The sequence below is a fragment of the Euprymna scolopes genome, chromosome 46 (genome assembly GCF_053919585.1).
Source record: "Euprymna scolopes isolate OS-2025 chromosome 46, ASM5391958v1, whole genome shotgun sequence".
Classification (NCBI taxonomy): Eukaryota; Metazoa; Mollusca; class Cephalopoda; order Sepiida; family Sepiolidae; genus Euprymna; species Euprymna scolopes.
In genome coordinates this window covers 141,078,165-141,209,125 of record NC_136527.1, presented here as the reverse complement: position 1 = coordinate 141,209,125, position 130,961 = coordinate 141,078,165, and the positions used below count along the sequence as shown (strand labels likewise).

At 34.9% G+C, this 130,961-nt stretch overlaps 3 protein-coding genes across 3 annotated transcripts in view; all 3 read left to right on the top strand.

Annotated features, from left to right (window-relative positions):
- Nucleotides 1-837, top strand: part of LOC145271398 (uncharacterized) — a 9,594-nt gene extending 8,757 nt beyond the window's left edge. The window contains exon 2 of the mRNA XM_080126932.1: nucleotides 1-837. This exon is cut by the window's left edge and continues 563 nt beyond it. Coding sequence (XP_079983058.1) covers nucleotides 1-696 — 696 coding nt within the window. The 3' untranslated portion in view covers nucleotides 697-837.
- Nucleotides 838-25,385: 24,548 nt separating this feature from the next.
- LOC145270216 (uncharacterized) lies at nucleotides 25,386-87,099 on the top strand. Its single transcript, XM_080125848.1, has 4 exons — nucleotides 25,386-25,605; nucleotides 42,136-43,531; nucleotides 74,673-74,705; nucleotides 85,160-87,099. The coding sequence occupies exons 2-4, from the start codon at nucleotides 42,242-42,244 to the stop codon at nucleotides 86,294-86,296; spliced, it is 2,460 nt and encodes an 819-aa protein (XP_079981974.1). The 5' UTR covers nucleotides 25,386-25,605; nucleotides 42,136-42,241; the 3' UTR covers nucleotides 86,297-87,099.
- Nucleotides 26,668-42,158, top strand: LOC145270217 (uncharacterized). Its single transcript, XM_080125849.1, has 4 exons — nucleotides 26,668-28,116; nucleotides 28,234-30,478; nucleotides 31,664-32,194; nucleotides 42,136-42,158. Exons 1-4 carry the CDS (start codon nucleotides 26,668-26,670, stop codon nucleotides 42,156-42,158), a joined length of 4,248 nt encoding a protein of 1,415 aa, XP_079981975.1.
- Nucleotides 87,100-130,961: the final 43,862 nt, after the last annotated feature.

Below are 130,961 nucleotides of genomic sequence, written 5' to 3'. Positions count from 1 at the left end.
ACACACACTGGAGAGAAACCATATCGCTGCACAGTATGCGGTTCGTCATTTTCATCAAGTTCAGGCTTAAAACAGCACGTCCGTAAACATACTGGTGAGCGTCCCTATCCGTGCACGGTATGTCCGTCGGCGTTTGCCAAAAGTTATAATCTCAAGCAACACATGAGAACACACACTGGAGAGAAACCGTATCGCTGCACAGAATGTGGATCGGGGTTTTCGAAAAGTTCCAGTCTCAAACAACACCTGCGAACGCACACAGGTGCAAAACCGTTTTCTTGCAGTGCATGTGGTTCAGCGTTTGCAAGCAACTCAGATTTGAAACGACACTCGCGAATTCACAGCGGTGAGCGTCCTTACGTGTGTGAAACTTGCGGGTCGACATTTTCAAATAATTCGAACTTGCGGCAACACATGCGGACACACTGGAGAAAAGACTTTTTGTATCGGCAGTTAACAAACTCTTTCCTGTGGCCAAGTTTAGTTGACCCCAATCAAGAGACAACGCCCAGCAATACGCTCTTATTCAATCAGTTTGAAAACAATCCCAAACCCAAACCTGAGATGTCTGTCATCAAAAACAATTCTGAGGGTTCTTTTGAGCCGGGGCTAAACACGGCCAACCACACCACTATGGTGGAAATACCAGAAGAATGCCCTCCTCCAAAATGTGATGCAGAAAAAGATACCATATGAAACAGGAGGAACAACATCAAAAAAGGCAAGAAACAGTTTATTGGATTGGGTTATTCTCTTAAAACAGCTCAGACCACTCAGCTTCTTCCAGGAATCAGTTAAAGAATCATACCTTTTGTATCGGCAGTTGAAAAACTCCTTCCTTTGGCTGGCTTTCATCGAAGGACAATGTGCGGCAATACGCTTTGGTTCAGTCAGTTTTAAAACAATCTCAAACCCACACCTGAGATGTCCGTCACCGATAAAGCAGTGTCTGTTCAAAAAAAATCCTGTGAATATTCTTTCACCGTTAAGAAGGAAGAAAAGCAAGATGCTTGATATAGTCAAGGAGTTGTGATATAACGTCTCTCTTTATTTTCACTAAAACCCGCCCAAGCGGAAGAAGTTGTATATCTTAAACTGTTGATTAGAGAGTTCTCTAAGGGGAGGTAACCGTTACATACTATCACATCCTCTTCCTTTCAAAAAATTCTGAGTGTCCTCTTGAGCAGGGGCTAAACACAGCCAACCACACAACTATGGTGGAAATATCAGGAGAATGCTCCCTATCAAAATATGACATGTGACCATGTGAAATGGGTGGAACAATATCAAGAAAGGCAAGAAACAGTTTATTGGATCGGGTTATTCTCTTACGGTAGCTCAGACCACTCAGCTGCTTCATAAAAATATATCCGTTTCCGAAACGTATCAGAAAGGTTAGAAACTGAAATGCTTAGAAAAGCAACTGAGAGACAAAACATGCAAATCAATTGGAGAAAAGACGTTCAAATCCAATGTAAACAAGTTCTTGCTGAGCCGCCCCCTTAAATAATCCAAATTCTATCCAATCTACACCATTAACGATTACAGCACTATCTTTTTACATTCATTAACTCTTATCCTCTAGTGGCATTCCAGCCTTGATAAAATTGGAATGTTTATACCTTCAAATCTTAACATAATATTTGGTGTATATTAAAAATTACACTTATTAAAGGCCCTAGATATGACCTTAAACTATATCCAGTGGTGAGGGCTCAGCTTGCAGGCTTTGGGGAGTGTGGAGCCACCTTTTAATTATCATTGCTCCCAGGTCCACTCTGACCCGGAGTGGTAGTACCTGTTAGGGTCCCAACTATGGGTTAAATAGAAACATGGCAGTTGATAAAAGTCCTTCCTGTGCACAGCTTTCATCGACTCCTATCAAGGGACAATGTCCAGCAATCACTTTTGTTGTGATATGACGTCCATTTCTATTTTCATGAAATGGAAGGAACAACATCAAAAGAGGCAAGAAACATTGGATTGGATTCTCTTACTGGAGCTCAGACCACTTAGCTTCTTCCGGGAATCAACTGGAGAAAAAGACGTTCTGTATTGGTTGGCTTTTGCTGAACCCAATCAAGGGACAATGTCCGGCAATCACTTTTGCTGTGATATGATGTCCATTTTTATTTTCACTAAAACCCAGCCAAATGGAAGAGGTTGTATAGCTTACACTTTGTTGATTAGAGAGTTCTCTAAGGGGAGGTAACCATTACATACTACCACATCCTCTTCCTTTCAGAAAATTCTGAGGGTCCTCTTGAGCAGTGGCTAAACACAACAAACCACACAACTAAAAACAATCTCAAACCCACACCTGAGATGTCCGTCACCAATAAAGCAGTGTCTGTTGAAAAAAAATCCTGTGAATATTCTTTCACCGTTAAGAAGGAAGAAAAGCAAGATGCTTGATATAGTCAAGGAGTTGTGATATAACGTCTCTCTTTATTTTGACTAAAACCCGCCCAAGCGGGAGAAGTTGTATATCTTAAACTGTTGATTAGAGAGTTCTCTAAGGGTAGGTAACCGTTACATACTATCACATCCTCTTCCTTTCAAAAAATTCTGAGGGTCCTCTTGAGCAGGGGCTAAACACAGCCAACCACACAACTATGGTGGAAATATCAGAAGAATGCCCTCCATCAAAATATGCAGAAAAAGTGACCATATGAAATGGGTGGAACAATATCAAGAAAGGCAAGAAACATTGGATTGGATTGTCTTACTGGAGCTCAGACCACTCAGCTTTTTCAGGGAATTAATTGGAGAAAAAGGTTGAAAAACTCCTTCCTGTGGCTTGCTTTCAATCACTTTTAAAACAATCCCAAACCCACACCAGAGATGTCTGTCAAGTGGTGTCTGTTCAAAAAAATCTTATGAATATTCTTTCATTGTTAAGAAAGAAGAAAAACTCATTAGCTTTTAGTACTCATGTTCAGCCAACCACACAACTATGGTGAAAATATCAGAAGAGTGCTCCCCATCAAAGTGTCATGTAGAAAAAGTGACCACATGAAATGGGAAAAACTATATCAAGAAAGGCAAGAAAAAGTTTATTAGATAGGGTTATTCTCTTACAGTAGCTCAAACCACTCAGCTTCTTCCGGGACATATCAAAAAGGCCAGAAACTTCTGTTTAAAACAACAAAGTTTTTTTGGGTTTTTTTTTTTTACATAGGTATCACCGCTTATCAAGGCCAAGAGGCCACTCGAGGATAAGAGTTAAAGAGTGTACAGTAGACAATATAGTAATCGATAAAATTGGAAATTCGGTTAATATGTTAACTTATATGGAATGGCTCATTAAAAACTTGTTTACGTTAGATTTGAAGACAACCATATTGTAGTCAGCTGGAAAGCAGGAAAACGGAAGATAATTCCACAGACGTGCAGTTCTAAGAAAGGAGCTTTGCTCATGGAATCTACGTTTAGGTTTACGCACAGATAAAGAGTGGGAGGAATTAGTGATAGGGCTTTCTGCTAGACAGGTGTTTCTTGTGAAAGTCTGGTGAGGGGGGACCATAGATTGGAGCTCAGCCGAGCACCTGCCATGAAAATAACAATAAAGCAGAGACAAACTCGCAACATTACTTCCATGAGAAAGAGGTTGCAGGGAAGAGAAAAGGACATCCCCTACGAGGCTATGAAGTCTATTTTGAACTCTTGAGGTTTATTTTGAAGGTCATCTCGAGCAGACACAGCCAACCCCACGACCATGACAAAAGAGTATTATGCCTTCAATCAGAAATTATCAGCCCCCAAGTAGAAGTCCAGCAACACAGCCTGTTTCAACAACTTTGAAAACAACCCCAAGCTCATATTTGGTCCAAACAATTCTAGACTAGTAGAATAAGTGCTAACCCTATTGCTGGTAAAAATTGGTTTTATGTATATCATTTCTGACCACAGAATATTATCGGATAAATTAGTATTATTATTTGTCTGTTATGCGTCTTGTAGTATTTCCATTGTAAACTATCTTCCTAATAAGATCCTTAAAAAGATTACACATTAGATTTGAAAGATTAATATGAGTGATATGATGTATACACAGATCAAATTTAACTTTTAATGCATAGTTTTCAGAAATCTTAATTTGTTTTCATCATTTTGATCGAATCGATATAATTTTATTTATTTAAAAAGTTTCTATCATTACTCTTCGAAATAGTGTTTTTATACATACACTAATACCATTGGGTAATGTGCCGATAAAAGATTTTCCTTAAGACTATAGTCACTCACATTGAAATGGTGAAAATATCAGAAGAGTGCTCCCCATCAAAGTGTCACATAGGAAAAGTGACCATATGAAATGGGAAGAACAATATCAAGAAAGGCAAGAAAAAGTTTATTGGATCGGGTTATTCTCTTACGGTAGCTCAGACCACTCAGCTTCTTCCGGGACATATCAAAAAGGCCAGAAACTTCTGTTTAAAACAACAAAGTTTTTTGGGGTTTTTTTTTTTACATAGGTGTCACCACTTATCAAGGCCAATAGGCCACTCGAGGATAAGAGTTAAAGAGTGTACCGTAGACAATATATTAATCGATAATAAAGGAAATTCGGTTAATATGTTAACTTATGTTGAGCAGCTCATCAAAAACTTGTTTACGTTAGACTTGAAGACAACCATATTGTAGTCAGCTGGAAAGCAGGAAAATGGAAGATAATTCCATAGGCGTACAGTTCTAAGGAAGGAGCTTTGTACATTGAAGATTTTTGTGATGAATGTAATGTAATTGTTTTTTTTATTTTTGTTTTTGTTTTGGACAATACGTTGTTTAATTGTCTCAATCGCCTGATTGCCTGCTTTCCAGCTGACTACAATTTGATTGTCTTCAAGTCCAACGTAAACAAGTTCTTGATGAACCTCCCCCTAAGTAATCCAATTTACAAAATTCCCACTACTTATGTTTACTACGCTATAATCACATAGACTAATGTATACCCACTAACCCTTATCCTCGAGTGGCTTGTTTTATTTGAATTCATTATTGAGATGAGTAGTTATCCTCATCTTTTTCCTTTTTTTTTTTTAGTTGTTGTTTCATGACGTTTCGGCCAACAATTTCTTGCCAACTTGAATCTCTACGGTTCCAGGTGAGCATTGTCTGAAGATAGCGGTTTCTAACGCACTCTGCAGCATGGCTGAGTGGTGATTTGGCCATGGGCGTAGAGATACAGGGCAATGCCTTCGTATGATTCCCTTTCTAGAGCTCAATCCATCATGAACAAGTTTCTGATGAACCGTCCCCCTAAAACAAAGACAGGCTTGCAACGTCTCCCCACTAAGTACTATTTTGTACTCTGTCAAGGCAGGATAGGCTGTTTGTTTTTTTTTAGCAGTACTTCATCCTTGGACGTACTTGGGTTTTATATAGATAGAGAATCGCATCAGCAATGAGATATCTTCTGGAGCGGTAGAAGGATCCTACCATTTTTCCAGTGACCTTGACAACAGACTTGATGTACGTGTTCCATTTCAGGTCAGGAGTAAAGGTCAAGCCTAGAACCTTATCAAAACATGGAGCTTCCCCTTGATGTGAGCCATCCATTTCAATTGATGCCATATGGGGATCAGAGCATTGATGATGTAAAGATAGGAGCTTGGTTTTAGATGCGTTAACCAGCCACCTCTTCCCCCACTGTACTATGCACTCGAGATCAAAGGAGAGAGAATCAGAGAGAACCTTGTCATTTACAAACTTTGATGTGTTGCCATAGATAGTCATATCATCAGCATAGATGTCAACGAATGATTTAAGTATTTGTTTTGAGAGATCATTGATGTAGATCATGAAGAGAGTTGGGCCCAGGATGAACCACTGAGGGACTCCAGCATTAATACTGTGGGCCTCTGATTTCTGCCCATCAACCACTACTCTTATGAGCCTATCAGAGAGAAATGATTTAATGATTGAGAAAAACATTTCCAGTTATGCTGTAACTGGAAATCTGGTGAAGTAGGCCCTTATCGAAGGCTTTTGATATGTCAAGAGCAATTGCCCTAGACTAGAAAGGAAGCCTTTGTCAAGAGATTCACTAATCCTATGAGATATAACTGTTAGCACATCTGCTGTAGATCTTGCAGAACGGAAACCATACAATTCATACCATCTAAAAAATTCCAACAAAAATCCAACAGCCAGCCATAGTTCTCCCCAGAATGTGCTGCTGCCATCGCACACAGAAATCACTTTTTCCATAGCTACCAACGTAATAGATGCACTGTGACTAAAGCTGCTTTCAGGACTGCCAGCAGCCACTGTAAAAAAGTAATAAAAAATGCAAGTGTCAAGTTTCTGATGAACCGTCCTCCTAAGTAATCCAATTTACAAAATTCGCACTACTTATGTTTACTATGTTATAATTACATTGACTAACCCTTATCCTCGAGTGGCTTGTTTTATTTGAATTCATTATTGAGATGAGTAATTATCCTCATCTTTTTTCCTTTTTTTTTGTTTTAGTTGTTTCACAACGTTTCGGCCAACTAGATGTTGAATCTTTACTGTTCCAGGTGAGCATTGTCTGAAGATAGCGTTTTCTAACGCACTCTACAACATGTCCGAGTTGTAATTTGGCCATGAGCTTAGAGATACAGAGCGATGCCTTCCCATGATTCCCTTTCTAGAGTTCGATGTCTTTCTGTAGCCACCATCATGATGTGAGGACGCATATTCTGTCTCTCCGTAAATGAGGGGGGCACCCCCTCCCTCAACACTAGTTGGGGTAGGTTAGTTAGCTTTGAAAAGCCTATTGTCCAGTTTTAATTGTAAAAATGAATTGTAATATGTATTTTGTAAAATATATTTTGTAAAATAAATAGTTAAGATTTCTCATATATATTACAATTGTGTCGCGTGTCGTTTTTCTTGTGTTGCCATAAATGTCTTAAGTCGAAAAGCAGCCCTGACGACGAAGAAATGAACATTCCAATCAGAACGCCACCACGGTGAAGAGGTCAAGACGTTTCCTGGGAGAAGAAGGAGCCACACAACACATCCAGCATCTCAGGTACGCTTTTCTTGATACACAGACCCTAATGACTGACTATCTTTACGTTTTCCCGAGACCACTTCTAAGACATTTGGTATAACACGTGAAGCCAGTCACGCCTCAGTGATTACGGTACCACCTGTTATCAATGTTGCTTTCAGATGAAAGATTGACTCTGAAAAAAAAACCCACGGCACAACCAAAAATAATAACCACTAGACGAATAAAATAAAAAAATAAAGTCCACGGTTTTTTAAAAAACTGAACGAATGGAATATTTCGGGCAAAACTTTTATAAAAATGGCAGACCAGTACACACGTGCCAAAAAAAAAGAGACCCCTTTAAGAAATTTAGCATAACATGTGAAGCCGGTCACACCTCAGTGACCGGCTGATAGTGTTATAGAGGTGGTGATAATTGTTTATGTATCTATCCATCTGTTTAATTAATTGTTTATCTATCTATCCATCTGTTTAATTAATTGTTTATTTATCTGTCTATCTAATTGTTTATCTATCTATCTGTCTATATAATTTTGATCTATCTGTCAATATAATTGTTTATCTATCTATCTGTCTATATAAATGGTTATATCTATCTGTCTATATAAATGGTTATCTATCTGTCTATATAATTGTTTATCTATCTGTCTATATAATTGTTTATCTATCCGTCTGTCTATACAATTGTTGTGTACATATTGGAGATGATACGGAGTTCATATTGGGAACTCATGTAATACAGACATAACGATAGTAATGAGAGGGAGAGAGAAGACATATATATATATATATATATATATTACAGTTCTTTATATATACATATATAACGGGACTCATGTAATACAGACATAACGATAGAGATGATGAGGGAGGGAAGACATATATATATATATATTTTACAGTTCTTTTAAGACATATTGGAGGAGAAGGTGATATGATGCTCAGTTCTTAACACAGAGGAGAGGAGTCATTTATAGACATTACTTGTCATGGAGGAAATGGGGACATAACTTGGAAGGGTTACACAATGTTCATTATATCGTTATGTCTGTATTACATGAGTCCCGTTATATATGTATATATAAAGAACTGTAATATATATATATATATATATATATATATATGTGTGTGTGTGTGTGTCTTCTCTCCCTCTCATCACTATTGTTATGTCTGTATTACATGAGTTCCCAATATGAACTCCGCGTCATCTCCAATATTTACACAACAATTGTATAGACAGATAGATAGATAAAAATTTATATAGACGGATAGATAAAAATTTATATAGACAGATAGATAAACAATTATATAGACAGATAGATAGCATTTATATAGACAGATAGATAAATATTTATATGCAAGCAAGGATTGTTTAATCACTTAACTGTGTCAATGTATTTGTTTTAATTTTTCTTACAATTATACTGAGCAAGGGAAGAAACCTAGTAATGCTGAAATTTATGGCGAAGCAATAATTAATCTTTAAACAAGACAATTTATTGGGAAATTCTAATGATCCCTCTTCTAAATTCTTTAATTTTTCTTAAAATTATGGTAGCCTTGGTGGGAAGAGAAATTATTTAAAATATGTTATACAATACCTGTTTCGTATAAATGCTGTAAATAACATACCTTAGGGAAGATACAATTATTTCATATGTGTAATACACATCTTAGGTAGGTAAAATATTCTTTTGCTCGAAATAGCAAATGATAGACATTAAAAATTCCTCACTCCTAAGAATAACATATATACAAAATCAAATTCAATTTTATCATTGTTTATACACTCCCAAGCAATGCCGGGTACCCCCGCTAGTTGATAATAAAACACAATTACCTTTCATTCGTGATGAAGGATGTGACACAAGACAACAGTTACAACATAATGATGACCTCTTTATTCATTTGATCGGCCGGTCGATGACGTCAGGAATTCAACTGGATCTACATGGTTAATCTTCTGACTCCAACTCATCAGCTGACCAACTGACTGCCCAACTCTCTGACCCTCAACTCTCTGACCCTCAACTCTCTGACCCTCAACTCTCTGACCCTCAACTCTCTGACCCTCAACTCTCTGACCCTCAACTCTCTGACCCTCAACTCTCTGACCCTCAACTCTCTGACCCTCAACTCTCTGCCTAACTAACTCTTAACTCCTATATTGAGAATCTCCCTTTGTCTATGACGTAAGAAGTGTGTTTTCAAACGTGACTAATTTTCACGTGGCTTAACATATGTTTGTCCAAAACGCACTTTTGGCAACAAAAGAATCCTCAATTCTGATCTAACCTATTCACACATGCATACACGCAACGAACGTTTATCTACACGCATGCTAGTTCTAAACACACAAACACTCTGTAACGTTCGTAACGTTTCTGTGTAAATAAATATTCCTTGTACATATGTAAATATATGATCCTGTTTCAGCGTGCTTCATGTCAATGTCTAAAATGTACTCATAACACGTGCACTTATGTTGATTGTTTTATTTATTACGCTGTCCTAGTAACGACGACCTCCAACAATCCAGTTTATCGAACACGCAGCCTATTCCCATAACTGGTTTCTACATGCAACCTACAAAGAGGGGATCCAGCTACACAACAGTATACAAACTGCACATCGAGTCCCCCACACTCCAGTTACATAAGGGGCTCTGACTCCAACTCATCAACTGACCAACTGACTGTCCAACTCTCTGACTCTCAACTGACTAACTCTTAGATCCTATATTGAGAATCTCCTCCGTCTATGACATCAGAAGTGGGTTTACACACGTGACTAATTTTCAAGTGGCTTAACATATGTTTACACACGTGACTAATTTTAACGTTGCCACATCTGTTTGTCCAAAACACACTTTTGGCAACAAAAGAATCCTCAATTCTACTCTAACCTATTTTTTAACAATATATTTTTAATTTGCATTGTTCATTCTTTTAACTGACATTTTTAATATTCTGATTCCTTAATGAATGGGCAATCAACTTTTTTTCCGATATAAACAATATTTAACTGTTCTAATAGAATTTAACAAAAGACTAAATTTCTAACATTGCATTTCTTAACTTTGCCTACAGGGTTCGATTCTAGGCTTATCCTAATCTCATTTTCACTTATCTAATATTCTTATTTACATAGGAAGGGGGGACAGCCCTTTTCCATGTAACAACATTTAAATAACAATTTTCTATTGTGCAGATTTTCTTTTTGTCTCCTCAATTTGAAGTATTTTTTTTTTAAATTGACGTGAACACTAGAATATTTCAATTAAAAGTCAAATATGAACACATAAAATTATAGAAGAATAAAAGGCCAATCAAATGAGGTATAGTCTCTTTATACAGTTACATTAAATTTAGCTTAAATTTACAGTTTTTGGAAAAATTACAAGTGCGGACTTACTTTTTGCCGCTTGTGTACATACATAAATATTCATCAAATAGACAGATAATAATAATAATAATATATATATATATATATATATATATATATATATATATATATATATGTGTGTGTGTGTGTGTTTGTCCATCGAAAGGACGAGGACCATCTGATTATCCTGTAGGGTAGGGTGAGGGGAGTCACCATCGGTGAGTAGGGATATGGCTGCTGGGCCCAATCTTTGTTTGAAAAGTTCGATTGCAGTGGGAACAGGGAATCATCGCAGATGTCGAGGGTTTCAAAAAATTGTCCTTCCTGTCCTTTCTGCGCTTCTCTGCAGTAACCTTTCGGTAGCTTTCATATTTGCAGGCACCGTCATTAACAGCAGCCAGCCACTTAATATTCTGATTTCTAAATGAATGGGCAATCAACTCTTTTTCTGATATGAACAATATTTAACTATTCTAATAGAAGACTAAATTTCTAACTTTGCATTTCTTAACTTTGCCTACAGGGTTCGATTCTCTGGCTTATCCTAATCTCATTTTCAATAATTCCCTATTAACATGTGAGATGAAAAAGGTACAAGATGAAACTGGATGAATCGCTGACTAACATAATAAAATGATTTTATTATTTGATTACAGTAATTCCCTCAAACAAATATGTCACTTTCTGGGACGTATCAAAAAAGCCAGAAACTTCTGTTAAAACATCAAAGTTTTAGTGTTTGGGGGTTAACCTTATATGCAGTAAAAACTAGACATATCATGTTATTAGCCGTTAATATATTTACAAAGATATGATGCAATTCATATTCTTTATGGAACAAACATGTCCGTTATAATTCAAATATGGATCTGAATCTGAAATAAAATGAGTGTATTTTGTGTATATATATATATATATATATATATATATATATATATATATATATATATATATATATATTTAGACAAATATTATTGCATAGCACGGACTTATTCTGTTTTACAATTTTCCTTTTTATCTTCTCCAATCTCCGAATAGTCCTTTTTGTGTTCTTCTCGAAATTGTATAGGTTGGATCCATAATTGCGAGCGCTTTCGACAGAAGTACTTCTATCATCCTCAGGCATATTGTAGAAATAAATGTAGAGATTGTTTTTTAATTTACTTATATATACATTTTTTACTAGTCACGTGGTAAAAACTATACAAAACATTGTACCTTGACAAGTTCAAAATAAGTTAAAAACTATACAATACGTGACCCCCATTCGTAACTCTTAGATATTATCATTTAGACGTGATATAAAAAGTTTTAAGAAGGAATGAGCCGACCGAAAAGTCCAGTGAAAAAAGCCTTTTACAGACATATACAAAAAGCGAACATACATACATTTTCGCTTTTATATTTATAGACTTGCGGGGGGGGGGTACCCAGCGTTGCCCGGGTGTTTGGAGGTGTGTGTGTGTGTGCTTGTTAATGAAAACATAAGAATAAGCAAAGTAAATATTAAAAAAAAACCTAACGAACGATGTTAAATGTAAAAATGGGAAAAACAAAAAAGACATGTCATATTTCAAAAATCACGTAAATCGATCAAGTAGTTTTTTTTTTATTTAAGAAAATCAAATATTATGAGATATTTTATTGAAGAAAAACTTCACGCCATCTTGTTTTTGAATGATACATTGCTAGCGACACCTATTGGGAATGGTTGGAATATAATATCAGCAAGACAATCGACTTTCCACACTACAAAAAAAACTTGGAAAATTAAGATATTTATAAGTTTTCCAGGATGTTGAAAACGAAAATAACGTTTAAAATTCCAGCAAACGAGTAGTTTCCAAGTTATGAAGAATTTTACGTAAATTGAGCACCCACACGTTGCCGCTCTTCCAACAAAAATTCGGCAAATGTTTATTTCAGCGGCGTAAATTCAATTTACACTAGTGGTGGCCATAAAGTGGGTGATCATTATACGTTAAATTATTATAGAAAAGTGATCCCCCACTTTCTTTAAACTAACATTTCTTCATATCTTGGAAACTACTAGTTTGCTGGAATTTTAAACGTTATTTTCGTTTTCAACATCCTCAAAAACTTATAAATGTCTTAATTTTCCAAGTTTTTTTTTCTATAGTGTGGAAAATCGATTGTCTGCCCCTTGCTGATCTTATATTTCAAACATTCCCAATAGGTCTCGCTAGCAGTGTATCATTCATAAACAAGAACGCGTGAAGTTTTTTTTTTCGATAAAATGTCTCATATTTGATTTTCTTAAATTAAAAAAACTACTTGATTGATTTACGTGATTTTTTGGAATATGACATTTTCATGCAGTGTGTGGGGGTCGTCAGGCCTTTTTTTAGGAACTAACTTCCTCCACAAATAAATAAAAATAAAAAGAAGACTTCCATGCAAAACAAACGGAGGTTTATTCACAGAAACCAACCATTAACAAATAAAATATAATTCTCTTTATAATGAGTTCAGAAGTCCTTTTTAAGTGTTCATATAAAAAAGGAGAATGTCTTTTTTTGTTGAACTGTCCATATGTTAAAACATGTTAAGAGAGGCAATAGGTAATGTTCGCCTGTGAAATTGTATGAAGCGCATGGAGCGGTGAAAATGGAAGAGTGATAGTAACACGCGTGGAATATCCGAATGAAAATTCCGTTGAGAGAGAGATTTGATGTTTGTGTGTGCTTAAATACTATTTGGACCGGCTCCCAGCGAGCTTAAAAGGAAAAGTTTAGAAAAATGTCCTTGGAGAAATCCCATTGGACGGAAACATCACGTGGGGTGCTCTGTACTACGTCCGCTCGTTTTGAGTCGATTTAATATATAACGCCACACTGGAATTTGCGTGGGAGTTATTTTTTATTTTTCACACGCCAACATAATCATAATCAAACTGCGCACCTAAATTGTATTTATTTTTATAACAATTTTTAATCCGAATCTTAACCGTGTCAACTGGCACAATACTCCCCCCAGATTGAAAAAAGAAAAAAAAAATTTTTTTTTTTTCAATATGTAATGTATTCCTTGAAATGTTTCGGCCAGTGGACTTTCCTACCTGTTTTTGTCATAGGTTTGATGTTCCCGTCATTTTCTGCTGGACTCCCATGTTCTAAGGGAATTTCTTCTGGTGGGGAAATTGTCAGAGGGTATTCCTCAATGTATGCTGGTTTAATTCAGTCGATCGCGATGTTGTCTTTCCTGTCTTTCTGTAAAATATTTTTCACTTCTGTCCAAAACTTGGTATGGTCCTGTGTAATTTGGACAAAATGGCTTTTTGACTGTATCATTCCTAATAAATACATATTTGCATGTGTGAAGGTCATTCGGCATATATGTTTGTTTGTCAGCCCTCCTGGTGGGTGTAAATTTGAGAGAAGACATTTTGCTCTTTAATTCCGTCACAAATGTAGCTGTGGGTTAAATGTCTGTGTATGCATTAAAATATTGTCCAGGTAGTGTGACTGCTGATCCAAAAACTACCTCCGCTGGCGTGCTTTGTAAATCCTCTTTTATCGTGTTTCGGATCATTAATAGGATTAATGGTAAATTATCTGACCAGTCTGCGTTGTTAAGACTCGTAGCCAAAGAAGTTTTTAGCTGTCTGTGAAAGTGTTCGACGAGGCCGTTCGAACAAGGGTGATAAGCCGTTGTCTTTATGTGGGTTGTTCCCAACAATTGGTTGAACTCTGCGAAGAGTTTCGATTGAAATTGCGAGCCTCTGTCCGTTGTGAGTACTGACCGTACTCCAAAAATCGCTATCCAGTCTTTTAGTATTGTTCCAGCTACTGTCGCCGCCGATGTGTCCTTCCGCCACGATGTTTTCTTGTCCCTTGACGTATCTGATGTCTGTGGAATATTGAGCAATATAATCAAGATGTCTGATTTCTCTTGGGCCATATTTATCTACATGTGTATGCAATGCATACGTTAACGGTTTATGGTCAGTGTAAATACAAAAGTTTCTTCCTTCTAACAGATGTCTAAAATGTTTAATTGACAAATAAATTGCTAATAGCTCCCTTGAAAAGGTACTGTACTTTGTCTGTGTCTTGCTCAATTTGGCTGAGAAAAACGATATAGGGGTCATTGTATCCCCTTGTCAGTTGGTGTATAACTGCTCCTACAGCTATGTCTGATGCGTCTGTTGTAAGTGTAAGCTTCGATTCTTCACTGTCCTTAATATAATTCAATTTTGTGAAATTGACTAAGGCAGTTTTAGCTTGATGGAAAGCTTTTAAAGCTGATCCTTCCAGTTTTAATTGTTGGTTTTTCGTTTTGTTCTTCAATAATGACGTTAACGGGTGCAAGGATTGTGGAACAGTTGGGTGAAAATCGTCTGTAATAATTAATTACACCTATGAAGCGACGAACTTGTCTAACAGATGTAGGTTGTGGAAAATTCGTAATGGCACTTACTTTTTCGGGTAATGGTGATATACCATCCTTATCAATTGAATGTCCGAGGAAATTTACTTCTTGCTGACCGAAAATACATTTGTCCAAGTTTAATTTTAAACCGTAATGAGACAGTTTTTGGAAAGCTTGTTCCAAGTGTTGTTTATGTTCGTCGAGGTTTCTACTAGCAATTAGGACATCGTCCACATACGCGAATATGAATGGAAGGTCCCTAAAAACCTCGTCTATTAACCTTTGGAAGGTTTGACAAGCGTTTCTAAGTCCGAATGGCATTCTGACGAATTCATAAAGTCCAAATGGTGTGGTCAGTGCTGTTTTATGGATATCTTCTTCCGCCACCGGTATTTGGTAATATGCTTTTACTAAATCCAGTTTGGAAAATACCGTGGCATTTTGCAGTCCGATTGCGAAATCGTGAATGTGTGGGATAGGGTATCTATCCGGTACGGTTTGTGCATTTAATCTCCTGAAATCACCGCAAGGACGCCATGTTGTCGCGTCTGATTTCTGTACCATATGTAGAGGAGATGACCACGCACTTTTGGAAGGTCGGATAATTCCTTGTTGCAACATGCGTTGAAATTCGTCTTTTGCGATCTTGTACTTCAGACGTCTGGGGGTGGCGTAGACGGGTTGTCTATTCATTTTAATATAATGCCTTGCATTATGTTTAATATTATCCGTGACTTTGAATGGCTGAGTAAGTTGTGGGTATTTTTGAAACAGCCGACGAATGTACGTCTCTTCAAGTAAGGCAGAACTAATCCCAGTAGACTGGTATCTTGTGGTGATACCTTTAATTACGACTTTTGTTTGGTTATCAGTCAGGGTGCGATTAGTCATGTCTACCGATAGATTAAATCGTGCAAGGAAATCTGCTCCTAATATTGGTGTTGTCACGTTGGCTATGGTAAAAATCCACGAAAATGTGCGACGCAAGCCGAGATTGACGCTTAAGTACTTTTCACCGTATGTCGGTATTTGTGTGCTATTAGCTGCCTGGAGGTGGTAAGGCTGTGGAGTTGCTTTCTGTTTATGTAGCGGTGATATCACGCTTATTTCGGCTCCAGTGTCTATTAAGAAGTTATATCCGTAATTACTGTCACGAATGAAAAATAGACGACCTTTAGTGGAAAATCCAGCAACAGTTGTCGTCTCTACTGGCCGGAATATTCGTTTCCCTGGTTCTTGTTTTTAAAAGAACAAGGATAAGTGCAACGCCGAGCTTGTGTGCCGAATTTTTTGTGGTAAAAACAGATTTCGTTCGCTCATTCTCGTGTGTTGCTTCGACCTCTACTAAAACTTTGTTTTCGGTAGTTAGGTCGTTTATTAAATGAGTAACGACGGTTTATTTGCATTAATTCCTGCAATTGACGAGTGAGATTTTCGACCGTAGTTTTTAGTCCGACTACTTCATCGTCTCTCCACTGTTTTGGCTGAGTTTACTTTGCGGTTCCTCAGATTTTCATGAATTCGGTCTGCCATGTCAGCGAGCTTTCAGTGCTTGTCTTTTCCGTTGTGGGTGCCAGAATTTGTACTGTTGTGTCTGGGAGTTTATCCAGCCACAAACTTCTCATTATATTTTTGGACATTTTGTTGTCCCCTAGCAATGATCACATCTATCGTAAAAGTTGCGACGGTGTGCGATCTCCCAATTCTACTTGGGTGAAGAGATTGCGTAACATTGTCTCGTTTGATAAGCCAGTCCGTCTCAAAATGGCCTCTTTAAGTTTATCGTATGGATTATCTTCTGGTACGTTCTCCAATAAATCAGTCACCTCTTCGACGACGTCTGCCGAGAGTTTTTCAACCAAATAACAATACTTGGTTCGCTGAGACGTAATCCGTTTTGCGTCGAAAAGGGCCTGGATCTGGATAAACCACGTCTTTATATTGGTGGGATTAAAAGCTGGTATATTTAGGGTTAATGTAGCCAGAGGTGTTTCAGCACGGGGAGGTTCCATTTTTCTGTTTTTCGTTTGAAAGTGATTTTAAAGCCTTTAAGCTGTCGGTTGACTTGTTTCGAGTACACGAAGCTTGAAATCGTGATTGAAAAAAAATGTTGCTGTTGCTAGGGTCTGTGTTTCTGAGGTCTGTTAAACTGCCGAGTGAAGTTCGAGATTGTGGTAGATCATTTTCCGAGGGGTTTTACACGCTCGTGTTCACGTTTGGATCGGCTGAATTGTAGCCGTGTGTTTTCATTACACGTTATTTATCACCAACTCGTTGTTGGGGGGTGCCTGATGAGCAAAAGTGCTGTTTTGACGCTGAGTCATGATTTGTTTAATTTTCGATTTTATAGCGACTATCGGCATAACTCGCTAATTTGTTGCTATATTGTACTGAGATCCATGCTTCGTTTGACGGCTTGTATCATCCCTTGAGATTCGCGTCGTCTTTTTACTTCCCTTGAGTATTACCGCACGCATGATATAGCAAGTAGGTTTGGAAACCACGTGTAGCTTGTAAGGAGATTCCGTTGTGCATGCAATGTTCTAAGTCGGGTCACCAACTTGTGGGGGTCGTCAGGCCTTTTTTAGGAACTAACTTCCTCCACAAATAAATAAAAATAAAAAGAAGACTTACATGCAAAACAAACGGAGGTTTATTCACAGAAACCAACCATTAACAAATAAAATATAATTCTCTTCATAATGAGTTCAGAAGTCCTTTTTAAGTGTTTGTATAAAAAAAGGAGAATGTCTATTTTTGTTGAACTGTTCATATGTTAAAACATGTTAAGAGAGGCAATAGGTAATGTTCGCCTGTGAAATTGTATGAAGCGCGCGGAGTGGTGAAAATGGAAGAGTGATAGTAACACGCGTGGAACGTTTGAATGAAATGCAGTTGAGAGAGAGATTTGATGTTTGTGTGTGCTTAAATACTATTTGGACCGGCTCCCAGCAAGCTTAAAAGGAAGAGTTTAGAAAAATGTCCTTGGAGAAATCCCATTGGACGGAAACATCACGTGGGGTGCTCTGTACTACGTCCGCTCGTTTTTAGTTGATTTAATATATAACGCCACGCCGGAATTTGCGTGGGAGTTATTTTTTATTTTTCACGCGCCAACATAATCATAATCATACTGCGCGCCTAAATTGTATTTATTTTTATAACAATTTTTAATCCGAATCTTAACCGTGTCAACTGGCACAAGTGACAAGTACGTACATTATAAAGATTTTTTTCAGATTTTTATAGTAAAAAAGATTACTACTTGTGCACCAATTTTTTTTTTTTTTTTTTTTTTGTTATTTTAACGGTGCAGTAATTCATATCACTATGGTAAAAACAAAAAACAAAAAAAACAAAGTACGAATTTTAAAAAATATTCCATGAAATCTGAACATTTTCATGGGAACTTTTTCTTGATGTTTTTCAGGTGTTATTGTCGAACTCGAGAATGTTATTGTCGAACTCAGGAATTTGGTTAGAATTTTAAGCGAAACCTCATGGGAGTAGCAATGTTCTCGTTCTGTCAGCCATGACTAGATAGAGGTCCTAAGTAATTCGAAATTGTATTTTTTCAGTCGCCCACATTGAGGATTGAACTTTCAACCTTCAGGAGAATATCACTTTTTACAATTGATTTTTTCAAGTACTCTGCGCCACGGGTCTGCAAGTAAAATTCTCACGAATGTTGAAGGTTCAATCCTCAGTTTGGGTGACCGAAAAATATAATTGCGAATTACTTAGGACCTCTATCTAATCATGGCTGACGGAACAAGAGCACGCTACCTCCATGAAGTAAATAAAAGGTTCCGTTTGAAATTCCGTCCAAATGCCTGAGTTCGACAGAAACATTCCCAAGTTTAACAAAATACACCTGAAGAAGGTCGAAGGTTACATCAACCAAAACGTTGTGAAAATCACACTTAAGATGAGAACAGTAGTTCGATGAACCCAAATAATACGTCATCTCAAAAATTCAAAAACGTTAAAAAGTTTTTTCTTTTAATTCAATTCAAATACTGTGCAGTAATGTAGCAACCCCCCCCCCTGGCGGATCAATGCTTCCCTGTAAGTTCTTCGGCCATAGACTGGCCAATCGACAGGCAGGGCGCACTGATCCTGCTGTCCCCAAAAAGAGTGCAGGGGACATCCAACAGTCAGCACAGAGCCGCGAGCGAAGACACACCGTCCTCTCCTCCTCACCCAGCACCGACAGTCCGACTTGGACCTGACTCCATAATTTCGAGCTCTATTATCCCGTTGAATAAATACTTGCAAATGTTTAATGTTAAAAAGAGTTTGTCGTTTTTTATCGAGGGTTCGAAAAGATAAATAATTAGCTGGGATACAACTACCCCACTAAAAATGGTGACCCCGACGTGATTTGAACATGCAACCTTCTGATCTGGAGTAAAGTAATTCATATCGCTACGGTAAAAAATTAGAAAAAAAAACAGAAAAAAAGTTCATTACTACGAATTTAAAAAATATTCCATGAAATTTGAACATTTTTATGGGACTTTTTCTTGAATAAATAATTCGAAAATAAAAAAAATAATGGTACTTAAACATCACACTGAAATAATAACGTTATTTAGAAAGTTATTCTTAACTAGACGAGGGAAGGGTGTTTTGTAACTATTTTGTACTTTCACTTTGAATGTGACCCTGGTTGGGTTACATTCACCATTGGGTCAAAGACGGATGGCAGGCGTGTGAACCATTTCCGTTAGAAGCTTTAAGGAGTTGAGTTAATGCTTTTCGGGCATATTTCAACACAAGCTACTGAATAAACGAACAAACAACTTCGTAAAACTTAACAAGGAAAAGGTTTATTGAAACGAGGGTAAGATACCAAAAAGATATAACTAGGATAGAACTTGTCTGCCTTTGCCCGTCAGTTATTCCCAAGTGGGAATCGTCGATACCGGTGTAGGCAGAGAGAGAGAGAGAGAGAGAGAGAGAGAGAGGGAGAGAGAGAGAGAGAGAGTGAGGAAACAAGTCCGCTCTTTTTGACGTCTCGCTGGAAAAGGGAAGAGTTTTTCTCGTCCGGACGCAGTTATAATTCCTTAAGGGGGTAAGGAAGATCCCTGCGCTATACTTCTGATTAGTCAGTATGTGCCATATCGCACAGTCAGGGGAGACATTGACGCACAAGAAAAGAGTTCTATTTGTTTCTACTACATAACCCCCTGCTTAGGCCGAAAGCCAACAGAGAAAAAGGTAGCAGAACGAATAGCAAAAAAAATTAAATAAAAATGTCAATTTATTCACGTTATTTTTTGTTTTTACGAAGAAAAAAAAATATTCTTAGTTTTCAGTAAAAAGTTGGGGAATATTTGCTTTATTTGTTTTTATATAAAACGTTCTTTTTTGTAGAAAGGAGAGAAAGAAAAGTTTCTTTTTTAACAGAAATATACAGTTTTGCATAGTTTCTTTGGCCAATGTACCCATCGATCACTACGTGTAGTGGTCACATAACTGTTCTCACGTGGAGCATTTACCTCAGGTGTATGATGATGCTGTGTGTATGTTGGAGGAATGTGTGGCTCATGTAGTAATGTGTCCAGAAAGGCTCTTTTTACCCTATCTATCTTATTACAAAGCTGATTGAGCTAATGAAATGAATGTGACCCAACCAGCCACAGTAGGAAGAGATTAAGCCAGGAGAGGGTTACAGATAGTTAAACTGGCGCTATGATTGAAAATTGTCCCAAATTGCCATTGTTATATCGCAAGATCCCCACACAGTTACATAAACGAAGCACTGGACGAGGAGGAACTATGGAACAACAATGGCGGCACGGAGACAAATGTCGTTTGTCGGCAAAATGTTCAGAGCTGTATTAAACACACATCGGGGTGTCAAAACACATCCACTCCCACACCCACATCAACAGCATAACCCGCAAATCATCCGGGCAGGAAACACATTAACGGCATCAAATAAATTAGGAGTAGAAATATTAATAATACACCTGACAACCCCTCTCACATGCACTTCAAACATAAATAGTTAGGTCACGGAGTACGGTCGCGATGTATTTGCTACATAAGCTGATTCGCAATGTTTACAGCTTTGATGGGATATATACAACTGAATATACCTCCAAATAAGCGAATACCTGATGTGTGGTTAATTACGGAAAACTAACACAAATAAAAATTACGACGGCCATTTTTGCCTCGGAGCCGCTATGTCCCCTACTAAGTCCGTGCTCGCTGTATAAATAAGCCGACCGTCAGAGAAAAAAGAGTTACCGGCAGATTGCCAACCAGAGCGGATCGCCTCGCTGACGGTATCAGCAGCAGCAGCAGCAGCAGCAGCCATGCCAGTTCTCCTCAGCTCTTTCCGGCAGCAGCAGCCACAGCCGTTCCCCTTAGCTCTTTCCAGCAGCAGCCACAGCCGTCCCCCTCAGCTCTTTCCAGCAGCAGCCACAGCCGTCCCCCTCAGCTCTTCCCAGCAGCAGCAGTAGCAGCCACAGCCGTTCCCCTCAGCTCCTTCCAGCAGCAGCAGCAGCAGCCACAGCCGTTCCCCTCAGCTTCTTCCAGCAGTAGCAGCGGCAGCTCTCCTCTCGGCGACAGCAGTTGATTCAAAGGTGCTTAGTCACCTATCACTGTTCGTTCTCTGAGGCCTACCACCAGAGGACTCCAACCTACCATAATACTTGGATCCCTATTCCAGCCTTCCTGACGCCTAGTAGACCGTGTATATCAATTCACCTTGACCCTAAATAAAGGTTTGAACTGAATTACTTTGTTTGTTCTCCTTGCTTCCATACGCTTGCGTTATTATACAACACCAGCAAAGCAATAAAGCCTTTTTATTGATGACGGGTTCCAGAAAACACTCTATAACCCTGCTAGTGGGAAAGGAAAATGATGGGCACAACCAAAGTAAGTGCAACAGCAATTCTTTTTTGGCACGCCAGCTCGCCAAAAAGCTGGTGATGGGTGCAACAGCTAACATGTCACATTTTTTTTTTCAACTTCTTTTCCTCCTTCGGTATGTCCCCTACTACGTCCGCGCTCGCTGTATAAATAAGCCGACCATCAGAGAAAAAAGAGTTACCGGCAGATTGCCAACCAGAGTGGATCGCCTCGCTGACGGTATCAGCAGCAGCAGCAGCCACACCAGTTCTCTTCAGCTCTTTCCAGTATCAGCAGCAGCAGCAGCCACGCCAGTTCTCCTCAGCTCTTTCCAGTATCAGCAGCAGCAGCCACGCCAGTTCTCCTCAGCTCTTTCCAGTATCAGCAGCAGCAGCAGCCACGCCAGTTCTCCTCAGCTCTTTCCAGTATCAGCAGCAGCAGCCACGCCAGTTCTCTTCAGCTCTTTCCAGTATCAGCAGCAGCAGCAGCCACGCCAGTTCTTCTCAGCTCTTTCCAGTATCAGCAGCAGCAGCCACGCCAGTTCTCTTCAGCTCTTTCCAGTATCAGCAGCAGCAGCAGCCACAGCCGTTCCCCTCAGCTCTTCCCAGCAGCAGCAGCAGAAGCAGCAGCCACAGCCGTTCCCCTCAGCTCTTTCCTGCCTACCTGCCTACTACTACTTTATTACAAAATCCTGTTAAAAAGCAACCGAATACATGCCAGCCTATGACACAGTAAGTGAGTGAGTTTCTAACAGTATTTTGTATATTATTATATTTTTAACTCATTTTCCCAAACTTACTGTGTTCAGCAGAGTGTGCAACGCGATTTTAAATTTTCCAATACATCGGTAAACACTGTGTTTTTCGAGCTGATTAAACATGTTATATTAAATAAAAACACTAAAAACCTATCCAGTTTGGTAGAAAAGTAAATTATTTTGCCTTTGATAACATTTATTTGTTATAGATTTGTTTTTTGACAACTTTTTCGAATCTATGTGTACAGTAATACAAACCCCACCATTTTGTTTTAGTTCTTAGTTTGAAGTGAATATCGAGTCTTCAAAGACATCGCAGCAATCTTGGTCTTTGGTAGCCGGCAACCTTCAACATTACTCGTTTTTCGAAAGGAATAAATATTTAACATTAAATAAAAAAAACTAAAAACTTTTCCAGATAGGTAGAAGAGTAACTTGCATTTATTTATTTATTACTAGCAATGGGTGCCCGGCGTTGCCCGGATGTTTGGAGGTGTATGCTGGACAAAAAAATAAAATAAGGTCAATTTTTTTAACTTTGACCCCTATTATGACCCCTTAAAATTTATTGTTTTGGGCTCAAATAAAGTTATTAAGTTAAATATATGTCCAAGGAACCTATATCTAAAATTTCAAGTGTTTAGACCCAAAATTGTCGGAGGAGTTTGGTAGAGTTCTCAAAGGTCAAGTCGTTGAACTTTGACCTTTTAATCGCCAAATTTCTGGCCGAAAACCGATTACGTTGATTTTTCCCAAATCTCAATACCCTATATATCAAATTTCGAGTCTTCAGACTTAAAATTGACAGAGTTATTGTGTATGGAAATGTAAGACAGACAGACACGTTCACTTAATATATATATATATATATATATATATAGATATTTTTTCACTCCAAACAAGGCACAGTGCCACTTTGACATAGGAGGCTATTATCGGGGACATAGGTTGCAGGGATATTATGAAGGGAGATGAGTAGCAAGATGTCTGTTCACATTACACTTGAACTTCTGCATGTCAGTACAGTTGCGAAAGTAGAATCCCGGAAGGGAGTTCCAAAGTCTAGCAGTTCTGGAGAAGAAACTATTGGAGTAGAAAGCTTTCTTACACTCAGGGATCTCTACTGTGTAGGGGTGGTATTTAGCTGCTTGTCGGGTTTGTCGGAGGTATTTACATCGAGAGGCTTGTAGTTCGTCAGAGCATTCACCATTAAAATACTTGTAGAACAGGCAGAGGAATGCAGCATTTCGTCGATGGGACAGAGGCTGAAGACAGTTCAGGACTTCTCAAGTTGGTGACTCTCTTTTGAACCTTGTCCTGGAGTGAGAGGTGTCAGAAATTTAATTTCTTCCTTCTTTTCGTCGTTGTCTTTTATCTTTCCTCCCTTAATCTTTCCTTCTTTAATCTTTTATCTTTCCTTCTTTAACTTTACGTCTTTTTAACGAGCTGCTGCTGCTGCTGCTGCTGAAAGAATCACGCCACAATTGAGATACTTTTCCCGCGAAAATTCAACAAGCGAAAGTCAGTTTTGGACAGAGATTCCACGAGGGTAACACGCAAGTTACGAACTCTGGTCCTACTCAGACATTCAAGTCTTAAAAATAGTAAAGTTATTTCATTGTTCATAGGAATGAATAATGAGTTTCAGAATGAGTCAAATCAAGTTGGTTGACTCGAAAAGAAAGAATCAATTCTAAGAAGAATTGATCTATAAACTGGACGCACGAGATGTGATTAAATGTCGGCGTGTGGAAACCGAATGTCTTTCCATGTTGTAACCAGTGAGAATTTCATCTGACAAGAAGGACGAACGGAGGTTTTACCTAACAACGTTGAGTTTTCAAATTCAAGGATTATTTTCAAAAGAACTTTAAAGGATTCTGTCACTGAAGTGAGGACAGATCGATTTGGAGTGGCGTGAAGAAAATATATATGTAAAAAAAAAGGACTCACACACATATATATAAAGATAAAAAAAGAAAGGTTAAAAAAAACGAAATCATTGTTTTATGCAGTAAGTTCTCTTATTCTAATTTTCTCTTATTTCTGTACTCTCTCTCTAGTGTTAATTAAGCCTTTAGTGCTTGCCATAAGGACATTTTTTGGCAGTCGAATTGGTGAACATATAAACTGTATTTTCTCAATAATTGAACTTTGCAGCTTTGCTGCCTTCTTTTCCCAACCCTTATGCTTTCTTTTTTCCCTCAATAAAATGTCAATATTTTTTTTATTCTTAAAAGTATTTCCTTGTCTTTATTTTTTCATGTCCTGATTTTTCTAGGCTTATTAACATGAACCACGTGGGATAACCTTCACGGGACTCAGTGAATAAATTTCCCGCAGAGGCTAGTAGCAGATGCGCCAGCCCAAATGGGACAACAATACTCCATACATGGGCGAATGGTGGCCTTATAGAGGTACAGGATACTTTCAGGTGTAAGTAGCTTTCTAGCACGGTAGAGAGAGCCCACATTTTTCACAGCAGCCTTGGCAATGCTCTCAATGTATCTGTTCCAACTCATGGTCCCTGTGAACGTTAGGCCTAGGAGTTTAAAAGAAGTACTTTCGGGTAATGTGTTTGTTGCCATTGCTATTGGTTTCTTGTAATTATTGAAGGAAACAATTTTAGTCTTGGCAGCATTGAATGTGACCATCCATTTCTGTCCCAATTCCACTACAGATTGGAGGCCATCCTCTAGCGTTTCTGCCATTTCCTTAGATATGTGTTCATTTGTTTTACCCTCGTGTCTGTTATAGAGTGTGGTGTCATCGGAAAATATACCCATCTCAGAGACAATTTTATCAGGCAGGTCATTTATGAAAATTAGGAATAATGAAGGTCCAAGGATAGACTCCTGAGGCACTCCTGCATTAATATCATATTGTCAAGTATTGTACGAGTACGACTGTCGACGACAACTGGATTTTTCTCTTACTTAAGAAGGATTTAATTACATTATGTATTCTTCCAGTGATTTTTATTTTTATTTATTTTTTGACAACTTTTTCGAATCTATTTTATAAACCCAAAAATACCTTTAATTTAATGTTTTATTTTTTGCATTTCTCTACAATAACGAAGACGGACCTAACTGAATTTTTATTTTCTGCGGGACTATTCTCGTCGCCATCTTGGATTTGGATGCAAACAGAAAGGAAACCAATTAAATCTTTTGTTAAAACTTCGATTAAAGTAAGTATAATGTTAATTGAATTTCTTGTTTTTTCATATTTTTTTCTTCTTACATTAGGTCCACACCCACACCTCCATAATTTTCTTTGAAATGACGACTTTTGTTGGGTTTCAGGCGCAGTTTTACAATCGTTCACCGTGCAGAGGGAGATAACCCTCTTTTACGAGGAGATTTGTTCATTTTGTCATCTCATAATTTAGAACGCTCGATATGACATTTTTTTTTTATTAATTGGGTAAAACTTGCGGAGAATGCTCTGTTTTACGGTTGTTGTAAAAATGGAACGGAAATTTAAATTTCGTTCCGTTTTAATTAATTTTTTTTTTTTTTTAATTGATTATAAGAAATCTTTCCTACCTTCAATGACCTCGGGTTTTGAGAGATGGATGCGAAAGCGTCTTTCCCTTTGTGATTGTTTTTTATACTAATGGATAAATCATGTGACCCTAGACCTTCTATAAAATTGTATGGGTTGACTAGCTTGAGTGTCATTTTTTTACCCCCATCTTTACAATCGGTTCACACCGTGTCTGAAGTTGTTCCTTTTTCTTCTCTTTCCTTTTTTCTTCTTTTCCCATTTACAATTGGGACACCGTCTTGGTAGCTCCTTTGTTTTTTCTTTCTCAATCAATTATTGTATTGATAAAGAATTATTACGGGACCACAAGGACTAATACCTGAGGTCGCAACCGACGGCATCTGTTGCAAGAGGTAAGACGTTCTTTTTCTCTTTCTCTCTCAGCCAGTTGTCATTGATGTGTTAGGATAAATTTCTTAGCCTCAGACCTAGGTCCTTGATTATACCTTTTTTATAGCATCCTATTAAGAATTCGCTATACATTGCAACAGGTACTGTTTTTTATATTAAAATGAATTCCTTACAAGTTGAACAATCATCACGGTCATCCTTATTGGAAGATCAGAGAGTCACTCGTACGATGATAGACTTAACACTAGAAAATCTTAGTGGACTTGAACCTCTTGAGAGAGATGTATTAGAACTTCATAAACGAGACATTCTCCAGTGGCTCCAAGAGTTATTGCATATTGACAAGAAAATAATGAAGGAGACACCATCGATTGAGATGAGGAGCTGTTTGACAGACAGTTTCACTTACAAAACCAGGGTGAATAAATTATTGTCGCAGTTAGATGCTTCCTTACCGGTTCCAGAGATCCATTCCCCTTTACTAACCTCAACTCCTCCCACTCTACCTTCCCCAGCTCAATCTGGCATTGAATTAGCGAAGCCTAAAATAACATGTCCAACATTTACTGGCGTTGATAAAACCAATAAATTTGCCCTGCGGGATTTCCTAACCCGTTTTGAGTTTTGCACATCTGGAGTGAGCTCAAAGAAGGAAAAACTCATATGCCTTAAGGCATATGTGATAGGTCGGCCATTTCATCTGATCCATCACCTGTCAGAAAATGACCATAATTATGATGTGGCCATAAATATTTTAAAGGAGGAATACTGGGACAGAGAAGCCATTAGGGAAGAAATTTTTAAAAGAATAGTGCAGTCTACACCTAAGGTGGACAAGTCTTATGAACAACTAAAGGAATATCTTTCCCAGGTTCAGTATGAACTTGGTGAGTTAGATTCAGACTATGGTTATGATTTTTTAGTTGAGGACTCCGGAAGTGGATGTCTGGTGGCTCATATCCTATTTGATAAGATCCCTGATGAGATAAAGGCAGAGCTCATTAGAGGCTCTAGCACACCATATCCTGGCTTGAACTGCATACTGCAGTATAGTCACGAAGTTATTAAAGCATTACTCCGGATTAAACCTATTTCAACTCCTAAGACAGAACTGATTCCACGGTTTAAGCCAAGGTCAAATGCTGTTTGGACGAGAAGCCCACCTAAAAATTCTGCATTACAAAGTTTTCACGCAGACCTAGACTTGGAAGACAAGATTCCTTATTGCAATTTTTGTGCAAGAAATGGACACACTAGTTCTCAGTGTACTACCTATCCCTCATACAATGAGCGCCTGCAACGCTGTAGGCAACTTGGATTGTGTGAATTCTGCACAGTTGCCAGCCATGATCAGAAAGCCTGTCCAGGAGTCAAGGGATTTAGATTCCCTTGCAGGTATTGTAAGTCTCGGAGGCATTATGCTTCTATGTGTCCTCAATTTGTGCTAGAGGAAACAGAAATAAATACTAGCATAAATACAAAACTTGGGGACATTCAAAACCTACTGCCAATGGTCAACATCACAATTAAAAGGGGAGCCTCCTCAGTTTCTCTGAATTGCCTTATTGACTCGGGCAGTCAGAGGTCATATTTCTCTGAAAGGGTTCTTCAGCACCTGAAGTGCGATCCAGACTCATGGGAGGAGGTGGCCATGGACGTTGTGACCTTTGTGGGGAGAAAACGACGCATTTTCAAGCAGTTAACTGCAGTTGTAGAGGTCTTGCCGGGAGTAGCCCCCCAACTACCTATTCTAATTGATTGCGAATTGAATCTGTCTCACAAAGTACCAGACCTTCCTCTGGTTTGGGAAAACCTAAGAAAACTGAATTATACCTTTGCTGCAGAGATAGAGAGTGGCAGTGTACAATTGTGGGGTCTCATGGGAATTGATTTGATTCAATATATGCGTCCCATGAAGATAACACGATGCATGAATGGTGCGGCTTGGCAGACATCCGCTGGCATTATCCCCATAGGAAATACAAAACATTTTTTGCATGAGAACCAAATCAGTAAGATTGCTATAACTCCGGGAGCCTTGAGCTATGAAATTGACAGGCAGTACTATTGTAACGATTCTTTGGTTAATAGTATTGTGAATCCTGTTCCGACCTATGTGGATCCATTTGCCGACATTTTTGAAGGAAGCACTGTGGATCGGGGCTTGGAATGGATGTTTAGTCTAGAATCCTTGGGACTGCCTGACATAGAATCGGTTTCTGACTATGACAATCAAAAGATGGAAGAATTCATGCAAAACATAGTTTATAAAGATGGTCATTATTTGGTTAAATTGCCTTGGCATAAGGACAAGTTATCTCAGGTTCAATCTAACCATCATATAGCACTTAAGGTGCTGGACAGAGTAGTATTCAATTTAAAGAAGAAGGGCTTATATGAGGAGTATATTAAGGTTTTTGAAGACCAAGAAAGAGAAGGGATAATTGAACCCCTAGAATGCTCCCCTCAGGAATACAAGCATTATGTGTGGGTTCCACATAGACCTGTGTTCAAAGACGAGCATACAACTACAACTAAAATTCGCCCAGTTTTTAACTGTTCTTTTAAAACTAAGAACTCTGTCTCTCTAAATGATGCTGCTTATCCTGGGATCAACTTAACAGGGGACATGCTTGATTTAACTCTGCTTTTCCGAACAAATAGGTATGTATTTTTAGCAGACATCAAGAAGGCATTCTTGATGATTCGATTATCTAGTGAATCTGATAAGAATAAATTTTGTTTCTTTCTGCGAAAAAATAATAAGCTAATGTGTTATCGTTACACAACAATCTTATTTGGGTTTAGTGCAAGCCCATTCATCTTGAATTGCATACTAAAATTTCATGCTGGGCGTTATCCTTTGGATGATTGCACTGGGATGTTACAGTCTAATTTTTATGTAGATAATCTAATTAAAACAAGCAATTCCTTGGATGAGTTAACGGGCTTGTATACACGAGCAGTAGAAAGATTGCAAGAAGGAGGATTCATACTCCAATCTTGCAATTCTAATCATACTGAATTACACGATTTAATGAGGAGAGATGGTACTCTTGTGAGTCACAGCTGTCCTTGGGAGAAGGTATTAGGTTATCGTTACGATCCTCTTGCTGATACCATCAATATTGCTTCCTATAATTGTAACCCTGAGGCAGCAACTAAAAGGCATATACTGTCTGAAGCATCAAGGATATTCGATCCACTCTCATTATGTTTGCCGGTATCTATACAGGCACGTACTCTTGTTAGTGAGTTGTGGAAATTAGGTTTTGAGTGGGATGAAATTGTGCCAAGTGAACTTCAATCCAAATGGGCAGTCATCGCTCATGAATTGTCAGAACTTGGTTCTGTTACCTTCCCTAGAAAAACCCTTGATGAAGGGAGGGAAGCTGAATTATTTCTGTTTTGTGATGCATCCAAAAGGGCATATGGATTTGCAGCATATGCAGTCCAGGGGAAGGTTTCATCTCTGGTTTTTTCCAAGGCGAAGGTGGCGCCTCTTAAATCGAAGAGTTTACCAACTCTGGAGCTTTTATCGGCCTTCTTGGCCATCAAGTGCCTTCCGACTTTGTTGAAGGCCTATTCTAATGTAAGTTTCAAAAAGATATTTCTGGCAGTTGATTCACAAATAGTATTATCCTGGTTGGTCACAAGGCGGACTAATAGCAAGAATGTTTTTGCCATGAATAGATTGAAGGACATTAGTCAATGGGAGGCTGAATTGATGTCTAAATTTGGTGTGGCCATTCAGTTTAAATATGTGCCTACTGCACAGAATCCCGCTGACCTTATCACCAGGGGTATTCCTACCTCTAAACTGAGGGCCAATTTGGAATATTGGGTTTCTGGACCGTCTTGGCTAAGAGACCAACCGATTTCTTGGCCTGAAAATCCTTTGAATTGTTTGAGCCCAGAAAGCAAAAAGATTGTATCTTCGATGGTTTGTGCTGTTTCGCACAGCCAGGAGGAGCCAGTTGTGCAATATGATAGATATTCTTCATTGTCTAAACTATTAAATGTCACCACATGTGTGTTCAAGTTTATTAATAGGTTGAGGAAAAGAGACTCCGACTTTGGTAAGATGGCTCGGACACACTTGATTAAAGTAATGCAGAGACAATCGTTCTGGGAGGAATTAGAATACTTACAAAATCCTTTAGGTAGGTCAATACCACCGAGAGTGGGAAGTCTAAACCTTTTTTTGGATAAGGAAGGATTAATTCGATCCAAGGGAAGAATTGGGAAGGTCTCTGTATATGAATACGAAATAGTTAATCCCTTGCTTATTGCTAAGGATCACCATCTTTCTAATCTCATAATATTGGACTGTCACCACCAGTGTAAGCATCTGGGTGTTCCTGCTACCTTGAATAAGGTCAGGTTATCTGGGTACTGGATACCCCAGGGTAGGCAGGCGGTAAAGAGAATTTTATCAGGATGCTCCTTGTGCCAGAAATTTAACTCTATTCCATTTACCTACCCCAAAATGACTGATTTACCTAAACATCGGGTGAATATGATAAGACCATTTTTGCACACAGGAGTAGACTATACGGGTCATCTGTGGGTTCTGAGAGGTGGGGAGAGGGTGAAGATGTATATCCTGGTCTTTACTTGTTTGGAGGTACGGTCAGTTCATCTAGAACTGATTGAGGATATGTCTGTTCACTCATTCCTAATGGCCTTGATTCGATTTTCAAATATTTATGGGATTCCTTCGCATATTTATAGTGACAATGCTAAGTCATTTGTGGCTGGATGTGACATGATTCATGAGGTGATTGCTTCCAGTGAATTCAGGGAGAAATTGGGGACATGCCAAATCAAGCATGTTAAGATCCCTGTACACTCTCCTTGGTATGGAGGTGTATGGGAAAGACTGATTAAAACCATCAAGTCTTGCTTGTATAAATTAATTGGACGAGCTAGTCATGATTATTTCGATCTCCTGACAATTATTTCTGATGTACAAAATGCCATAAATGACCGTCCCTTGACTTACAGAAGTTCATCTGACTCAAGTTTGGAAATAATAAGTCCAAATCACTTTTTACGCCCTGTAGTAAACCCTCGTTTGATTTTGAGAATGGATGGGGAGGGTATTTATCAACTAGAACCTCCCTCTCGGAAACAACTCTTAGAGTCCTTAAATTGCAGGAATGATGCATTAAAAAGATTTAAGAAAATTTGGTACGAAGATTATCTGCTTAGTATAAGAGAGCATGCCCAAAGACAACAAGGAGGGACTTCACCAGTTGTTTGTGTGGGAGATGTAGTCACAATCAAACTCCCTAACAAACCTCGACCATTTTGGGCATTGGGTAGGGTCACACGTCTATTTACAGGAGATGACGGATTGGTGAGATCTGCTCAGATAAAACGAGGAGATGGCTCCTTGCAAGTTCATTCCCTGAAGCACCTCTATCCCTTGGAGTCATCTATTCAAGAACCCATTGATGGACTTGATTCCTTGATGGGGAATGCTGATGACAATCTGAATGGCTGTACATCTGTACTTGAAGACCCTATTGAAGAGGGCACAGAGCTTGGTTGGATTTGCCCTGATTGTGGTGAACCAGACAATGGCAGTGCCATGATATGTTGTGACTGCTGTGATGACTGGTACCATTTTTCCTGTGTTGGTCTATATCGACCTCCACCAGAAGAGGAGAGTTGGCGGTGTGGAAGTTGCCTCAACCAGGATCCTTCATTATCCCATGATATGATGGTGGATAATTTATTAAATGATGCTGAACATGCATGTATTTGCCCAGGATGTGTTCTACCGGATAATGGTAGTCCAATGATATGCTGTGATGAATGCAATCAATGGTACCATTTCAACTGTGTAGGTATTCAGCAAGTTCCCCCAGAGGGTGAGAATTGGTACTGTTGGAATTGCCTACATTCAATTCACTAACAGTCCACTCTCAGAAAATAGGTAATTATTTATTTACCTCTCCCATTTTTTTTTTCTCTTCCTTTTCTCTTTATCCTTTATTTTTATTTATTTACTAGCAGTTCAGCCGGCTTGGCAGTCAAATTTTGACAAAACCCGATTACGAAGCTTGCCCTATGTCTGAATACACTTTATGTTGGTTTGGAATGTTTGGACCGGGGATTGGCTGAAGGTTCAGTTTTTTGGGGGGGTTTTTGTTTCGACCCCTTAAAACTTATTTTTCTTGGATTTGTTCAATTTATCAAGTTGGATCCATGTCCCGGGAATCTAAATTTAGAATTTTGAGTGTTTGGACCCAAAATTAACAGTTATTTGTATTAAAATGTACTCAGACAACTTCACTGTTTACTATTTATTTATTCATTTATTTATTTTTTTTTTTTCTCTTGAGACGGGAGTGTATAAGAAAATCTTTCCTACCTTCAATGACCTCGGGTTTTGAGAGATGGATGCGAAAGCGTCTTTCCCTTTGTGATTGTTTTTTATACTAATGGATAAATCATGTGACCCTAGACCTTCTATAAAATTGTATGGGTTGACTAGCTTGAGTGTCATTTTTTTACCCCCATCTTTACAATCGGTTCACACCGTGTCTGAAGTTGTTCCTTTTTCTTCTCTTTCCTTTTTTCTTCTTTTCCCATTTACAATTGGGACACCGTCTTGGTAGCTCCTTTGTTTTTTCTTTCTCAATCAATTATTGTATTGATAAAGAATTATTACGGGACCACAAGGACTAATACCTGAGGTCGCAACCGACGGCATCTGTTGCAAGAGGTAAGACGTTCTTTTTCTCTTTCTCTCTCAGCCAGTTGTCATTGATGTGTTAGGATAAATTTCTTAGCCTCAGACCTAGGTCCTTGATTATACCTTTTTTATAGCATCCTATTAAGAATTCGCTATACCATGAAACGAAAATAATCGAACGAATAACATTCAACACTCGTACTTTTTCTATATGAAATAAAAAATATCGAAAGATTTTTTTTTATGGAAAATAAAATTTTATTGACAAAAAAAAATTGTCTTGGAAAGGATTTCTGGGTTTGTATTACTGTACACATAGATTCAAAAAAGTTGTCAAAAAAACAAATATATAACAAATAAAGGTTATCAAAAGCCAGATAAGTTACTTTTCTACCAAATTGGATATATTTTTCGTGTTTTTATTCAATGTAACATGTTTATTCAGCTCGAAAAACATACACTGTTTACCGATGTATTGGAAAATTCAAAATGGCGCCCGGCTCTCTCTTTTACACGGTAAGAACGGGAAAAGGTGTTATAAATAATAAACTAGACAAAATACTATTAAAAAACCACCGAATATATATCAACCTATGTCACGGTAATATACATTGAGCGAGTTTCTAACAGTACTTTGTCTAGTTTTATATTTATAGCACCTTTTCCCAAACTTACCGTGTTAAAAAGAGAGTCGCGCGCCATTTTGAATTTTCGAATACATCGGTAAACACAGTATGTTTTTCGAGCTGAATAAACATGTTACATTGAATAAAAACACTGAAAATATATCCAGTTAGGTAGAAAAGTAACTTATCTTGCCTTTGATAACATTTACTTGTTATATATTTGTTTTTTGACAACTTTTCGAATCTATGTGTACAGTAAAACAAACCCGAATTTCTCCTTCACTGAGAGAGAAGAAATTGAAATGTAGCGCCTGAAGAATAGATACTACATTTTGATCTTGGCCAAAAGACCAAATTTTTATTAGCTTTGCCTCAACAGCGACACCAATTTAAGACGCTTGATGCTATGACACTTTTTTTTTTATTAATTGGGTAAGACTTGCGGAGTATGCTCTGTTTTACGGTTGTTGTAAAAATGGAACGGAAATTTAGGCAGACGTTGGGAATCTGAGCCTTACCTTATAAATTCCACAATTTTCACTTTTTTAAACTTTTTTTCTTGTTAATATCATCCAATAGAGACTTATGTATCAGATAATTTAAAAAAATACTTTTTAAAATCATTTTTTATGACTTGTTCAGTTTTCTATTATAACATTGTAGTAAAGTAAACACGAACTTAAGGTCCAACCGCACGCCACTGGAAGTTGGCCTTTTTCTTTTTACTCTAAAATAACCGGACATAACTCAGCGTAGTTAACACCCACCCTCCCCATGTTAAATAATAGTTTTCTAAATAATAATTATTTCACCATAACTTTGAAATGTAATAAACAAGCATTTAAAACTACGTAAAATACCAAGTTTCTTCAAAGAAAACCAACTAAAAGATATTTTTAAATTTTAAATGTTCTAAATATATTTACTTTTAAATTCATGGAATTTCTTCAAAGAAAGCCGATTAAAAATATAGTTTTCAATTAAACCTTGTGTTAATGTAAAATTTTGGATGCGTTTGCTCCGTGTTCAGTTTCACTTTTTTATACGGAAAAGCCAAACAAATATGTGAAGACCAGGAAATACGGCGAAAATAGCATGTAAAAGTCGCTCAAATAGAAAATATGCACTGTCTCCTTTTGTAAATCTAGGTAGCACTACCTCCTTTTGTAAATCATAGGTAGCACTGTCTCCTTTTGTAAATCTAGGTAGCACTGTCTCCTTTTGTAAATCTAGGTAGCATTGTCTCCTTTTGTAAATCTAGGTAGCACTGTCTCCTTTTGTAAATCATAGGTAGCACTGTCTCCTTTTGTAAATCATAGGTAGAACTGTCTCCTTTTGTAAATCATAGGTAGCACTGTCTCCTTTTGTAAATCTAGGTAGCACTGTCTCCTTTTGTAAATCTAGGTAGCACTGTCTCCTTTTGTAAATCTAGGTAGCACTGTCTCCTTTTGTAAATCTAGGTAGCACTGTCTCCTTTTGTAAATCTAGGTAGCACTGTCTCCTTTTGTAAATCTAGGTAGCACTGTCTCCTTTTGTAAATCTAGGTAGCACTGTCTCCTTTTGTAAATCTAGGTAGCACTGTCTCCTTTTGTAAATCTAGGTAGCACTGTCTCCTTTTGTAAATCTAGGTAGCACTGTCTCCTTTTGTAAATCTAGGTAGCACTGTCTCCTTTTGTAAATCTAGGTAGCACTGTCTCCTTTTGTAAATCTAGGTAGCACTGTCTCCTTTTGTAAATCTAGGTAGCACTGTCTCCTTTTGTAAATCTAGGTAGCACTGTCTCCTTTTGTAAATCTAGGTAGCACTGTCTCCTTTTGTAAATCTAGGTAGCACTGTCTCCTTTTGTAAATCTAGGTAGCACTGTCTCCTTTTGTAAATCTAGGTAGCACTGTCTCCTTTTGTAAATCTAGGTAGCACTGTCTCCTTTTGTAAATCTAGGTAGCACTGTCTCCTTTTGTAAATCTAGGTAGCACTGTCTCCTTTTGTAAATCTAGGTAGCACTGTCTCCTTTTGTAAATCTAGGTAGCACTGTCTCCTTTTGTAAATCTAGGTAGCACTGTCTCCTTTTGTAAATCTAGGTAGCACTGTCTCCTTTTGTAAATCTAGGTAGCACTGTCTCCTTTTGTAAATCTAGGTAGCACTGTCTCCATTTGTAAATCTAGGTAGCACTGTCTCCTTTTGTAAATCTAGGTAGCACTGTCTCCTTTTGTAAATCTAGGTAGCACTGTCTCCTTTTGTAAATCTAGGTAGCACTGTCTCCTTTTGTAAATCTAGGTAGCACTGTCTCCTTTTGTAAATCTAGGTAGCACTGTCTCCTTTTGTAAATCTAGGTAGCACTGTCTCCTTTTGTAAATCTAGGTAGCACTGTCTCCTTTTGTAAATCTAGGTAGCACTGTCTCCTTTTGTAAATCTAGGTAGCACTGTCTCCTTTTGTAAATCTAGGTAGCACTGTCTCCTTTTGTAAATCTAGGTAGCACTGTCTCCTTTTGTAAATCTAGGTAGCACTGTCTCCTTTTGTAAATCTAGGTAGCACTGTCTCCTTTTGTAAATCTAGGTAGCACTGTCTCCTTTTGTAAATCTAGGTAGCACTGTCTCCTTTTGTAAATCTAGGTAGCACTGTCTCCTTTTGTAAATCTAGGTAGCACTGTCTCCTTTTGTAAATCTAGGTAGCACTGTCTCCTTTTGTAAATCTAGGTAGCACTGTCTCCTTTTGTAAATCATAGGTAGCACTGTCTCCTTTTGTAAATCTAGGTAGCACTGTCTCCTTTTGTAAATCTAGGTAGCACTGTCTCCTTTTGTAAATCTAGGTAGCACTGTCTCCTTTTGTAAATCTAGGTAGCACTGTCTCCTTTTGTAAATCTAGGTAGCATACAAAAAGTTCTAAGAAACAGTAACCCTAACCCTAACCCTAACCCTAACCGCCTCGAGCGCCCCCCCTCCCTCCTCCAAAAGCCGGACATACAAAAATGTGCACACACTAACGCACATTTTGCGTTTTATATATATAGACTAGCGTGGGGTACCCGGAGTTGCCCGGGTGTTTGGGGGTGTAGGGGGGGGGGTAAAAAAAAAGTAAGTATGAGGATCGAACCCGAACCGTTGAGGCAAAGTTGTGAAAAAAAAAGTGCGACGTTAACCATTGCCCTACCGCGACATGCTTACGGAAACACGTTTGAATTTATTTAATTACTTTGATTTAGCAGGTGCTCGTTTTAATGAGTTAATGAGGTCAAGTTTGACTGTGGGATTTCATTTACTGCTGAACGCTTTTATTCCCTCCCCCAAGATGTTATAGGAAAAAGGCTAACCCACATGCGACGAGTGACAAATGTTGAATATTTATCTTCCCAAACTCGAGCAAATTAAATAGACAGGCGAGCTTCGTTGTTAACTGTGAGATATTACGATTTATATGTGATATAAAAAGTTTTTAAAAGTTGTGAACCGACCGACCGCTTCTCTGAAAGAAGCCTTTTGTTGACACACAGAAAAAGCGAACACACATACAAACATACATTTTCACTTTTATATTTATAGATGTTTTTATTAATAAAGTGTCGCCTTAGAGCTGCTAAACTCCTGACTGACAATCAATATGGACTTAGGCAAGCCCGTTTCACAGCAGATATCCTAACTGTAATCTCTGAATGCATATACCATTCACTGGGCAAAACAAGGAAGGGAAGAGATATAGCCCTCGATATATCTAAGGCTTTTGACAGGGTATGGCATGATTGTCTTCTAAGGAAAATAAGATCATATGGTATCACTTGAAGAATACATAATGTAATGAAATCCTTCTTAAGTAAAAGAAAAATCCAGGTTGTCCTCAACAGTCGCACATCTAAAACTTTGATATGAATGTGGGAGTACCTCAGGAGTCTATCCTCGGATTTTTATTATTCTTGATATTCATAAATGACCACCCTGATAAAATTGTTTCTGAGATGGGTATATTTGCTGATGACACCACTCTCTATAACAGGCACGAGGGTAAAACAAATGATCACATATCTAAGGACATGGCAGAAACACTAGAGGATGACCTCCATTCTGTAGTGGAATGGGGAAGAAATGGATGGTAACATTCAATGCTGCCAAGACTAAGCTTGTTTCCTTCAATAATTACAAGAAACCTTCACTACCAAGAACACATTACTCATTACTTACTTACTTAAATTTCTCGGCCTAACATTTGCAGGGAACATGAACTAGAATAGATACATCGAGAGCATTGCCAAGGCAAAGAAGGTGGACTCCCTCTACCGTGCTAGAAAGCTACCTATGCCTGAAAGTATCCTGTCCCTCTATAAGGCCACCATTCACCCATGTAGAGTACTGTTGTCACATCTGGGCTGGTGCATCTGCTACTAGTCTCTCACTAATGGACACGGTTCAAAAGAGAGTCGCCAGCCTGATAGGTCCTGAACTGTCATCTAGGCTTCAGCCTCTGTGCCATCGACGAAATGTTGCATCCCTCTGCCTGTTCTACAAGTACTTTAATGGTGAATTCTCTGATGAACTACAAACACTTGTACCCCCTCGACGTGAATACCCCCGACAAACCCGACAAGCAGCTAAATCACACCCCTTCACAGTAGAGATCCGTAGGTTTAAGAAAGCCTTTTACTCCAATAGTTTCTTTCCCAGAACTGATAGACTTTGGAACTCCCTTCTGAGATTCTGCTTTCCCAACTGTACTGACATGCAGAAGTTTAAGTGTAATGTGAACAGGCATCTTGCTACTCAACTCCCTGCAATTTATGTCCCCGATTGTAGCCCTCTACTTCAAAGTGGAACTGTGCTTTGTTTGGGGTGAAAATTGAATAAAATAAAAAAAAAAGTCTAATATTCTATTAAATCCAAAATTTAAGTGGAACCAATTTTTGGAGTAATTTTTTGTGTTGTATGATAATGGTTGTATTGGAAAATAGATAATAGTAATGATATAATTAATAATAATAATAATAATAATAATCACTTTGGTGATTTGGCGATCTCTGGCAGTGTTAATATTTAGTCCTAATTGTTAATTACCAGTGGCAAGTGGTTCTGGAAACAGATGTTGAGATAAGTGGAGGGAACATACAGCACTTGGGATAATGCTTGTATTGGGAAATAGATAATAATAATAATAATGATAATAATTGCTTTGGTGATTTTCCACTGTCCGGCATTGCTGATATTATACAACACCAAGTATTTTGGTTATTTTTGTGTTGTGAGATTGGTTTAATATGATATTTTGTGCATTTACATATAATAGCTGTATTAGAAAATAGATAATAATAGCTACTATATAGTAGTAGTAATAATACTAATCACTATGGTTATTTGGCAATGCCCGGCAATGCCAATATAATAGAACACCAAGACCTGCACATTTCTATTGAAGAATTTTTTATGAAATATTTTTATTCAGTCTAAGATTTTATTAATTCCAATATTTGGGAGATATATTTTATACTGTAAGATTGGTTTAATATATTTTGTTCATTTGCAGATAATGGTTGTATTGGAACATAGAAAATAATAGCAACAATATAATAATAATAATAATCGCTATGGTGATTTGGCAATGTCTAGCAGTGCTAGTATAATGCAACATGAAGACCTGCACATTTCTATTGAAGAATTTTTTATGAAATGCTTTAACAGACCATAGATACCCGCCGTTGGGGTGCCTGTGCTGAAATTTTTATGGCAGGAGGTGCGCAATCTCCAACCACACCTCTCCTGAGTCAACATTGTTAAATACAGTGGCAAGTGGAGTGTCTTGCCAGGACCGCTGAAAATAGATAATAATAGCAACTATATAATATTAATAATTACTTTGATGATTTCACGATGACCAGCAGTGCTAGTGCAATGCAACACCAAGACATGTACAGTTACATGAAATGTTTTTATTAAGTCTAAATATAATGTTCTATTACATCCAAAATTAAAGTAAATAATTTTTTTGTAAGATTGGTTTCATAGTCTATCTTGTTCATTTCCAGATAATCGTTGTATTGGAAAGTAGATGATATAATTTACTGATGAGGAAGCTTAATCATTGAGGAGGGGATTAGAATTTTCACTTAATATCACATTGAGATTCAAAGTTCCTATCCGTTCTAGTACTGTGATTTGCCATTTTTTTATTTAGTTCTCATTACCCTAACCCGTTCTTCCAATATAGAAAGCTCCTGCGTTATTATAGATCTTCATGGTTGTCCTTGTTAACCTCGCTAATCATCCCGAACTGGAAATGGAAGCCACTTCCGTCGAGCGCTAATGAACATTCAAATTTCCGCTTTAAACTGTGGCGTCGGCACCAGTCACTGAAAGGCAGACAGGTTTGACTTTTTTAACATAATTACGCCTAGATCATAATCTGAAATACGTGGATTTTGTTATCACTGGAATTTTGGAATTTAAACCTATTGGAGGCGTTACATTAATGTTAGAATATTACTATTGATAAGCAGATTATAGAAGTGATCACGCCCTATATTGTTAGGAGTAAAAGCTTTATTATTAGGAGTAAAAGCTTTATTGTTAGGAGTAAAAGCTGTTTTCGCCATAGTGTTTCTCCTAGATGTCTTACATAATGTATTGCTTGCGGTTTGTTATGAACGTTTATTTTTGGAGTAAATCTTATATATAAATCTCACTGTGTGTGTGTGTGTGTCCATTTTTTCAAATTGTATCTCGTCATACCCGGATGGTTGTTAAAAGTAAATAATTTTTTTGTTATTTTTCGTATTGTTCATTTCCAGATATTCGTTGTATTGGAAAGTAGATGATATAATTTACTGATGAGGAAGCTTAATCATTGAGGAGGAGATTAGAATTTTCACTTAATATCACATTGAGATTCAAAGTTCCTATCCGTCGCGGTTACCACCCGATGAAGGCCAGAGGAGTAGTTGGTCGAAACGTTGTAAAAAACAACAACAAATAAAGATGAAAACAACAACTAATAAAGATGAGAATAATAGTCCGAAATAAAAATAAATTAATATATAATGCTCATCTCAAAAATTAATTCCAATTAAGGAATAATATATATCAACAACTATATAATATGATCTCCATCATCTTAATAAGACCAGTATGCAACATATGGTTACTCGATATAATATTCCTCCCGCTAATATGAACACCCGGTTATATAACAGTTGTATTGGAAAATAGATGATAGAATTTACTGCTGAGGAAGCTTAATCATCAAAGAGGTGATCAGAATTTTCATATATCACATTGATAATATAAATGTATATCAATGTAGAGAAGAGTTAACAACATTCTCAAATGCTTCCAAATTGGAGCTACCCCATCGTGTCCTCCTCCTTTTCATCACCATCATCATCATCATAAGATTTACACAATATCCAATTGACACTATCTGTTCTACTTAAAATATCCTTGATAACAACACTAATAATGGTTATGGTGATTTCACGATGCCCGCCATCACCAAAACCTGCACATTTTTGTTAAAGTACTAGCGAGGGGTACCTGACATTGCCCGGGTGTTTGTAGGTGTGTGTGAAAAAAACCCGAAGAAAAACAGGTGCCCGTGAAAAAAAAAGCCTTGACGACGCGCAGTTGGAAAACAGGAAAGTGTGAAAAAAAAAACAGGTGCACATTTTTGATTGACGTGACGGCGCTAGCTATTCAGCAGTTAGCATTTTGTACGGGACAGTTTTTAATGAGGTCAATAAATCGGTTTGTTTGTTTTTAAAAACCCGCTCCTTCGTCTCAAAATGAAAGCTACTGTCTGATATGACGAAGTCGACATTGACCAAACGTTACTTAGCTCTCTAGAGACCACTGGCTCTGGGCCTGTGATTAGAGTCGAGTTTCGCTTTTTGTTTATACTGAAAACCGAATGTAACGTGTGCCGATGCGGGAAATGTGGAATAATTAACGTTTGAAAGTCAATAAAATCAAATAGACAGGCGAGCTCCGTGGTTAATTGCGAGATATTACAATTTATAGATGATATAAAAAGTTTTAAGAAGTTGTGAACTGAGCAAGCGCTTCTCTGAAAGAAGCCTTTTGTGGACATCGAGGAAAAGCGTACATACATACATACATACATTTTCGCTTTTATATTTATAGATTTGATGTGAAATATTTTCTATTAAATCCAAAATTTAAGTAAATAAATCTTTTTGAGTTAATTTTGGTGTTGTAATAATATGATATGATATTTTGTTCATTTTGCATATGATGTTCGTATTGGAAAAGAGATAATAATAAGAATAATAACAATATTAGCATTAATAATTGCCTTGGTTATTTGGCGATGCCTGGCAGTGCTAACACAGCATCAAGATTTGCGCATTTCTATTGAAGTGTTTTATATGAAATGTTTTTTATTAAGTTTAAGATAATATATATTAAATTCTAAAATTAAATAAATAAAATTATTTTATACAGTTCTGAATTATTTTTTTATTGTATTTTTGGTTTAATATTAATCTTGTTGACTTCCAGATAATGGTTCTGTTGGAGAGTAGATGAAAGAATTTACTGCTGAGGAAGCTTAATCATTAAGGAGGTGATCAGGATATTCACATCATAGTGCATCGATTATATAAAAATGGAAACCGACGCAAAACCGAAGCGTTATTGTTGTGAATTATGCGATTCATCATTTACAAACAGTTCTAATCTAAAAAGACACGTTCGTACACACACTGGCGAACAAACATATACTTGTCACGTATGTGAGTCTGCGTTCTCACAATTTTCGGCCTTAAAAAAACATGTGCAAGCGACACACAGTGGATTGAAACCATTTTCTTGCCAGGAATGTAACGCAGAGTTTTCGCACAATTCGTCGCTTAAAAAACATATGCGAACCCACACGGGGGAAAAATCTTTTTGTAAATTGTGTGGATCTTCATTTTCGCAGGATTCTTCGTTAACAAGACATATGAGGATACACAGTGGGGATAAACCTTATTCCTGTACGCTATGCGCCAGCGCATTTTATGAGAATTGTAAACTCAAGAAACACATGGAGACGCACACCAGGTTAAAACCTTTTTCCTGTACGCTATGCGCCACCACATTTTTTTTAGAGTCTTCCTTAAAAAAACACATGTCTACACATACCGGACAAAAACCTTTCCCATGCACCGAATGCGACTCATCATTTTCAAGCAATTCCGAACTAAAGAGACATATCCGAAAACACAGCGGAGAGAAACCTTATTCTTGTGATATATGCGGACGTGTATTTTCCGAGGAATCGTCATTACGAAGACATATCCAAACGCACGGCGGCGAAAAGCGTTACTCTTGCGAGATTTGTGGACATGCGTTCTTGAGCAGCTCCGAATTAAAACGGCACATCAGGACACACACTGGCGAGCGCCCTTATTCTTGTCCTGTCTGCCTGTCTGCATTCTCGGATAATTCATACCTAACGAAACACATGCGAATCCACAGTGGAGAGAAACCGTATTCTTGCAAGATATGTGACGCCGTTTTTTCCCACAATTCGTCACTAAAAATCCACACGCAAACGCATTCTGGCGAGAAGCCATTTTCTTGCAAAATATGTGAAGCGTCGTTTTACGAGAATTCTAAGTTGAAGAATCACATAAGAACTCACACAGGTGAGAAGCCGTTTTCTTGCAAACTATGCGCTTCGACTTTTTCGCTCGATTCAACATTAAAACGACATATGCTGACCCACACGGGCGAAAGACCTCACCGTTGTGAAGAATGCCGTTCAGCATTTTTAAGTAGTTCGGATTTGAAACGCCATATTCGAACACACACTGGAGAGAAACCGTATTCTTGTAGAGTGTGTCAATCTGCGTTCGCTGAGAAAGCTTCATTAAGGAAACACATGCGAAGACATCCTGGAGAGAGTTTGAATGTCTAAGCCTAACCCTGACACCACCCTATGCGAAGACATCCTGGAGAGAGTTTGAATGTCTAAGCCTAACCCCGACACCACCCTATGCGAAGACATCCTGGAGAGAGTTTGAATGTCTAAGCCTAACCCCGACACCACCCTATGTGAAGACATCCTGGAGAGAGTTTGAATGTCTAAGCCTAACCCTGACACCACCCTATGCGAAGACATCCTGGAGAGAGTTTGAATGTCTAAGCCTAACCCCGACACCACCCTATGCGAAGACATCCTGGAGAGAGTTTGAATGTCTAAGCCTAACCCCGACACCACCCTATGCGAAGACATCCTGGGGAGAGTTTGAATGTCTAAGCCTAACCCCGACACCACCCTATGCAAAGACATCCTGGGGAGAGTTTGAATGTCTAAGCCTAACCCCGACACCACCCTATGCGAAGACATCCTGGAGAGAGTTTGAATGTCTAAGCCTAACCCCGACACCACCCTATGCGAAGACATCCTGGAGAGAGTTTGAATGTCTAAGCCTAACCCCGACACCACCCTATGCGAAGACATCCTGGGGAGAGTTTGAATGTCTAAGCCTAACCCCGACACCACCCTATGCAAAGACATCCTGGAGAGAGTTTGAATGTCTAAGCCTAACCCCGACACCACCCTATGCGAAGACATCCTGGAGAGAGTTTGAATGTCTAAGCCTAACCCCGACACCACCCTTTGCGAAGACATCCTGGAGAGAGTTTGAATGTCTAAGCCTAACCCCGACACCACCCTATGCAAAGACATCCTGGAGAGAGTTTGAATGTCTAAGCCTAACCCCGACACCACTCTATGTGAAGACATCCTGGAGAGAGTTTGAATGTCTAAGCCTAACCCCGACACCACCCTATGCGAAGACATTCTGAAGAGAGTTTGAATGTCTAAGCCTAACCCCAACACCACCCTATGCGAAGACATTCTGAAGAGAGTTTGAATGTCTAAGCCTAACCCCAACACCACCCTATGCGAAGACATTCTGAAGAGAGTTTGAATGTCTAAGCCTAACCCCGACACCACCCTTTGCGAAGACATCCTGGAGAGAGTTTGAATGTCTAAGCCTAACCCCGACACCACCCTTTGCGAAGACATCCTGGAGAGAGTTTGAATGTCTAAGCCTAACCCCGACACCACCCTTTGTGAAGACATCCTGGAGAGAGTTTGAATGTCTAAGCCTAACCCCGACACCACCCTATGTGAAGACATTCTGAAGAGAGTTTGAATGTCTAAGCCTAACCCCGACACCACCCTATGCGAAGACATTCTGAAGAGAGTTTGAATGTCTAAGCCTAACCCCGACACCACCCTATGCGAAGACATTCTGAAGAGAGTTTGAATGTCTAAGCCTAACCCCAACACCACCCTATGCGAAGACATTCTGAAGAGAGTTTGAATGTCTAAGCCTAACCCCAACACCACCCTATGCGAAGACATCCTGGAGAGAGTTTGAATGTCTAAGCCTAACCCCGACACCACCCTGTTTGAAGACATCCTGGAGAGAGTTTGAATGTCTAAGCCTAACCCCGACACCACCCTTTGCGAAGACATCCTGGAGAGAGTTTGAATGTCTAAGCCTAACCCCGACACCACCCTATGCAAAGACATCCTGGAGAGAGTTTGAATGTCTAAGCCTAACCCCGACACCACTCTATGTGAAGACATCCTGGAGAGAGTTTGAATGTCTAAGCCTAACCCCGACACCACCCTATGCGAAGACATTCTGAAGAGAGTTTGAATGTCTAAGCCTAACCCCAACACCACCCTATGCGAAGACATTCTGAAGAGAGTTTGAATGTCTAAGCCTAACCCCAACACCACCCTATGCGAAGACATCCTGGAGAGAGTTTGAATGTCTAAGCCTAACCCCAACACCACCCTATGCGAAGACATTCTGAAGAGAGTTTGAATGTCTAAGCCTAACCCCGACACCACCCTTTGCGAAGACATCCTGGAGAGAGTTTGAATGTCTAAGCCTAACCCCGACACCACCCTTTGTGAAGACATCCTGGAGAGAGTTTGAATGTCTAAGCCTAACCCCGACACCACCCTATGTGAAGACATCCTGGAGAGAGTTTGAATGTCTAAGCCTAACCCCGACACCACCCTATGCGAAGACATCCTGGAGAGAGTTTGAATGTCTAAGCCTAACCCCGACACCACCCTATGCGAAGACATCCTGGAGAGAGTTTGAATGTCTAAGACTAACCCCGACACCACCCTATGCGAAGACATCCTGGAGAGAGTTTGAATGTCTAAGCCTAACCCCGACACCACCCTATGTGAAGACATCCTGGAGAGAGTTTGAATGTCTAAGCCTAACCCCGACACCACCCTATGCGAAGACATCCTGGAGAGAGTTTGAATGTCTAAGCCTAACCCCGACACCACCCTATGCGAAGACATCCTGGAGAGAGTTTGAATGTCTAAGCCTAACTCCGACACCACCCTATGTGAAGACATCCTGAAGAGAGTTTGAATGTTTAATAGACACCAACCTTTGAGCATCCACAATTCTTATCTGGTCTGCCTTTCTGCATTCTCTGATCACTTGTATCTAATTAAATATTTGTGAGTAAAAGACCTCATCATTCCGAAGAAAGTTTGGTATTTATAAGTTATTTAAAACATATTTATAAGTAGTATTAATTTAAAACATATTTATAAGTAGTATTAATTTAAAACATATTTCTAAGTAGTATTAATTTAAAACATATTTATAAATAATATTAATTTAAAACATATTTATAAGTAGTATTAATTTAAAACACTATTTTCAAATGCAGACCATGATCGTGTGCTATTACATACAGACAGGCAAATACATTAAATACAGGGCTTTGTAATATGGAACAATCCTGTTGGGTAAAAATCTAATTACATTCAATCATGTATCCAGATTGAAAGGCAATGTTCCTTCGCGAACGCAGAATTTTAGATTTATTGAAAATATATTAAAGATTAATCCCATGTCGTTCTTTAGTTTCAATCCTGTTTTTGCCCTTTTTTTATGTCACTTTAAAAGATTTAAATTTTTGATACATTTTGTATGTATCAAAAAAATTTACACATAATGGACTTAACAGTTTTGTTTTTAAGTATTTTTATATTTAAAGCAGTTTGTTTAATTAATTAAGATTTAAAGAAATATTTACTCTCAATTAAAACTTTTTTTTTTAAATTTTGTTTATTTATTTAATTAGTCTTTTATTATTAAAATATTTACTTTTCATAGATTATTATTATAGATTTAAGTATTAAATTGTATTAAAGATATGTTTAAACCAGGACCTAACTCAAATTAAATTGAATTAAAGATACGTTTAAACTAGAACCTAACTCAAATTAAATCGTATTAAGATATGTTTAAAACAGGACCTAACTCAAAGAAAACCAACCAACCTCCTCCCTTGAGGCTTGCATTTACGAATATCCATGGGCTTAGAACTAACTTAGATGATGTTGAATCATATCTCCTTGTAAACACCCCGGATATCTTAGCATTAAGTGAAACTAACCTTCACTCCTTCATTCCCTCTAACCACTTTAACATGCCTGGTTATCTCCCACTCTGCTGTAAGGACTCGGACAGACATATGCATGGGCTTGGAGTCTATATTCGTAACACCCTCCCCCTGACTAGAGAAATAAGACTAGAAACAGATGTGCTTCAGACTAAATATGCAACATAATATTAGCTCCTTGTATTTTCTCTACCGCTCTCCCTCAACTCAGGACTGTACCCTAATTAACAAAGTCTCTGACAGCATAGATATAGCACTCTCCCTCGATACTAGCCCTGAAGTACATGTATTTGGTGACTTCAATGTCCACCACAGTAACTGGCTTGGATTCTCTAATTATACAGTTGTAGCTGGTAGCACAACACATAGCTTCGCTATATCCCATTCCCTATCTCAGACGGTTACATTTCTGACACGTTTCCCAGACCAGCATGACCAACATGCCTCACTGATAAATCTATTTCCGACAACAGTTCCCGATGATTGTATAACAAATGCCCACAGCCCACTTGGGAATGCTGATCACGCTGTGATAATGGTAGAAATCACCCTAAATTCTCACCCTAAAACTGAAGACCCACTACTTAAAACGAGGTATTACAAAAATGCCGACTGGGAAGCCATCAGGGAACTCATTAGAGTCCATGTAATTATTATTTGATATGTTTTTAAATTATGAATTTGTTCTTCGACATCAGGACAAAGTTAAGTATAATATCTTCTACAATTTATGCTGATTAAAATATTTTTATACAACGTAAAATAAGGATTTCCAACTAAAATCAAATAAAAAATTTTTGAAATGAAAAAAAAGTTTGTTATGTCGCACAGGGCATTGTGCGGAAACATCTGCAGGTGTTGGATTGTCAACGGTAGCGGAGGCCAGATATACTCGTTGATGAGGTCACAGGTTAAAGTCGTTGACATCGCAGGTGCATCGGGGAACTTGAAACTGATATAAACAAAGTGGATAGCTTGTCAAAGGCAGAAGGAGAAAGAACAGACATGCGCCCGGTTGTTGGAACACTGCTCGATTGTCCACCGACACCGTCAACCGCCACCCTCTCGGTTCCATGTTGTCGCTAAGTTTTCTATTGTTATATGCTAACAAATGATCTTAGTAGTCGCAGCATTTTTTAAAAAAGGAATAAAGACATTTTTCTACAAGCTGTTTTGCGTCTTTTTTTGACCGGAGAGCACTGGGGAACGCATCAATTATTATCCTCCTCAAATCCGAAGATTACTCAAAAGCAAGGACCAAGAATCACTTAATTTCAAAAGTAATCTTGAGCAAATGGTACAATGGGGAAAGTAGTGGCTCGTTACTTTTAATGCATCTAAAACCAAGCTTCTATCTTTACATCATCAACACTCTGATCCCCATCTGGCATCAATTGAAATGGATGCCTCTCGTCTGGGGAGGCCTCATGTTTCGACAAGCTTCTGGGCTTGACCTTTACTCCTGATCTTAAATGGAACACATACATTAAATCCATTGCCAAGGCCACTGGAAAAATGGTGGGATCCTTCTGTCGATCACGTAGATATCTCACTACTGATGTAATTTTTTATATAAGAGCCAGGTACATTCAAGGATGGAGTACTGTTGCCACATCTGGGCAGGAACTGCTAGAAAAGACTTATTCTGCCTTGATAGAGTTCAAAATAGACTTTGTAGGCTCGTAGGGGATGTCCCTTTCTCTTCCCTGCAACCTCTTTCTCACAGAAGAGATGTTGCAAGTTTGTCTCTGCTTTATCGTTATTTTCATGGCAAGTGCTCAACTAAGCTCCAATCTATGGTCCCCCCTCACCAAACTTTCACAAGAAACACTCGTCTAGCTGAAAACACTATCAATAATTCCACCCACTCTTTATCTGTGCCTAAACCTAAACATAGATTCCATGAGCAAAGCTCTCTTCTTAGAACTGCATGCCTATGGAATTGTCTTCTGTTTTCCTGCTTTCAACTGACTATAATATGGTTGTCTGTCTTCAAGTTTAACGCAAACAAGTTTTTGATGAGTCGTTCCATATATATAATTTACCGAATTTTCATTACTAACAGTTACTATATTGTCAAATTTCTATTGTACACTCTTTAAACCTTATTCTCGAGTGGCCTCTTGGCCTTGGTAAGTGGTGATGGCGATGTAAAAAAAATAAAAGAAATAATTACGACTCATCATTTTCATTTGTATCATTTGGAGCCAATATAGTCCGCCAGCCCTATTTTTCCTTTACAAGACCAAACCTCTATTTCAATAGTCTGCATCAGAATAATTGATTAGAGAGAAAATATGGACAACTTTACGGAGTAGACTCATTTAAAGCAAGTCAACTTAGGTGTAATTTATTAGAAAGTAATGAATATATTCAAAGGATCTTTAGAACATGTAAAAATAATATTGATTTTGAAGTTGTCCAAATTTAATATTGAATTTAAAAATAAATATTTAAAAATATTGACGTCATGTATTTGAATAAAAGTTTTATTAATATTTTTCATATATAAAAATAATATTTATTTTGAAGTTGTTCAAATTTTATATTGAATTTAAAAATAAATATTTAAAAATATTGACGTCATATATTTGAATAAAATTATTATTAATGTTTTTCATATATAAAAATATATTGATTTTGAAGTTGTTAAAATTTAATATTGAATTTTAAAATATTGACGTCATATATTTGAATAAATGTTTTAATAGTTTTCATATATAAAAATAATATTGATTTTGAAGTTGTTAAGATTTAATATGTAATTTAAAAATATTGACGTCATATATTTGAATAAAATTATTATTAATGTTTTTCATATATAAAAATAATATTGATTTTGAAGTTCAAATTTAATATTGAATTTAAAAATAAATATTTAAAAATATTGACGTCATATATTTGAATAAAGATTTTATTAATATTTTTTATATATAAAATAATATTGATTTTGAAGTTGTTCGAATTTAATATTGAATTTAAAAATACATATTTAAAGATGTTGACGTCATATTTGAATAAAACTTTTATTAATATTTTTTATATATTAAAATAATATTGATTTGGAAGTTGTTTAAATTTAATATTAAATTTAAAAATAAATATTTAAAAATATTAATATCATATATTTGAATAAAACTTTTATTAATATATTTCATATATAAAAATAATGTTTATTTTAAAATTTAATATTGAATTTCAAAATAAATATTTAAAATATTGACGTCATATTTGTGTAAAATTTTTATTAATGTTTTTCATATATAAAAATAATATTAATTTTGAAATTGTTCAAATTTAATATTGAATTTAAAAATAAATATTTAAAAATATTGACATCATATATTTGAATAAAAGTTTTAATATTTTTCATATATAAAAATAATATTTATTTTTAAGTTGTTCAAATTTAATATTGAATTTAAAAATAAATATTTAAAAATATTGACGTCATATATTTGAATAAAAGTTTTATTAATATTTTCCGTATATAAAAATAATATTGAATTTAAAAATAAATATTTAAAAATATTAACATCATATATTTGAATAAAATGTTTATTAATATTTTTCATATATAAAAATAATATTGATCTTGGAGTTGTTCAAATTTAATATTGAATTCAAAAATATTGACGTCATATATTTGAATAAAATTGTTAATATTTCCATATATAAAAATAATATTGATTTTGAAGATGTTCAAATTTAATATTGAATTTTAAAATAATATTTAAAAATATTGACATCATATATTTGAATAAAAATTGTTATTAATATTTTCCATATATAAAAATAATATTGATTTTGAAGATGTTCAAATTTAATATTGAATTTTAAAATAATATTTAAAAATATTGACATCATATATTTGAATAAAAATTGTTATTAATATTTTCCATATATAAAAATAATATTGATTTTGAACTTGTTCAAATTTATATAGAATTTAAAAAAAAAATATTTAAAAATATTAACGTCATATATTTGAATAAAATCTTTATTAATATTTTTTATATATAAAAATAATATTGATTTTGAAGTTGTTCAAATTTAATATTGAATTTAAAAATACATATTTAAAAATATTGACGTCATATTTGAATAAAACTTTTATTAATATTTTTTATATATAAAAATAATATTGATTTTGAAGTTGTTAAAATTTAATATTTAATTCAAAAATAAATATTTAAAAATATTAATATAATATTTTTGAATAAAATTTCTAGTAATATTTTTCATATATAAAAATAATGTCGATTTTCAAATTTAATATTTAATTTAAAAATATTAACATCATATATTTGAATAAAATTTTTATTAATATATTTCATATATAAAAATAATGTAGATTTTCAAATTTAATATTAAATTTCAAAATAAATATTTAAAATATTGACGTCATATTTGTGTAAAATTTTTATTAATGTTTTTCATATATAAAAATAATATTGATTTTGAAGTTGTTCAAATTTAATATTGAATTTAGAAATAAATATTTAAAAATATTGACGTCATATATTTGAATAAAAGTTTTATTAATATTTTCCGTATATAAAAATAATATTGAATTTAAAAATACATATTTAAAAATATTAACATCATATATTTGAATAAAATGTTTATTAATATTTTTCATATATGAAAATAATATTGATCTTGGAGTTGTTCAAATTTAATATTGAATAAAAAAATATAGACGTCATATATTAGAATAAAATTGTTAATATTTCCATATATAAAAATAATATTGATTTTGAAGATGTTCAAATTTAATATTGAATTTTAAAATAATATTTAAAAATATTGACATCATATATTTGAATAAAAATTGTTATTAATATTTTCCATATATAAAAATAATATTGATTTTGAACTTGTTCAAATTTATATTGAATTAAAAAAAAAAATATTTAAAAATATTGACATCATATAATTGAATAAAAATTGATATTAATATTTCCATACATAAAAATAATTTTGAGGTTGTTCAAATTTAATATTGAATTTAAAAATAAATTATTACAGTTATTTGAATAAAATGTTTATTAATATTTTTCATATATGAAAATAATATTGATCTTGGAGTTGTTCAAATTTAATATTGAATAAAAAAATATAGACGTCATATATTAGAATAAAATTGTTAATATTTCCATATATAAAAATAATATTGATTTTGAAGATGTTCAAATTTATATTGAATTTAAAAAAAAAATTTAAACATATTAACATCATATATTTTAAGAAAAATTGTTATTAATATTTCCATACATAAAAATAATTTTGAGGTTGTTCAAATTTAATATTGAATTTAAAAATAAATTATTACAGTTATGGAAAATAATCCTTAATATTTTCCGTATATAAAAATAATATTGAATTTAAAAATACATATTTAAAAATATTAACATCATATATTTGAATAAAATGTTTATTAATATTTTTCATATATGAAAATAATATTGATCTTGGAGTTGTTCAAATTTAATATTGAATAAAAAAAATATAGACGTCATATATTTGAATAAAATTGTTAATATTTCCATATATAAAAATAATATTGATTTTGAAGATGTTCAAATTTATATTGAATTTAAAAAAAAAATTTAAACATATTAACATCATATATTTTAAGAAAAATTGTTATTAATATTTCCATACATAAAAATAATTTTGAGGTTGTTCAAATTTAATATTGAATTTAAAAATAAATTATTACAGTTATGGAAAATAATCCTTAATATTTTCCGTATATAAAAATAATATTGAATTTAAAAATACATATTTAAAAATATTAACATCATATATTTGAATAAAATGTTTATTAATATTTTTCATATATGAAAATAATATTGATCTTGGAGTTGTTCAAATTTAATATTGAATAAAAAAATATAGACGTCATATATTAGAATAAAATTGTTAATATTTCCATATTAAAAATAAATTGTTACAGTTATGGAAAATAATCCTTATGCCCAAAATTACAAAAATATGAGGGCCATACTTTAAGGGTAAATGTACAGCCAATGATAGTTTCAATGAATTTCACCGCTGGTCCAGATATAAGAATATTTAATAATCAACTAAACAAGAAAAAAAAAAGCTGCAGTATGTGTTGCTGACGGTGGAAATGAATTTTCGATTTATTAGGTCTTATTGAAAATATATTAAAGATTAATCCATGCCTATGACCACTTTTTTTTCACAAAACACATCTTCAAACACCCACACTGGGCACCCACGCAAGTAGAAAAAATATTAAAGAGTAAATCTTTTTAAGGGACATAGAGAAAGAAAATAAGGGCTGAAACAAAAAAAGGGTGTGCGATTTTGGTATCCGATTAGAATGGTAATCCTTGAATAGAAAAGAATGGTGTTATTAGGAGAGCTAGGACAACAGCATATTCTTTTCATTGTTTTGACTCTCGAGTGTGTATCCATTGATATCTTATATGCTTTTATATAGAGTGATGTGGTTGTCATAGCCTTAGTTATTAGGTTCCAGATTGGTTGAAGATTACCACATTAAACGTAAAATCCATTATCGATTTTACCTTTACCAGTGACATCCGCAGCGGATATCTAGACTTCTTTACGGCAACCTCTTTCACACAGAAGGGATATTGTTAGTCTCAGTCTTTTCTACAAATACTATTATGTCATTATGGATTTCGTTTTTCAGACTCACTTCCTAATCTTTGGTGTTTTTTCCACTACGTTTCGGCCGTATCATCCTTCGGCCTTCTTCACGTGTATCTCAGACTCGGGAACTGTTATGTTGGAATTTCGAACCCAACCCTTTATTGTTACGGGGGGCTCGAAATTAAAAAAAAACAGTTCCGAGTTCGAGATACAGCTGAAGAAGGCCGAAGGATGATACGGCCGAAACGTAGTGGAAAAAAAAAACGAAGATGAGGAAGTGAGTCCGAAAAACGAAATCACCTCATCCCAGAACTATAGACAAGTAAAATCCAATTCCGTTCAATCAAGTATCCAGAGTGAAATGCAATGTTCCTTTGTGAACGCAGAATTTTAGATTTATTAGATTTGAACCATATCGATTTTAAGTTTCAATCCTGTTTTTTCTCTTTTTTTATGTCACTTTAAAAGATTTTACTCTTAAATATAGTTTCTATATATTAAAGCGAATACTGGCAAATGGAGGTTGTAGTCCGAAAATTGCCGCGAAGTTCGTTGGAGCAGACTGAAACAAAGGGATTCACTAACGACACAAAACAGGATATAGAAAAATTATTAATTAATTATTAAAACAATAAAATTTACAAGTTTTGCAAAACTTATTGTGTTTGCAGCTTTAGAGAAAGTCCAACTATAAAGTTCTTTTACGTCCAAAGAATTAGACGGCTCTCGTAATGTTCGTATAGGCACAAAATTTTAGGAGAGGAATTTTCCTACCTGTTGCTTCATGGACGAGCTGTGGTTAAAAGAGGAAGAGACTATTGTTCTAAAAGCGAATCCGATAAACGGGGGTCCCTGATTGGTTAATTAGACAGACCCTATTTTTAGATTGTTAGTGTATTAAAGGAAGGTAAGTGGGAATGATAAACCCCTTTTTTTTATAATATGTGTTCCTGTTTATTTCTTATTCATTCGTTCGTTTACTTGTTTCTTTTACGGGTACTTTTAAAGTCTGTGTATTCTTATGTGTTCTTATTTATATGGGTGGGTGTGTGTTCTATCCTTACACCGTTTCTTGCCTTGAAGGGTCTCGACGTGTATGTGCAAATATATAATGTGTACGTACCTGCTTGCCTTGTCCAGCGGATGATATCTTCTGGTCACTGGTCTGCCATCTCATGGGGAGTGGTCACTGCTGCAGACAGACGCATTGATAACACAAGATAGATTTGAAGCTTCAATTCTTTATTAAAAGGCAAGCCTATATCTGGAACCCATGATTGTCGGAGACCCAAGATTTCTCATCTACATTCTCTGCTGTGCAAGACCAACTCTCACCTGTGTCCATCAACCGGAAGCCTACGACCACAATTCCTGTTACCCCTAATTTCTGGTGCATCTAACCTCGGTCATTACAGGTGACTGAGTTTAATGGGTGTCAAATCTAACCTTCTCTGACCCTGCTAAATCGACGATGGGAAACCCAAAATGCTTATATAACTTCTATTTCTAAAAACTACCTATATAGCATTTAAGCTGGGATTCCCAACACTACATATGTGCTGGCAATGGAAATAGTGAAGTAAATAAATTTAAAAAACGAAATTTAAGAACTTGAATGCCTACTAGTAATAAGAGAGAACTAGAATGCTTTCTAGTTGTATAAATATTTTTAACCTTTATATATATTTAATTTTCAATAAATAAGAATGTAAATATACAAAATACTAATCATAGTGGAGGTGATGAGTAGTGAAATGGATTAATCCTAAACTTATAAATACAAATTAAAAAAATATATCCATTTTGAATTTGGAAACAGATGAATCTCACAGGTAAGAAATTCATTTTTATAACATGAATAGGTTAGTTCAATTAATTAAGAATAGGAAGCTAGATCAAATATTTGTAACATGTTTTTTCCTAAGATTAAGGGAGGTGGTGTTTGATCAACACTGCTGGGGAGCCATGATGTAATATGCTGTTTTGTTTTTAAATCCCCGAAACAGTGTTTCATGGTAAACAACTGATGATCCCTTAAAAATAAATTATTACTGGTACTATAGTAAATTTGAGAAAGCAAGCTGATGCAGTGATTGTAGGTGATTAAATGACATACTGACTAGATGGTTTTTCCTCAAATTTTCATGAATTCAGTCTGCCATGTCAGAGAGCTTTTCAGTGCTTGTCTCTTCCGTTGTGGGTGCCAAAATTTGTACTGTTGTGTCTGGGAGTTTATCCAGCCACAAACTTCTCATTATATTTTCGGACATTTTATTGTCCCCTAGCAATGATCGCATGTATCGTAAAAGTTGCGACGGTGTGCGATCTCCCAATTCTACTTGGGTGAAGAGATTGCGTAACATTGTCTCGTTTGATAAGCCAGTCCGTCTCAAAATGGCCTCCTTAAGTTTATTGTATGGATTATTTTCTGGTACGTTCTCCAATAAATCAGTCACCTCTTCGACGACGTCTGCCAGGAGTTTTTCAACCAAATAACAATACTTGGTTCGCTGAGACGTAATCCGTTTTGCGTCAGAAAAGGGCCTGGATCTGGATAAACCAAGTCTTTATATTGGTGGGATTAAAAGCTGGTATATTTAGCGTTAATGTAGCCAGAGGTGTTTCAACACGTGGAGGTTCCATTTTTCTGTTTTTCGTTTGAAAGTGATTTTTAAACTGTCGGTTGACTTGTTTCGAGTACGCTTGAAATCGTGATCGAAAAAAAATGTTGCTTTTGCTAGGGTCTGTGTTTCTGAGGTCTGTTAAACTGCCGAGTGAAGTTCGAGATTGTGGTAGATCATTTTCCGAGGGGTTTTACACGCTCGTGTTCATGTTTGGATCGGCTGAATTGTAGCCGTGTGTGTTCATTACACGTTATTTATCACCAACTCGTTGTTGGGGGGGGGGCCTGATGAGCAAAAGTGCTGTTTTGATGCTGAGTCATGATTTGTTTAATTTTCGATTTTATAGTGACTATCGGCATAACTCGCTAATTTGTTGATATATTGTACTGAGATCCACGCTTCGTTTGACGGCTTGCATCATCCCTTGAGATGCGCGTCGTCTTTTTACTTCCTTTGAGTGTTACCGCACGCATGATATAGCAAGTAGTTTAGGAAACCACGTGTAGCTTGTAAGGAGGTTCCGTTGTGCATGTAATGTTCTAAGTCGTGTCACCAACTTGTGGGGGTCGTCAGGCCTTTTTAGGAACTAACTTCCTCCACAAATAAATAAAAATAAAAAGAAGAAGACTTACATGCAAAACAAACGGAGGTTTATTCACAGAAGCCAACCATTAACAAATAAAATATAATTCTCTTTATAATTGTTGCATATTTGTTTTTATAGGAGTTTCATTGAGAGAGTCTTAGAGAGAAATGCTTAGAAAGTATTATTAGAAGTGATGCTTTTTCTTAGTGAGAGAGATGCTTGAAGGAGTCTTATTACAGTGAGGGATGTTGTAAGACTCAGAGAGAGAGAGAGAAGTTGTAAGAGACTTAGATAGATTGTTCCTGTTATGATTCTTATATATTAAAATGTTCATTCCTAAATTGTGTTGAATGGAAGAAGAAGAAAGCTCTTGGAGTGAAGGGATATAGTGTTCAGACAGTTCGGACATTGTGTAGACATGATGATGTTGAGACGTGTATGTAAAGACATATAACACAAATATATAATACAATTGGACTTTACCTTTGTATAAGAAACATAAGACACAAGACGAGCTTTACAAAAAACACTTGATGGTTTATTCTTCACACGGCCGTGATTCCATCATCAAGAATTCAAAGTTTCACATTTTTTCCTTGAAGTGACGTCTCGTTCCTAGACGTCTGAATCTCTCTGAGTTTTCTCACTGACTGTCTACTTCTAACTCTAAAGTTTTTTCTCTATCCTAGAACTTTCTATTTTCCGTGACGTCATACACATGTTAAAACATGTGCATTCTTTCACGTGTCCTGGACATATGTGTCCTAAACTTTTCCTATTTCTACAAAAGGAATTTTAACCTATATTCAATATGTTAAAAACATTATCTTATAAGCTGCATTCTTTCAATTTAAAATTTCATAACAAACTTGAGAGTTCACATTCTTTCCTTGAAATATTTATCTATATTCTAAACAAATGTTTGTTTTACATTTTTAAATTCTCACACGTAATCTATTTCTAAACTATATTATGAGGTTCGAATTTCGCCTATGTTATTTCATTTTCATTTTAAACTAAATTCTCCATTTTTATACTTACATGAAAAGGGGACAGCCCTTATCATGTAACATAATGAGTTCAGAAGTCCTTTTTAAGTGTTCGTATGAAAAAAAAGGAGAATGTCTTTTTTTGTTGAACTGTTCATATGTTAAAACATGGTAAGAGAGGCAATAGGTAATGTTCGCCTGTGAAATTGTATGAAGCGTGCGGAGCGGTGAAAATGGAAGAGTGATAGTAACACGCGTGGAACGTCCGAATGAAAATGCAGTTGAGAGAGAGATTTGCTGTTTGTGTGTGCTTAAATACTATTTGGACCGGCTCCCAGCGAGCTTAAGAAGAAAAGTTTAGAAAAATGTCCTTGGAGAAATCCCATTGGACGGAAACATCACGTGGGGTGCTCTGTACTACGTCCGCTCGTTTTGAGTCAATTTAATATATAAGGCCACGCCGGAATTTGCGTGGGAGTTATTTTTTATTTTTCACGCGCCAACATAATCATACTGCGCGCCTAAATTGTATTTATTTTTATAACAATTTTTAATCCGAATCTTAACCGTGTCAACTGGCACACTTGTTTTTCTTGTAATTCTCCTTTTCTCGTCAGACCATTTTCCAAGTGAAAATAAAATTTCCCGTAAACGCGAACGTTTTCGCCATCCATTGGTCATCCTCAGGCGAATAATAAAAATTAAAAAAATGAAATTGAAAAATGAAAATAGCAAGATCAAATGAAAAGACGATTAAAAGAGGATTAAAATCATTTAACATCACTAAATTACTCCAAAGCACTTGAGTCTGGTTAATCGTTGGTTTATTAATGTGGATTATCGGAAATTGTTTTTTTCAATTGTCTGACAAAGAGAAAAGGAGGATATATATATATATATATATATATAAAATAAAAATTACAATTAAATTTACCAAAATGATCCAAGATGTCAAAACTAAAGTAAATTATAAATATTAAAGAATTAATATTTATAAATCTCAACCAGATGTAAAAGCTCAATAAAACCAAATAGGAGATAGAGCTTATAATAAGAGCAAAGACTTAATAAAACCTTCCTACAACCACTTTTTTTTTTGGCTCAACACACACCTCCGACGCACCCATGCTAGTATATATATATATGTGTGTGTGTGTGTGTGTGCTGAGCAAAACAAAAACAAACAAAAAAAACGGTCAATTTTTTTAACTTTGACCCCTATTATGACCCCTTAAAATTTATTGTTTTGGGCTCAAATCGAGTTATTAAGTTAGATCTATGTCCAAAGAACCTACATCTAAAATTTCAAGTGTTTAGACCCCAAATTGACGGAGAAGTTTAGTAGAGTTCTCAAAGGTCAAATCGTTGAACTTTGACCCCTTAACAGCCAAATTTCTGGGCGAAAACCGAATCTCAGTACCCTGTACATCAAATTTAGAGTCTGTAGACTAAAAATTGACAGAGTTATTGCGTAGGGAAATGTACACAAACACACACAGAGACACATTCACTTTTATATAAGTGAAATTTCTCTGTGTCTACATTTCCCTACCAAACAACTCTGTCAATTTTCAGTCGACTGACTCAAAGTTTGACATAAGGGCTATTGAGATTTGGGAAACTTTTTTTAATCGGTTTTCGGCCAGAAATTTGGCTGTTAAGGGGTCAAAGTTCAACGATTTGACCTTTGAGAAATCTACCAAACTTCTCCGACAATTTGGGGTCTAAACACTTGAAATTTTAGATATAGGTACCTTGGACATGGATCTTACTTAATAACTTGATTTGAGCCCAAAACAATAAATGTTTAAGGGTCATAATAGGAGTCAAAGTTAAAAAAAAATTGACCGTTTTTTTTGTTTGTTTTTTTTGCTCAGCATATATATATATATATATATATATATATATATATATATATATATATATACTAGCATGGGTGCCCGGCGTTTCCCGGGTGTTTGGAGGTCTGTGTTGAGCAAAAAAAAAAAATGTGGTAGTAGGAAGGCAGACTCTACCAAACTCCTCTGACGATTTGGGGTCTAAACAGTTGAAATTTTAGATGTAGGTTACTTGGACATGGATAAAACTTTTTAATTTGATTCGAGCCCAAAACAGTAAACGTTAAGAGGTCAGAATTGGGGTCAAAGTTTTAAAAAAATTTACCTCTGCGGTCTCTACCAATATACTTAGCTAATTTTTGGTCTAAACATTTGAAATTTTACATAAAGTGTATTCAGACGTTGCAATCATTATATATATATATATATATTATTTTTTTTTTTTTACACTGATCACCACTCATCAAGGCCCGGAAGCCACTCAGGGATAAGGGTTATTGCAAGTACAGTACGTTAGTGTGGAGATTTGATGAAGTGTTTACTTAAGGGGGCGGTTCATTAGGAATTTGTTAACATTGGACTTGAAGACATCCAAGTTGTAGTCAGGTGGGAAGCAGGCAGATGGAACAGAGTTCCACAGGCGTGCAGTTCTAAGAAAGAAGCTTTGTTCATGGAATCCGCGTTTTGATTTAGAAATATATATATATAAATATATAATTTATATATATATATATATATATATATATATATATATATATATATATATATATATATATATATATATAATTAGTGGTAGGACAATTCCAATATTTTTCCCGATTCTTATACAATTACCGATTCCAATTCTTTAAAAATCTCTAATTATTTAATTATGAGATTTTTATTTTCCCTTATTTTCATAGAACACGTTAAATATGTAGATATTTTCCTAAACGTCAAAATACACTTGTGGCGGATGATGTATCTATTTTACTATTATTTTAAAATCAATAAATATAATTGTTGTATCATTCTTACCAGCAATGGAAGATTTTACTTTAAATAAAAGCAATTAAAAAAAAAAGACAATTAAAAGAATCGTTTTGGCATCGGAAAATAAGTATCAATTTTTTCTGATTCCGATATCGATTTAGATACCCCCAATCTTCAGATTTTTTCAATTCCCGATTCTGATTAATCATCTCAACACTAATATATATATATATATATATATATATATATATATATATATATATTTCAATTAAAAAAATAACTTCTAATAATTATGTGATCTATATACAAATTGTCTCCCTTGAATATATATAATAGTATAGATATAGATTCAAATCATAATAATTTTTATTATACACATAGATTCGAAAAAGTTGTCAAAAACCAAATATATAACAAACTAGCATTTCAGCCACGGGGTTGCCCGGGAGTTTGGAAGTGTATGTTGAGCAAGAAAAAAGGAAAAAAAAGCGGTCAATTTTTTTAACTTTGACCCCTATTATGACCCCTTAACATTTATTATTTTGGGCTCAAATCGAGTTATTAAGTTAGATCCATGTCCAAGGAACCTATATCTAAAATTTCAAGTGTTTATACTCAAAATTGTCGGAGGAGTTTTTTAGAGTTCTCAAAGGTCAAATCGTTGAACTTTGACCCTTTAACAGTAAGATTTCTGGCCTAAAACGGGTTAGAAAGATTGTCCCAAATCTGAGTACCCTGTATATCAAATTTCGAATCTTTAGACTTAAAATTGAGTTATTGCGTAGGGAAATGTACACAGACACACAGACACGTTCATTTATATATATATATATAGAGAGATTTTTTTCACCCCAAACAAGGCACAGTGCCACTTTGACAAGGAGGCTATTATCGGGGACATAGGTTGCAGGGATATTATGAAGGGAGATAAGTAGCAAGAAGTCTGTTCACATTACACTTGAACTTCTGCATGTCAGTATAGTTGGGGGTAGACTGAAAATTGACAGCGTCATTGCGTTGGAAAATGTACACACACAGACACACAGATACACGCTCACTTTTATATATATACTAGCATTTACGCCCGGCGTTGCCCGGGTGTTTGGAGGTGTATGTTGAGCAAAAAAAAAAAAAAGCGGTCATTTTTTTTTTTTAACTTTGACCCCTATTATGACCCTTTAACATTTATTGTTTTAGGAGTTAAAAATAAAAAATAAAAATGCAAAATACTGTTAAAACCCCACAGAATATGGCAGCCTATGTCATGGTAACATATATTGAGCGAGTTTTTAATCGTATTTTGTCTAGTTTTTTTATTTATAACTCCGTTTCCCAAACTTAACGTGTCAAAGAGAGAGAGAGAGTCGGCCGCCATTTTTTAATTTTCCAATACATCGATAAACACTGTATGTTTTTCGAGCTGAATGAACATGTTACATTAAATAAAAACACTAAAAGTAACTTATCTTGCCTTTGATTAACATTTATTTGTTATATATTTGTGTTTGACAACTTTTTCGAATCTATGTATATAGTAAAACAAACCCTATCAATACACACTAAAGAAAATGAATTTATAGGAGTATAGAAGTAAAGATGAATGTTATCAAAGGCAAGATAAGTTACTTTTCTACCTAACTGGAATTACCGTTATTGGCGAAAATTCGGGCTTAAATAAAATAAAATAATAAATAAATAAAAATGATTTTATCATTTCAGAACATTTTCAGGTTTTCAAATTTGGGTTTGTATTACTGTACACATAGATTCGAAAAAGTTGTCAAAAAAAAATATATATATAACAAATAAATGTTATCAAAGGCAACATAAGTTACTTTTCAACCAAACTGGATATAATTTTCGTGTTTTTATTCAATGTAACATGTCTATTCAGCTCAAAAAGCATACAGTGTTTACCGATGTATTCGAAAATTCAAAATGGCGCCCGACTCTCTCTTTAACACGGTAAGTTCAGGAAAAGGTGTTATAAATAATAAACTAGATAAGATACTGTTAGAAATTCGCTCAATATATGTTACCGTTACATAAGTTGATATATATTCGGTGTTTTTTAAATAGTATTTTGTCTAGTTTATTATTTATAACACCTTTTCCCAAACTTGCTATGTTAAAGAGAGAGTCGGGCGCCATTTTGAATTTTCCAATACATCGGTAAACACTGCATGTTTTTCGAGCTGAATAAACATGTTACATTGAATAAAAACACAAGAAATTATCCAGTTAGGTAGAAAAGTAACTTATCTTGCCTTTGATAACATTTATTTGTTATATATTTGTTTTTTGACAACTTTTTCGAATCTATGTGTACAGTAATACAACCCCTCAAATTTTCTCATTAAATTGTTTCATTTTCATCAGTTTTTTTTTTTTGTTGTTAATTTTTATTGTCTATTTTTTTTTTTTTTTCTTTTTCAATACCCTGTCATCGCTTCCGATTGCGCTTCGCAGAAAATTTAATTATAATAGTTTTTTTTGTTTTTTTTCGCTGAGCGCTACCGGAAGTGGTGACAAGACAAATCAAATACTGCAATTCCATTATGTAAACATAAACGTTTTTTTTTTTTTTTTTGTTTGGAAATTTGTTATTTTGATTTCAATAATTTTCCTTTTATTCTTTCATAAATATATATTTATTGGTAATCTTGAAGATTCGTATTCTTTTGTTTACAAAGCCATTTGGCGGAAGTGACGTCCGTGTCCGACATATTTTTATCTACGGATGACCAAAACTGTATAGAATGAACCTTTTTTTTTTTTTTAAAGAAGTTTTATTTAAACAGTCTTTATTTGAACTTAATGGACTTTCTTTTAGATTTATGAATTGTTTTCCCCATTAATATGTTTATGAACGTTTACCTAACTTTTATATTAACAAAAATTAGGTAGACGTCGATCGAAATTTAGGGTAAATATTCGGATACGTTACAACAGAACACCGACCACTCTAATTTAGTTTTCTAGGGGTAATCGAGGTCGCTGACAACTAATCTGATACTCAAACCGGGGGCAATTTTACCGTTTGCATGGTATTAACCTCTAACCCCACGAACTACTTTCCGCCATTTTACAGCTTTCGTTCGGGACAAGATCAAAGTGTAGTATCTGTTCTTCAGATGCTGCACTTCTATTTCTTGTTCTCTTTCGGTGGAGAAGAAATCCTTCACGACTGAGACAATTTTTATTTTTGTACCTTTTCTCCACGTTAAAAAACGACCCTGGTGTCTAACTCTGTCCCGTGGGGGGGCATAGTAAATAGGTACTCTACACGCGCGTGCGTGCGGCAGCATGAACGACGGCTTGCAGGTTTGCCAGTTTGGCCTTTTTAAGGTCGAATTTAACGAATTTGGCCTTTTTTTTAAAGCAGTTTAGCCTTCAAAATTTTTGTTTGGCCTTTTTCTGATCATTTTATGTAAATATTTTTAAATAGTAATTATTAAAGAAAAAGACATAATTAAGTAATTTAAAAAGTAGTTTGGATGTCGAAACTTGTAGATTTTTTAATTTTGGCTTTTTTTTTTCTCGATTCATGGATTTGCGTGAGAAAAACAGCCCCGGAATCAGCATCTGCTAACATTTGTCATATCAGGAAAAAAAAAAATCTTTTTCTAAAGACTAAAGCCTCCACTAAAGGAATCTTACACCTAAATGTTTAAATTTGTTTTCACACTTACTTACTAAACGTTTATATGGAACCTCTCGGAGGGTTCACGGTTGAGTATGAAACCGTTCTGGAGAAATTTTTTTTAGTGCTGGCACCTTGGCTCTGTCCAGTCTGATCACTCGGTCACTGAGTATATCTCATCTGAAATAATTAATGTTTATATTTTTCTTTTGGAATTCTTTAAACCTAGTACTTTGAAATTAACTGAATCAATTTATGGAAATTTGAAAATTTATAACTGTTAAACTATCTCTAAAATAGCTATTTAAAGTTGTATTTAAAAAGATATGTTTAAAAATAATCTTATATTTTTTCTAAGTCCCGAAAGTTTCATTAAAAATCAATAATTATGGATTTTCTAACTATCTTAGATTAATAGATCCATTTGTTTTAATAATGATGCATACATTTTCTTGGAAACAAAATCTAATTTTAGATGTTTTTTTTTTTTTTACATAGGCGTCACCACTTATCAAGGCCGATAGGCCACTCACGGATAAGGGTTAAAGAGTGTAGAGTAGTCAAAAGGACAATATAGTAATCGATATTAATGGAACTTCGGTAAATTTGTTAACTTAAGTGGAACGGCTCATCAGAAACTTGTTCACGTTGGACTTGAAGACAACCATATTATAGACAGCTGGAAAGCAGGAAAACGTAAGACAATTCCACAGGCGTGCAGTTCTAAGAAAGAAGCTTTGATCATGGAATTTATGTTTAGGTTTAGGTACAGATAAAGAGTGGGGAAAATTATTGATAATGTTTTTTCAGCTAGTCTAGTGTTTCTTGTGAAAGTTTGGCGAGAGGGGACCATAGATTGAAGCTCAGTCGAACACTTTCGATGAAAATAACGATAAAGCAGAGACAAACTCGCAACATCTCTTCTGTGAGATAGAGGTTGCAGCGAAGAGAAAAGGACATCTCCCACCAGGCCACGAAGTCTATTTTGAACCCAATCAAGGCAGGACAAGTCTTTTCTAGCAGCTCCTGCCCATATGTGGCAACAGTATTCCATCCTTGGACGTATCTGGCTCTTATATAGATAGAGAATTGCATCAGCAGTGAGAGTTATGACTAAAATAAAATTTATCAATATTTTAGAGATATTTTAAGTTGATACCCCCACCCACCTTAGTAAATTTGGTAGTGTGGCGACTGAAATAATTCTTCTCTAAGAATATGATAGATAAATAGGAACTTATGTACAAACTGTACCAATAAAAATGTCCTGGGAAAATTGGCACGAGTAAAATGGTAAAATTGGTTAAATATGAAAAAAAAATATAGGAGTGAAAGTCTCATAATTTTACGCAAATCTTGGATGCAATGCATAAAGAACTTTGGTAAATAAAAAATAAATCTTATGAATATTTAAAAGTAGATTTGGAGTCTCAGCTAATGACCAATTACCTTTCAATCTCGCCGCCATCTTAGAAATCTGTCGATTACACTAGCATATTTATTTATTATATTTAATGTTTTCTTCAGATTTCAGCTGTAATTCTAAACAGATGCTAACTCCATACGGTTAATTATGTCATAGTCTCAGAAAAATTATATTGCTTATAAATCTTTCATCTCTATGTATTATTTGTTTTATCTACCCTAGGACTGGTATTGTTCATGTTTTATCCCTAGCATAGGTGATTTACAGCATGTATATGAAATTGTTTTACCTTAGGGAGAAGAGAACAGGTAATATACAACATAATGTGTCTATATTACATCCCTGGCAACGCCTAGAAACCAGCTAGAACATGTATTTCAGTCAATCTTTATTACATCCTGGGCTATGCCGGGAAACCAGCTAATCTCTATTTAGTGACTTGACCACCAAAATACCTCCCTAAGTGTGTCCTTTCTTTTGAACTTATTAGATATAGGTATCTAGAAATGTGTGTGAAATTTTGTTGAATGCATTGTTCACTATGATTTTCTTATTGTTCTACACAATATCAACTGTAGCGAAATAAAACAGTAAACTTAGTGTAGTGTTAGAATAAAGAGCAAAGGAAAAAATTAAAATCATATTCTGTAATTGCAAATCTAAATTTGCTAGCGTGTACCAGTATTTGCCAGGTTGTGGAAATTTGGAATTTATAACATATGTAGTGGCCTTTTCCTTGATACCTATTGCTAAAAATTATACTTTCATTTTGTTAGAAAAATCTCTCTTCCGATGCCCTGCCTCATCTAAAATAAAAACAAATATTTTTATAATTGTAATCTGTGCCAGTCGTGAATCGATGCTTACGTTAAAGTGTAGTAATTGTTCTGATATTATACTTTATCTAGTCTGTCCTTGGTCAGTGAAAGAAACATTTTTCTAAACTGGGGCATATTTTTGCTATTGGGAGACAAATTCTTTGCTTTTTACTTTTCAAGGCGATTTCATCTGGTTTGAAGATCGTGCCAGTCAGACTTAGAGCTAGAAAAAAGTCAATTACCCTAAAAAGTTATGATGGCCCGAAAATGGAGGATCATTTTATGTTTAATTTATATGCGAACCTAATTAATTATAAAGTACTTATTTTCTGGATGTTCTCACGTAATTATTTGAAAAAAAAGTAGAGGATAGCTACGTTTCCTCATCTACTTTGCAATGTAGATATGATTTAATTTTAATTTTACAAACTTCTTAATATTGTCAATACACAGGTGAAAATATCAGTTCCAAATAAATTATCAAGAAAACTCTTTGATATAATTATATATTAGGCAAAAATAGGTTTATACACCAAAAATCTTATCTCCCCAGTTTAAAAAAAATAAACCAAATACAATCATGAAATTAATTGAATTTTACGAGCTCAGTATTTTTCAATTTTTAAACTTTAAAAATCTATCAAAATTTTTCTATTGATTCTATTTTTACGATATTTTCAGGGTCAATGTGAAATTCTATGCGCTTTCCAATAAACCGAATATAATATTTTAGACAAACGTTTTTTTTTTAAAATTCACGCTCCCCCCATTTTCAAATGTCTATTAAAAAGTAAATAATTAATTTACTCACAAAAGTTTTATATATCACAAATTGAAGATAAAAGATCAATAAATAATATATTCAAATTTAAAACAAAAAACGTAGTGTTTTTTTTTTTTTTAGAAATTTATCTGTAAAGTCCGAGGTTTAAAACCTTTTTTTTATAAACCACGTTGTTTGTTTTTGTTTTTCTTTTGTTTGTTTTTTTTTTTTTTTTTAAACAATTAGGGTTTCAATTACATTTTTCGAGTAGTTATAAGCTTGGAAAGGCAGAGGGTTGAATCAATTCACGCCTCCCATTTTGAAATGTCTATTAAAAAGTAAATAATTAATTTACTCACCAAAGTGTTATATATCACAAATTGAAGATAAAAAATCAATAAATAATATATTCAAATTTAAAACAGAAAAAGTTTTTTAGAAATTTACCTGTAAAGTCTAAAGTTTAAAACCTTTTTTTAAAAACCACGTTGTTTGTTGGTTTTTTTTTTTGTTTTTATTAATGAAACCTTGGTCCTTGCTCCTTTAATTGAAAAAAAAAAAAATTAGGGCTTGAATTACATTTTTCGAGTAGTTATAAGCTTGGAAAGACAGGGGGTAGAATTATTCAATATTTTTCACGAAATCTCTGACACACCTACAACACCACACCCGCCCTCCCCACTCGTGCCCCCAATGTAAACAGTAAAATCTTCGAAAAATGTTAAATGGTGTTCTAATCGGTAAATGTCGGTGCGCTACTTACGGAAAAGCGGTTAACTAAACTGCAGAAGCACCCATTAAGCCACATATGGTTTATAATTGAATCCCCCTTCCGCAAAAAAAAAAAAAAGAATGAAATACATAAAATGTTTTATGCATAAACCGCATTAAAAAAAAAAAAAATTTCCTCCAATTTGTTAGACTTTTCTTTAATTGTAAGTCATTAAAAATGTCAGTCCATAATTTTTTTCCACCCAAAAAGTGCTATAATGTACTTTTTGAAAATTCTATGTTCCAGGAAAAAAAGAAAAAAAAAAACAATTAAATTACCCCCCTCCTCCCCAACTTGTTTTATTTCTTTTTCAGCTAATTTCAAATTTTCCGCAGAAGATTGGTACGCCATGTGAGAAGGCAGTTTGCTAGGTGAAACAAGCAGTCGTTTATGCTGCCGCGCACGCGTGTAGCATAAACGGAAGCTGTAAAATGGCGGAAAGTAGTTTGTGGGTTCAGGGGTTAATACCATGATAATGGTAAATTTTCCTTCGGTTTGAGTATCAGATTCATTGCCAGCGACCTTGATTTCCCCTAAAACACCAAATTAGAGTGATCGGTGTTCTGTTGTAACGTATCTGAATATTTACCAAATTTAGAAATTAAAGTTTTATTAAAAAAAAAAACAAAAAAAAAACAGATGGTTTTTTTTTTCAAACTTAAGTCACGTTAGAAAAAATCTCGTTAAAAAAATCTTGTTAAAAAATCTCGTTAAAAAAATCTCATTTCGAAAAATAAATTTTGTACAGCTTTTATTATTGTAAATTGTTGAATAAAATGTCCTATGATGAATGGAGAAAAAAATACTTCGAAAAAAAAAAACACCTCGTCTTTTTTTTTTTTTTTTTTTTAAATAAAGTTTAAACGAAAAAGTTGCCAAAAAACAAATATATAACAAATAAATGTTTGGGAAAAGGAGCTAAAAGTAAAAAACTATACAAAATACTGTTAAAAACCCACTCATTATATATGTTAGCCTATGTCACGGTAACATATATTGAGCGAGTTTTTAACCGTATTTTGTCTAGTTTTTTATTTATAACTCCTTTTCCCAAACTTACCATGTCCGGACGTCATTTTAAATTTTCCAATACATCGGTAATCACTGTGCGTTTTTCGAGCTGAATAAACATGTTACATTAAATAGCAGCACTAAAAAATTATCCAGTTAGGTAGAAAAGTAACTTATCTTGCTTTTGATAACATTTATTTGTTATATATTTGTTTTTTGACAACTTTTTTGAATCTATGTGTACAGTAATACCAATAATAGTGCATCCCCCCCTGTTTAATTTTATTATATTTTATTCTGCTTCTTGTATTTGATTTTCTGTATTTCATATCTTTTATGATTCTTAGTTTCGTACATTTTGGGTTTGTACGAAACTCTCTTTAATTTGAAGAAAAAGGAAATGCTAGCTCCTTGATGACGTCATGAGCCCAGCGCGAATTTCAGGCTCTTTTTGGTTCCAGCGACGTGGAGACTGGACATGTTTCATTGCCCGGCGCAGGCAAGGAATTTTGGAGCCTCCTTCAAAGAAGAAAACCCGGCAAGAATGCCCTGGACATGCGACGAAGCATACTTTTGAAAACTATGTGGCTATGGTCTGCACATATTTAGAAGGAGTATAATTTTTAAAAAAAGACCTTATTTTACGTGACAACGAATTTTGGAGCCTCCTTCAAAGAAGAAAACCCGGCAAGAATACCCCGGACATGTGACGTGGCATGCGTCTGAAAACTATCTACGTGGCTACAGTTTGCACGTAAATGGAAGGAGAGAAATTTCTAAAAGAACTTTAAACGAGAAAAGAAAAAGAAAAAGGCACGTGCCTGACTGACATTCAATTTGTGAGTATGTTCCTAAAATTTATTTCATATGAGAGTGTGATTAGGAACTATTATTTTGAATCATAATTGTAACAAGAGGCGTAGTATTAGCTTTAACCTTGACGGGCTGGGTACAGAACCTAGGGTCATTCAGGTTGTCCCCATCCCTAAAAATAGAATTAGGAAAGGTTAGGAAGAAGAAGAAAAGAAAGGAAAGAAAAAGAGGTCTAAGAAATATACACTCCCTTATGAATATAAAACGCTGGGAGTAACAGCTTAACGGGAGTGAGAAAGAGTGAGCTAGTAGCTTCCACAGGCAGCCTTTCTCCCCGGCGGATTTGTTCAAAGGGCGTCGTAAGAACTTTAACCTCAACCCATTATCACCAGAATCAACCTACTACCCAATTTGGTCATCACTACTACTACGACGGATGGTAAAGTACTTTTGTCTATCATTTGACCAAACGTCTAGAATATCATATCACATTATATATTAAATTCCGAGAATAGATTATTGCTTTGCCTAGTTTTCCCCACTATAATTACCTTCCTCTTGTTACCCTTTTTCCCTCATATTTTAATATTGTGTTCACCCCTTTTGTCCTGTTTAAATACTACTTTCATAAATATTTCTGTCAGCCTATCTTGTCTTGGTATGTTTTGTGTCTTTAATAAATTCCCTATTTTTATATAAAATACCTGCTTCTTGTATTTTTAAAACTCTCCCTCAAAACCTTTTTCCCTACTCTTGCTTACGATAGCAAATACTGTGTTACGGCGTTGTGATTAGCCACCGCACCCGTAACAATAATATTGTGATCGTTCATGGATACGACATCTTCATTATAAGAACCAGCGTTATTTTTTTCATTAGATGTTATTTTGGCGTTTTTCTTTCTTTGAATTTAATGCAAAGGGAAAAATTTGCAACTAATTTTATTGTAAATAAAATCTTTTCTTCGTTTTGAAACAAGACCTTTATATTTTATTCTTTATCCCCCCCTTTTTATTTCATGCTTTTATTTTTTTTCAGGCTAGTTACTTTCACGTCGAATTTATCTGAAAGAGGATAAAATTCCGACAATATTTCATTATAAAAGTTTTATTTTTGTTTGATAAAAAGAATAAAACAGTTAATAAATTGTGAGAATTTTGAATTGGTTGACTTGCCGAGGCTGGGTCGGTGGGGAAGAAAGGAGTGCTGGTAGCTGTGACCAACACAGCCGGTGGTCTGTTAATCAAAGAACCTGAGTGCCTATTCCTTACAAGTTAAATAGACATTCCAGTCATGCGTGAATCTCGTTGACTGAGAGTTAGAGTAGATAAAAGGGGGTGGCCGCTCTACTGTTGTTGTAGTCATTCAGACAAATTACACTTCGACCATCGTTACCCATTTGTTACTTTTACAATGAAAGACTGCTTGTAAGCAACGTCGACATTTCATTGCAAGACTTAAACCGTCTTTTCTTCCCCTCCTCCCCCTACTCGTCGGTATGCTAATTCCGACAAAATATATATAAAAAAAACAGTCCATTAAGTTCAAACAAAGACTGTTTGAATAAAAGTTCTAAAAAACAGAAAAATAAGGGTTCATTCTATACGGTTTTGGTCATCCGGAGCTAAAAATATGTCAGACATCACTTCCGCCAAATGAACCAAAGGAAGACGAATCTTCAAGAAATTCAAATAAAAAAAAAAATTATTTTTCAAATAAAAAAAAAACTTTTTTTTTTGGTACTTCTACAGTTTATCGCCGAAAATGGAGACGCCATTTCATTTCGGGCACCTGGCAATTCCAGACTGGCATTAAAATCAGAGGGAGAAATCAGTATCTATAATATAAAGCTGAACGTCTGTGTGTGTGTCTGGTCACGAATAGGCTCCTATATGGTTGACTATTATAGAAAACTGATCACATATAATAATAGAAGATGTATCAAGACACAGGAATGGCTATGTTTGATCTGGCATAATGATGATTCATTAAAATTATGGGGTCTGCATACGCGCCTGGTCCACAAAGTATGAAAATAAAAAATTTAAAAATTAAAAAAAAAAACGTTTCAAGTGTTTTTGATATAGATATACATAATAATACTTTGATAAGTATGTTTTAACTTCAATAGGGATGGTATAATAAAATTGTGGGGTCTGCGTTCATGCCTGGCCTCCATAGAATGAAAATAGGCACAAACTTTAATAAAGACTTTTCATATCTATCTGCGTAAGTATACTTTGATAATTATGTTTCAGTTTGAAGAAATATGGTATAATAAAATTATGGGGTGTTCGTTTGCACCTGACCTCCATAGAATGGAAATATGTCACAAAGTTTAACAAGGTTTTTTAATATAGATCCACAGAATATTGTGATAAGTGTTTCAGTGTGAACAGGTATGAGGTTTATCTATTTTATTTTTACTTTCATCATATTTTGCTTTGGTTTTGATACCCCAAATTCGAAGCTATCTCTTTACATCCCTTCCTTTTCATAACCTCTCATCTATATATATAAAAGCGAAAATGTATGCATGTATGTATGTGTGTATGTTCGCTTTTTCTGTGTGTCAACAAAAGGCTTTTTTCAGAGAAGCGGTCACTCGCTGCACAACTTTTTAAAACTTTTTATATCACACATAAATCGTAATATCTCACAGTTAACAACGAAGCTCGCCTGTCTATTTAATTTGCTTGATTTCGGGAAGATAACTATTCAATATTTGTCGCTCGCCGCATGTGGGTTAGTCTTTTTCCTATAGCGTCTTGGGGGAGAGGAAGCGTTCAGCAGTAAATGAATAGTATCCTGCAGTCAAACTTGACCTCATTAACTCATTAAAACGGGCACCTGCCAAATCCAAGTAATTAAATAAATTCAAACGTGTTTTCATCTCGCGGTGGGGCAATGGTTAACATCACACATTTTTTTTTTTTTTTCACACTTTAATTTACAACTTTGCCTCAAGTGTTCGGGTTCGATCCTCATACTTACTTTTTACCCCCCCCCCCCCCCAACCCTGGAGTTTCCACACACACCTCCAAACACCCGGGCAACTCCGGGTACCCCTCGCTAGTACTTCATAAATCAGAATCCATTTTCTGTAGGCTGTTTTTGAACCAAGTCAACGACGGGTACTTTTGCTAGTTTTAAACTATGGCCGAAGTTAGAAATATATAACAAAAAAAGTAAACTAGATATTAATTACTTCCGGAAAGAACTATGAAGAAAAGAAAGTAAATAAAGTGAACATTTTTCCGTAATTGTTTAATTGAAAATATTTCGATTTAATTAATGAAAACGGGAAAGTTTTTCATTTAATTTTAGTTTAATTTATTATTTCCGGAAGCTACCGTTCTCAAGTTTAATTTTTTTGTTATTTATTTCATGCTTCGGCCATAGTTTAAAATACTGATTTCCCCCCTTGGAGTTTAACGTCAGGTGCGCGAAATAAAATGGCGTCTCCAGTTTCGGCGATAAAGAGTAGAAGCACCAAATTAATCAAAATATAATTGTAAAAACATTTATTAAACAATTTTGTAAATTTTTTGTTATTTATTTCTTACTTCGGTCATAGTTTAAAATACTGATATTTTAACGACAGGTGCCCGAAATGAAATGGCGTCTTCATTTTCGGCGATAAACTGTAGAAGTACTTTATTTTTAAATATATACGTCCAAGGACGGAGTACTGTTGCCACATTTGGGCAGGGGCTCCTAGAAAGGACTTATCCTGCCTTGATAGAGTTCAAAATAGACTTCGTAGCCTCGTAGGAGATGTCCTTTTCTCTTCCCTGCAATCTCTTTCTCACAGAAGAGATGTTGCGAGTTTGTCTCTGCTTTATTGTTATTTTGATGGCAAGTGCTCGTCTGAGCTCCAAACTTTCACAAGAAACACCAGAAAACACTATCACTAATTTTCCCCACTCTTTATCTGTGCCTAAACCTAAACGTAGATTCCATGAGCAAAGCTTCTTTCTTAGAACTGCACGCCTATGGAATTGTCTTCCGTTCTCCTGCTTGCCAGCTGACTACAATATGGTTGTGTTCAAGCATTACTAACGATTACTATATTGTCCAATTTCTACTGAACACTCTTTAACCCTTATCTTTGGGTGGCCTCTTGGCCTTGATAAGTGGTGATGCCTATGTAAAAAAAAAAACACATTTATTTATAAAATTTTAAATGAAATAAAACCTTTTTAAAATTTTTATTAGTGCAATAGTGCATATAAAGACTAATTGTGTTATTTTTTATCTGAATAATTTTGTTAATTTTTATGCTTTTGAATAATATCCTTTCCTTGCATTTTATTTCGCCTAAAAACAGAAATACTGAACAATAAAAGTGAAGGAACTGAGTTGCCTTGTCACCGCTTCCGGTAGCGCTCCGCAGAAAATAAGTAAATACGTTAGTTTACTAGAACCATTTTGCTAACCTTGATTACAAATCTTAAAGATAAAAAAAAATAAATGAGACAATCTCTTTTGGAATTATAACACAAACATATCTGTGTTATAATCCCAAAAGAGATTGTCTCATTTATTTTTTCCGTTAGTTGTATTTTTTTGTTTTTTTTTGCATTTTTCAAATTTTCTACGGAACTGTCTTTTTGGTCGCCATTTTGAATTTTGACGCCAACCGAGAAAAGTCATTCAGCCATTATTTTTCTAAATACTTTGTTTTTCTTCGTTCTCTAAAACAAACCAGAGAAAGGTAAGTATAATGTCATAAGCTTTTATGGTAAATTTTTAATACGTGCCCCAGCGTATTATAAACACCCCAACCTGCCCATGTTAAGAACGGCTTTCGGACTAAACACTCTCCAACCTCGAAAGCCGTTCTTAACATGGCCATAGGTACGGGCAAAAATAGGGACACCGGGTTTGTATTACTGTACACATAGATTCGAAAAAGTTGTCAAAAAACAAAAACAAATATATAACAAATAAATGTTATCAAAGGCAAGATAAGTTACTTTTCTACCAAACTGGATATGATTTTCGTGTAACATGTTTATTCAGCTCGAAAAACATACTGTGTTTACCGATGTATTGGAAAATTCAAAATGGCTCCCGACTCTCTCTTTAACACGGTAAGTTTGGGAAAGGTGCTATAAATATAAAACTAGACAAAATACTGTTAGAAACTCGCTCAATATATATTACCGTGACATAGGTTGACATATTTATAACACCTTTTCCCGAACTTATCGTGTTAAAGAGAGAGTCGGGCGCCATTTTGAATTTTCCAATACCTCGGTAAACAATGTTTTTCGAGCTGAATAAACATGTTACATTGAATAAAAACACGAAAAATATATCCAGTTTGGTAGAAAAGTAACTTATCTTGCCTTTGATAACATTTATTTGTTATATATTTGGGTTTTTTTGACGACGACTTTTTCGAATCTATGTGTACAGTAATACAAACCCCTAGATGTATCAGAATTTTTGTAGGAATTTTTGACACCCCTAACACGAAACTGCGAATAAAATATAAAAAAAACTCGTAATTTCTCCTTTAAAGGTGGGTTGTTTATTTTCTTTATGGATTATACTACCAAAATAAACTATTAAAGTTGTATAAAAAGTAATAGAAATATTTTTTAAAAAATAGCAATGAAATTAATTGAATTTTACGAACTCAATATTTTTCAATTTTTAAACTTTAAAAATCTATCAAAATTTTTCTATTGATTCTATTTTTACGATATTTTCAGGGTCAATGTGAAATTTTATACGCTTTCCAATAAATCGAATATAATATTTTAGACAAACGTTTTTATTAATTCAAGTGTCTATTAAAAAGTAAATAATTAATTTTCTCATCAAAGTTTTATAAATCACAAAATAAAAGATCAATAAATAATATATTCAAATTTAAAACAAAAAAGTAGTGCTTTTTAGAAATTTACCTGTAAAGTCCGAAGTTTAAAACCCTTTTTTTAAAAAAAAAACACGTTGTTTGTTTTTTCTTTTTTAAATGAAACCTTGTCCTTGCTCCTTTAATTGAAAAAAAAAATTAGAGCTTGAATTACATTTTTCGAGTAGTTATAAGCTTGGAAAGACAGGGGGTCGAATTAATTCACGCCTCCCATTTTGAAATGTCTATTAAAAAGTAAATAATTAATTTACTCACCAAAGTTTTATTTATCACAAATTGAAGATAAAAGATCAATAAATAATCTATTCAAATTCAAAACAAAAAAGTAGTTTTGTTTTCTGGGTCTATTTCAAAGATAATTAGTAAAGTCTTAAGATATTGAATTAAAAAAAAAACACCTTGTTTGTACAAAATACAGCTTAATTAGCCCTCAAAAAGCAAGTAATTGTGCCGTTCGCCAAAACGCAACCGATAATAAGTTGTAAACACGAATATACGGAGACACAAAATTTCAGCTAATCAAAACGCTGTTTCAAAATGAAGTCATGATATTAAAAGGAGGTAGGGGTGTCGGATATCCCCCCCCAGACGTGCATCCATACATTCCTATTCTGAACGTTTGTATCAATTTTTATCATTTTTTAATTCAATTATTTTTTATGTTCCTGTTTTTAAATTAATATTTTTTAATTATTGGTCGATAAAAATTGTTACACCGAAAGTTTCACATTCTTACAAGCAAGGAAATAATTAAAATCTTGCATATAAAAATTATGTGAAATCTGTAATTTAAAACAAAAAAGTAGAAATATTTTTGCTATTATAATTTTTTTGTGTGAAAATATGAAATAAACAATGCTCAGTTCAATGGTAATATCGGTAGTTCGAGAAATTCATTTTTCTTTGAGTTATATCGAATTCATTAATATAGATTTTAGGGCTTTTTTTGTAATGTTCCTGTAAAATTTTTTTTTTTATTGTTACAAATTACATAATACTGAAAATTTCAGGGACAGACACTCCAGAAACAAGTGGCAGCAACTATGAGCATCCAACGAAAAACCAAACTGCTACAGAATCAATATTGGCCAAAACAAAAATTTGGGATATTAGCGACACAGGTCACAGGAGATCCATTATCTGAAATGCTGTTGATATTCAACCATATTCTGTAACATCTGACATTGGATTTAATGGGCTTACTGCAAAACTTTGTAGTGAAGTACTTTTTTAATGGAATACTGTAATTTGAACAAAATAATTTTCCATATAAATAATAATAAATGATAAATGTATCCTTTCTTGAGCATTTGCCACTTGACTAGCACAGAAGAAAATAAATAGGATAGGTGAGGGGAACGTGCTTAACATAAAAGTCTCGACATTTGGAAGCAGTGAGTTCAATCGATATGGAAAGCAGTGCATTTTTATTCTAATCTTCAATCAATTAAAAAATAAATTACACCATGCAATATCAGTAGAAACTAATGATGTAAATAATTAATTGTTTGAATTTAAATAAATGTTTGTTTTATCGAGGTTTATTAGAGTTGTTTGAAAATATAACATTTCTATAAAATGAAATACGTATTAGATACGTTTGAAGCCGAAACAATGCATTATTACAAACTAAACAGATATTTATTTTGCTTGAAATTTATATTGGAATTTTTAAATATATTTCGATGGTAAACTTCATCTTCAGTATCTCTTTCTTTGATAAATACTGAAAATTTCATTAAAATTGGTTAATTTAGTGATTTTAGGTGAATTTTTAAGTTTATACATTTTGAGCATCAGCATTCATTTTGCCCATACCTACATGGCCAGGTTGGGGGGGGTATTCTAAAAGCCGTTCTTAACATGGGGTGGTTGGGGGGGGTATTCTGAAAGCCGTTCTTAACATGGGGTGGTTGGGGGTGTTTATACTACGTTGGGGCAGGTCGTAAAAAAAAAATACCGCTTTTATTTATTGTTATTATTTTTTTTTTAAATAAGACAATTTTCTTTAAAATGACGACTTTCCGAAGGTTTGCGATTATGCTGAATATGAAAATCTCATTTTAATTTTACAGAGACAAGTAGTTTTCGAGATATAAATACCTGTATTATGCACTGTAATTCAATCTCCCCCCCCCCCCAACAAATTACAAAACGCTGTCGGCGCCATCTTGGAATTCTTTTCCTATCCTAGCTTCGCGGCGATGACAAAGCACACACGCACACCTAGGTCGTTTGAACGGTAAGCCCTCATTTTCACAGCTTTTGCCACATAAGCTGACCTTCAAATTTCCCACTTTTTTAGCAACCAAGCTTTTAATACGTGTTGATCAGCATTTTTTTTTTGTCCGTCAGAATGGGAACTCTTAGAGGGAAATCTATCTACACCTATCTACTATTCCAGCAATTTTTTCCCCTCTTTCAGAAACATGGAATATGAAGACTTTCATGTCCTTTCTTTTTAAACTAATTAGAATGGAAACTCCTATTTATTGAAAATTTCAATTCAGGTAATTGAATGTAGACAAGCTGACATCTATTCAATGTAGCTGTCTTCAGGCTGAAGACAGCTACATTGAATAGATGTCAGCTTGTCTACATTCAATTACCTGAATTGAAATTTCGTATGAGGCAGTGATTGAGGCTGAAGACTACATTCAATTACCTGAATTGAAGTTTCGTATGAGGCAGTGATTGAGGCTGAAGACTCTTCAGCCTCAATCACTGCCTCATACGAGTCCGGAACTGGGAGCATGTCTTTTCCACAAGTATTGGCAGATGGTGTCAATCAGGCTAGTTTTAGTGTTGTTGGAGGTCATGTTGGTGATGTTCTCGATGTAGGACCAAACAAAGTAGTCCAGCGGGTTCAGGTCAGTGGAGAAGAGGGGGCCAGTGAGAAAAGGTTACAAAGTCATAATACTCCTACTGAAGCCAGTCCTGGATATGACCTTAAACTATATCCAATGGTGAGGCCTCAGCTTGCGGGCTTTGGGGAGTGTGGAGCCACCCTTTAATTACCATTGCTCCCAGGTCCACTCTGACCCGGAGTGGTAGTACCTGTTAGGGTTAGAAAATGATTTCAAAACAACAAATATATTCTATTAAATATTTTTCTTCAAAATCTTTGGATTCGGCATTAAATAACCCGAAAAGGGTTGATATGGCGTAAAACAAAAACAACCAACCAACCTAGAGAGAATTTTTTTTTAAATTTTAAAATTAGGGAAGTAATATGAGGCTGCTAAAACCAATCTACATATTTTACTATTCTACCAAAAATAACAGCAATTTTTCCCCCTTTTTCAGAAACATGGAATTTGAAACCTAAATGAAAAAATAAAGAGAGTTACAAGGCTACTGAACGTAAAAACGTCCACCTTCTCTTAAACTTAACCGACATGTGAGAAAATGCAGTGAATGCCTACTGGAGCGAACTGGAATGCCTACTGGACTATAATATAATTATTAATCGTTAAATAAGTGTTGATTAGCATTTTTATATTGTTTTTTTTAAGCTCAGAATGCAAGGTCTACTTTGTATTGTACTCAAAAAAGCAGCAATTCTTCCCTCTTTGTCAGAAACATCACTTATAGAATGTGAGGACAAAATAAGGGAAGCTGAAAATAAGGCCAATCTCCGTCTGTTATTCTTTCCCCTTTCTTTTTAAAGCTGATCATAAACGCAAGGTCCAGCTTCTTTTCTTAACTTCAACTTTAAATGACATGTGAGAAAATGCAGTGAATGCCTACTGGAGAGAACTTGAATCCCTACTGGACTATAATATAATTGAAAAACATTAGATAGGTGTTAGCATTTTCATATTGTGCTCAGCAGAATGCAAGTTCTACTTTGTTCTGTACCCAAAAAAGCCATAATTCTTCCCCATATAATAGACTAGCGGGGCTACCCGGCGTTGCTCGGGACCGTACACATAATGAAAAAATTGATTATTCTTATGAGAGAGGAATTTTGTACGTTTATGTATCATTTGCTATTTCGAGCAAAAGAATATTTTACCTACATAAGACGGGTATTTCACATATTAAATAATTGTATCTTACCTAGGGTAGGTAATTTACAGCATGTATATGCAAGGACAGGTAATATGCAACACATTTATCTCATCAAATCCCAAGCGATGCCAGGTATTTTGCTAATATATATTCTCACCTAATTCATTCAATCCCGGGCAACACTGGGTGTTTTGCTAGTATATATCTCAATCAATCTCATGAAATCCTGGGCGATGCAAGGTATTCTGTTAGTATATATTTCAATCAATCTAATTCAATCCAAGGCAGCGCCAAGTATTTCTGCTAGTATATATTTGCATCTATCTCATTACATCCGAGGTGACCATGTATTCTGCTTGCATACATTTGCATTTGGTGTGTTTGTAATGAAATAAACAGCCCAGATATTGTCTGAAAGTTAGTAATATAATATGGAAGCTGAGGACTAAAGGACAAACTTAGGAAAGCTGCAGCTGATAAAAATAAGGTCAATCTCTAGCGGTATCAGAATTTTTGTAGGAATTTTTGACACCCCTAACACGAAACTGCAAATAAAATATAAAAATCTCGGAATTTCTCCGTTAAAAGTGGGTTATTTATTTTCTTTATGGATTATACTTCCAAAATAAACTATTACAGTTGTTTTAAAAGTAATAGAAATATTTTTTTTTTTTTTTAAAACAGTAATGAATTTTCCGAACTCAATATTTTTCAATTTTTAAACTCAATATTTTTCAATTTATAAACTTTAAAAATCTATCCAAATTTTTCTATTGATTCTAATTTTACGATATTTTCAGGGTAAATGTGAAATTTTATGTTCTTTCCAATAAACCAAATATAATATTTTAGACAAACGTTTTTTTTTTTAATTCACGAACCCCCCCATCCCAATTTTTAAGTGTCTATTAAAAAGTAAATACTTAATTTAGTAACCCGATGAGTACATAATTATTTACTCACAAATTGAAGAGAAAAGGTCAATACATAATATATTCAAATTTAAAAAAAAAACATAGTGTTCTTTTAGAATTTTACCTGTAAAGTTTGAAGTTTAAAACCTTTTTTTTTAAACCACATTATTTGTTTTTTCTTTTTTTTTTTTTTTAATGGAACCTTGGTCCTTGCTCCTTTAATTGAAAAAAAAATTAGGGCTTGAATTACATTTTTCGAGGAGTTATAAGCTTGGAAAGACAGGGGGTCGAATAATTCACGCCTCCCATTTTGTAAATGTCTAATAATAATTAATTTAGAACCCGATGAGTACATAATTATTTACTCACAAATTGAAGAGAAAAGGTCAATACATAATATATTCAAATTTAAAAAAAAAAAACATAGTGTTCTTTTAAAATTTTACCTGTAAAGTCCGAAGTTTAAAACCTTTTTAAAAAAAAAACACGTTTTTTTTTTTTTTATGAAATCTTGGTCCTTGCTCCTTTAATTGAAAAAAAAAATTCACTATTTTTCACAAAATTTCTGACACTGCTACGGAAGGGATTTACGAAAAATATTTTTATTTCGATTAAGTTAATCTCCATATTATTTTTAACAGAAGCTCTTGGATGTCTTCTATAATTGTTTTCTCGTTAATGTGAAAAGCAGAATATACTGTGTATATATTTTCAGTATTCGCTTCAACAGTGCTTAATAGATAAGTAGAGTTACAATAATATGATAGTATCTTGCCTTGATAGGGTTCAAAATAGACTTTGTGGCCTGGTGGGAGATGTCCTTTTCTCTTCGCTGCAACCTCTATCTCACAGAAGAGATGTTGCGAGTTTGTCTCTGCTTTATCATTATTTTCATGGAAAGTGTTCGACTGAGCTTCAATCTATGGTCCCCCGTCGCCAAACTTTCACAAGAAACACTAGACTAGCTGAAAACATTATCAATAATTTTCCCCACTCTTTATCTGTGCCTAAACCTAAACATAGATTCCATGATCAAAGCTTCTTTCTTAGAACTGCACGCCTGTGGAATTGTCTTCCGTTTTCCTGCTTTCCAGCTGTCTGTAATATGGTTGTCTTCAAGTCCAACGTGAACAAGTTTCTGATGAGCCGTTCCACTTGAGTTAACAAATTTACCGAACTTCCATTACTATCAGTTACTATATTGTCCTTTTGATTACTCTACACTCTTTAACCCTTATCCTTGAGTGGCCTATCGGCCTTGATAAGTAGTGACGCCTATGTAAAAAAAAATGTATAGAAATGACAAGTAACCTTATGTTTACTTCTAGCTAAAAATCATCAATTATTGAATTAGTTTGGAATTATCTTTTGGACAATTGGATTTATAAGACCAAAAAAATCCAACCTTGATTGTCTTTTGGGGCCCGTGGTGTAGTGGATAGAATATTTGTGATTCCAGAACGCTACCTCTAGATTACTAGAAGTAGCGTTTTCGATCCCACCCAAAAGCCGGTCAGAGGATTAGTTGACCAAACCGTTATTGAAGTCAGCAATTCGTGTGGATGTAGTTGGAGGATTCGACATTCCTATCCCGTCGTGGTAAACCTGACGAAGGCCAGAGTAATAATTGGCCGAAACGTTGTGAAAACAACTAAAAGAGGAGGATAATACTGTGTATATATTTTCAGTATTCGGTTCAACAGTGCTTAAAAGATACGTAGGGTTTAGCAATAATATGATAGTATAGAAATGACAAGTAACCTTATGTTTAATTCTGGCTAAAAATCATCAATTGCAAACAGTTATGAATATCATCGTATTTTAAAATATGATATTGTGTGAGCATTAAATATGGACAGCATAATCACGTTGACAACGGTTTTTGTTAGATCTGTGAAGTTAAGCTACATTGAACCTGGTCAGTAAGCAAAGGGGAAGTATTTAAGAAATCCAGGTGTTGTATGTGCGTTCTGCTTCAGTCGACATTGTTTCCAGTCGTCCTGGATATTACCTTGCCATTGAACTCAAGCAGTGCCGAATCAGGAGAGATGTGGTTGCAATCGCACAACCTTTGCTGCACAATGGGTTGTATATCAACAGACTGCCACTTCCACAGGTAGTAAGGTTTTCAACATTGTCCACCTTTTTTGGGCTCTACCAATATATATATATATATATATATATATATAATCATATATTATGACCACAAAAGTACATTAAAAAATAAACAACACCGAATGAAAACAATTCTAGCAAACAAAGACAAGCAGATCCATGTAGATTATGCCTTCATGAAAAATTTGCGATCCTATACTTTAAAGAACCCCAACATCTATTAAGCTGTAGGAGAGAAATAGCAAACAACTGTGTTCATGGGATAAATTTTACTCTAGGATAGCGATACAAAATAATTTTAAACTAGCAATAACAATAGAAAATAAACAAATAAAATAAATACATATATATATATATATATATATAACATAAGAAAGAACACATTTACTGTAGATTTAAAATAGGTCAGAACACTAGATATCTATGCTCCCTGCTAAAATAGCACACACAAAGGAACGGGTGAACTGGAGGTCAACTGGGCCTTAGTCCTGTAAGTGCCGGCTCATTGGCTGATTAGGAAGGGTGTGGTGGAAACTACAAAGCTGATTGGCTAACTAAAAACTCAATAGAAGGTGCGTATATAAAAACGCAAAACAACCACAAAATCCTCGCATAAGCCTGATGAATCCTAGCGTGGATGAAATGCGGAATATTCTGTGTAGGTTAATTGCCATATATATTTTATAACTTACTACCTAGCTCTACCTATACGTATTGAGTACTGTTGAAGTAAATCGCCATATATATTTTATAAATTACTACTATATATATATATATATATATATATATAGTCATCCACATACAGTACTGTTTCGTTGTATCACAACTCTTCAGTGTGGCTAGACATACACGTTTCCACAGAAAAAATAATTCTGTATAGACAGAAAAATGTTTTCCTTTTTTCTTCTTAAAATATTCAAACAAACAAAAAACACTTATGAATAAACTGAAAAGATTTCATTTGTTTGATCGAACCTACAACTGTCGCATTGACAGTCAGCAGCTCTCACCATCGGACCAAAAATCAGTGGCGTAAATGTTTCTCCTCGAATCGCAACAGTGCTCTAACCATCAGCTTGTATACAAACAAATTAATAGTGTAGTTCACTTAATAGCTTAAATACGCGTCGGGTGAAAATATATTTACAAAGTGCTCAACCCAAAGAGGGGGCTTTAATTGTCACTGACATACAGTACTGTTCTGTTATATCACAACTCATCAGTGCAGCTAGACATGCAACCCTTACCTTTCTCCAGCTGTGAATCAAACCTACAATCGTTGTATTGACAGTCGGCAGCTCTCTCCATCGGACCATGAATCAGTGCTATAAATATTCTCTTCAAGTGTGTATTAAATCCACACTTGCCTGTTGCAACAGTGCTCGAACCATCAGTTTGTTTACAAACAAATTAATAGTGGGTTTTGCTTAAAAGCTTAAATATGTGTCAGGTGAAAAAATATTTCCACAGCCAAACAATGACGTAGTTCACAAGAGCAATGACAGATAACAAACTGGAAGTCCAAAACTTAAGTTTCGCCCTCATCTTAGTTCATCAGTTAGATATAATTGAACTCAGGATTTGGAATACGAGCAAGACTTTCAGTTTTGGGGCTGTCATAGCTGTTGTGAGCTGCGACGTTGTTTAAATAAAATATAAAAGCCAAGTATGTCCAAGGATGGAATACTGCTGCCATATCTGGGCAGGAGCTGCTAAAAATAGCCTATCTGCCCTATCCTGCCTTGACAGAGTACAAAATAGACTTTGTGATTTAGTGGGGGATGCCCTTTTCTCTACCCTGCAACCTCTCTCCTACAGAGGAGATGTTGCGAGCCTATCCTTGTTTTATCGTTATTTCCATGACAGGTGCTCGTCTGAACTCCAATCTCTGGTCCCCCCTCGCCAATCGTTCATGAAAAACACCCGTCTAGCTGAATCCACTGTGAAAAATTTCCCCCACTCTTTCTCTGTGCCTAAATCAAAACGCGGATTCCATGAACAAAGCTTCTTTCTTAGAACTGCACGCCTGTGGAACTCTGTTCCCTCTGCCTGCTTCCCACCAATGCTAACAAATTCCTAATGAACCGCCCCCCTTAAGTAAACACTTCATCAAATCTCCACACTAACATAATGTACTTGCAATAACCCTTATCCCTGAGTGGCTTCCGGGCCTTGATAAGTGGTGAACACTGTGTAAAAAAAAAAAAAAAATTATTATTTCTATTGTCTGTTTTTTTAAAGCTCACCAGAATGGAAACTCCTGCTGGCGGTGACTGTTTAACGTGCAAAGAATGCGACTTGGTATTCTCACAGAAATCAAACTTAAGACGACACATGAGAAAACATACAGGTGAGAAGCCTTTTGTTTGTAAAATATGTGGCTTGGCATTTGCGCAAGATTATTATTTTAAGCTACACATGTGCACACATACCGGGACGAAACCGCACTCATGTCAAGTATGCGGGTTCTCATGCCTGTACAAGTCTAATTTAGTAGTGCACATGCGCAGTCATAGTGGAGAGAAACCGTTTGTTTGTAACGTTTGCACCGCGGCTTTCTTAGATAATTTTTCGTTAAAAATTCATATTCGAACGCATACGGGAGAGAAACCCTATACTTGTGAAATCTGTGGAAATTCATTTTCGGTTGCGTCGTCGTTGAATAAGCATATGCGAACACATACTGGAGAGAAGCCGTATGCTTGTCCGATATGCACGTCTGCGTTTGCAGATAATTCTGCGTTAAAAAGACATATACAATCGCATACTGGAGAGAAACATTTTTCTTGCGATACATGTTCGTCTGCGTTTTCGGATATTTCTAAATTAAAAATTCACCTCCGGACTCACAGTGGAGTGAAACCATATTCCTGCGATATATGTTCATCTTCGTTTTACGACAAGTATACTTTAAAAATCCATACACGTTCACACAGTGGAGAGCGGCCATTCATATGCAAAGAGTGCGGTAAAGGGTTCACGGTTAATTCGTCGTTGACAAAACATATGCGAACTCACAGTGGAGAAAAGCCATTTTGTTGCGAAACATGCGGCGCTTCGTTTGCGCAGAATTCAACGTTAAAAATCCATGTTCGAACTCACACTGGAGAGAAACCTTTTTCTTGTGAAATCTGTGCATCTTCTTTTGCCGAGAATGCAATATTAAAGAAACACATGCGATCTCATACTGGAGAAAAACCATATCCTTGTCATTTGTGTGAAACTGCATTCTCAGAGAGTTCGTCCTTAAAAAGACATATTCGCACACACTCTGGTGAGAAGCCTTTTTGTTGTCATCTATGTGGGTCGGCATATTCACGCAAATATACATTGCAAGTTCACATGCGAACGCATACTAAAGAGACGAACTCGTGTTAAAAATTAACTCAAAAACATAAATTAAGCCTTGAAAAAGAACACAAACAAATCAACACACTGTACAAAAACATTTCCAAAATTGACATAGTAAAACATTTTCAACATTAACATATTAACACATTTCCAAAACTGACATACTAAAACATTTCCAATATTGACATACTAAAACGTCTATATATATAAATTCATATTCCTGTCTGTTTGTTTGTTTACAATTTGATTAATATATACAAAAGGTTCGTTACTTTACTTTTCCATTTATTTCTATATATAGTATTATTCTTGCAAAATATACTATTAAGGTCACCTACCTCATTTGCATATTACATTAAGGAAAATTAATTTTACTAAATAGCAATATGTTAGTTAATGTTTCTAGCGAGAGAATTGTTTTGAGTGTTCTATTTAAAATTGTTATTTAATAAACTTTAAATAATTATTATATTGATAATATCGACTTTTTAAAACGGGTCTGGACTTATTAAATAGTTAAAACAAACTCTTCACCAAAATAAGTTTCTAGCGTGAAAAAATAATTCTGTATAGACAGGAAAATGTTTTTCTTTTATTTTTAAATATTCAAACAAACAAAAAAACACTTCCGAATAAACTGAAAAGATTTCATTTGTTTGTTTTTATTATTCCTGAAATGGCTATACAAAATTTTTTTATCTTTGCGGCAATTGAAACTTAAACCACACTTTTAGAAACTAAAAATTCCCCCAAGCAAATCGAAAATTTCCTTTATGAAAAAAAAAAAAGAAACAGTTAAAAAGTGCCTTTACAAAAAAAAAAAAACACAAGTCACGCACAGTGGTACTATCTCATAGTGCCATGGTTGCTAGTTGCTTATGCACCCTCCCCCTGCATGGCTAGGTGGTAATTTGGTGGAAGCATACACAGAAGTGCAGCCACAATTCCCTTTCTTATATTGACCTCTTTTCATCCGGACAGCATGGGGTAAGCACGCATATTTCTGTCTCTCCATGAATGAGAGGGGGGACCCCCTCCCCCTCAATACTAGTTAAGGGTAGTTAGTTTAAGTAATGGTGAAAAATCACTTGTAGGAGATGTAAATTGTAAAAGTATTGTAATATATATTGTATACATAATATAAAATAAAATAGTTAATTATATTTCATATATATTACGATTGTGTTGTGTTGTGTGTTTTCTTGTGTCGACCATAAATGTTTCCATTAAACAACGAAGCAGTCCGGAGGACGAAGAAAGAAGATTCCAACCAGAATTCTCCCAGGGTGAAGAGGTCATCTGGAGAGAATGAAGAAGCCACACCCACATCCAACATCTCAGGTATGATTTTCTTCTTGATACACAGACCTTAATGACTGGCCCATCTTCGCATCTTCATGGGACCGTTTCTAAGACTTCTAACCATGTCTTTATCATTGGGATATCGTTTATTCCCCTGGGAAGCTGGTTGTGTTCCCAGGACATTGGTCCTGGATATGACCTAAAACTATATCTGATGGTGAGGCCCCAGCTTGCGGGCCTTGGGGAGTGTGGAGCCACCCTTAAATTGCCATTGCTCCCAGGTCCACTCTGACCCGGAGTGGTAGTACCTGTTAGGGTCCCAACTATGGGTTAAATAGAATCCGACTTAAAAAACAAATATACTCCATTAAAAATCGTTCCTCAAAATAACTAGATTCGGCATTAAATAACTTGAAAAAGGTTGATATGCCGTAAAACAAAAACAACCAACTAAGCAAGGTTGTAACTCTCTGACTTATTCCATATAACTATGTCAGGTGTGACAGCAGCATTTTCAACGTAGGTGACTCTAGGGATTACATGTTCATAATGTATGGTCATTTCCAACTGTTCTTTCAGGTCGATGTTCGCAGGATTTGCTGGTATGTTGGATGTTTAATGTTTTTACAGAAGGAACACAACAAAGCCAATAAATTGTACGATCGTTTCGGAAACAATGTTTTTTATTGTGACAGACATTGAGTCATGGACAACAATTTTAGCATATAGTTTTTTTGAAAACAAAGTCTCATCATCAGCAGAATATTGGGTGGGTTTTTTTTTTAAATAAAAGACATAAATAAACTTAGCATTTTTTAAGTAGTGCAGATGAATCTTAAAATGGTTCATCCTTTGAAAACCGTTTTCAAAGGATGAACCATTGTCACAATAAAAAACATCATTTCAAAGGATGTACTCAGTGTCTGTCACAATAAACAACATCGTTTCCAAAACGATCATACAATTTATTGGCTTTGTTGTGTTCCTTCTTATGGAACAGATTTTTAATTTTAATTTTTAATTATAAATTATCAATCACCTTACCAGATATAAAAGTAGCTCTAGGATATTTGACTATTGAGCTTTGATACATCGGCTTTACAACGAGCATTATTCTTTTCTTGCATTTTTAATTAAATTAGTATTTTTACTATAACATTAAAATACACTCTGCTCTATAGGAAATTGCTCTAAATTAACATATATCTACTATATAGTAGCAACCTAATAAAAGGTATTACTAGTGGAGCAAAGAAGAACTGAGGCATCGCGACTAAAGGACCAGGAAACTTATGACTATGCACAATGTATTACACCCAAAAGATTATGCTAACCATGACTAAACTCGGTAAAAACATCAATAATCCATAAAATTACATCAACGATTTTTATTTGTTAAATATTTGAAAAAATAGACTCACATTACCCAAATAACGTTTTTCTCCAGGAGGTGTCTGTATACTAAATTCAGTTTTTGTACATTGTATAAAAAAATACATTCAAATTATATTTTTCAAAAATTTGCTGCTATAATTTTTCAAAAAATCTTACTGTCCAGTTCGGAAATCCATACAGTATTTCAAATGGAACCGTTTACTTAAGGCTACGAGGTATTGTGTTCGTTTTGTAAGCTGTACCGGATAGACATCTTAAGTTATTCATGATTGCTTTGTTAGTATCACCCATATAAAGGATTGAACCTTCAGCAATAAGAACGCATCATGATTATAGAATCAGTACTTTATCCATTACGCCAATTTCAGTAGAACAATTCTAGTATAAAGTATTTTTTTCTTGTATTTTTAATTAAATTAGTATTTTTACTATAACATTAAAATACACTCACCCAACCCAGGACGTTCCTCAAACCAAGTAACTCTCGCTGATAGTACCATAGCATGTATTAATATTTATAAATGTTATCTTTCAAGGTCACACTATCGTAAGTTTTCATAGTCCATTTTTTTTTTTTTTTACATAGGCATCACCACATTATCAAGGCCAAGAGGCCACTCAAGGATAAGGGTTAAAGAGTGTACAGTAGAAATTGGACAATATAGTAATCATTAGTAATGAAAATTTGGTAAATTTGATAACTTATATGGAACGGCTCATCAAGAACTTATTTACGTTAGACTTGAAGACAACCATATTGTAGTCAGCCGGAAAGCAGGAAAACGGAAGACAATTCCACAGGCGTGCAGTTCTAAGAAAGAAGCTTTGTTCATGGAATCTACGTTTAGGTTTAGGCACAGATAAAGAGTGGGGGGAATTATTGATAGTGTTTTCAGCTAGACGAGTGTTTCTTGTGAAAGTTTGGCGAGGGGGGACCATAGATTGAAGCTCAGTTGAACACTTTCCATGAAAATAACGATACATCAGAGACAAACTCGCAACATCTCTTCTGTGAGATAGAGGTTGCAAGGAAGAGAAAAGGACATCTCCTACGAGGCTACGAAGTCTATTTTGAACTCTATCAAAGCAGGCCAAGTCCTTTCTAGCAGCTCCTGCCCAGATGTGGCAACAGTATTCCATCCTTGGACGTACCTGTGTAGGTAAAATAGTTTGCAAAAATACCTGTTCTTTTCATTTGGTTCAAGTCTGCCTACATTGCTAACATTTACTTTTTTGCGGTCGCTTGGGTACTCGCTGCTATATTTATTAAAACAAAAGTTTTTATTTATTTTTTATTTGTGGGGGGGAGGTCTTTTCAGCGCACAGGCAACAAAAGTACTTAATATCTGGAGAATAGTTTTTTTTCTCTTTGTATCCCTTCTGCCAAAATATCTGGTGGAGAGGGTATCAAGCATTCCTTTTGGAGGAGGGAGCGATTACATTTACATGTTTTTATCCATTCCTTTATTGTTAAAATTGTAGTGGGGGTATCAACATTGCCCACGATGAAAATGATTAATATCCTTAGTATTGCAGGTGTGTTCCAAATGGAACTGCGTATTGACCCAAGCAAGGCCAGGTACCCATAGTAGTTTCCAATATTGACATTGTAACACATTTCCAAAATTGACATTGTAACACATTTCCAAAATTGACATTGTAACACATTTCCAAAATTGACATTGTAACACATTTCCAAAATTGACATGGTAACACATTTCCAAAATTGACATGGTAACAGATTTCCAAAATGGCATTGTAACAGATTTCAAAAATTGACATTGTAACACATTTCCAAAATTGACATTGTAACACATTTCCAAAATTGACATTGTAACACATTTCAAAAATTGACATTGTAACACATTTCAAAAATTGACATGGTAACACATTTCCAAAATTGACATTGTAACACATTTCCAAAATTGACATTGTAACACATTTCCAAAATTGACATTGTAACACATTTCCAAAATTGACATTGTAACACATTTCCAAAATTGACATGGTAACACATTTCCAAAATTGTCATTGTAACACATTTCAAAAATTGACATTGTAACACATTTCCAAAATTGACATTGTAACACATTTCCAAAATTGACATAGTAACACATTTCCAAAATTGACATGGTAACACATTTCCAAAATTGACATTGTAACACATTTCCAAAATTGACATAGTAACACATTTCCAATATTGACATAGTAACACATTTCCAATATTGACATACTAAAACGTTTCCAAAATTGACATTCAAAAACATTTTCAAAATGCACATACTAAAAAATTTTAAAATTGACATATAAAACATTTTAAAATTAATGTATATGTAATAATTTTATGCTTGTAAAATATGAGAACTCCTCACGTCCAAATTGCATTTTGGAAATTCACCAGTTTTAGTAGGGTGCATTCCAATCCCTGCTGTAGCTGTTCATTTAAACGTGAAATCCTAAAAATTGGTCAGTCATCTCATAAGATGTATAGCAATAATATACTGAATTTTCATGAGTCTACAATAATTTTAAATGCGTGTACAAAAATAGTCTCGAAACTTATTGAAGGCATTTTGTATTTAAACATTTTGTATTTAAACATTTTGTATTTAAACATTTTGTATTTAAACATTTTGTATTTAAACATTTATACATTTTGATAAAGCTGATATCTTTCTGGATAGCACAAAAAAATATGTTTTTATGACAGAAAAGCCTGTAACACACAGCAAATATGAGTTTATGGTACTCTTGCATAATTTGATCTGAATTCTCGTGAATTCCCGTCAAGCATGGATCGAGTGAGACTGGCAATTATCGGTGTCAGCCGAGCGTCGTAACAGACGCAGACTAATGAAAAAAAAACAAAACAAACCAGAAAAAATACAAATGAAAATAAAAAATAACAAAAAAAAAAACCTACCTTGAAAAATGAAAATATGTTTATTTCATTTTAGTATTTAATTTTTTGCAAAATATTTATCAATAGAAAGTTTTTGTTTTTTTTTTCTTCAAGAAAAGATTTTTTAACTGTATAATTGTTTGGTGTAAGTACACGTTTGGGTTTTTTGTTGTTGTTTTCTTTTCTTTTTTGTAACCATATTTTCTTTTCTTAGTTTTTTTTTCTTGCTTTTTTTATTTTCAAGACTTGTTGTTCAGCCAAGTTCTTTTGGTGGCACTATCCATTTGTACATCTCCAGGAGAAACCATTCTTTACACACAATCTTTTTTTAAGTAAACATTTGTGTTTACAATTAGTCACCTCATTTTGGGGGACAGCAATTTTTTCTCCTGACAATATGAGATTGTCTGCATCGATGTTTTCATTTCTTTTTCTAACATGCATGGATTTATTTCCTTGCCTGTCATTTTTCTGTTTGGCGAGTTTGAAAATATATTTGTCAGCTTTTCTTTTTTTTTTGTTGGTTTAGTTGCTTTCTTCCAATTCGAATGTCGATAGCACTTTTTCATTGGCTAATCAAACTCCCAAAAATTCAATTAAAAAATAAATAATAATAAATAATAAATAAATAAGTGACTAATCAGAAAATAAAAAGTCACCCTCCCCTTAATATCACCTTAAAAATTACTAAAAATAATATAAAAAGTCGAGGTAGCGTTTCAACATTTGAACAATGCTCGGCTGACACCGATGATTTCGAATCCTGCCCGATCCATGCTTGATGGGAATTCGCGAGAATTCGAGTCAAATTATGCAGGAGTACCGAGTTTATTAACACTTCTATTAAAACATGGTCCATTGTATTTTAAATATAGAACTGAGATAAATCAATAAATACTCAGAAAGTAATATTGTGCTACATAGTTCAGTACAAATAAAATTGCACTGTAAGAGACGACCTTTATTTTATTCCTTCAGTTTTGCAGTTTTTTAGTTTATTTATTTTTGCCCTTTTTCTTTTGAGTGTTCCCTTTTCTACATATATAATTCACATAGTTCTTATGTTGGTTTGCATTCTCAAAGACTTAAAGCACTTCAAGCCATGAATGAATTTGCACATGTGCTAAAGTAATAGAAATATGTTGACGAGTCGCAATGAATATGATTTGTATTTCCTGTTAATTTCAGTGATGAGTAGTTTAAAAGTTTATCGGTTAAATATTTACACACAGACACACACACACCTGTTTCATTTATGCTTGCCAAAATATCTAATTAAACATGCATTTAAAAAATAGTAGACTACCCGTGACCCGTTGGGTTAGTATGTTATATAAGCTATGGAATTAATGTATGAGCGTGACACTTGTGACGTAAAGAAAATATTTTTTTTTGACAGAACAGAAACATTTCTATGAAAAATCACAGACGGATCACTCAAACATGAAAAAAAAATCCTCCCTATTTGTGTAAAGTTACCTTTTTTTTTTTTTTACACAGTGGTCACTTCTTATCAAGGCCTGGAAGCCACTCAGGGATAAGGGTTATTTCAAGTACAATACGTTAGTGTGGAGATTTAATGAAGTGTTTACTTAAGAGGGTGGTTCATTAGGAATTTGTTTACATTGGACTTGAAGACATCCAGGTTGTAGTCAGGTGGGAAGCAGGCAGACGGAACAGAGTTCCACAGGCGTGCAGTTCTAAGAAAGAAGCTTTGTTCATGGAATCCACGTTTTGATTTAGGCACAGATAAAGAGTGGGGAAAATTTTTCACAGTGGATTCAGCTAGATGGGTGTTTTTCGTGAAAGATTGGCGAGGGGGGACCAGAGATTGGAGTTCAGACGAGCACCTGCCATGGAAATAACGATAAAACAAGGATAGGCTCGCAAAATCTCTTCTGTGGGAGAGAGGTTGCAGGGTAGAGAAAAGGGCATCCCCCACTAAGCCATGAAGTCTATTTTGTACTCTGTCAAGGCAGGATAGGCTGTTTTTAGCAACTCCTGCTCAGATATGGCAGCAGTATTCCATCCTTGGACGTATTTTTTTTTATATAGAGAATTTCATCAGTAGTGAGATATCTTCTGGAGCGGTAGAAGGATCCCACCATCTTTCCAGCGACCTTGGCAACAGACTTGATGTACGTGTTCCATTTCAGATCAGGAGTAAAGGACAAACCCAGAAGCTTGTCAAAACATGGGGCTTCTCCTAGACAAGAGCCATCTATTTCAATTGATGCCAAATGGGGATCAGAGCGTTGACGATGTAAAGATAGGAGTTTGGTTTTAGATGCATTAAAGGTAACCAGCCACGTCTTCCCCCACTGAACCACGCGCTCGAGACCAGAGGAGAGAGAACTTTGTCATTTACAGCCTTTGATGTGTTGCCGTAGATGCTCGTGTCATCAGCATAGATGTCAAAGTATGTGTTTAGGGAGATCATTGATGTAGATCAGGAAGAGAGTTGAGCCCAGGATTGACCATTGAGGGATTCCAGCATTAATACTGCAGGCCTCTGATTTTTATCCATCGACCACTACTCTTATGAGCCTATCGGAGAGAAATGATTTAATGATTGAGAAAACATTTCCAGTTATACCATAGCTGGAAATCTTGTAAAGTAAGCCCTTATGCCATACCTTGTCAAAGGCCTTTGATATGTCAAGAGCAATTGCCCTAGAAAGGAAGCCTTTGTCAAGAGATTCACTAATCCTGTGAGATATAACCATTAGCACATCTGCGGTAGATCTTGCAGAACAGAAACCATATTGTGTGTCACTAAGAAGGTTTTTCTGCTGAGGTGGTTGACTATTTCTCTATTTAATATGAATTCCAGCAACTTACTCATAACACACAGGAAACATATTGGTCTGTACTGAGAGGGAGATGACCTATTTTTCTGAATAATCACTCCAAAATCGAAAATTAAACATGATTTTCCTACGAATTGAACGCCGACGAAAGTCATTTAGCAGCAAAAATGCACATGAACCTACCAATGAGAAATATAAGAATGAAAACCCCATATTGGAATCCTTCAACCAAGTTATAGAAACTTAAAATCTAAAAAAAAATAATAAAACCTGAAGCAGAACAATAAAACCTAAATAAATAAAATAAAACAGATTAGTAAATGTGTCAACAAATTCACCGTTCTTACACAACTATTTTGTATCTAAAATACAAACAAAAAATAAAAAAGGAAGGAAGGAAGGAAAAGGGACGGATAGAGAGTAGTAGTAGTAGTAGTAGTGGTCTTGGCTTTACTACAATTGTTCTTATGTTTGTCGACGGATTAAAGTTGTTTAGTTGTAAGAAAATAGCGACCGTATAGTTGTAATAAAGAATAGTTACAAAACACCCCCACTCTTCCCATGTTAAATAATAATTTCGAAATAATAACGTTAATATTTCAGTGCGCGGATCAAAATCAGCAAAAGAAGTGATTTGTGTTTATTTATTTATGTTGTTATGGGTTAATGTTTATGCACACATGCGCAACCAGATGTTGTAAACTGGAAAGTGGGTTACATCACTCGTTACAAGGTCATTTGAGTTTTATAATTATATAGATATATATTTAAATATGCAATACATGCATAAAAGAATATATATATATATATATATTTACTTTTATATATATATATATATCTATAATATAAAACTGTGTGTGTGTCTGGTCATGAATAGGCTCCTATATGGTTGACTATTTTTAAAAACTTATTACATATAATGATAGAAGATGTATCGAGACACAGGAATGGGTATGTTTGATCCGGTAGAATGATGGTTCATTATTCGAAAAATAAAGAGTTCTAATGGGGAACTTATTAAATGTGCCAAAAGTACGGGGACACTAAATAAATTTATTTACGTTTAAAAACGATTAAAATATTGGCACAACGAGGGAGAAAAAAAAAAAAAAAAGCGGAAGAAAAGATTCAAAGTTCCCCAAAGAGAAACAATGCGTTTGATGTTTCTTTTTGCCGGCAAAAAGAAGGTTGACGCACCGCAATAGAGACAGACTCCAATTTTTTTGCATGTATTGCATATTTAAATATATATAAATTACATGAAACTTCTGCTTATCTTAAGAAGACGCATCTTAGTTACTCCGAACATAGTCCCCCCCCCACCAACCCACGTAAATTCTTAATGTGTACAAACCACATATGGCATAACGACAACCGGACGACTAAATCGTAATAACTACCCACCTGTTTCATTCGTATTTCCCTTTCCTCATTAAGCAGTTAACTACTCCTCTTCCTCTCTCCACCTACCCCTCTTCCTCTCTCCACCTACCCCTCTACCTTTCTCTATCTATCTATCTATCTCTCCATATACTAGAAATCCGGGCCGTGTATGGTTAAAGTTTTTTTTTAAATTCAACCTTACTCCTGTTTGGTGTGTGTTTTATTTTGTTTTAGTTATTAAATCTTAAAACTTAAATGTTGTCAGATCAAAATGGAGACCCCCCCCTTTTTTTTTCGTCATCTAATATCGTCTTTCCAAACCCTAACAACTTCTGTTCAAGTTTGACAAAGTTACTGGACCGTTGATATGATTCGGTAACTGAAACATGTGTAACTAAACAGGTAGTAAATTTAAAAATATATATATTTGCTCTGCAATAGTATTGAGCACCTTCTCCAAGTTTTTACTATTTACCAGTTTTGCTATATATATATATCTAGCTATATATATATATATATATATATTTGCTATCTCTTTACAATCCTTCCTTTTCATAACCTATCATACTTTCATAAATCAGAGTCCATTTTCTGTAGGCTGTTTTTGAACCCAGTCAACGATGAGTACTTTTGCTAGTATATATATATATACAATTACGTTCCATAGCTTTGTTGGGATGTCATGTTGCATTAGCGGCTCTTGCATTTGGGAGGTCTGATGCTGTTGACAGATACTGCCAATGAATGTCAAGAATAATGATTTATGAACGTCAAGAATAATAAGTGATGAATGTCAAGAATAATAATTTATGAATGTAAAGAATAATAATTTATGAATGTAAAGAATGATAATTCATGAATGTCAAGAATAATAATTTATGAATGTCAAGAATAATGATTTATGAATGTCAAGAATAATTATTTATGAACGTCAAGAATAATAAGTTATGAATGTCAAGAATAATAAGTGATGAATGTCAAGAATAATAATTTATGAATGTCAAGAATAATAATTTATGAACGTCAAGAATAATAATTCATGAATGTCAAGAATAATAATTTATGAATGTCAAGAATAATAATTTATGAATGTCAAGAATAATAAGTGATGAATGTAAAGAATAATAATTTATGAACGTCAAGAATAATAAGTGATGAATGTAAAGAATAATAATTTATGAATGTCAAGAATAATAATTTATGAATGTCAAGAATAATAATTTATGAATGTCAAGAATAATAAGTGATGAATGTCAAGAATAATAATTTATGAACGTCAAGAATAATAAGTGATGAATGTAAAGAATAATAATTTATGAATGTCAAGAATAATAATTCATGAATGTCAAGAATAATAATTTATGAATGTCAAGAATAATAATTTATGAATGTCAAGAATAATAATTTATGAATGTCAAGAATAATAAGTGATGAATGTAAAGAATAATTTATGAACGTCAAGAATAATGAATTATGAATGTCAAGAATAATAATTTATGAATGTCAAGAATAATGATTTATGAATGTCAAGAATAATAATTTATGAACGTCAGGAATAATAAGTGATGAATGTAAAGAATAATAATTTATGAATGTCAAGAATAATAATTTATGAATGTCAAGAATAATAATTTATGAATGTCAAGAATAATGATTTATGAACGTCAAGAATAATAATTTATGAACGTCAAGAATAATAAGTTATGAATGTCAAGAATAATAAGTGATGAATGTCAAGAATAATAATTTATGAATGTCAAGAATAATAATTTATGAACGTCAAGAATAATAATTCATGAATGTCAAGAATAATAATTTATGAATGTCAAGAATAATAATTTATGAATGTCAAGAATAATAAGTGATGAATGTAAAGAATAATAATTTATGAACGTCAAGAATAATAAGTGATGAATGTAAAGAATAATAATTTATGAATGTCAAGAATAATAATTCATGAATGTCAAGAATAATAATTTATGAATGTCAAGAATAATAATTTATGAATGTCAAGAATAATAATTTATGAATGTCAAGAATAATAAGTGATGAATGTAAAGAATAATTTATGAACGTCAAGAATAATGAATTATGAATGTCAAGAATAATAATTTATGAATGTCAAGAATAATGATTTATGAATGTCAAGAATAATAATTTATGAACGTCAAGAATAATAAGTGATGAATGTAAAGAATAATAATTTATGAATGTCAAGAATAATAATTTATGAATGTCAAGAATAATAATTTATGAATGTCAAGAATAATAATTCATGAATGTCAAGAATAATAATTTATGAATGTCAAGAATAATGATTTATGAATGTCAAGAATAATAATTTATGAATGTCAAGAATAATAAGTTATGAATGTCAAGAATAATAATTTATGAATGTCAAGAATAATAATTTATGAATGTCAAGAATAATGATTTATGAACGTCAAGAATAATAATTTATGAATGTCAAGAATAATAAGTGATGAATGTCAAGAATAATAATTTATGAATGTCAGGAATAATAATTTATGAATGTCAAGAATAATAATTTATGAATGTCAAGAATAATAATTTATGAATGTAAAGAATGATAATTTATGAATGTCAAGAATAATGATTTATGAATGTCAAGAATAATAAGTGATGAATGTCAAGAATAATAATTTATGAATGTCAGGAATAATAATTTATGAATGTCAAGAATAATAATTTATGAATGTCAAGAATAATAATTTATGAATGTCAAGAATAATAATTTATGAATGTCAAGAATAATAATTTATGAATGTCAAGAATAATAATTTATGAATGTCAAGAATAATAATTTATGAATGTCAAGAATAATAATTTATGAATGTCAAGAATAATAAGTGATGAATGTCAAGAATAATAATTTATGAATGTCAGGAATAATAATTTATGAATGTCAAGAATAATAATTTATGAATGTCAAGAATAATAATTTATGAATGTCAAGAATAATAATTTATGAATGTCAAGAATAATGATTTATGAACGTCAAGAATAATAATTTATGAATGTCAAGAATAATAAGTGATGAATGTCAAGAATAATAATTTATGAATGTCAGGAATAATAATTTATGAATGTCAAGAATAATAATTTATGAATGTCAAGAATAATAATTTATGAATGTAAAGAATGATAATTTATGAATGTCAAGAATAATGATTTATGAATGTCAAGAATAATAATTTATGAACGTCAAGAATAATAATTCATGAACGTCAAGAATAATAAGTGATGAATGTCAAGAATAATAATTTATGAATGTCAAGAATAATAATTTATGAATGTCAAGAATAATAATTTATGAATGTCAAGAATAATAATTTATGAATGTCAAGAATAATAATTTATGAACGTCAAGAATAATAAGTGATGAATGTCAAGAATAATAAGTGATGAATGTCAAGAATAATAAGTGATGAATGTCAAGAATAATAATTTATGAATGTCAAGAATAATAATTTATGAATGTCAAGAATAATAATTTATGAATGTCAAGAATAATAATTTATGAATGTCAAGAATAATAATTCATGAACGTCAAGAATAATAAGTGATGAATGTCAAGAATAATAAGTGATGAATGTCAAGAATAATAAGTGATGAATGTCAAGAATAATAATTTATGAATGTCAAGAATGATAATTTATGAATGTCAAGAATAATAATTTATGAATGTCAAGAATAATAATTTATGAATGTCAAGAATAATAATTTATGAATGTCAAGAATAATAATTTATGAATGTCAAGAATAATAAGTTATGAATGTCAAGAATAATAATTTATGAATGTCAAGAATAATAAGTTATGAATGTCAAGAATAATAATTTATGAATGTCAAGAATAATAATTTATGAATGTCAAGAATAATAATTTATGAATGTCAAGAATAATAATTTATGAATGTCAAGAATAATAAGTTATGAATGTCAAGAATAATAATTTATGAATGTCAAGAATAATAAGTTATGAATGTCAAGAATAATAATTTATGAATGTCAAGAATAATAATTTATGAATGTCAAGAATAATAATTTATGAATGTCAAGAATAATAATTTATGAATGTCAAGAATAATAATTTATGAATGTAAAGAATGATAATTTATGAATGTCAAGAATAATAAGTTATGAATGTCAAGAATAATAATTTATGAATGTCAAGAATAATAAGTTATGAATGTCAAGAATAATAATTTATGAATGTCAAGAATAATAATTTATGAATGTCAAGAATAATAATTTATGAATGTAAAGAATAATTTATGAACGTCAAGAATAATGAATTATGAATGTCAAGAATAATAATTTATGAATGTCAAGAATAATGATTTATGAATGTCAAGAATAATAATTTATGAACGTCAAGAATAATAAGTGATGAATGTAAAGAATAATAATTTATGAATGTCAAGAATAATAATTTATGAATGTCAAGAATAATAATTTATGAATGTCAAGAATAATAATTCATGAATGTCAAGAATAATAATTTATGAATGTCAAGAATAATGATTTATGAATGTCAAGAATAATAATTTATGAATGTCAAGAATAATAAGTTATGAATGTCAAGAATAATAATTTATGAATGTCAAGAATAATAATTTATGAATGTCAAGAATAATGATTTATGAACGTCAAGAATAATAATTTATGAATGTCAAGAATAATAAGTGATGAATGTCAAGAATAATAATTTATGAATGTCAGGAATAATAATTTATGAATGTCAAGAATAATAATTTATGAATGTCAAGAATAATAATTTATGAATGTAAAGAATGATAATTTATGAATGTCAAGAATAATGATTTATGAATGTCAAGAATAATAAGTGATGAATGTCAAGAATAATAATTTATGAATGTCAGGAATAATAATTTATGAATGTCAAGAATAATAATTTATGAATGTCAAGAATAATAATTTATGAATGTCAAGAATAATAATTTATGAATGTCAAGAATAATAATTTATGAATGTCAAGAATAATAAGTGATGAATGTCAAGAATAATAATTTATGAATGTCAGGAATAATAATTTATGAATGTCAAGAATAATAATTTATGAATGTCAAGAATAATAATTTATGAATGTCAAGAATAATAATTTATGAATGTCAAGAATAATGATTTATGAACGTCAAGAATAATAATTTATGAATGTCAAGAATAATAAGTGATGAATGTCAAGAATAATAATTTATGAATGTCAGGAATAATAATTTATGAATGTCAAGAATAATAATTTATGAATGTCAAGAATAATAATTTATGAATATAAAGAATGATAATTTATGAATGTCAAGAATAATGATTTATGAATGTCAAGAATAATAATTTATGAATGTCAAGAATAATAATTCATGAACGTCAAGAATAATAAGTGATGAATGTCAAGAATAATAAGTGATGAATGTCAAGAATAATAATTTATGAATGTCAAGAATAATAATTTATGAATGTCAAGAATAATAATTTATGAATGTCAAGAATAATAATTTATGAATGTCAAGAATAATAATTCATGAACGTCAAGAATAATAAGTGATGAATGTCAAGAATAATAAGTGATGAATGTCAAGAATAATAAGTGATGAATGTCAAGAATAATAATTTATGAATGTCAAGAATGATAATTTATGAATGTCAAGAATAATAATTTATGAATGTCAAGAATAATAATTTATGAATGTCAAGAATAATAATTTATGAATGTCAAGAATAATAATTTATGAATGTCAAGAATAATAAGTTATGAATGTCAAGAATAATAATTTATGAATGTCAAGAATAATAAGTTATGAATGTCAAGAATAATAATTTATGAATGTCAAGAATAATAATTTATGAATGTCAAGAATAATAATTTATGAATGTCAAGAATAATAATTTATGAATGTCAAGAATAATAATTTATGAATGTAAAGAATGATAATTTATGAATGTCAAGAATAATAATTTATGAATGTCAAGAATAATAATTTATGAATGTCAAGAATAATAAGTTATGAATGTCAAGAATAATAATTTATGAATGTCAAGAATAATAATTTATGAATGTCAAGAATAATAATTTATGAATGTCAAGAATAATAATTTATGAATGTCAAGAATAATAATTTATGAATGTCAAGAATAATAATTTATGAATGTCAAGAATAATAATTCATGAATGTCAAGAATAATAATTTATGAATGTCAAGAATAATAATTTATGAATGTCAAGAATAATAATTCATGAACGTCAAGAATAATAAGTGATGAATGTCAAGAATGATAATTTATGAATTTCAGGAATAATAATTTATGAATGTCAAGAATAATAATTTATGAATGTCAAGAATGATAATTTATGAATGTCAAGAATAATAAGTTATGAATGTCAAGAATAATAATTCATGAATGTCAAGAATAATAAGTTATGAATGTCAAGAATAATAATTTATGAATGTAAAGAATAATAATTTATGATTGTAAAGAATGATAATTTATGAATTTCAGGAATAATAATTTATGAATGTCAAGAATAATAATTTATGAATGTCAAGAATGATAATTTATGAATGTCAAGAATAATAATTTATGAATGTCAAGAATAATAATTTATGAATGTAAAGAATGATAATTTATGAATGTCAAGAATAATAATTTATGAATGTCAAGAATAATAATTTATGAATGTAAAGAATGATAATTTATGAATGTCAAGAATAATGATTTATGAATGTCAAGAATAATAATTTATGAACGTCAAGAATAATAAGTGATGAATGTAAAGAATAATGATTTATGAATGTCAAGAATAATAATTTATGAATGTCAAGAATAATAATTTATGAATGTCAAGAATAATAATTTATGAATGTCAAGAATAATAATTTATAAACATCAAGAATAATAAGTGTTCAACGATCGATCCTTTTTATATGGTGTTGTTTTGACGTGTGACATATTACTATCGTGGACAAACTGGATTTTTCTCTAATCTAAGACTTGAATATTTTTTAAAAAGATTTTGGAAGCAATTCATTTTTCATTTTTCATTTTTCATTTTTCATTTTTCATTCATCTCAATAAGATTTAGGATGATTTGCTATAAAAATATGCAAACATATTTTGACATAAGTACCTGAATTTCCAAATGAAATAACCGCGATAGCTTGAACGAAATTACAAGACACAATTAAGTTCATTTAGCCATGTAAGTTGCTATGCATTTTTTTAACATTTGTTTTGACGATTAAGTGAAGAACCAACTATATAGGGGTTTAATCTTTTCATAAACTAAGGATACCCAGGCTAAGGATACCCAGGCTAAGGATATCCAGGTTAAGGATGCCTGCGCGTGAATTTTTTTTTTGTGGAGAGAGTTGCATAGTCTCCAACCACACCTCTCCTAAGTCGACATTGTTAAATACCAGTGGCAAGAGGAGGTTCAGGACGACGGGAAACAATGCCGAGATAAGCGGAAAAAAGCACAGACAGCGCCTAGTATTCCCAAATGGTCACCCATCTGGTACTAGCCAGGTTCAACGTTGTTTAACTTCGGTGATCTGACGGGAACTGGTGTGTCAATGTGGTTATGCGTTACATAACAGAAATATATTTGTTTTTTTTATTGCATTTTCACCCCAAACAAGGCACATTGCCACTTTGTTGTAGGGAGCTACTATTAGGGACATAAGCTACAGGGGTACTATGTATGGAGTTGGGCAGCAAGATGTCAGTTCACGTTACACTTGAACTTCTGCATGCCAGTACAGTTGGGGAAGCAGGAACCCGGAAAGGAATTCCAAAGTCTAGCAGTTCTGGGGAAGAAACTACTGGAGTAAAAGTCTTTCTTACATCTAGGAATCTTAACCGTGAAGGGGTGGGATTTTGCTGATTGTCGGGTTTGTTGCGGGTATTTACGTTGAGGGGTACAAGTGCTTGCAGTTCATCAGAGCATTCACCGCTAAAGTACTTGTAGAACAGGTAGAGGGATGCAACGTTTCGTCGATGGGACAGGGGCTGAAGTTTAGATGCCAGTTCAGGACCTATTAGATTGGTGACTCTTTTTTGGGCCTTGTCTAGGAGCGAGAGATTAGTGGCAGATGCACCAGCCCAAATATGACAACAATACTCCATACATGGGCAAATAGTGGGCTTATAGAGGTATAGGATACTTTCGGGCGTTAATAGCTTTCTAGCATGGGAGAGAGAACCCACCTTCTTCGCAGCAGTCCTGGCGATACTCTCGATGTAATTGTTCCAACTCATGTTTCCTATGAACGTTAGGCTGAGGAGTTTAAAAGATGTACTTTCAGATAAAGAGTCATTGGCCATTGCTGTTGGTGGTAGGGAAGGTTTCTTGTAATTATTGAAGAAAACGAGTTTAGTCTTGGCAGCATTGAATGTGACCATCCATTTTTGTCCCCATTCCACTACAGATTGGAGGTCATCCTCTAGTGTTTCTGCCATTTCTTTAGATATGTGTTCATTTGTTTTTCTGTCATGTCTGTTATAGAGTGTGGTGTCATCAGCATATATACCCATCTCACAGACAATTTCATCAGGGAGGTCCTTTATTAATATTAGGAATAACAGAGGTCCAATTGGCAAGTTAAAATGATCCATGTGTATGATTATTTATTATTAATTTTAGTGTCATGTAACCAGTAGTTTAAGAGTTTATCGGTTAAATATTTTCACACAGAAATATTGAGAACTATCCTTGGTATATGGATATTTATTATTACAAAGGCAATTTTCATTGAAATATTATATTTTAGCTGATATACAGTATTGATTTTTAAAAAAATCTTTAAAAAATGACTTGACTGCCATCAACTAGAATTGAAACCAAATGATTTAGTGCTCCAACTGTGTTCTCTACTGTTTGAGCTATTGACAAATAGATAAGAAAGATTTAAAATTAAAACACTTCAAGCTATGAATGAATTTGCACATGTGCAAAAGTAATAGACTACTATTCATCAGACTACTGTTCTCATCTTGAGTGATGTTCACAACGTTTCAGTTGATATAACCTCCGACCTTCTTCAGGCATTGTCATGCCGTGTTAAGCATGTATGTGTAATAATAAGACAGAAACACGTGTGTTTGGTTGTAAGAAAGGAACTGAATAATGGCGCCCGCTTAATTGATCGATTGCTATGCGCATGCGTGAGTGCATACAAAAGTTAGATCATGAAACCGAGATGAAAAGGTCCATATAAAAATAGCTGAAACGAAAGGCGATATCATTACATCTCCCTTTCTCTGAAAACAAAGATGACTTAGGCATGTAAAACAAAACAAAGAAAATGGAGAGATTGGTTCAGGGTAGACTGCCTGAACAGCTACAGCGAAGCAGGGGATTATTCTGCCCCATGAGATGCTTGCTGGGAGGTTATGAGCGTGTGCTCATCATGTTCATTTTTGATGGTGGTCGTACCACCCTACCACTACGGGTACATTTTTGAGTGTCATTTGGTATGTTTGGGGATGCACACATAAGTGGATCCACAGACGTCGCACATTTTTGTGGAGCTGTGTTGGGGAGGTGTTGCGACATTTGTGGGGTAGGCGTCACTTGAATACCTCTTATGTGTTGTCAGTTTCTTCACAGCAAATGCCCATTGACATTCTCCAGGAGATAGGAGCGGTGACCATCTACCTGGGATACTACAGTTGCTGGGTCCCAGCTTCCAGACACAGGATTCTGTACCCTTACACGTTGACCATGGTATAGGGGTGGTAGATCCTCCTTAAGTGCATGTCGGTCAAAATACCTCTTTTGGTTCTGCTGGCGTTGTTGGAATGCGCTGTATATCTGATCCTGATCATGGTTGTCGTTTCTGATTTTGGTGATCAGTGAAGATTCGATTCGTCTACCCATGAGTAGTTGTGCAGGGCTTGGTATGACACTTGAAATTGGGGTGCAGCACCAGTGCAGCAGTGCGATCTCAGGAGTTTTTCCCGAATGTTTGGCTTTCTTGAGAATATTCTTGATAGTCCTTATTTGACGTTCTATGAAGCCATTCCCTTGTGGTCTCTGAGGTGACGTGGTCTCATGATGGAAGCCCCATTCTTTGACGAATTCGCGGTAGAGATGACTTGAAAAGTTTGGTCCGTTATCGCTGACTATCTTTGATGGTATGCCAAACTCTGAGAAGATTTGGCGTGTGATGTTCACTATGACACTGCTTGGTAAATGATCAGGTAGGCGTTTGACTATAGCATACTTTGAGTAATAGTCAGCTATGATCAACCATTGACTTCCGTGGAGATCAAACAGGTCTGTGCCAACTACGTCCCATGGCTTTGTTGGGATAACATGTTGCATTAGCGGCTCTTGCATTTGGGAGGACTGATGCTGTTGACAGATACTGCATGACTTTGTGAACTGTTCAATGTCTTTGTTTATGTTTACCCAATGAACAGTGTCCTTGGCAAGGAGTTTTGTGTTTTCTTGTCCTAAATGAGCAGCATGTCGTTCTAATATGTCTTTTTGAAGTGTCTGGGGGATGACGATTTGTTGTCCTTTGAGGATAAGACCATCATCAATTGAGATCTCTTAGGCCCCAGAACATTCTAATGTCAGTGGGCAGCTGCTTGATTGTCTCTGGCCATCCCATGATGATGGTCTCTCTCAGCTGGTTAAGCAGAGGATTCGCTGTCGTACACTGTCTTAGCTGTTCGATGTAATTAGTGGAAAAACGAACTGTATCAACTCGGACATCAAGTTCGATAGGGTCCGCATTACAAGGTATTGGTAGGCGCAATAATCCATCAGCCAAAATGTTGTCAGATCCCTTGTTATATGTGAGCCTGAAGTTGTATCCTTGGAGTTTTATTAGCATTCTTTGCAGACGTGCCGGGGCTGAGGTGAGCGGTTTGTCGATGATCATAGTGAGGGGTTTGTGGTCAGTGACGACTTGGAAATGGTGGCCATAGAGGTATGTGTGGAACCTCTGTTTACCAAATACGATGGCCAGTAGCTCATGTTCGATACATGCGTATTTCTGTTCTGTCTGTGTGAGGCTCTTGCTTGCATAGGTGACCGGCGATATATTGCCATCCTCATCTGGTTGTAGCAGAGCTGCACCGATTCCATGTAAACTCGCATCACAGTGCATGTATATCGGTTTTCTAGGGTCAAAATAGTGGAGCAGGGACATTTCAGATACTTCACTTTTTATCTTTTTGAAAGTTTTCTGATGGTGTGGTTCACACTGGAAAACAGAGTCCTTGCGTTATTACACAACACTGCTGCCTTGGAACTGAAGTCCTTGACAAAACGAGACAGGTATGTCATCATACCCAAGAATTGTTGTAGTTCCATCTTGTTATGTGGTTCAGGTATTTTCTGTAGGTCACGTACCTTCGCCGGGTCTGATTTTAGTCCGGTGTGTGTGTACAGGTTTCCAAAAAAAGATATTTCATTGCATTTGATCTTGCACTTTTCAGAGTTCAAGGTAAGGCCTTCTTCGGTAGTGACCTCCATGAAACGTCTTAGGTTTTCGTCATGTTCCTGCTCTGTCGACCCATATATGGTGATATCGTCAGCTATACCACAAGCACCAGTGCACTTCTCAAGTATTCTGTCCATCTCGAATTGGTAGATGTCCTGACTGACACACAAACCGAATGGCAGTCGTTCAAGACAATATCTTCTAAATGGTGTTTGGATAGTTGTTAGTGGCTGGCTTTCAGGGTTGAGCTTTATAGACCAGTACCCAGACTTAACGACCAACTTTGAGAAGAATTTTGCTCCTGCAAATCGGTGGTTGAGCTCCTTGACAGTTGGAATTTGGTTGTATGGCCGTATAAGAGCTTTGTTTAGCGCTTGTGGGTCTAAGCAAACCCTAATTGTGTTATCACGTTTGGTGACATAAGTGAGAGAGCTTACCCAGTTTGTAGGTTCATTGATGCGGCGAATGACTCCTTGCGATTCCATCTTGTCGAGTTCTGATTTGATTTTTTCGCGCATGGCTATAGGTGTCCTTCTCGGTGGGTCTATGTGGCATGGTACATTGGGGTTGACAACAAGCTTGTGGGTATTCACCAATACGGTCAAATCTCTTAGGGTATATGGGCATTAGGTCAGCTACACTATTGATGAGTTAGTGTTGGGCTGAGATGGCACAGTTCATTGTCACTACCCTAAGAGCCACAGATGTTGGCATGCCCAATATGGCTGCTCCTGGTACATCAACCACATAGAATTGGGTATCCAGCCATGGGGAGTTTTTATACTTGCACCTAAAAGTTGTGGTGCCATAACAGTTTATCCTAGTATTGTTGTAGGCTGTTAACAGACATTGTGTTGAGGTGAGTGATCTGGGAATTGGGTTTCCAGCTTCGTCTATACTGCTAGGGTACATGTTGTGGAATATGCGGATAGGCAATGTATTTGCTTGTGTATCTACTTTCAGGTGTAAGTTATGAGTGCCTGGGTGGCCCTTTATCTTGATGCTTAGATCAACAAATGCCTTATTTTGCGGATCTTCCATGTTGGCTGGCTTTCCGTTGTTGGTTGTGATGGAGCTAAAGGTGAGGTTCTCTATTGCCGTGCCTGTGTCAGTCATGGCTTGGTCGTCGTGTTTGGCAACGCTGTTTATTTTCTTGTTAAACTCCTGTTGTTGGTTATGACTGTTATGCCAGGGCCTTCCTTGTTGTCTCTTGGTTTTGTGCTTCCCTGAGATGCAAACTGTAGCCAAGTGGCCTGTTTTGCCACATGTGTGGCATATATCATTTTTGGCAGGGCAGTGTTCTTTGCCAAAACGGTGACTGCGTCCACAATTTTTGCAGGTTTGGCCGCATTTTCGGTCAATCCCTTGCCACTGGTGTGTACCATGGCTTATTGCGGCTATCTGTGGTGATTCCTGTAACTGGTGGAGCTGGTTGACATAAACTGCTGAAGCCTCGTGTGAACGGGCTAATCTAACGGCTTCCTCGATTCTGTAACCCTTTGGTTTGTTTAACAGTTCCTTTTGCAGTTCGGGTATAGGTGTGCTGGCAATTAGTAACTCGACGAGGCGTTCGTTTAATTCGTTGGCACTGAAATCACATTTCTTTGCCAACAGTCGACATCTGTTGATGAAGATGTCTGTTGTTTCATTTGGTCTCTACTGGTATTTTCCAAGTTCCAGTCTACAAACGCGGTGATTTGTTGCCGGTTCTAGCTGCTCCAAAAATGCAGCAAATATTATTTGTGGATTCTTGCGATCGTCATCCGACATCGACCAACTATTATACCGGCGTAAACCTTCTTCGCCGGTCGCGAGAAGTATTAGAGGGACTTTATCCTCGTGTTTTGTCGCTTTGACGGTGAAGTAAAGTTCCATTCGTTGTCGGAATAGTTTGAATGATTCGGCGATACATGTCGAGCCCCAATCAAAACTAGGGACTTGTAATGAAATTGTGGCCATGATGATAAGAAAGTGTGATGAAAAAAAGGTGCAGACAATTTGTGTAGCGTGGGACGTTAGAAATTAGAAATTAGAAAAAAAATTCGTTCAGCATGCGAGAAATTAAAAATAATCGTTTTTTTTTTTACTGTCTGTGACGTTATAAGATTGTGTGTTGTTTGATAATACCGCTTGCCACCATGTCATGCCGTGTTAAGCATGTATGTGTAATAATAAGACAGGAACACGTGTGTTTGGTTGTAAGAAAGGAACTGAATAATGGCGCCCGCTTTATTGATCGATTGCTATGCGCATGCGTGAGTGCCTACAAAAGTTTGATCATAAAACCGAGATGAAAGGGTCCATATAAAAATAGCTGAAATGAAAGGCGATATCATTACAGCGTATCTTGTCGAACTTGAGAATTTGGACAGAATTTCGAGTGGACCCCATGATTTACTTCACAGGAGTAGCATGCTCTTGTTCTGTCAGCCATGACTGGATAGAGGTCCTAAGTAATTCGCAAATGTATTTTTTTGGTTGCCCACGTTGAGGATTGAACAAAGTGATTCTGCCGTTCGCAAAACGCAACAAACTAAAATTTTGTAAACACGGAATATATGAAGGCTCATGACGTCATGTAATTAAAAGGGAGGAAGGGGTGTGATAGTTTTCTTTTTTCCCCAGATATGCATCCATACATTCCTATTCTGAACGTTTGTATAAATTTTTCCATTTTTTAATTTAATTATTTTTCTATGTTCCTGTTTTAAAATTTTTTTTGTTCAATATTATATAACAAATATGTTTACGCCAAAAGTTTCACATTCTTGCGAGAAAGGAAATTATTAAAATATTGCATACAAAAATTATGCGACACCTGTAATTTAAAAATAAAAAGTAGAAATATTTTAATTTTTTTGTGTGAAAATATTGTTAAATGTTACCTTACACTACAACTGATCACTCTAATTTGTTTTTTTAGGGGTATTCGAGTTCGCTGACAACGAATCTGATACTCAAACCTGCCGCAAATTTATCGTTTGCATGGTATGAACCCCGAGAACTTGGGACTATTTTGTGCCATTTTACCGCCGCTGGTAGTATTTTTCTTACATGATATGTTCGCTTGCGAATGGGCGCAGTGATGTGTAATAGATTACGCAGGTTTAAATAATAATAAAAAAAATTAAATATGTTTGAAAAAATATTAAGACAAAACATTTATAAAATTTATAAAACTATAAAGAAATATATAAACTTTTTTATCAATTTAAAAAATTTTTTTAATCGAATATCTTTTTTAAGATTAAAAAATAATTAATGAAAAAATCTATATATCTATAAACGTGTGTGTGTGTCTGTGTACATTTTCCTACGCAATAACTCTGTCAATTTTAAGTCTACACACTTGAAATTTGATATAGAGGGTACTGAGAGTTGGGAAAATGGATCTGATCGGTTTTGGGCTAGAAATTTGGCTATTAAGGGGTCAAAGTTCAACGATTTGACCTTTGAGAACTCTACCAAACTCCTCCGACAATTTTGGGTCTAAACACTTGAAATTTTAGATATAGGTTCCTTGGACATGGATCTAACTTAATGGATCTGAGCCCAAAACAATAAATTTTAAGGGGTCATAATAGGGGTCAAAGTTTAAAAAAATTAACCGCTTTTTTTTTTTTTTTTGCTCAACATACACCTCCTTTATGCAACGCCGGGCACCCATGCTAGTAATGGATAATAAAAAAGGTTTAGTATTTTTATATATTTTTATTATAAAGATGTGAAAAAAATTAATATAAAATATAATTGAAAATTGTATCGATTCTGTGCTTTCATAGCTAAATGTAGAGACGCGTGTGTCAACTTTCGGTGTGTTTAAAACTTCCTGTCTCCTTTTAATCACCATTACCCGATCTTTGCCGCCAAGTACGTTCTATCCGCAACAGTGCACCCCTTTCCAAAAACACATAATGGTTGAAATTGTTGAGGCAATTCATAAAAGGATATGCGATTAAAAAAAAAAAATGATAAAAAAAATCGTAATAGATTATGCAGGTTTAAATAATAAAAAAAAACTTACTATATTTGAAAAAAAAAACCCATCGCATATCTTTTTAAATAAATATGTTTAATTTAGTTAAAAAAATAAACATAAAATATAATTGAAAATTGTATTCTGTGCTTCCATAGCTAAATTGAGAAACGCGTGTGCCAACTTCCGGTGTGTTTAAAGCTTCCTGTCTCTTTTAATTCACCATTACCAAATATCGTAATAGATTACGCAGGTTTAAATAATAAAACTAACTATATTTAGGAGAAAAAACTAAATATGTTTGAAAAAATATATAGTAATGATGTAGATTGACCTCCCTTTGTTTACAAAGCTATTTGACAGAAGTGACGTCAGACATATATTTAATCTACTGATGGCCAAAACCGTATAGAATGAACCCTTTTTTTTTTTTTTTCATAAGTTTTATGCAAACAGTCTTTATTTGAACTTAATGGATTCTTTTTTTGTATTTATTAAATGTTTTATTCTTTTTATCAAACAAAAATAGAATTTTTACAATGAAATATATATTATGGACTGTTTTGCAAACATTGAAATTTAAAAATTAAAGGTAGTTTTATTAAAAAAATTTTTTAAAAAGACGAGGTGTTTTTTTTTTTCAAATAAATTATAAACTTTATTTGAACTTTCAACAAACTTTTACAGACATAAAAAAATAGACTTTATAGATATTTTATAATATTTTTTTATCATTTCATTGTTGAATAAAATTTCAAAGTGATAAATGATGAAAAAAAAAATATCTCGAAAAGAAAAAACACCTCCTCTATTTTTTTTTTTAAATAAAACTTTAATTTTAAAATGTCAACATAAAAGTTCTATTTTTGTTTGATAAAAAGAATGAAATAGTTAATAAATACAAAACAAAACCCAAAAAAACAGTCCATTAAGTTCAAATAAAGACTTTGAATAAAACTTATAAAAAAAAGGTTCATTCTATATGGTTTTGGCCATTCGTAGATAAAAATGTCTGACGTCACTGCCGTCAAATGGCTTTGTGAACAAAGGAAGGCCAATCTACACCATTACCGAATATATTAACAAAAAATTTATAAAATTTATAAAAATATAAAAAATGCCCAAACATTTCATCAGTTGTTTTTTTTTTATTATTATTTCTAATCGCATCTCTTTTTTATGCGATTAAAAATAGTTGATAAAAATGTTAACGTATTTTTATATATTTTTAGGTACCCGGAAAACTCGTCCCTTTTTGCTAGGTAGGAAAACTGGTCCCTTATTGAATAAATATCGATGAAAACGGGGTTTGTATTACTGTACACAGAGATTCGAAAAAGTTGTCAAAAACCAAATATATAACAAATGAATATTATCAAAGGCAAGATAAGTCACTTTTCTACCTAACTGGATAATCTTTTAGTGTTTTTATTTAATGTAACATGTTTATTCGGCTCGAAAAACATACAATGTTTACAGATATATCTGAAAATTGAAAATGGTGGGGCCAGGGCACTTTCTGGTAAACACGGTAAGCTTCAAAACTGAACATAGACATTGATGATAATATTGAACTTAATCTGTAGCACTGTAGCAGTGAGATAAAAACTAAAAAAATAAATATATGACTTGGATGCCATCAGTTTGAATCAAAAACCAAAACATACAACTCAGTCCTTAGCCTCTGAACCACATCTATATGCTTATATAGGTGTGTCAGAAATTTCGTGAAAAATAATGAATAATCCCACCCCATCTTTTCAAGCTTATAACTCATCGAAAAATGTAATTCAAGCCCTAATTTTTTTTTTCAATTAAAGGAGCAAGGACCAAGGTTTCATTAAAAAAACAAAAAAAAACGTGCTTTTTTTCTTAAAAAGGTTTTAAACTTCAGACTTTACAGGTAAATTTCTAAAAAAACTACTTTTTTTGTTGTTTTAAATTTGAATATATTATTTATTGACCTTTTATCTTTAAAATTGAATATATTATTTATTGACCTTTTATCTTTAAATTATCAATTTGTGATATGTAAAACTTTGGTACATAAATTAATCATTTACTTTTTAATAGACATTTCAAAATGGGAGGCGTGAATTAATTCGACCCCTGTCTTTCCAAGCTTATAACTACTCAAAAGATGTAATTCAAGGCCTAATTTTTTTTTTTTTTTCAATTAAAGGAGGAAGGACCAAGGTTTCGTTTAAAAAAAAACAAAAAACAAAAGAAAAAAACAAACAACGTGGTTTTTTAAAAAAAGGTTTTAAACTTTGGATTTTACAGGTAAATTTCTAAAAAAACACTACCATTATTTATTGATCTTTTATCTTCAATTTGTGATATTTGTGAACTTTGGTACATAAATTAATTATTTACTTTTTAATAGACACTTGAAAATGGGGGGGGGGCGTGAATTTAAAAAAAAACGTTTGTCTAAGATATATTCAGTTTATTGGAAAAAGCATAAAATTTCACATTGACCCTGAAAATATCGTAAAAATTGAATCAATAGAAAAATTTTGATAGATTTTTAAAGTTTAAAAATTGAAAAATACTGAGCTCGTAAAATTCAATTAATTTCATTACTGTTTTTTAAAAAATAAAAAAAATATTTCTATTACTTTTTATACAACTTTAATAGTTTATTTTGGAAGTATAATCCATAAAGAAAATAAACAACCCACTTTTAAAAGTGAAATTACGAGTTTTTTTACATTTTATTTGCAGTTTCGTGTTAGCGATGTCAAAAATTCTGATACACCTAATGCTTATATATGAGGTGCCCAAGTTTCCAGACTTTTTGGTACAGGGATTTAAAATTGTAGCAGACACTTGAAAATTCAGTATATTATTGCTAGACATCTTAAGAGATGACTGACCAATTTTTATTAGTTCATGTTCAAAATTGGAATACACGCTACTAAAGCCTGATTTTCACAACTGATGAATTTCAAAGATGCATTCTGGACGTGAGGATACTTTAAATGAACAATATGCAAAAAATTTCTGTTTTAAAGTGTGAATAAATGAATTTGAGATTTATAAAGAATCAGAATCGGTCATTGTATCGGAATCGGGAATTTAGTACAGAATCGCTAACCAGGGAAAATATTGGAATCATCCCATCACTGGAAAATAGATTTGGAGACACAAACAGTTTTTATTTGGAGTTGGGTCGTCAGAAAAAGGATTTAGAGTTGAGGAAATGGATAGAAAGTAAATATTATACAAATTGATTTCTATTTTACTTCCTGTTGTGTGGTCCTGGATATGACCTTAAACTATATCCAGTGATGAGGCCCCAGCTTGTGGGCTTTGGGGAGTGTGGAGCCACCCTTTAATTACCATTGCTCCCAGGTCCACTCTGACCCGGAGTGGTAGTACCTGTTAGGGTCCCAACTATGGGTTAAATAGAAACCGACGTGAAAACAACAAATATATTCTATTAAAAAAATTTTTCTTCAAAATCTTTGGATTCGGCATTTAATAACCCGAGGAAATGGATAGAAAGTAAATATTATACAAATTGATTTTACTTCCTGTTTTGTCTTGATGTTGTGAGTTATATCCCCTGCCAGTCCCGATATATGATTGTCTCCAGTGCTGAGAGCAGCTGTGGTATTTTCTTGTGTGTTATTGCTGCTTTGGCTACTGTGCATTGTGGTGTTTGCAATGGTACTCTTGACTTTCCTCAATGAATGGCTCTCGTCTTAGGGAGGCCTCATATTTTGACAAGCTTCTGGGCTTGACCTTTACTCCTGATCTGAAATGGAACACGTACATCAAATCCGTTGCCACGGCCGCTGGAAAAATGGTGGGATCCTTTTATCGATCCAATAGATATCTCACTGCTAATGCAATTCTCTATCTATTCAAGAGCCAGGTACGTCCAAGGATGGAGTACTGTTGTCACATCTGGGCAGGAGCTGCTAGAAAAGACTTATCCTGCCTTGATAGAGTTCAAAATAGACTTTGTAGCCTCGTAGGGGATGTCCTTTTCTCTATCCTGCAATCTCTTTCTCACAGAAGAGATGTTGCGAGTTTGTCTCATTATTTTCATGGCAAGTGCTCGACTGAGCTTCAGTCTATGTTCCCCCCTCGACAAACTTTCACAAGAAACACTCGTCTCGCTGAAAACACTATCACAAATTTCCCCCACTCTTTATCTGTGTTATCTCTTAATGTAGATTCCATGATCAAAGCTTCTTTCTTAGAACTGCACGCCTATTGTCTTCCATTTTCCTGCTTTCCAGCTGACTACAATATGGTTGTCTTCAAGTCCAACGTAAACAAGTTCTTGATAAGCCGTTCCACTTAAGTTAACAAATTTACTGAATTTCCATTACTAGCAATTACTATATTGTTTAATTGACTACTTTACACTCTTTAATTCTTATCCTCGAGTGGCCTCTGGGCCTTGATTAGTGGTTATGTCTATGTAAAAGAAAAAAGCGTCAGGCTATCTGAGCATAAGACATTGTGCAAGTCTAGCATTGGGTGTTTGCCCTGGGTTAGGTTCCAATGCAATGGTTCTAAGTTAACATAATTGGAATCCGTAGCAGTCAAAACTCGCTACAATCACAGGCAGGAGTGAATTCTTGTGGCTCGAGATTTGAAATCAGTTTTCTCCCTAGCTTGTCAAATAAAAGGCGAAATTGGAAAACCTGCTTTCTTTTCTTTCTTTCTCCCTGGCTTTTACTGGCTGTAGGTATATGCCCTAGCCTTTGACCCCCAGGCGAACGTGAGTACAAAAAAGCAACATGGCAATCATCAAAACTTGTTTCCGATCGCTCTTCACACACTACCACGTGACACTCTTTGCACTGTCTCTACTATACAACACATAAATGCATTAGACACTTTTCTCTCTCTTTCAAGATGTCTAATCTGCATCCCCGCATCAATAAATACAAGTGCGCATGAACACCAAAGTACGGCACAATCACGTTAACACACCGGTTCTCACCAGATCACCAAAGTTAAGCAATGTTGAGCCTGACCAGTACCAGATGGGTGACCATTTGGGATGGCTAGGCGCTGTATGTACCTTTTGGGAAGGTTGGATGTCGGGCCAGCACCCTACCCTGTAAAAAGAACTCACTACAAAAATATCTACAAAAAGTTGTAGATGGCTTCTGCCCCCCCCCCAGGGGCTCTAGGGCTGTGGTGGTGGTGGTGGATGAACACCGAACTCTCCTACTAACTCGTTTCTCTCTTGTACACGCTACTAATAAAAGTGTGCATTGTGGGGCTTTGATTGGTATTCTTGACTTTCCTCCAGTGTCTGGCTTTGCGTTTAGCAATATCATATGAAAGTTTCGCAAAATCGTACAAAGGTTTCTGTGTTTTATTCAAACTCACATATATTACACGGCATGATCTTGTTTGACACACTGGTTCCCACCAGATCACCAAAGTTAAGCAACGTCTCTACCATCAAACGCACACTCCTATAACGCATAAATACATTAAACACTTGTCTCTCTCTTTCAACCGGCCCGTCGGATATCTAACCTACATCTCGACATCAGAAACTCTTTTCACGATGGCTACTTGGCCTTTTGGCCAGTCTCCAGCTGAAGAAAAACTGGTTGAAAGTAGAGGCCAAGGTCGAATCGTCTGTTAAGACTTGGGTTCGAAGGAAATTGTCCTTGAAGGGTCGGGCGGAGGCGTGTGCTACATATGTCTTTCCGCTCATCCTTTACTGTCTGTCTGTACTTCCCCTCCTTGCAAAACAACGAATCAGCTTACAGGAGCACCTCGACACACTCTTGTGGAACGAGGGTAAGCATTATGTTTGCAGAGAGGTCTGTGTTCGAAATTCGAGTGAGGGAGGCTTGGCACTGCCCGATCTCCTGTGTCACAAGCATGCAGAGAGGTTGGCCTTCCTGAGCCGTTCATTGTACGTAGACCTTCCATGGGTCACTGCGGTTGAAAGCTCGTTTTCCAATTTCACACCTGACCTGCTTCGACCGAGGGGGGAACAAACATTCTACGCCGAATGCCGGTCTGCACTTAAAGCGTTGCCGGGTACCAGTGTCCTCGAACAGTCTAGGAACAGGCTTTATCGGGAGCTAGTGGGGCGTAGCAAAAAGGAACCGCTAGTGAAACGGACGGGGATGTCGTTAGAGGAGGTCCGCTCACAGTGAAGTTGTCGCCGGGACAGGACTTTCTTACAAATTCGGAATTTTCCCTTACCTGGCAACTTGTCCAGAACGCACTGCCCCTCCTTGAGGAACTCAACCTTTACAATGAAGAAACCCAGGTCTACTGCCTGTGCTGCGATGAAGACATGAGAGAAACAGCTGGTCATGCCTTTTTCCGCTGTAGCAGGCTCAAGACCCTCCTAGGGTACGTCAACAAGGTAACGGCTCGCATCGATGCCAAGCGCTGGCTTGAACTTGACGAATCATATTTTGTGGAGAACATTGATCCGCCGCTGCCTAAGGAGAAAAAGAATGGTTTTTCTAGCGATAATAGCAGTAGCGAGGATGGTCATATGGATCACACGCCTCAAGCGAGTCCGCGAAGGGATATCTGTTCCGGATCGGGATCTGACAGTCTACTTTAAACATCTGCTTAAAGTAAAGATCAGATGCGATTGGAAGAGGTTGCCCCGAGTGGCCTTTGACAAGAGGTGGGTGCATGACGCTAGCTTGTGCATCCGACGAGGCGCCAAGTTTGAATTCGTGTTACCACCATAGGCATGGCACATGCGGTACTGGGTCCTACGGAGCCCATCCCGCTAGGTTAGACAAATAAAAAGTAAAGACACTCTTGACTGGTGGTACAAATGAGATCCTGTCCCTCGATTTTTTGTTTATTTTTTGGCACTAGAGAACCTTCCGAGGCTACCCTACCACTACCCCCCCTATCTTTTTGTTTTATCATCCCCTGATCAACCCCTACTTGAAGGTCACCACCTAATATATTCCCCCCTTTTGTTTTTAACAATCTATTTATTTTACTCCCTACATCCGATATAAATTCTTCCCAATCCCCATTAGGGATCTCCCCGCTTGTTTTCGGTGCCCCGGAAAACAGTAGGCGATCTAACTACTTAGATTAGCTTAGGGAGGGGACCTTACTAACAATGCACTAATTTTATTTTTTGTACATTTTTTCTATATTTCCCACTCACCAACACGAACTGTTTTTCTTCCAAATTCGAGAACTTTTTATTTTCTGATGAATTGAACTTTTTTCACACACACACACACACACACACACACACACATTTTAATATATAAAAAAAAAAAAAATGAGCGCACACACACACACACACACACATACAGAAATTGTATATATATATCCTTTTTGTAAAAACGCTTGGGTTTTCATTAGTTAGCTTTAGACTCCACAGAGTGAATGAGGTATTGTGGTAAATGTTGCCAGTCAAGAGTAAGGTCGCCAAAGACTCCATTTTTACTTTAGTTACAAAGACCCTGCAACACTCCCCTCCCCAGATCTTATAGGGCCTTGTGCCTAAATTTGTTTTGTTTTTTGGAGATTTTACTTTTTTAAATGTTTTAATTTTATATTGGAATTTTTTTAATTGTAATTTTTTCTTTAAACGAAATAAATTAAATATAAAGATCAAAGTGTAGTATCTGTTCTGGCAGATACTGCAAGCAAAGACCATATGTGGGAGCAATCCCACATATAAGACCTTGGTCAATTTAGGGGCAACCCTTCATACCAATTGTCACTATTCAGCTCTCCGGGGAGTTGGTCCCCATTTCCCCTTCACTCCTCACTTTAAAAATCGGCCTTGTGCCTAATTTGCTCAGTGGGGGAGCAAATAAATACCTCAAAGTGTAGTATCTGTTCTTCAGATGCTGCATTTCCATTTCTTGTTCTCTTTCAGTGCAGGAACAGTCCTTCACGACTGAGACAATTTTTTATTTTTCTACCTTTTTTCTCCACGTAAAAAACGACCCTGGCGTCTAACTCTGTCCCGTGGGGAGGCGTTGTAAATAGAAGAATACACATACACTAAACACTCCTACTAACCTGTTTCTGTCTTGTACAATCTGAAATGAATGATGCACAGGAACAGAAACATCGAGGTTTCATTTTGATTCGATTATAACGTTTTCTACATTATTGGCAATGTCTTATGAACATGGCTTCTATGGAAAGTCTACTTTGAAAACTTGATTGAATCTCTGCTCGTCAGTCTCATCATCTTTCTCCCTCTCTGTTTTCCTGGCGTTTGATTTCTGAGCATTGCATCAAGTGAAGCTCACTTATCTCTGGAAACGTTTCTGTTTCCATATTAAAGTTATAATTACATGCACTAAGAGTGACTTTTGTCAAAATTTACACAACCTAACTTAATTTCTAACCTACACCCCCACAGCAGAAACACTTTTCACGACTTCTATAAATAGAAACATGCACTGAACTCTCTTGTTCATACTGCTTGGCCTACTGCGCATTGTGGTGCAACGGTACTCTTGACTTTCCTCAAGCGTCTGGCTGTCTAATCATAAGACATTATGTAATTCGAGCATTGGCTATTAGCCCTGGGCTAAGTTCCGATCCAACAGTTCTAAGTTAACGCAATTGGAATTTCTAGCCAGGCATGGTTACCCATTCTCGTTCGTGGTTTGGTAATTGTAGGTACATTGAACATTTTAAATCAATTACTTTCTATTCGAAACTAACAGTTCAATCCAGCTTAGCTCAGGCTCTATGTACTGTTCATAACTTTATGTGCATATGCATATATATATATATATATATATATATATATATATATATATATATATATATATATATATATGCATATATATATATATATATATATATATATATATATATATATATATATATTAATATGTTTGCAACATATGTATATATATGTACATATATATATCCATATATGTATAGGTATACATATATCTATGTATATATACATGTAGATATATGTACACATATATATATCTATATATGTACACATATATATACCTATATATGTATATATGTACATATATATATATACGAGCAAACAGTTAATAAAACATGTTAAAAATCACTTTGAAATGAGTTAAAAACATATTTAATCTGAAAAGGAAACACTAGATAAGTGGATAGTCCTTAATCTGCGGAGTTTCGAAGAAATACTTTCCTTCTCATCAGAGGGTAGGAATTAGCAAAATGCGGGATCGGATTTTGCATGCAAAAGTATTTGATGGAACAACAAGTAAGTCAAATATCTTACTTGAAAACAAAAAAAGTGAAACAGAGGGAATATGGTGAAGAAAAAGGTGATTACACATGAATGGATAGTCTGGTGGAAGATAAATAATCCAGTGACGGTAAAATCCAAAAGTATAACTTTTTTGGCTTTTCTAAGGCCAAATTTTGAAGGCCAAACTGCTTTAAAAAGGCCAAATTTGCCAAATTTAGCCTTTTTTAAAAGCCGTTTGGCCTTTTTTTTTTTTTCAAATTTGGCTTCAATTTTGGCCTTTTTAAGATCATTTATTCCATTCTCCTCCCATCCAACAAGGAACAGTTCCACTTTGATGTAGGGGTCTATTATCGGGGACAAAAGTTGCAGGAATACTATGTAGGGAGTTGAGCAGCAAGATGCCCATTCACATTATACTTGAACTTCTGCATGTCAGTACAGTTGGGAAAGCATAAACCCGGAAGGGAGTTCCAGAGTCTGGCAGTTCTGGGGAAGACACTATTGGAATAGAAGGCTTCCTTAGACCGAGGGATCTCTACTGTGTAGGGGTGGGATTTAGCTGCTTGTCGGATTTGTTGGAAGTATTTATGTCGAGGGGGTACAAGTGCTTGTAGTTCATCAGAGCATCCACCGTTAAAATACTTGTAAAACAGACAGAGGGATACAATATTTTGTAGATGGGACAGAGGTTGAAGCTTAGATGACAGTTCAGGACCTATTAGGTTGGTGACTCTCTTTTGAACCCTGTCCAGGAGCGAGAGACTAATAGCAATATGACAACAATACTCCATACATGGGTGAATGGTGGCTTTGTAAAGGTACAGGATACTTTTGGGCATAACTAACTTTCTAGCACGGTAGAGAGAGCCTACCTTCTTCGCAGCGGTCCTGGCAATGCTTTCAATGTAATTGTTCCAACTCATGTTTCCTGTGAACGTTAGGCCGAGGAGTTTAATTAATACTTGTGCTGTAAACAGAAACATTCAGTTTGAACGTGTGGAACCATTAAAACGAGCGATCTTTTGTGCTCAGGAATGTATTTTTCTGTACAGTCCATCTGCAATTTTTTGCCAGGAATTCTGTGTGGTACCTCTGCTTCTGACAGACACCCCTAACACGGTTAAATTTCTTAAAGTTTCGTACCATCAACATCTGCAACAGAGAAATGAAATTTTCAGATCATTAATACATGTTCATTTCTCATAACTCCGCTCATCTATTTGGGACGAATAAAAAAGCAGGATGCAGTACTTTTGGAAAGCCCCTTAAACTTTCAAGCATAAGTAACTTTCTAGCATGGTAGAGAGAGCCCACCTTCCTCGCAGCGGCTTTGACAATGCTCTCACTGGATCTGTTCCAACTCATTGTTCCCTGTGAATGTTAGCCGAGAAATTCGAAAGAAGTACTTTCAGTTAATGTATCTTTAGCTATAGCTATTGGTGGTTGAGAAGGTAATTATTGAAGGAAACAAGCTTAGTTCTCGTAAAAAAAAATTTTTCACTTAATTTTATTTTTATAATATATATATAGCGTGTGTGTTATTTTCCGGGTCATTTAATTGTTATGTACTTCCAGGTCTTGTCGTAAATAATTTTACCAAGAATTCTTCATAAGTTTTGGTTTTGGTTTCGATTATAGCTGAAATAACTAGTTATATATATACTGTATTAACAAAACCAAGACTTCAAAAAAGGAATTGGTAGCAACAAAAAGTGCATTTCATTGTAAGTTACAAGTGTTTCAAGACCGGTTGGACAATTTCAAACATTATGGCGTTTGAAAATCTTCACATAACCAGCCTTTCTTCAGACTTCTTGAATAAAAAACACTTAACAATAGAACATTATTTAAAGAAATTTCCCTTAAAGGAAATGGAGCATGCGAAAACATTTATCCTGGACGCATCCTTTGTCAAGAGCTTATGAAAATTTACTGAATTATACGGATCCAGTAAAATTCAGTATATTACAAACAAGTCTCTCTCTTTCTCTCTCTCTCTCTCTCTCTCTCTATATATATATATATAAATATATATATATATATATATATATATTTATATTTATATATACATATGGAAGTTTTAAAAGCCAAAAGCAATGCGGAAAGGACCAGAATCACAAGAGTAAAGAAAAAAAACAAACAAATAGACGGATATGTTTGAGTAGAGAAATGTCTAACTGTTTATTTATTTATAATTCCTCACCTCGTTCTATAATTATTTTGCAACCAAGTTGTTGGTGTGTCCAGTGTATATAAAGTCCGTTGGCGGTATGGAACTTTGATTAATTTCGGGAGAAAATACCTTTCCTTTTTTCAAAAAGAAAACAAAAGTATGTTCAACATATTTTCTCCCGAAATTAATTAAAGTTTCATCTCACATGCAGCACCAGAGGGGGACCACACACGCGCGGCTTATTTTTATAATTTTGTTCATTTTTTTCTTGTATAATTTTCCGTAATGTTTTTTTCTTATATTTTTTTTTTAAATAAATTGCTTCATAATAGAAACACTGAAGAATCCCTTGTTTTAATCTATATATTAATATGATAGCATGTGTTATTTTCTGTGTCACGCTTACGCACGGGTTGTTTAATTGTTATGTACTTCCATTTCTTGTCAAAAATAATTTTACCAAGAATTCTACATAAGTTGCGGGTGTTTATTTCTAAAGTTGTTCTCACCAGGGGGAGGCTGATGCATATATACTATGCTGGGTACTCTCGTAAAAAAATACAAAAGAAATTCAAAACCCTTGTAAACCTTGAAGTCAAAACAAAAAAGATGATGCCACCATTTTTTTTTGGTTGTTTTTTTTCAAACAAGAACCTAAGTTTGCCCAGCTTGACAAACTTGGGTTCTTGTAGTGGAAAAATATCCAGTAAATAAAACATTGTTTAGTAAATCGTTTTTTTTCATTTTTTTTTTTTTTTTCATTTCCATACACCAAACCTGGATATAAATATCACTAAAACATCCGCTGGGTCATAAGCTTCATTTCGGTACCTAACTTGCCTGAGTGGGTTGCCTGTAGGCTGAGATAAACCGTGTCTCTCTCTCTCACACTCTCACACACACACACACACACACACACACACACACACACACACACACACACACACACTAAATCAAACTTACTAAGGGAGATAATAACTTCCGGTGAATACCGGAAAATATTCAGTAAATAAAACGGTGTTTAGTAAATCGTGTTGAAATTTTTAATAATGAAATAATTTTTATTTATTTTTTTATTTATACCCATTCAACATCTCCGCATTTGGGTCAAGGAACGGCAGGTCACTTCTATCATCATCATCATCATCAGCACAGGTATAGTTCCCTTTCTAGCAGTCGGCTCCACTCCTACCCTCTGGAGGGGGGAGGAGGATGGGCCTTTTGCTCATTTTCGTTAGTTTGAACCTAGCCGGCCAAGAAGAAAGACACTACTCGGCTCCATCAAAAAAGGATTCTTGACGTTAAATTCTACGGTTTTTTTTTCTCCTCCTTTGGGGAAAGACATTTGTTTAGAACTCCATTGGGTAGTAGTAAACTGTTAACGTTTGTTTATTCTCAGTTATTATAAGACAACTACGACTGGAAGATTAATACCGGTTATTAAAAGACAAACGAGTCTTATAACTGGTAAATTATTATTCTCAAAGTATTAACGAAGGAAACAGCCGTGTGTTGTGGAGTTCTTTTCTAAGAAGAACAAAAATAAATTTCGCCGACGAGACGAGCAGAATATCGCCCCTAGAAAGGAAATCTTCCATAATTCAAGAAGTTACCCCGTATTTGTACACATAATGCCTACCAAAGCGGCTTTATGGTCTTCTCTCCCCTTTTTTTTTTTTTTTTTTTTTACACAGTGATCACCACTTATCAAGGCCCGGAAGCCACTCAGGGATAAGGGTTATTGTAAGTACATCACGTTAGTGAGGAGATTTTATGAAGTATTTAATTAGGGGGGCGGCTCATTAGGAATTTGTTAACATTAGACTTGAAGGCATCCAAGTTGTAGTCCGGAGGGAAGCAGGCAGACGGAACAGAGTTCCACAGGCGTGCAGTTCTAAGAAAGAAGCTTTGCTCATGAAATCCGCGTTTTGATTTAGGCACAGATATAGAGTGGGGGAAATTTTTCACAGTGGATTCAGCTAGACGGGTGTTTTTCGTGAAAGATTGGCGAGGGGGCACCAGGGATTGGAGTTCAGACGAGCACCTGCCATGAAAATAACGATAAAACAAGGATAGGCTCGCAACGTCTCTTCTGTGGGAGAGGGGTTGCAGGGTAGAGAAAAGGGCATCCCCCACTAAACCACGAAGTCTATTTTGTACTCTGTCAAGGCATGATAGGCTGTTTTTGGCAGCTCCTGCCCAGATATGGCAACAGTATTCCATCCTTGGCCGTACTTGGCTTTTATATAGATAGAGAATTGCATCAGTAGTGAGATATCTTCTGGAGCGGTAGAAGGATCCCACCATCTTTCCTGCGACATTGGCAACAGACTTGATGTACGTGTTCCATTTCAGATCAGGAGTAAAGGTCAAACCCAGAAGCTTGTCAAAACACGGGGCCTCACCCAGACGAGAGCCATCCATCACAATTGATGCCAGCTGGGGATCAGAGCGTTGATGATGTAAGGATAGGAGTTTGGTTTTGGATGCATTAAAGGTAACTAGCCACATCTTCCCCCACTGAACCACGCGCTCGAGATCAGAGGAGAGAGAATCCGAGAGAACTTCGTCATTTACAGCCTTTGATGTGTTGCCGTAGATGGTCGTGTCATCAGCATAGATGTCAACGAATGATTTAAGTATGTGTTTAGGGAGGTCATTGATGTAGATCAGGAAGAGAGTTGGGCCCAGGATTGACCCCTGAGGGACTCCAGCATTTATATTGCAGGCCTCCGATTTTTGTCCATCTACCACTACTCTTATGAGCCTATCAGAGAGAAATGATTTAATGATTGAGAAAACATTTCCAGTTATACCGTAGCTGGAAATCTTGTGAAGTAGACCCTTATGCCATACTTTGTCAAAGGCCTTTGATATGTCGAGAGCAATTGCCCTAGAAAGGAAGCCTTTGTCAAGAGATTCACTAATCCTGTGGGATATAACCGTCAGCACATCTGCGGTAGATCTTGCAGAGCGGAAACCATATTGTGTGTCACTAAGAAGGTTATTCCTGCTGAGGTGGTTTACTATTTCTCTATTTAATATTGATTCCAGTAACTTACTCATAACACAGAGAAGACTTATTGGTCTGTATTGAGAGGGAGATGACTTATCACCTGAATTCTTAAATACAGGGCAAACTGAGGAGGTCTTCCAGGGTGTCGGAAAGCACTTCTCCTTAAGGCAGCGCTTAAATAGTTTCGTAAGTATGGGAGCAAGTTCTGGTTGAAGCTTTTTTAACACTATAATTGGGATGCCATCAGGGCCAGTTGCTTTACTGGAATCTAGGTTCTTGATTAGCTTGGCGACCTCATGCACGGATATTTGTATGTTACCTAGCTTGTTCTGTGTTATAGGAGGAAATATGGGGAGTTGATGGCCTTCGTCGCATAGGGTAGAACTAGCTGCAAAGTTCTTTGCAAATAGTTTGGCCTTGTCTGATGCTGACGAGATAACCTCTGGTCCATTGATAATGGTTGGGATAGAACGCACACTTCTGTTCAAGATCCTATTTGTTATTTGCCAAAACTGGTGGGAACCAAGCCGCTGATCAGCTACCTTGGATTTAACAGACTGGGCATATAGCTCTCTTGCATTTTTTATTACTCTTTTACAGTGGTTGAATTAAAAGGCACATGAGCCTCCACAAAGGGAATTACTTCTTTCTCCCATTTTAGGTCAAAGAAAAGAAGAAAAAAAAATGACATTTTGTCAAAGAAAGACTGAACATTTTGTTGAAAGGACTCAATTCTAAACAAGGACTGTTTTCTGTTTTTATATGTTCTTTTCTTTCAGCCTTTCTTGCAAGTAAGGATTGACGTCTTTTCTTGTATTTTTTTAATGTATTTTTAAATGTTTCCTTAAGGTTTTTTTTAACCCCAGCCTTGGGAAATAAAGGCAATCGATAACTTTTTGTTTTAATAAACATTGGATCATTTTAAACTTATTCGGGTCTGCATTTCTTTTGCTCATTTCCTCTAGTTATTCTTTTCCGAGAAATTTGCCATAAATGTTTTTTTTCCTTTTTTCCCCCCTTTTCTTTTTGTTACCATGAAAAACGGATTTTGGTGACGAACACAAAATTCCGTTAATTGTTATTTTTTTTTTGCATTTTTTTGTTTTTTGCATTTCCATACACCAAACATGGATATAAATATCACTAAAACATCCGCTGTATCATAAGATTCATTTCAGTACCTAACTTGCCTCAGTGGGTTGCCTATAGGCTGAGATAAACTGCATCACACACACATATGTCCTTTTCTCTTCCCTGCAACCTCTTTCTCACAGAGATGTTGCGAGTTTGTCTCTGCTTTATCGTTATTTTCATGGAAAGTGTTCAACTGAGCTTCAATCTATGGTCCCCCCCTCGCCAAACTTTCACAAGAAACACTAGACTAGCTGAAAACATTATCAATAATTTTCCCCACTCTTTATCTGTGCCTAAACCTAAACATAGATTCCATGATCAAAGTTTCTTTCTTAGAACTGCACGCCTGTGGAATTGTCTTCCGTTTTCCTGCTTCCCAGCTGTCTATAATATGGTTGTCTTCAAGTCCAACGTGAACAAGTTTCTGATGAACCGTTCCACTTAAGTTAACAAATTTACCGAACTTCCATTACTATCGATTACTATATTGTCCTTTTAGACTACTGTACACTCTTTAACCCTTATCCTTGAGTGGCCTATCGGCCTTGATAAGTGGTGATGTCTATGTAAAAAAAACAAAAAAATACAGACATTAAATTGAACTTACTAAGGGAGATAATAACTTCCAGTGAATACCGGAAAAATATCCAGTAAATGAAGAAGACCATGTTATAGTCAGCTGGGAAGCAGACATACAGTATTGTGTTCTACAGATAGACAGCTCTAGGAAAGAAACTCTGCTCATGAAATTTTTGTTTATTTTTTTTTAGCACAGGTAGGGAGTGAAGAAAGTAGTTGGTAGTTGTTTTAGCTAGGTGAGTATTTGTTGTGAATGTTTTACAGGGAAGGACCATAGATTGGAGCTCAGTCGAACACCTAGTGTAATGTTATGACCCTTTTAGGCTGTGATCATAGTGTAGTATCTGTTAACTGTGGCAAGCGGGGGTCAAGAGTAAAAACATTATTATTGTTATTGTATTATTATTATTAATTGACTTGAGCGACGGATAATCGCTGGATCAATTATTATGATTAGAAGAATAAACAATTAAATTGGGGAAGAAATAATTGACGTGTGAATCGCAAAAGGAATGTGAAAATAGAAAATATATGTAAACATTATTTAAGGGTTTGAATAAACAAATAACTAGATGTGGACATTAGGTAGGTCCGAGACACGTAATTACGTGACGTAAGAGAACACATAATGTAGTTAGTTTTTGGAGATTCAGAGAGTTGAGGATTGACCACCAGAGCAGACAGACGTCTAGACAGGGGTGGACAGACAGCTAGGAGTGGGCTGTGAGAATAGAAAATGTAGACGAACTGCAGATCCTGTGAAAACCATTTGAGACAACTGTAATAAATTTATATTATAAAAATATAAAGAGTTGTTTTAATGGTTTCACAAATAAGAACAGATGCCTTAATTGGATGATGCTGATCGTTTCATGGTTCATCACGGAGCAGCGGGAAGATATAGAAGAACACTTCAAGAAAAAAGGTATGAAGCATATATTATTCTTCTTATATATGAACTGTAAAAATATCCCGTGTGATAAGTCTGATACAACATGATTCAGTTTACACGTCAATATCATGTCCTCCAGCTACACAACATACATACGATTTATACGTTTATTATCTGTCTGTTAAAAGAACAATATCTCACATCCACTAGATAACACATGACACGTTTTACGTTTTAATATATCTCTCTGTTAATATAATCTCCTACAATATACAACACTAGCATAAAAGTGTTGATAGGGCAGAGACAAACGCACAACGTCTCTTCTGTAAAAAAGAGGGATGTGAAAGTAGTTTTTTTTTTTTTTTGCAGATGAAATTCAAATTCCAATGAGATTGATTGCATCGCGGCCATCTTACCTATTTTGCAGACGATTTTAGCGATTTTACTACTAAACTGAATTTGAACCTAAGGCTGAGTTTTCACCTCGACACTTCAATTTGACTTATCTCCTTATTTATTTCATCAGGTGTAATCAAGGTTGACGAAAACACTATAATTTGCTTAATCATAAAATGTGGAAGTTTGGTACTTATACAGTTTAATCGCGACATTAAAAGAATGGAAAAATTGAAAAAAAAACCAGTTATATTGTACGTATTTGTTATGGAATAAAGTTTATATACAAAAAGAAAAAAAAACACTTAAATTGATCAAATATTTTTTTTTTTTTACAGCATAAAATCAAATTTAAATTAGATGGATCATGCGAATGAGGAGGGGGTGCCTAAACAAAAACTTGATTAACAAAGGATAAAACGAAAAATGGAGTAAAAAAGACAAAGAGAAGTTATCTCCCCTTGCACCTCTCTTACTCCTCATCTGCAAAAGAAGCAAGATGGCAGGAGATGATCGATCTCGTTTGAATCTGATTTTCCTCTGTAAAAACAAACTACTTGATCAAATTAAGTGAATATTTTTTTTTTTTTGGTACAACAGAACACCGACCATGCTAATTTGTTTTTTTAGGGGTATTTGAGGTCGCTGACAACGAATCTGATAATGAAACCCTAGGCAAATTTATCCTTTGCATGGTATGAACTCCTGGAACCCGGGACTATTTTATGCCATTTAACCGCCTTCAGTAGTGTTTTCTTACATGAGGCGTTCACGTACACATGCGCGTCGTGAAGTGACTTATCATATCGCAGAGGAACCTTTTTAGCGGACATTTGAAATAATAAAGTTTTTAAAAATCATTTTGTTTTTGTGACATACTTTTTAATGCTTTTTAATTGATCTAAAAAAGATTTAATGCTTTTTAATTGATCTAAAAAAGTTTTTAATGCTTTTTAATTGATCTAAAAAAGTTTTCACGAGTTTACAAAAACATTTTTATGTTTTCTGTTCTTTTTCTTTGGGGGTATATTCAATTATAGAACTTGTGTAGTTCAGCAGATGATGTTTTTCGTTCTTTTTTGGGGGGGGATGTATTCAATTGTGCTTCTGCAGTTTAATAAACCGTTTTTTCAGTAATTAAGCCGACCGAGCAGAATACCGTTTAACATTTCACAAAATTTCTGTTTACATTGGAGAGGAGGCGGGGGGGCCCACCCCCGTCCCTTAAAAGTTACCCTTTTTTGTGTGAGAACTTCATTCCATAAAGTACAATATATATATTTTTTTTGTAATATTTTCATTTTTTAATGTCGTTATTAAACTAAACAAGTACCATAATATGTAACTTAGACATCAGAGTCGGAGTGGGATGGAGAAGTCAGCTCCCCTGCGAGTGTGGGCACTCTGACCTGTAAACAAAAGTGCCTGGGCAGCCCCTGTTAAGGTCGCCTCAGGCGATTAGCAATAAACTAACCCCTGGGTTTGTGTTACTATAAATATAGATTCGAAAAAGTTGTCAAAAAAAAAAAAAATAATAATAAATAACATATATATAACAAATAAATGTTACCAAAGGCAAGATAAGTTACTTTTCTACCGTACTGGAAGGGTTTTTATTGGTTTTACTCACTTTAAAGTCCAAACTAAATAATTATACAAAATACTGTTAGAAACCCACCGAATATATGTCTGCCTATATCACGGTAACATATATTGAGTGAGTTTCTAGCAGTATTTTGTATAATTTTTTTAGTTTGAACTCATTTTCCCAAACTCACCGTATTCAACAGTGAGCACACCGCCATTTTGCTTTTTCAAATATATCAATAAGCACTGTATGATTTTCGAACCGATTACACATTTTAAAGTGAGTAAAACCACTAAAAATCCTTTCAGTTTGGTAGAAAAGTAACTTATCTTGCCTTTGATAACATTTATTTGTTATATATTTGTTGTTTTTGACAACTTTTTTATAAATCTATGTGTATAGTAACACAACCCCTTCTCAAAGAGAGAAGGCAAGATGAACCTCCTAGAACAGC

Coding starts and splice junctions, on each gene's coding strand:
- LOC145270217 (XM_080125849.1), top strand. CDS start 26,668: ATGAAGGAGACACCATCGATTGAGATGAGGAGCTGTTTGACAGACAGT. Junction 28,117..28,233: donor AAGTACCAGACCTTCCTCTG/GTTTGGGAAAAC, acceptor CGTCCCATGAAG/ATAACACGATGCATGAATGG. Junction 30,479..31,663: donor ATACTTACAAAATCCTTTAG/GTAGGTCAATAC, acceptor GTCTATTTACAG/GAGATGACGGATTGGTGAGA.
- LOC145270216 (XM_080125848.1), top strand. CDS start 42,242: ATGGAAACCGACGCAAAACCGAAGCGTTATTGTTGTGAATTATGCGAT. Junction 43,532..74,672: donor ATCCTGGAGAGAGTTTGAAT/GTCTAAGCCTAA, acceptor TAAATACTTTGT/TTTTCTTCGTTCTCTAAAAC. Junction 74,706..85,159: donor CTAAAACAAACCAGAGAAAG/GTAAGTATAATG, acceptor GTTTTTTTAAAG/CTCACCAGAATGGAAACTCC.